The sequence below is a fragment of the Dendrobates tinctorius genome, unplaced genomic scaffold, assembly GCF_039654945.1.
Source record: "Dendrobates tinctorius isolate UK_male_01 unplaced genomic scaffold, ASM3965494v1 ptg000077l, whole genome shotgun sequence".
NCBI classification, from domain to species: Eukaryota; Metazoa; Chordata; class Amphibia; order Anura; family Dendrobatidae; genus Dendrobates; species Dendrobates tinctorius.
In genome coordinates this window covers 2,468-140,517 of record NW_027361745.1, presented here as the reverse complement: position 1 = coordinate 140,517, position 138,050 = coordinate 2,468, and the positions used below count along the sequence as shown (strand labels likewise).

The 138,050-nt window shown below is 49.8% G+C and overlaps 2 protein-coding genes across 4 annotated transcripts; one reads left to right on the top strand and one right to left on the bottom strand.

Moving 5' to 3' along the window:
- Nucleotides 1–17,268: 17,268 nt before the first annotated feature.
- On the top strand, nt 17,269–91,520 carry HSPA12B (heat shock protein family A (Hsp70) member 12B). 3 transcript variants are annotated; one of them, XM_073583382.1, is made up of 13 exons: nt 17,269–17,459; nt 22,712–22,757; nt 33,417–33,514; nt 37,843–37,967; nt 41,938–42,124; nt 42,208–42,312; nt 42,438–42,554; nt 42,742–42,913; nt 44,354–44,440; nt 48,640–48,744; nt 74,341–74,599; nt 86,325–86,428; nt 89,811–91,520. In XM_073583382.1, exons 2-13 carry the CDS (start codon nt 22,715–22,717, stop codon nt 90,449–90,451), a joined length of 2,043 nt encoding a protein of 680 aa, XP_073439483.1. In that variant the 5' UTR covers nt 17,269–17,459; nt 22,712–22,714; the 3' UTR covers nt 90,452–91,520. The 3 variants fall into 3 exon arrangements, with proteins under 3 accessions (XP_073439483.1, XP_073439482.1, XP_073439484.1); XM_073583381.1 differs by having other exon boundaries at nt 33,414–33,514; XM_073583383.1 differs by lacking the exons at nt 17,269–17,459; nt 22,712–22,757; nt 33,417–33,514; ... (5 more) ...; nt 44,354–44,440; nt 48,640–48,744 and adding an exon at nt 66,047–66,749.
- Nucleotides 91,521–117,781: 26,261 nt separating this feature from the next.
- Nucleotides 117,782–137,418, bottom strand: ADISSP (adipose secreted signaling protein). The gene is made up of 5 exons (XM_073583380.1): nt 136,799–137,418; nt 127,266–127,408; nt 125,141–125,279; nt 118,931–119,053; nt 117,782–118,265 (listed from the first exon to the last, which is right to left on the bottom strand). The coding sequence occupies exons 1-5, from the start codon at nt 136,815–136,817 to the stop codon at nt 118,165–118,167; spliced, it is 525 nt and encodes a 174-aa protein (XP_073439481.1). The 5' UTR covers nt 136,818–137,418; the 3' UTR covers nt 117,782–118,164.
- Between the last annotated feature and the right edge of the window lie 632 nt (nt 137,419–138,050).

Here is a 138,050-nt window from a genome sequence, read left to right as displayed (position 1 = left end):
CTACAATACAGGCACTGGCCTTTAGCGCAGCGATCCCTCTGTCGCTGACTGGCAAGGGCAAAGCAGTCGACCTGCATGGGTTCAGGAGAGACCTCGACAGAAGAGGGCAAAGGAACAAGTGACCTTTGAAAAGACAGAGCCAGGCGTCGCGGTCCTCTTTCACGTGCCACCTCGCAGGCATGCTATCAGAAACGAAGGTCTATACGAATGGCGAGGGAGATCAGGTCGTCGAAGGTAGTTTGTAGGTGTAACAATTATATGGGTACTATGGAATCTGATTGTGTGGGATAAAACCAATCTGAGACCAAAGCTGAGGCAAGCAAGTATATTTAACAAAGTAGAAGTGAAACCAAAACTAACAAGATCTTCCTGCAGTTGTAAGAAAGTGCACAGCACAATATAGTAGTGTTTAGCAAACTGAATAGCGGGGCGCGACCACTAATACGAACCAGTCCAGCAAAAATATGACACAGGAGTGCACACAGCACTTAATTGTGCAAGTCCAGTAACAATATGTGGGAACACACACAGTACTTAAACATGGAAGTCCAACAGAAATATTGGTGAGAATGCACACAGCACTTAAACGGGGAAGTCCAGCAATAATTTGATCACAAGTGCGCATGGCACTTATATGTGGAAGTCCAGAAATACACAGGTGGAGCGTTAACAGGAGAAGGTCTCTAAAAGTACCTTTTAGGGCTGAAAAGTCCCGCTCAAGTCCAGCACCGCAGCACAACAGACATAGTCCAAGAAGAGATAGTGAAGTCTGGACTTCTTACTCACCACAGCAGTTCCAGAGACTAGTAGCTCCACACTAGTAGTCCGGACAATAGGTAACCTCGGTCAGGATCAAGGAGCACACAGAGGACAGAAGGCAGCTGAACATTTAGAGGTAAAGTACTGAGTAACGAGAAGTCGCAGCAGGGAGTCCACAAGCAAACAGGCATAAGCTCAGGAGTGAACAGCAACAAAATATTCAGGCAAGGAGGATCTTCTGACCCGGACTTAAATAGCAGAACAGACAGGAAGTTCAGGGCAGGGCAAAGTACCAGACTCCATTGTGGAAAAGGGCGAAACAGGCTCCATGGAACATCTGGAATCCTTACAGTAGGTCTCGACCGGCTAGCTCATTCTTAATGTTGCCAGAAAGCCCCCCCCAGATGTCACCACCAAAGCTTCGTTATTCCATCCGAGTTTGGATGCCAGAGTGCGGAACATACCGGATATTGTCCCACAGATGAATTGGACTAATGTAAATGGAGAAGAGCGGAAGCTGAACAGGTGGTTCGCCAGGGTTCATCGAATGCTTTGCGAAAAGCCTCCAAGAATTCAGTCCAATTGGAGATAATCGGGTCCTCCCTCTCCCATTATGGGTTCAACCACACCAGGGCCTCACCTCCAAGGCGCGACATAAGGAATGCCACCTTTGCTCAGTCTGAGGGGAAGTGGTGAGGAAGACGTTCAAAATTTAGACAGCACTGATTGATTAACCCACGGCAGAGCTTCGGACAGCCGTCAAAGCGTGCTGGAGCTGCGAGTCGGGGGCCTGGACCTCGAACTATGCAAACAGTATGGGAAGTTTCCGGAGAAGACATGGCTGCTTCAACATGCGGGAACTCTGAAGAGATGTTTAAGGCCTCCAACTTGGTAGTCAGGGACTACAACTGAATGGACAGCTCCTTCTGCGCATCTTTCTGTCTGCAGAGCTCTTGGTACATGGTCTGAATAGACAGGATCTGGGGACCAGCGGGGTCCATAACCTGACTAAACTGTCACCGACGTGGTTTGTGGAACCACTGTGCCATGGAGCGGGGAGAGCCTAGAGGGGCGTGACTAAGCTAGTACCGGATTGTTCACTAGAGCCTCTGATGGTGGGGTTAGACTTGGCTCCCGATGAATGCCAGGTGCCACTCCAGAACAGACCAACGGACGCACAGCAGCTGGACCCAGTAGGACGGATTGGATGATGCAACAGGCAGAGTTTGAATCAGAGTGCAGCAGGAAGAGTTTGTAACAGAGTGCAGCAGGCAGGGCTGCATCCAAGTGCAGCAGACAGGATCTACACCAGAGTGCAGCAGGCAGGATCTGCACCAGCATGCAGCAGGCTGGATCTGCACCAGCATGCAGCAGGCTGGATCTGCACCAGCGTGCAGCAGGCAGGATCTGCACCAGTGTGCAGCAGGCAGGATCTGCACCAGCGTGCAGCAGGCAGGATCTGCACCAAGGACTGGTACGCAACCTTACACAACTTAGACTGCAGAACAGCAAGATTGCTCAGGCACCTCCCCAATGGGGAGGAATCAAACTCTTACTGTTACTTCTCTTATTCATTCTTGTCTGTAATTTTCTACTAATCGGTCTCCCTCTTACCAAACTCCCCCCCTCCAATCTGTCTTAAATGCTGCAGCCAGGACCATATTCCTCACCAATCGTTACACCGATGCCTCTACCTTCTGCCAGTCATTACACTGGTTACCCATCCACTCCAGAATCCATTACAAACTTATTACCCTCACAGACAAAGAACTCCATGGGCTCAGCGCCACCCTACATCTCCTCCCTCATCTCAGTCTACCTTACCCATGCCCTCCATTCTGCTGATGACCTGAGGTTAGCATCCTCAATAATCAGAACCTCCCACTCCCGTCTCCAAGACTTTACACGTGCTGCGCCAATTCTTTGGAATGCACTACCCAGGTCAATACGATTAGTCCCCAATCACTACAATTTTAAGCGTGCCCTGAAAACGCATTTATTTAGACTGGACTACCGCCTCAACACATTAACCTAACTATCCCTGGGTGGCCCAGTCAAAAGTTTTACCATAGCCATGTTCCCACATGCTTTATGCATCTATTAGCCCTCTGTGTCTGCACAGTTACCTACTCAACACTATAACACAAAGAAAAAACACAGTATAACAAACATGCAAAAATACTCTGTTGTAAAAAATATATAACAGTAGACAGCAAGTGCTAGTAAAAAAATGATAAAAACAGGGTATTTAGTTGATACGTTTTTTGCAAAAAATGTATACTAAGCCACTCCACCAACGTCACGGTATAATAATAATAATAATAATAATCTTTATTTATATAGCGCCAACATATTCCGCAGCGCTTTACAGTTGAACAGTTTCAAACACAACAGTCATAAGTAACAACGTTAACAATACAATAATTAAAGCGAAATAAGACGACCCTGCTCGTGGAGCTTACAATCTACAATGAGGTGGGGGAGATACAAAGCACAGGTTTGTATTTACAATGATGTATTTACAATGACGGTCCAGCCATCTTCAGGGGGTGGGGGTTAGATGGAGATAGTGAATGGGCTACACACACACAAACATGACTTTGATTACTGAATGTGATAGGCCGCTCTGAACAAATGTGTTTTGAGCGAGCGCCTAAAACTATGCAAATTGTGGATGGTCCTAATATTTTGGGGTAGAGCATTCCAGAGGATTGGCGCAGCACGGGAGAAGTCTTGGAGTCGGGAGTGGGAGGTACGGATTAGGGCAGAGGTTAGTCGAAAGTCATTTGCAGAGCGCAGCGGTCGGTTAGGCCGATAGACAGAAATGAGGGAGGAGATGTAAGGGGGTGCCGCACTGTGGAGAGCTTTGTGGGTGAGAACAAGTACTTTGAATTGTACCCTGTAATGAATTGGCAGCCAGTGTAACGACTGGCGAAGAGCGGACGCGTCTGAGAAACGATTAGCCAGATGGACAACCCTGGCTGCTGCATTAAGGATAGACTGGAGAGGGGAGAGTCGAGTGAGAGGGAGGCCAATTAATAGAGCATTACAGTAGTCCAGGCGGGAGTGGATCAGGGCGACAGTGAGAGTTTTTGTTGTTTCCATGGTGAGAAAAGGGCGGATTCTAGAGATGTTCTTTAGGTGTAAGCGGCATGAGCGGGCAAGAGATTGTATATGGGAGGTGAAGGAGAGATCGGAGTCGAACATAACACCCAGACAGCGCACCTGCTGTCGGGGTGTTATTATGGTGCCACCCACAGAGAGGGAAATGTCAGATTTAGGGAGGTTAGTAGATGGTGGGAGCAGAAGAAGTTCAGTTTTGGAGAGGTTGAGTTTCAGATAGAGAGCAGACATGATGTTGGAGACTGCAGACAGACAGTCAGTGGCGTTCTGTAGTACAGCGGAGGTAAGGTCAGGGGATGATGTGTACAGTTGTGTGTCATCAGCATAAAGATGGTACTGAAAGCCAAATCTGCTGATGGTCTGTCCAATTGGGGCTGTATAGAAAGAGAAGAGAAGGGGGCCAAGGACTGAGCCCTGAGGTACCCCATCAGTGAGAGGAAGAGGAGATGAAGTGGAGCCAGAAAACAGAACACTGAAGGAGTGGTCGGAAAGATAGGAGGAGAACCAGGAAAGAGCAGTGTCCTTAATGCCTAGTGACTGGAGCCTAGAGAGTAGGAGAGGATGGTCAACAGTGTCGAAAGCTGCAGAAAGGTCGAGAAGAATGAGCAGAGAATGGTCACCATTACGTTTTGCTGTCAGAAGGTCATTGGTCACTTTGATGAGTGCAGTTTCTGTCGAATGTAGGGGGCGGAAACCGGACTGTGAAGGGTCTAGGAGGGAGTGAGTGGAGAGGTAACGGGTAAGGCGTGAGTATATCAGGCGCTCCAAGAGTTTAGAGATGAAGGGGAGATTGGAGACTGGTCTGTAGTTGTTTGTGCAGGATGGGTCAAGGGTGGGTTTCTTTAGTAATGGAGTAATGATAGAGTGTTTGAAGGAGGAGGGGAAAATGCCAGAGGAGAGGGAGAGATTAAAGATTGTAGTTAGGTGAGTTGTGACGACTGGGGAGAGAGACTGGAGGAGATGTGAGGGAATGGGGTCGGTTGTGCATGTAGTTGGACGAGAAGAGGAGAGGAGCCTGGAGACTTCTTCTTCTGTGATGGGAGCAAATGTGGAGAGTGAGCCAGGGGAAATGCAGGGAGGGATGGGAGTCACTGAACTTGGTGATTGGGAGCGGATTTCCTGACGGATATTGTCTATTTTCTCTATAAAGTGGGAGGCCAGGTCATCAGCGCAAATGTCTGTGATAGGGGCTTGTGCTTTTGGCCTGAGGAGGGAGTGAAAGGTGTCAAAAAGTTTCTTGGGGTTGTTGGATAGTGAGGAGATCAGGGTGGTGAAGTAGGTCTGTTTGGCGAGGTGAAGGGCAGAGTTATATGTCCTTAACATAAATTTGAAGTGTATGAAGTCTTCTGGTGTGTGTGTGACGGTATACCCATCTCGGAGCAGTCCTATCTAATGTACTTAAAACCTGATCATGTGAACAGTACCTATATGAGCAGGATTCAGAAAGGCGCTTCCTGATGTGGGCACGCTGTGCAAGACAGCTCTTTATGTGCATGTCTCACAAGAGAGGGGTGGGAATCTCCCAAACCTTGTATAAGCAAGAAACTACTAGATTAAAAACACATGTGACATGCAAAAAAGTGAACAGGTCGGTTGGACAGTGTTCACACCACCCAAAGACTGAAACACAAAGAAAAATGTGTGGTGAGCACTTTGATGGTGGTAAAATTTCTTTGATTTGACTTGTGTTTATTTGTGAAAAAAACAGAAATTTGGCGAAAATTTTGATTATTTCGCAATTTTCCAACTTTAAATTTTCATGCCTTAAGTCACACAGATATGTCACATAAAATACTTAATAAGTAATATTTCCCACATGTTTACTTTACATCAGCACAACTTTGGAACTAAAATCTTTTTGTTAGGAAGTTATAAGGGTTAAAAATTAAACAGCGATTTCTCATTTTTACAAAACCATTTTGTTTAGAGACCACATCACATTTGAAGTCACTTTGAGGGGTCTATATGATAGAAAATCCCCAAAAGTGACACCATTCTAAAAACTGCACCACTCAAGGTACTCAAAACCACATTCAAGAAGTCTATTAACCCTTCAGGTGCTTCAAAGGAAATTTTGGGAATTTTTTAAAAAATGATCATTTAACTTTTTTTCACAAAAAAAAATACAGATCCAAATTTTTTTTATTTTCCCAAGGGTAACAGGAGGAATTGGACAGCAAAAGTTATTGTGCAATTTGTCCTGAGTACGCTGATATCCCATATGGGGGGTGTTACAGAACCCCCCAGCACCCCGAATAGGAGATGCATGTATGATAGGTGCAATGTGAGATGTATGCCCTTAATGCAGCAACCGACCGGCTGCAACCCCCTGGGCAGAGGTAAACGAGATATCCCACTTCTGACCTCCCCCCACCTTTGTAATCCCACAGCTATTGTAATGTACGTCTGGCGTCTTAATTGGAGCCTGTTATCTACTGGCCCGACACATATTGATTGTCCTGCCCTCTCTATGTATATATATTCTGAGACCGGTGAGTAAAGTGTTGTCACACCTGAAACACATGGAGGAGCAGTGATCTTTTATATGTTACCATGTTACAAAGCCTTTCGAGCCAGCGTCCTTCATCCAGAAGTGGGGAAAAGCAGAGTGGACCTCCTGAAACACGGGGTGGTACTGTAAGAGGTATTACAGCCCAGAAGACCCCGTTACAATGGTGGCAGCGGTGGGATATGATACCCCGTCTATAGGAGTAAAGGGCTGAATGGAAAACAACTAACAGAAGTTAAACAGGAATACATTAAAAGACCTGGTGGAAGTTCGAGGGTTAATCGCCAGCAACAAAACAAAAGCGGATTTGATAGCAGCCATCATGGAACACGACAGTGCAGCGCCCCCCAATGTGAACGTGGAAGAGACTGAATTCCAGAGGGAGGTAAAGAGCAGACTGGCGTTCTATGGCCCAAACCCTGCAGTAGAGATCATACGAGAGGTGGTGACTGATGTGCGTACTGATCTGAAGGAAAAGATGGCCGAGCGGACCAGGATAGAGCTAGCCAAGATGGAGATGGCAGAGCGGACCAAAGTGGAGCTGGCCAAGATGGAGATGGCAGAGCGGAGAGAGGAGAGTCAGCGAGCAGGGGGAGCTCTGGCCCCCGCCCAGGGACCGTCAGCAGTAAGTCACAAAAAAATCCAGTATAATGCCTTCCGACAGTTGGGGAGGGCAGAGGAAGATATTGATGGCTTTCTGCAGGACTTTGAGCGGCAGTGTGCCCTTCATCAAGTGAAGCCAGAGGATTGGGTTCAGGTTCTGGCCAGCAAGCTGACGCCTATCGCACGGTAACTGATGAGAACTGTATGGACTATGAGCGGATCAAAGAAGTGATCTTGGCCCGGTATGCGCTGACACCAGAGGCATACCGCCAAAAGTTCTGCGGACTTAAAACAGGTAACAGATAGCCACGCTGAATGGGCCTGTAAACTACAGCGGTCACTGCTACAGTGGGTACAAGGGAGCCAAGCAACCACTAAGGAAGACGTCCTCCATCTCTTCTTGTTAGACCGATTCTTTACTGGACTAAACCCCGAGACACAAGAATGGCTTTGGGACAGACGGCCAATGACTCTTGAGGAGGCCTCTCATCTGGCCGATGAACTTCATGATGCCAGGAGGTCTCAGTTGTCAGGATCAAAGACTGTCACTAGGGGCCCTCCCATGAGTCTGGAGGCCCCTAAACCACAGAAGATTGCCGGGGGACCAGCTAAAACCCCGGCTTACCAGAGTCCCCCTGGGGTGCAATGCCACACCTGCCATCAGCTGGGCCACCTGCAAAGACAATGTCCCAACCTGACTGAGCGTACCCAGTGGCCAAAGGCGGGAACGGCTACCGTCAACCGGGCCGCTGTACACTACTACCAGGGCGAAGCTGACCCGGCATTGGGGGCTATGACTAATCCGGGGATGAAAGAGATGGAGGAAGTGCTGCATGAAGTAGACCCCGTGCAGGCAGCCCGGGCAGATAATCGACAACAGCATCGACAGGTGGTGTGGGTTAATGGGAACTGTATGCAGGGACTAAGAGATTCCGGAGCAACTTTGACCCTTGTGAAGCCTCATCTCGTCCAGGACCAAGAGAAGACTGCCCACTGCCAGGATTCACCTGAACTGGGGAGTCGGGGTTGGCCTTGTTGAGGTCGGCCTGATGGAGGATTTGCCTGCAGATGTCTTGCTGGGAAATGACTTGGGGCCCATGTTGTCTGCATTCTCGGTCGCCCCTCTGGCTGAGACCTATCCTGTGACCACCCGGAGACAAGCTCGAGCTGCGGAGGCGGAATCACACTCAGAGGAGGCCCAGGTAAGAAACCCCAGCCCTACACGTATTCCCATAGCCAGACACATTTCTTGGGCCACCCCAGCTGAGTTTAAAAGGGAGGTACTTGAGGATCCCTCATTACAGGGGTATCGTGTGAAGGCACAGGAGGGGAGAGGAGTACTGGAAGGGGAACAGTTTGTATGGCATCAGGGACTCCTCTTCCGGGTTACAGAGCAGCGCCACACAGGGACGAGCCCCACTATAAAACGACAGCTGGTAGTTCCCAAGAAGTATAGGCAGGAGCTACTGCGAATCTCTCATGACATACCCTTAGCCGGGCACCTCGGCATCAGTCGCACCAGGCATCGTCTGACACAAAACTTCTTTTGGCCGGGGGTAACTTATGATGTTTGTCAGTACTGCCAGACCTGTGACAGTTGCCAGCGCATTGGCAAGAGGGGAGATCACTGCAAGGCCAAACTACACCCCCTCACCATTGTGGAGGAGCCATTTAGCCGAGTAGCGGTCGATCTGATAGGGCCGTTAGCCAAACCCAGTCCGTCAGGGAAAAAGTATATTTTGATAGTGGTAGATTATGCCACACGGTATCCAGAGGCGGTTGCGTTACCTAACATACTGGCAGAGACAGTGGCGGCTGCCCTGCTCCAGGTTTTCTAACGGGTTGGATTTCCCCGGGAGATTATCTCAGACCAGGGTACCCAGTTTACAGCAGAGGTGACCAACCAACTGTGGAAGTTGTGCGGCGTAAAGTCCATTAGAAGCGCCCCATACCACCCACAAACCAATGGGTTGTGTGAGCGTTTTAACGGAACATTAAAACAACTCATTGGGACTTTTACCAGGACCTACAGGGACTGGGAGAAATTCTTGCCACACCCCCTGTTTGCCTATCGGGAGGTGCCCCATGGATCCACGGGGTTCTCCCCGTTCAAACTGTTATACGGGAGGCGAGTAAGGGGACCCCTAGACTTCGTGCGAGAACACTGGGAAGGGGAGGGAACCATAGAAGGGATACCTATTGTGCCCTATGTGCTGGAATTCCGGGACCGCCTACAGGAGCTGACTCAGGCTGTACGTGGGAACATGCAGGAGGCCCAACGGCGCCAGCGCGTATGGTATGATCGGGGGGCCAGAGAACGCACCTTTGAGATAGGACAGAAGGTCCTGGTGTTAGAACCAACTAGGCAGAACAAGTTCAAAGCAGCATGGCAGGGGCCCTACCAGGTAGAGGGGAAAATAGCCGACACCACCTACAATGTCGCCGATTGTGACGACCCCAGGGTTATCCGCATGTTCCACGTGAATATGCTGAAGCCCTACCGGGAGCGCCCTGAAGAGATAGTGGCCATCTGTGCACCCGAAGCAGAGGATTTAGCAGGACTCCCCTTGCCTGATGTCTTAGGGGAGAGGACTCAGTCGAAAACATGGGACCAGGTACACTTGGGAGAAAACCTAGGGCCCTGGAAGAGACAGCAGGCTGAGGCGTTGTTGAGGCAGCGACAGAGGATATTTTTAGAGAGACCGGGGTACACCCACCTGGCACAACACAAGGTTGAGACCCAGGATCAGACCCCCCTGCGACAAAACCCCTTCCGCGTCCCTGAGTCTGTATGAGAAGGGATGCGACAAGAGATATTGCGTTTAGGGGTCATTGAAGAGTCAGATAGTCCCTGGGCATCCCCCGTAGTGTTAGTGCCCAAGAAGGATGGGACTACCCGGTTTTGTGTAGACTATCACAAGCTAAATGAGAAAACGGTGACGGATGCGAATCCCATGCCGCGTGTGGATGAGTTGTTAGACCGTCTGGCGGGGGCAAAGTATTTGACCACCATCGATCTATGCAAAGGTTACTGGCAGATTCCCCTTAGTCCTGACGCTATTTCCAAGTCTGCATTTGTCACCCCGTTCAGCTTATTCCAGTTTTGAGTTATGTCATTCGGGATGAAGAATGCCCCTGCGACCTTCCAGAGGCTGGCTGACCAGCTTCTGGATGGTCTCCAGGACTATGCTTGTGCCTACCTCGATGACATCGCCATCTACAGCACGACATGAGATGAGCATCTAAATCACCTAGAAACAGTATTTGACAGGATCCACAAGGCCGAAATCACCTTGAACCCCAACAAGTGTCACGTGGGCAAAGCAGAGGTTCAGTATTTAGGACATTGGGTGGGAAGTGGGAAACAGCACCCAGAACCAGCCAAGATTGAGACCAAAGCCAAATGGCCCACCCCACGCACTAAAACCCAGGTCATGGGGTTTCTAGGGACAGCAGGGTATTATAGGAAATTTGTCCCCAATTACAGCAGCAAAGCCAAGCCCCTCACTGATCTGACCAGTAAGAACCTCCCCCCGCCAGGTAACCTGGACCCCCGAGTGTGAGGAAGCCTTCCGCCAGCTAAAGGACATCCTCACAAATACCCCGGTATTGGCCGCACCCGATCCAACTAAACGTTTCCTTGTTCACACGGACGCTTCTATGTTTGGATTGGGGGCAGTGCTGAGCCAAGTCGGGCCGGACGGTCAAGACCACCCGGTAGCTTACCTGAGTCGGAAACTATTGCCACGCGAAGTAAGCTATGCGGCCATCGAAAAGGAGTGCCTGGGAGTAGTATGGGCACTTAAGAAGTTACAACCATATTTGTGTGGACGACAGTTTTCCCTCCTAACGGACCATAATCCCCTAGTGTGGCTTAATCTGGTCTCTGGAGACAACGCCAGATTGCTGTGGTGGAGTTTAGCCCTACAACCTCTAGACTTCACCATCCACTACAGACCCGGCAAACAAAATAGTAACGCCGACGGACTAAGTCGACAAACGGAACTTGTACCAACCCCATAGACTTCGGTCATCCCCCAGCTGATCCGTTAAGGATCAGACTGTGTATGCCGATCGCGTCGCTGAAAAGGGGGAGCCGTGTTACAGAACCCCCCAGCACCCCGAATAGGAGATGCATGTATGATAGGTGCAATGAAGCCTGTTATCTACTGGCCTGACACATATTGATTGTCCTGCCCTCTGTATGTATATATATTCTGAGACCGGTGAGTAAAATGTTGTCACACTGGAAATACGTGAAACAGTGATCTTTTATATGTTCCCATGTTACAAAGCCTTTCGAGCCAGCGCCCTTCATTCAGTAGTGAGGAAAAGCAGAGTGGACCTCCTGAAACACGGGGGTAATGTGAAGAGGTATTACAGCACAGAAGACCCCGTTACAGGGGGGTAAACCACTGTTTGGGCGCATGGCAGAGCTCGGAAGGGAAGGAGCGCCGTTTGACTTTTTCAGCGCAAAATTGGCTGGAATTGAGATGTTGCGTTTGGAGAGCCCCTGATGTGCCTAAACAGTGGAAACCCCCCACAAGTGACCCCATTTTGGAAACTAGACCCCACCAAGGAACTTATCTAGATGTGTGGTGAGAAGTTTGAATCCCCAAGTGCTTCACAGAAGTTTATAACGCCCGGGCGTGAAAATAAAAAAAGCATATTTTTCCACAAACATGATCTTTTAGCACCCAATTTTTTATTTTCCCAAGGGTAACAGGAGAAACTGGACCCCAAAAGTTGTACAATTTGTCCTGAGTACGCTGATACCCCAAATGTGGGAGAAAACTACTGTTTGTGCACACGTCTGGGCTCGGAAGGGAAGTAGTGACATTTTGGAATGCAGACTTTGATGGGATGATCAGTGGGCGTCATGTTGCGTTTAGAGATCCCCTGATGTGCCTAAACAGTGGAAACCCCCCACAAGTGACCCCATTTTGGAAACTAGACCCCCCCAAGGAACTTACCTAGATGTGTGGTGAGCACTTTGAAACCCCAAGTGCTTCACAGAAGTTTATCACTTAGAGCCATAAAAATTAAATCATTTTTTCCACAAAAATGATCTTTTAGCCCCCAATTTTTTATTTTCCCAAGGGTAAAAGAAGAAATTGGACTCCAAGAGTTATTGTGCAATTTGTCCTGAGTACGCTGGTACCCCATATGAGGGGATAAACCACTGTTTGGGCGCATGGCAGAACTCGGAAGGGAAGGAGCGCCAGATTTTACTGAGGTGCCAGAACAGCAGAACCCCCCCATAAGTGACCCCATTTTATGAACTACACCTTTCAATGAATTCATCTAGGGGTGCAGCGATCATAATGACACCATGGGTGTATCACAGAATTTAATACCATTGGGCAGCCATGTGGAGAGTCTCGGGAGGAACGGAGCGCTATTTGACTATTCAAGTGAAAGGGTCTGTGCACATCAGTGTGTTTCCATGGACCGTGTGTCTGTGGGCAAAACACGCTGACATGTCAGCTTTTTAATGTCAGCACGGGCCACAAAACATCCAGCACACGTGCATACGCATAAAGCACATGGATGTCATCCGTGTGACACGTATCGGCGCCGGGGAAGAAGCGTTACAGTAAGCGCTGTTCCCCGGTGCCGGGTGGTGAACTCGGCTCTCATCATTCTCCCCTGCTCGTGCCGATCACCGAAACAGCACTTACTGTAACGCTTCTTCCCTGGCGCCCGTCCTTGTGGAAATGACGCGGCACACACATGCCACATGTGTGCCGCAAGTATTACACACACGGACACCGGAAATATCAGGACATATGGATGAGGCCTTATAGCGGGTTTTTATGTTTGGCGGCTGTCACACACTAAAAGACACTTTTTATTGCAAAAAATAGTTTTTGCATCACCACATTTTGAGAGCTATAATTTTTCCATATATTGACCCACCGAGTCATGTGAGGTCTTATTTTTTGCGGGACGAGTTGCTGTTTTTATTGGTATAATTTTCAGGCACATGACATTTTTTGATCGCTTTTTATTCTGATTTTTGGGAGGCAGAATGAACAAAAACCAGCATTTCATGAATTTCTTTGGGGGGGGTGTGTTTACACCGTTTCGCATGTGATAAAATTGATAAGGTAGTTTTATTCTTCGGGTCAGTACAGTTACAGCGATACCTCATTTATATTTTTTTTATGTTGTGGTGCTTTTATACAATAAAAACTTTTATATTTTTCCAGCGATGGAGCTGTGTGGTGGCTCTTTTTTTGTGGGACAAGATGACGTTTTCAGCGGTACCTTGTATATTTATATCCGTCTTTTTGATCGTTTGTTTTTCCACTTTTTGTTCAGCAGTATGACAATAAAGCAATGTTTTTTGCCTTGGTTTTTTTTTATTTTTTTTATGATGTTCACTAAATGGGTTAACAAGTGGGACAGTTTTATAGGTCGGGTCCTTACGGACGCGGCAATATCAAATATGTGTACTTTTATTGTTTAGATTTTTTATTCAAATATTTATTTATTGATAGAATAAATATTGATTTTTGTATTATTATTATTTATAATTTTTTTTAAAATATTTTTACAATTTAATTTTTTTTTAATTTCATTCTATCTTTTACACTTTGTCCCACTATGGAACAATCATCTTTTGCAGGCTGATCGCTTCTATAGCATGCAGATGAAGCAGCCTCTGCATGCCCTATAAGCTGTCAGCCCTCTGCCTGCTCCCGAAATGCTGCGATCGTGTTCGATAACAGCATTTCGGGGGTTAAAGTGCCGGGGGGAGAAGTCTGTGACTGCTCCTGGCACTTAGTGCCGGGTGTCAGCTGTGAGAATCAGCTGACACCCAGCCGTGATTGGCCGCACACCACCCGCGTGCGCGGCCGATCGCGATGATGGACTATTCCGTCCATGGGAAGTAAAGCCCAGGTCACATGGACAGAATAGTACGTCAGATGTCAGAGAGGGGTTAAATGCGTTTATTTCTTCTGGCAGAACAGGGGTTAATCCACCATGTTGGAAACCCCTGTGCTCACAGCTGAGCTTGGTTAGCCACTCCTTTCCCCTTTATAATCTGGGCTCTGTTACTAATCCTTGTCAGAGCTAACATTTGCAGCATGGCTAATGGTGGGAGAGGAGTTCATATGAGGAGAGTTGGAGGAGTTAGTAGTGACTGCTGCTTGGTTTGTATGTGTGGTAATTCCTTATCCTTCTCTGTTTTGGTTTATTCCCCTACCTCCTTGCCCCATCTCTGTTATATGTGAGTGAATATTTTGTATGCCTGGAGTTTTCTGTTAACCCTCGTTTGTGTTGCCGTGTTTGTCAGGTTGGTGTACGATGGTGCACAGTAGCACCCCCTATTCCCTGGGTGGGGGAAGAGAACAGATGGAGGGCTAACTCAGGGGATAAGGCAAGGGTGGAGGCCCCGGCATCTTCACCTTCGAAAGTATCCCAGGGAGTAAGGCGAGCTAGGGCGCCTCCTAGTGTTAGGGAAAGGGAAGGAGCCCCTGGTCCTGGGTCACCTGACAGCTGTGTCATGACAAACATTGTGCTGTTGCTTTCTAGTAAGTGCTTCATCTCCTTCAGAGCTGGACTCACATCTACAATACTTAGTACTGCTGTATTATGTCTTCCATGCTGCTGCTTCTGACAGGAAAGCAGATATCTCTATGGTCTGTGTGTACTGTGTATGGGAGACATCATAGCAGCTCGTCTACATGCACTAGCTCAGAGAGAACTGAAAATTAGAAATGGATCCCACTGAGCAGAAAACTGGTGAAAATGAAGGTTATAAGTCATTAAATGGCCAGAGATAATGCTATTCCTCATGTGGTGGTATTTGTCCCTTGTATGTGGTATTATTTGATCACTATGTGGTAGTAATATGTGGTCCAGGTCATGGTGTGATGGTATTTGTCCCTTTTATGTGGCATTATTTGGTCAATATGTGGTTGTAATATGTGGACAGGTCACGGTGTAGTGGTATTGTGCCTTGTATATGGCATAATTTGGTCACTATGTGGTGGTAATATGTGGTCTGGCCATTGTGTGGTGGTATTTGCCCCTTCTATGTGGTATTATTCAGTCACTATATAGTGGTAATATGTGGTCTGGTCATGGTATGGCAATATTTATCCCTTGTATGTGGCATTATTTGGTCACTATGTGGTGGTAATATGAGGTCTGATCACGGTATGGCGTTTTTTCCCTTGTATGTGGTATTATTCAGTCCCTATGGGGTGGTAATATGTGGTCCAGTCACGGTGTGGCGGTATTTGTCCTTTGTATGTGACATCATTCGGTCACTATGTGGTGGTAATATATGGTCTGTTAATAGTGTGTGGTGTGGTGGTATTTGTCCTTTGTATGTGGCATTATTCGGCCACTATGTGCTTGTAATATGTGATCTGGTGATGGTGTGACAGTATTTGTCTTTAGTGTGTGGCATTATTCGGTCGCTATGTGGTCGTAATATGGGGTCTGGTGAAGGTGTGAACTTGTTCAGTAACAATATGAGTATATCTGTTCGTCTTATTTTGCTTTAATTATTGTATTGTTAGCGTTGTTACTTATGACTTGTGTTTTGAAACTGTTAAACTGTAAAGCGCTGCGGAATATGTTGGCGCTATATAAATAAAGATTATTATTATTATTATCTGTTTTATTGGTAATTGGATGACTTATTTATTGTTGTGTTTTCTTTGAGATTTTTTGTATTTTATCTTTAGCCATTTTATGGGGGACGCTTCTGTCCTTATAGGACCAAGAATACTGCAGAGATCTATATACATTGCTCAAAAAAATAAAGGGAACACTTAAACAACAGAATATAGCTCCAAGTGAATCAAACTTCTGTGAAATCAAACTGTCCACTTAGGAAGCAACACTGATTGACAATCAATTTCACATGCTGCTGTGCAAATGGAATAGACAACAGATGGAAATTATTGGCAATTATCAAGACACCCTCAATAAAGGAGTGGTTCTGCAGGTGGGGACCACAGACCACATCTCAGTACCAATGCTTTCTGGCTGATGTTTTGGTCACTTTTGGATGTTGGTTGTGCTTTCACACTCGTTTTAGCATGAGACGGACTCTACAACCCACACAAGTGGCTCAGGTAGTGCAGCTCATCCAGGATGGCACATCAATGCGAGCTGTGGCAAGAAGGTTTGCTGTGTCTGTCAGCGCAGTGTCCAGAGGCTGGAGGCGCGACCTGGAGACAGGCCAGTACACCAGGAGATGTGGAGGGGGCCGTAGGAGGGCAACAACCCTGCAGCAGGACCGCTACCTCAGCCTTTGTGCAAGGAGGAACAGGAACAGTTTGATTTCACAGAAGTTTGATTCACTTGGAGTTATATTCTGTTGTTTGTGTGTTCCCTTTATTTTTTTTTGAGCAGTGTACATCTGACCAACATGCTGGTGGAGTCCATGAAGTCATACAGTCAGTGACTCCACCACACAGGATAGAAAAGAAAAACCCTGAGTCCAGGGCAGGAGAATCGGGGACTGAAACCTCTTCAAACTATTCAGAGCAGAGGAGGAACTGAGGGAGTCAGAGATGAGAGAAGAGGAAGCAGTCAGAGGAAATGGTAACAGACTATGTATAGATACAGGTCTTTGAGGTCATCTGTGGTGTTACATGGGACTGCAGGTGACATCTACTACATTATCTGTACTCAGAGAGTTATCACTGTGTTATCTGTGGTGTTACATAGGACTGCAGGTGACATCTACTACAATATCTGTACTCAGAGTTATCAATGTATTATCGGTGGTGTTACATGGGACTGCGGGTGACATATACTGCATTATCTGTACTCAGATAGTTATCACTGTGTTATCTGTGGTGTTACATAGGACTGCAGGTGACATCTACTACATTACCTGTACTCAGAAAGTTATCATTGTGCTATCTGTGGTGTTACATAGGACTGCAGATGACATATACTACATTATTTGTACTCAGATAGTTATCACTGTGTTATCTGTGGTGTTACATGGGACTGCAGGTAACATTTACTGCATTATCTGTACTCAGAGTTTTCACTGTGCAATCTGTGGTGTTACATAGGACTGCAGGTGACATCTACTACATTATCTGTACTCAGATAGCTATCACTGTGCTATCTGTGGTGTTACATAGGACTGCAGCTGTCCACCACCTAGTAATAATTGGTAACTCCCGGCCAGTGATGTGTCGGCAGCATGAGATGCAGCAGAGCTGAGTGTGCGGCGTTTCCTCCCGGGGGATGTCGGCCTCCGCCCTCCACATCTGGGGCGGCAGCGGTGTGAGGCAGCTCAGAGTAGGAGTCACTGCCCAGAGGAAGCGAGGATCAGACTGCAGCCAGAGGAAAACCGAGAATGAACTTCGCTTCAGAGGAGAACGAAGACTTTCTCCCCCGCAGCCAATAAACCGGATCTACAGGAACCACAAGAACAGCGCAAAACTGTCCGGAGCCAGGCAGCGGACCCCCGAACACTGAGGTATGGTGCACGTCCTACTAATTGGCGACATCTCCTATAGGGGCGGATTTGTGGGGTGCAGTCACATTCACTGCAGCATTGGACACTGCAGCGTTTGTGGGGGCCGACAGCATCTGCGACATTACATGATCCGACCAGATGCAGAGCGTCTCCTCACACCGCACCCTCCACGCTGATAGTCACCACCGGTGCTGTCCCATCGTCATTACCGCATCATCGTGCGACCTGAAGAAATGCGCAGACTGATGTCTACCGACAGCGCCGAGAATACGGCCGCCGAAATCATCGGATGGGACTAATTGTACATAATGTCCGCCGCTGTGTGCGAATTGGGCCGGATGGGAAACTTACCCCCATATTACCACTGGGCAAGAAATGAACCACCAAATCCCCACCGTGCAACAAACTGACCCCCAAATCCTCAGCGTGCAACAAACTGACCCCCAAATCCTCACCGTGCAAGAAACTGACCCCCAAATCCCCTCCATGCAAGAAACCAACCCCCAAATCCTCACCGTGCAAGAAACCAACCCCCAAATCCTCACCGTGCAAGAAACCAACCCCCAAATCCTCACCGTGCAAGAAACTGACCCCCAAATCCTCACCGTGCAAGAAACTAACATCCAAATCCTCACCGCGCAAGAAACTGACCCCCAAATCCTCATCGTGCAAGAAACTGACCCCTAAATCCCCACCATGCAAGAAACCAACTCCCAAATCCTCACCGTGCAAGAAACCAACTCCCAAATCCTCACCGTGCAAGAAACTGACCCCCAAATCCTCACCGTGCAAGAAACCAACATCCAAATCCTCACCGTGCAAGAAACTGACCCCCAAATCCTCATCGTGCAAGAAACTGACCCCCAAATCCCCACCATGCAAGAAACCAACTCCCAAATCCTCACCGTGCAAGAAACCAACCCCCAAATCCTCACCGTGCAAGAAACTGACCCCCAAATCCTCACCGTGCAAGAAACCAACATCCAAATCCTCACCGCGCAAGAAACTGACCCCCAAATCCTCATCGTGCAAGAAACTGACCCCCAAATCCCCACCATGCAAGAAACCAACTCCCAAATCCTCACCGTGAAAGAAACCAACTCCCAAATCCTCACCGTGCAAGAAACTGACCCCCAAATCCTCACCGTGCAAGAAACCAACATCCAAATCCTCACCGTGCAAGAAACTGACCCCCAAATCCTCATCGTGCAAGAAACTGACCCCCAAATCCCCACCATGCAAGAAACCAACTCCCAAATCCTCACCGTGCAAGAAACTGACCCTCAAGTCCCCACTGGGCAAGAAACCGATTCCCAAATCCTCACCGTGCAAGAAACTGACCACCAAATCCCCAATGGTCACGAAAATTATTCCCAAATCTGCACCGTGCAGGAAACCGACCCTCAAGTCCCACTGGGCAAGAAACCGATCCTCAAATCCGTGCCGTGGAGAAATCCAACCCCCAAATGCTCACCAGGCAAGAAACCACCCTCAAGTCCCCACTAGGCAAGAAAATGACCCCCAAATCTCCATTGTGCAAGAAATCGACCCCCAAACCTGCACCATACAGGAAACCGATCCCCACTAGGCAATAAACTAGACCCCCAAATCTTCACTGGGCAAAAAACCGACAAACAAATTGCCAACGGGCAAGAAACCTCAACAAATACCCCACCGTGCATGAAATCGACCCCTAAATACCCACCATGCAGGAAATGGACCCCAAAATATCCACCGTGAAAGAAACTGACCCCCAAATCCCCAATGGGAAAGAAACCAACCCCCAAATAGCCACCATGCATGAAACCAATCCCTAAATACCCTTCATGCAGGAAATTGACCCCAAAATCTCCACTGGGAAGGAAACCAGTCCCCAATACTCACCATGCAGGAAACAACCCCAAAATCTCCACTGCGCAAGAAACTGACCCTCAAATCCCTACTTTGCAAGAAACCGACCCCCAAATAGCCACCATGCAAGAAACAAATCCCTAAATACCCTTCATGCAAGAAACCGACCTCAAAATGCCCACGGGCCAAGAAACTGACCCCCAAATTCCCACCTTGCAATAAACCGACCCCCAAATCTCCACTGTGAAGTAAACTGACCCTCAAATTGTCACTGTGCAAGGAACTGACCCCCAAATCTGCACCGTGCAGGAAACTGACCCTCAGGTCACCACTTGGCAAGAAACCGACCTTTAAATCCTTACCAGGAAAGAAACTGATCCCCAAATCCCCAATGGGCTAGAAACCGATGCCCAAATCTGCACCGTGCAGGAAACCGACCCACAAGTCCCCACTAGGCAAGAAAACGACCTTCAAATCCGCACCGTGCAGAAATCCAATCCCCAAATGTCCACCAGGCAAAAACACCCTCAAGTCCCCACTAGACAAGAAACCGACCCTCATGTCCCCACTGGGCAAGAAGCCGACTCCCAAATACCCACCATGCAATGAACCGACCCTCAAATCCACACTGGGCAAGAAACCGACTCCCAAATACCCATTGGGCAACAAACGGACACCCAAATCACCAAAGGGTAAGAAACTGCACCAAATTCCCCACCGTGCAAGAAATCGACCCCTAAATACCCACCATGCAGGAAATTGACCCCAAAATTTCCACCGTGCAAGAAACTGACCCACAAATTCCCAATGGAAAAAAACAACCCCCAAATAGCCACCATGCAAGAAACCAATCCCCAAATACCCTTCATGCAGGAAACTGACCCCAAATGCCCACTCGGCAAGAAACCAGTCCCCAATTCTCACCATGCAGGAAACCGGCCCCAAAATCTCCACTGGTCAAGAAACTGACCCTCAAATACCCACTGTGCAAGAAACCAACCCTGGAGTGCCCACTGGCCAAGAAACTGACACCCAAATCCCCACTGCGCAAGAAACTGATCCTGGAGTACCCACCATTCAAGAGAACGACTCCAACACCGAAATGCCCACCGGCCAAACAACTGACCCCCAAATCCACACGCTGCAAGAAACTGATGCCCAACTCCCCACTGGGCAATAAACTGATGCCTAACTCCCCATTGGGCAAGAAACCAACCCCCACATACCCAATAGACTAGAAACCAACCACGAAATTGCCACCATGCAAAAATTCGATCCCCAAATACCCATCTTTCAGGAAGCTGACCCCAAATCCACACTGGGCAAGGAACCAACTCCTAAATACCCACCATGCAGGAACCGACCCCCAAATGCCGACCGTGCAACAAACCGACCCCCAAATACCCACGTGCCACAAATCGACCCCAAAATACCCACCATACAGGAAACTGACCCCCAAATCTCCACCGGGCAAGAAACTGACCGCTAAATTTCACCGGGAATGAAACTGACCCCCAAATCCCCTCTAGGCAAGAAACCGAGCCCCCCCAAATCCCCACTGTGCAGAAAACCGACCCTCAAATCCCCAACGGGCAAGAAGCCATCCCCCAAATCCCCACCGTGCAAGAATCCGACTCCCAAATCCCCACCGTGCAAGAATCTGACTCCCAAATCCCCACCCTGCAAGAATCCGACTCCCAAATCCCCACCGTGCAAGAATCTGACTCCCAAATCCCCACCCTGCAAGAATCCGACTCCCAAATCCTCACCCTGCAAGAATCCGACTCCCAAATCCCCAAAGGGCAAGAATTAGACTTCCAAATCCCCAACGAGCAAAAAACCAACCTCCAAATCCCCACTGAAACCGATCTCCAAATTCTCACCGTGCAAGAAGTCAACCCCAAAATCCCCAACGGCCAAGAAACCAACATCGAAATCCCCACTATGCAAGAAACTGCCCCCACATCACCACCGAGCAACACAAATGAGGTTCCAGCTGCCCTTGCTGCCAAAAGAGGGATGAAAGAGCGTCCGTGGATGATGACATCTTTGTGATGTGCGGTGTGGCTGATTCTGGGGGCTAACGTATGATTTGGGGGGCTGATGTACGATTCAGGGTACTGACTTACTATTCTAGAACCTGACATGATCCGAGAGGCAACTTTTGATTTGGGAAGGGACTTATAATTCAGGGGGCCGACTTATCATTTTGGGGGGCTGACTTATCATTCGGGGGGACAACGCATCATTCGGGGGGGATGACTTTTGATTCGAGGAGATGGATTTATGACTTCCGGGACCGTATTAATGATTCAGGGGGCTGACATGATAATTGGTGATGGACTTATGATTCAGGGGGCTGAATGATGATTTTGGGGCCAGACTTATGATTTGGGGGGTCTGGATTTATGATTCAGGGAGCTGACTGAAGATTTGGGGGGACAGACATAATTCGTGGTACTCTTATGATTCGGGGGGCTGACTGATGATTCAGGTGGCTGATGACTCGGGGGGCAGACTTATGATTTGAGGGTCTAGATTTATGATTCAGGGAGCTGACTGAAGATTTGAGGGACTGACTTATGATTTGGGGGGACAGACATAATTCATGGTACTCTTATGATTCAGGGGGGCTGACTGATGATTCCAGGGCAGATTTATAATTCAGGGTGCTAGACTCATGATTCAGGTGGCTGATGAATCGGGGGGCAGACTTATGATTTGGGGAGCTTAGTGACACCACTGAGTGATAGAAAGCAATGATCTTAAGATGTTTATCTGTACAGTTATAAAGCTGAATTTGCATAGGACTGCACACATGCTGGTGGGTCCCTGTATCTCCTGCTTCCTCCGGCTCTGGTACATTGTACACAGCCCCCATTATGTGACCTATCTGAAGCCTGAGATGTGAGGACCACCCGGTGACTCCAACACTGCCCCCCCCCCCCCGGCTTCCACCCTGTAGCGACCCCATCCTACACCCATACTGCTAAAGGAGTGCACCGGACCTCAGGGCAGGAGGAGACCCCCTATGTCATCATTATTCCAGCAGCTTATAGTAATGTCCAGAACACAACTCCCATCATCCGTAATCCTACAGGTAAAATTGTGTCCCTCTTACTGACTATCACCTGTTAAATATGTTACATAGGACTGCAGGTGACATATACTTCATTATCTGTGCTCAGAGAGTTATCACTGTGTTATCTGTGGTGTTACATAGGACTGCAGTCAAATTCTCGAAAAGGATTCATTTTGCTACACTTATGTCTGCAGTATAGACCAGCGGTCACCAGAATATTCTGGGGCTTCTTTATGCAATTTTGGCAGCTCCCGTTCCGGTGGCTCGGATGTGATGTTTCTGCTGTGAAGGTGAAATAATTCTGGTTCTGTATTTCTAGGTGATGACGACGTTGCTGGATAGCAGGATGGGAACTCTGCGGATAGGTAAGAGAGTCACACACCGTTAATAAGAGCTGTATACGGGATGAAGCTGGAATAGTTTAGATCCACCCCTGCTTAAAGGGAATCTGTCACCCCTTTTTTGAGATATCATATAATCATATCACACAATTGTGTGTCACATAAGGATTCTCTTAGCACTTTTGCTTCCCCCTGACCCCGCACCTTTCATGCATAAATACCTTTTTTATATCGGTTCACATGTATGTAACCTGTCGCTGTCCGGTCCGCTGGGCGGGGCTTATTCACCTGCTCCCCCCCCCGTCTTGCTCTATGCATTTCTTCTTGTGTAGAGGAAGACGGGGGGGAGCAGGTGAATAAGCCCCGCCCAGCGGACCGGACAGCGGCAGGTTACATACATCTGAACCGATATAAAAAAAGGTATTTATGCATGAAAGGTGCGGGGTCAGGGGGAAGCAAAAGTACTAAGAGAATCCTTATGTGACACACAATTGTGTGATATCATTATATGATATCTCAAAAAAGGGGTGACAGATTCCCTTTAACTAAGCCATACCCTGGCTACACTAAACCACAGCCTAGTTCAAATAAACAACACCCCTTCTCCCAAAACCACACTTGGGCTAAATTAAACCACACCTCTGCTCAACAAAACCACACCTATTTCCTTCTAAACCACACCCCTGCTCAATTAAACCACACTCTGGCTAAATAAAATCATACCCTGGCTCATCAAAATCACACCCTTGCTCAACTGATCCAGACCCCAGCTTAAATGAAAGGCACATCCCCTGCTTAACTAAACTACACCCCTGCCCTACTACACCACACCTCTGCTCAACTAAACTACACCCCAGCCCTACTACACCAAACCCCAGCCCTACTACACCACACCCCTGCCCTACTACACCACACCCCTGCCCCACTACACCCCTGCTCTACTACACCAGACCTCTGCTCAACTAAACTACACCCCACCCCTACTACACTACACCCCTGCCCTACTATGCCACACCCCTGCTCTACTAAACTACACCCCTGCCCTACTACACCAGACCTATGCTCGACTAAACTACACCCCAGCCCTACTACACCACACCCCTGCCCCACTACGCTACACCCCTCATCAACTACACTACACCCCTGCCCTACTACACCAGACCTCTGCTCAACTAAACTACACCCCTGCCCTAATACACCACACCTCTGCTCAACTAAACTACACCCCTGCCCTACTACACCACACCCCTGCTCAACTAAACTACACCCCTGCCCTACTACACCACACCCCTGCTCAACTAAACTACACCCCTGGCCTACTACACCAGACCTCTGCTCAACTAAAATACACCCCAACCCTACTACACCACACCCCTGCCCTACTACACTACACCTCTGCTCAACTAAACTACATCTCTGCCCTACTACACCACACCTCTGCTCAACAAAATGCCACCCATGCACACCTGATCTAAACGTTTTCTCAACAAAACCACTCCCTGGTTCAGCAAAATTACACCCATGCTCACCTGCTGACACCCCTGCTCAACTAAACCACTAGTCATGAGGATTGTCAATCATTATTTTATGTCTACTCTATTGTATTGGAAGTGTAATGGTCCACAGCAGCACAGATGATTTAAGGACATGACACTATCTATTAGAAATGTTTCCCAGCAGCAGGGAGTTTTGTCCGGATTGTTGGAGGGACACTTTGTTTCCAGGATGATCGATCCATTCTGGTGAGCCCATCTTCTTGCCCGCACCATATTTCCAGAGTGCGTACAGGTCCAGGCCAGCGCCTCGCTCAGGGAGCGTCCGATGGAAGAAGCAACGTACGATGGAGCTCACATCTGTGTCTTGTCCAATAAACGCACAGAGCCCATCATGAACTTCATGCTGCCAGATGGGAGATCTCACCCAGCGCCCGAGCAGCGGCCATAGACAGAGCCAAGCAATGGGAAATGTTTATTCTGGAGGCCACATGAGAAGGCGGCAGCAGTGGAGCAGATCGCAGCCGCTGATAAGAGGAAACCTACAGAAAGGTATTTCCTTCTCCTCCTTTCTCAGAGGATGTTTGGAGAGAAAAGGAACAGAATGACAACGCCTAACTTCCATGTACTGAGGGCTGAAGTCTGGGCGTCCACGGGCCGCAGAGTCACAACAGGCATGATGATGTCACCGAGACAGAGGCCGAGGTTTCACAAACTCACCAGAGAGGAGGCCAAGAGGTCATCAAAACCGCGAGAAAGGGGGCCAAGGGCTCCGCAAAATCATCAGAGAGGAGGCCGAGGACTCCACAAAATAGTCAGAGAGGAGGCCGAGGGTTCCACAAAATCATCAGAGAGGAGGCTGAGGGCTCCACAAAATCATCAGAGAGGAGGCCGAGAGCTCACCAAAACCGTGAGAAAGGAGGCTGAAGGCTCCACAAACTAACCAGAGGGAAGGCCGAGAGCTCCCACCGGGGTCACGACTGCATTAGCAAAAGAGCGAGGACAATGGCTGAATGGGTGACCCAACTTACCACACTGGTGGCACCTAATCTCCACACAAGATGGCCGATATTCCCACACAATGCACATTTCTGCACAGTGCAGTTTGCACTGAAGTGTGTGGGGTCGCCGCACCTGTGACAGAGCTTCTGTTGCCCCTGGTAGAAGACCTGGATACAATCCCTGCCCAGGAAGGCAGATGATGGAATGTGGGCAACTGTACAACCTGAACGCTTAAGTTTTACCATAAACGTCCAGGCCAATGACCAGATACTAAGCTCGTCATGGTTTTTCTTTGGCATCTCCACCACCTCTCCATATCGGCCAAGCCACGTCATGATGTCATAACAAGAAAGCGACTCGTTACAAGTCATCACAGTCACTTTCTTGACTTGATTTTGGCAAGACACCGCCTGGATGGCAAAATGTCGCCAGCCGGGCTCATTTTTTGCCATCTTATAATTCGACCAGAAGAGCTCAAGCCCTTCTGGCCGAACAAAGCTGACATCAAACAGGTGTGGAACAGGGATGTATCAAGGCGTAGATGTCACCTGCCTTGAAGCCCATCCTCAGTAGGAGCTCCACAACCTTAGACCTTGGAGGACATATATCACTGCCCCTCCACCGAAGATGGACCACATTCCTACGCACACTACCAGGCCCGGTTATTGGGGGGGACCACACTGCATCCCCCCCACTCCTGCTGGACCAGTGACAACAGGGGGTGACATTTTGACCTCCGCATCATCAGGCACAAGGGGCTCAATCTCCTCCACAGAACTGGAGGCAACCTCACCCCTGGTCTTATGTGTGCCCTTCGCATCATCAGTTAGTAATTTTCATTGCTTCACTGTTGATACTAGGCGCTGCTGATCTTTTGCCGCTGATCTTTTATATCAGGATCTTGCTAATCAGCGGTGCCAACACAGAATAGGACTTTGGGAGGACCAGAACTACAGGTCCCGGTAACCCCCTCACACTGCCGCCGCTTCTCAACTAAGTGATCAGTGGCAATAGCATTCAGGGGCACCGAGGTTACCGGAGTTGCCCACAACACTGGGTCGCTCCCCCCTCCCACTGAGGAGCGCACCAAAGCATCATGTCCTGTTCTTTTTCCCACCGCCGGGCTGCCCTCACTCTCCAGCCTCTTGGCTGATGCACCTCCTGCTACGTCCCTCCTACTGCAAGCAGAGACTGAGCTCTGTGCCTCACTACCGTGCTCTGTACTCTCCCCGCACCTTTGCAGCTGATCCACAGCAGAACCCAGGCTGGGTTGGGCAATGGGGCTTATACAGTGAGCTGACCCTGCAACTGACTCAGGGGGTACAGGGAGGGGGGCATATACATAACTCACCGCTTCCTGGAGCTTTGGCTTGGTGGTCTTTTCCTTTTTCTTCTGGACCCCAGGTGCCTCCTCTGGTAAATCGTCACCAAAATGGAAATTCTGAAGGCACAATGGGGACTCCAGGAGCTTGATCTCCATCATTAGTGCCCCTCCCTGGCCACTATTATCACTGTACTCCCCAGAGCCAGCAGAACTGCAACCAGATGCCAATGTCGCCTGTCCTGCAGGGAGCTCACTGCACGTGGCATGTGGGTGACTTTGCAGGCTGCCAGGTGGGGCTTTCTGCTGGTCTTCATCATCATCATCCACCTGGCTCTCAGGCTGCAGCCCCATCTGCCTTTAATAATAATAATAATAATAATAAATTTTATTTCTATAGCGCTGACATATTCCGCAGCACTTTACATTTCAGAGGGGATTTGTACAGACAATAGACATTACAGCATAACAATAATCACATACAGTAGATTATAACAGATACCAAGAGGAGTGAGGGCCCTGCTCGCAAGCTTACAGTCTATGAGGAAAGAGGTAGACACGAAAGGTGGGTGGTAACAGTTGCCCTGATTGTATGGACCAGCCATAATGTTAAGTGTGTAACAGTACAGACACAGAGGGCTAATGGATGCATACAGCATGTGGGAACATGATGCGGGAAATCTGGTTATGGTAAAACTTTTGGCTCTGCCACACAGGGATAGATTAGGTTAATGTGTTGAGGCGATAGGCCAGTCTGAATAAATGCGTTTTCAGGGCACGCTTAAAATTGTGGGGATTGGGGACTAATCGTATTGACCTGGGAAGTGCATTCCAAAGAATTGGCGCGGCACGTGTAAAGTCTTGGACACGGGAGTGGGAGGTTCTGATTATTGAGGATACTAACCTCAGGTCATCAGCAGAACGGAGGGCGCGGGTAGGGTGGTAGACTGAAACAAGGGAGGAGATGTAGGGTGGTGCTGAGCCATGGAGGGCTTTGTGGGTGAGGGCAATAAGTTTGTACTGGATTCTGGAGTGGATGGGTAGCCAGTGTAATGACTGGCACAAGGTAGAGGAATCGGTGTAACGATTGGTGAGGAATATGATCCTGGCTGCAGCATGCAAGACAGATTGGAGGGGGGAAAGTTTGGTAAGAGGGAGACCGATTAGAAGAGAATTACAATAGTCCAGACGAGAATGAATAAGAGAAACAGTAAGAGTTTTTGCAGAGTCAAAAGTAAGAAAAGGTCGGATTCTAGAAATGTTTTTGAGGTGCAGATGACAAGAGCGAGCCAGTGATCGAATGTGGGGGGCAAAGGAAAGCTCAGAGTCAAGTATGACCCCAAGACAGCGGGCATGTTGCTGGGGAGTAATAGTGGAACCACACACAGAAATGGCAATGTCGGGTATAGGTACATTAGTAGCGGGAGGAAACACCAGGAGTTCAGTCTTTGACAGGTTCAGTTTCAGATATAGTGAGGACATGATGTTAGACACAGCGTTTAGACAATCGCCGGTGTTTTCTAGAAAGGCAGGCGTGATGTCAGGAGAAGAAGCGTATAATTGGGTGTCATCAGCATAGAGATAGTACTGGAACCCAAATCTACTGATTGTTTGACCAATAGGGGCAGTGTACAAGGAGAAGAGGAGGGGGCCTAGAACTGATCCTTGAGGAACCCCAACAGTAAGGGGAAGGTGAGAGGAGGAGGACCCGGCAAAAGATACAGTAAAGGAGCGGTCAGAGAGATAGGAGGAGAACCAGGAGAGAACGGTGTCCTTGAGGCCAATGGAACGGAGCATAGTGAGGAGGAGCTGATGATCCACAGTGTCGAATGCTGCAGAGAGATCCAAGAGAATTAGCATGGAGTAGTGACCATTAGATTTAGCTGTTAGTAGATCATTAGAGACTTTAGTGAGGGCAGTTTCAGTAGAGTGTAAAGAGCGGAAACCGGATTGGAGAGGGTCGAGAAGAGAGTTTTCTGAGAGATAGCGGATAAGACGGGAGTGGACCAGGCGTTCCAGGAGTTTAGAGATGAAGGGAAGATTAGAGACAGGTCTATAGTTAGCGGCACAGTTTTGGTCGAGGGATGGTTTTTTAAGTAGTGGATGTATGATGACATGCTTAAATGAGGAGGGAAAAATACCAGAAGAGAGAGAGAGGTTAAATATTTTAGTTAGGTGAGGGGTGACAGCAGGGGAAAGGGACTGGAGGAGATGTGACGGAAATGGGTCACTGATGCAAGTAGTTGGGTGAGAAGATGCAAGGAGCCTGCTTACTTCTTCTTCTGTGACTGGTTCAAAATCAGAGAGTGAGTTAGATGCAGTGGGGGAGGGAGGACAGTGCATGGTATGAGGTGATTGGGAGATAATTTCCTGTAGGATCTGGTCAATTTTTTCTTTGAAGTGTTTGGCCAGATCGTCAGCTCGAGCTCCGTGGTTGGGCCTGCACTCTTGGATTGAGTAGAGAATGAAAAGTGTCAAAGAGACGTTTCGGGTTATTGGACAGTGAGGTGATGAGGGTGGTGAAATAGGTTTGTTTGGAGAGGTGAAGGGCAGTGTTGTATGTTCTAAGCATAGAATGTATGTTTCCGCTGCAGGAAACGTGTTTGCGCCGTGTGCCAGGGTTGTCGCCGTCTGTGTTGTGGTGTTCTATGTATAGGGGGTGCAAATTCATCCAGGGCACTTTGAAGTGTTTCATTGTAATGCTTCAATGCAGAATCAGGACATGAGAGGGAGGAGTTAGGGGCCAATGAAGACTGCAAGTTCTGCATAAGTTTCTGGGTGTTAATGGCCTGTATGTTTCTATAAGTCTGGACAGTGCGGGTGACCTGAGCAGCCTTTGCTCTCTGTTATCAGCCATTTCTCTAAATCTGTCCTCATTTATTAGTTTTTCTTTAAATGGTCCCCTTTTTTCTCTTAGGAATGCTTTCCTCACCTCCAGCTCATTAATATCCAGCTTATAATAATAATCTTTATTTTTTATATAGCTTCAGTTGCTTTACCTCCACTTGGAGTTGGGTCTTCCTGGGTCTGGAGGAACCTGCAGCTTTGGCTCTTGTGCAGTGCAGCTCCTCCCGAAGCCTCCTGATGGTCTTACTCGCCTCTTCATACTCACGGAGGTGGCTCATGACCCGGGAGGCATAGGTGGACACAGACTACTTTGGTTTCTGCAGCCCCCAACCCTCCTCCGTGAGGTCGTCCTTACCTCCGTGAGCACTCAGCTTTCCTCCAGAAGGACCGCCATCTTGCATGCTGCTAGCAGGCTTCTCCTCCATGTTGGATGCCTTGCGGCTTCTCTGGTTCTCTGCAGACTTGGGGGGAGTAGGAGCCACATTGCTGCGACTCCTGGTGGAGCGTCTCACCCACGAGTCCTCTGATGTGCAGGCCGGTTGCTGGTTTCTTCTGCTCCCCGCCGGCCTGGTCCGGGAAACAGAAGCCTGGGACTTGGTTCCTTCACTCATCCCAGGAAACCCACTCCCTCCCTGGGTAAGAGAGAGAGCAGGTCCCTGGGCGGAGAGGTGTTGAATCTCAGAGCTCAGGAGCAACAGCAGGATCAGTGTCAACCGCACCCACGATCACCACAATGAGCAGCAGCTGAGCAGAGCTGCACTCACTATTCTGCTGGTGCAGTCACTATGTACATACATTACATTACTGATCCTGAGTTACCTCCTGTATTATACCCCAGAGCTGCACTCACTATTCTGCGGGTGCAGTCACTGTGTACATACATTACATTACTGATCCTGAGTTACATCCTGTATTATACTCCAGAGCTGCACTCACTATTCTGCTGGTGCAGTCACTGTGTACATACATTACTGATCCTGAGTTACATCCTGTATTATACCCCAGAGCTGCACTCACTATTCTGCTGGTGCGGTCACTGTGTACATACATTACATTACTGATCCTGAGTTACATCCTGTATTATACTCCAGAGCTGCACTCACTATTCTGCTGGTGCAGTCACTGTGTACATACATTACATTACTGATCCTGAGTTACATCCTGTATTATACTCCAGTGCTGCACTCACTATTCTGCTGGTGCAGTCACTGTGTACATACATTACATTACTGATCCTGAGTTACATCCTGTATTATACTCCAGAGCTGCACTCACTATTCTGCTGGTGCAGTCACTATGTACATACATTACATTACTGATCCTGAGTTACATCCTGTATTATACTCCAGAGCTGCACTCACTATTCTGCTGGTGCAGTCACTGTGTACATACATTACTGATCCTGAGTTACATCCTGTATTATACTCCAGAGCTGCACTCACTATTCTGCTGGTGCAGTCACTGTGTACATACATTACTGATCCTGAGTTACATCCTGTATTATACTCCAGAGCTGCACTCACTATTCTGCTGGTGCAGTCACTGTGTACATACATTACTGATCCTGAGTTACATCCTGTATTATACTCCAGAGCTGCACTCACTATTCTGCTGGTGCAGTCACTATGTACATACATTACATTACTGATCCTGAGTTACATCCTGTATTATACTCCAGAGCTGCACTCACTATTCTGCTGGTGCAGTCACTGTGTACATACATCACATTACTGATCCTGAGTTACATCCTGTATTATACCCCAGAGCAGCTGCACTCACTATTCTGCTGGTGCAGTCACTGTGTACATACATTACATTACTGATCCTGAGTTACATCCTGTATTATACTCCAGAGCTGCACTCACTATTCTGCTGGTGCAGTCACTGTGTACATACATTACTGATCCTCAGTTACATCCTGTATTATACTCCAGAGCTGCACTCACTATTCTGCTGGTGCAGTCACTGTGTACATACATTACTGATCCTGAGTTACATCCTGTATTATACTCCAGTGCTGCACTCACTATTCTGCTGGTGCAGTCACTGTGTACATACATTACATTACTGATCCTGAGTTACCTCCTGTATTATACTCCAGAGCTGCACTCACTATTCTGCTGGTGCAGTCACTGTGTACATACATTACTGATCCTGAGTTACATCCTGTATTATACTCCAGAGCTGCACTCACTATTCTGCTGGTGCAGTCACTATGTACATACATTACATTACTGATCCTGAGTTACATCCTGTATTATACTCCAGAGCTGCACTCACTATTCTGCTGGTGCAGTCACTGTGTACATACATCACATTACTGATCCTGAGTTACATCCTGTATTATACCCCAGAGCAGCTGCACTCACTATTCTGCTGGTGCAGTCACTGTGTACATACATTACATTACTGATCCTGAGTTACATCCTGTATTATACTCCAGAGCTGCACTCACTATTCTGCTGGTGCAGTCACTGTGTACATACATTACTGATCCTCAGTTACATCCTGTATTATACTCCAGAGCTGCACTCACTATTCTGCTGGTGCAGTCACTGTGTACATACATTACTGATCCTGAGTTACATCCTGTATTATACTCCAGTGCTGCACTCACTATTCTGCTGGTGCAGTCACTGTGTACATACATTACATTACTGATCCTGAGTTACATCCTGTATTATACTCCAGAGCTGCACTCACTATTCTGCTGGTGCAGTCACTGTGTACATAGTAGTATCATACTTGGATCCTCTACACCCGGCTGCATATGTACAGTACAGACCAAAAGTTTGGACACACCTTCTCATTCAAGGAGTTTTCTTTATTTTCATGACTATGAAAATTGTAGATTCACTCTGAAGGCATCAAAACTGGTATAACATGAGCATCTCCTCTTGAAGCTCATCAAGAGAATGCCAAGAGTGTGCAATGCAGTAATCAAAGCAAAAGGTGGCTACTGTGAAGAACCTAGAATATAAGACACATTTTCAGTTGTTTCACACTTTTTTGGTAATTCTATAATTCCACATGTGGTAATTCATAGTTTTGATGCCTTCAGAGTGAATCTACAATTTTCATAGTCAACTCTTTGAATGAGAAGGTGTGTCCAAACTTGATCTGTACTGCATATGTGCTGTTTAAAACAATTTTTTATTAAATAGAATAAATTAAAACACAAATTTAATTAAGTTATTCTCAAAGGCTGCAATGCCAACTCTAAAGGAGAAAACTACAAAAAATCCACCGTGTTGTCACCATGCAAAATCTAAATGTGTCTGATTGTTAGAAGTAGAACCGTATCCTAAAAAGTGCAGGTAAAGTAAAATGCTGCTTGAAGGCGTGCATGAAAAACATGAGTAACAAATCTCAATAGACACTTACATTGGTGGCTATGTAGCTCCTCCACCGCCCCAACGCGCGTTTCATGCTGTCACTTGTTGTAAGCAGCACACTCTATTGTCTCTGTGGTTGTTCAGTGTTTGTTTTTATCTTTGAATCATTTCTGACAATTCTTTTTCTTTTCTACGTGGTTTCTTTGTTCCATTGTTACCATCACTCTCATCATCCACACTAATCTTCCCCAGGATGTCGGCCTGCGCTGCTTCATCTCACATTTTTGTCCCTGTTACTTGAGCCCCTCGCTCTGGAGCCCCCCAGCCCCTCCGTCTCCCCCTACCCTTTCATCACACAATCCAGGGCACATCTGTTATTAATCAACATGAAATTTCTGAAATCTCACCCCAGACCTGTGCCAGGGGAGGGTGGGGCGAATCACGGGAGCGGGTCTATTTTATCCAAATCTCAACTTCCTTTGTGTAGCAGAAGTAAGTGCACCCGAGGCTTGTGATGTGGAGGGAGCTGGTCTTGGGGCTCACATGAGGGTCTCCCCTCCCCCATGTCTTCATTACATTGTTTATTGCTTTTTATGAATGTTTTAATGTAAAAGTATCAAGCCATAAGTGATAGCGCCCCTGTGTGGCAGTGATGTAACAGTAACTGTTCCTTCTCTTCTAGCAGAAAACATGGAGCGTTCCTGCACACCGTCCCCAACACTCTCCCCGAACTCCCTGAATGAGAGTTGTAGTATCGCCCCGCTGACCCCATCACAGTCTCCGGTACGTGGGGGGGGGATCAAAAGCAAAAATATGTACCTATGTTATACAGCTGTACATATATATACAGAAGATGCCCAGGTTATACCAGCTGTACATATATAATTATATACAGGAGATGCCCAGGTTATACCAGCTGTACATATATAATTATATACAGGAGATGCCCAGGTTATACCAGCTGTACATGTATAATTATATACAGGAGATGCCCAGGTTATACCGGCTGTACATATATAATTATATACAGGAGATGCCCAGGTTATACCGGCTGTACATATATAATTATATACAGGAGATGCTCAGGTTATACCGGCTGTACATATATAATTATATACAGGAGATACCCAGGTTATACCGGCTGTACATATATAATTATATACAGGAGATGCCCAGGTTATACCGGATGTACATATATAATTATATACAGGAGATGCCCAGGTTATACCAGCTGTACATATATAATTATATACAGGAGATGCCCAGGTTATACCGGCTGTACTTATATAATTATATACAGGAGATGCCCAGGTTATACAGGCTGTACATATATAATTATATACAGGAGATGCCCAGGTTATACCGGCTGTACATATATAATTATATACAGGAGATGCCCAGGTTATACCGGCTGTACATATATAATTATATACAGGAGATGCCCAGGTTATACCGGCTGTACATATATAATTATATACAGGAGATGTCCAGGTTATATCAGCTGTTCATATATAATTATATACAGGAGATGTCCAGGTTATACCAGCTGTACATATATAATTATATACAGGAGATGCCCAGGTTATACCAGCTGTACATATATAATTATATACAGAAGATGCCCAGGTTATACCGGCTGTACATATATAATTATATACAGGAGATGCCCAGGTTATACCAGCTGTACATATATAATTATATACAGGAGATGCCAAGGTTATACCAGCTGTACATACATAATATACAGGAGATGCCCAGGTTATACCAGCTGTGCATATATAATTATATACAGGAGATGCCCAGGTTATACCAGCTGTACATACATAATAATATACAGGGGATGTTCAGGTTATATCAGCTGTACATACATAATAATATACAGGAGATGCCCAGGTTATACCAGCTGTACATGTATAATTATATACAGGAGATGCCCAGGTTATACCAGCTGTACATATATAATTATATACAGGAGATGTCCAGGTTATACCAGCTGTACATACATAATATACAGGAGTTGCCCAGGTTATACCAGCTGTGCATATATAATAATATACAGGAGATGCTCAGGTTATACCAGCTGTACATACATAATAATATACAGGGGATGTTCAGGTTATACCAGCTGTGCATATATAATTATATACAGGAGATGCCCAGGTTATACCAGCTGTACATATATAATTATATACAGTAGATGTCCAGGTTATACCAGCTGTACATATATAATTATATACAGGAGATGCCCAGGTTATACCAGCTGTGCATATATAATTATATACAGGAGATGCCCAGGTTATACCAGCTGTACATACATAATAATATACAGGGGATGTTCAGTTTATATCAGCTGTACATATATAATTATATACAGGAGATGCCCAGGTTATACCAGCTGTACATACATAATAATATACAGGGGATGTTCAGGTTATATCAGCTGTACATATATAATTATATACAGAAGATGTCCAGGTTATACCAGCTGTACATATATAATTATATACAGGAGATGCCCAGGTTATACCAGCTGTGCATATATAATTATATACAGGAGATGCCCAGGTTATACCAGCTGTACATACATAATAATATACAGGGGATGTTCAGGTTATATCAGCTGTACATACATAATAATATACAGGAGATGCCCAGGTTATACCAGCTGTACATGTATAATTATATACAGGAGATGCCCAGGTTATACCAGCTGTACATATATAATTATATACAGGAGATGTCCAGGTTATACCAGCTGTACATACATAATATACAGGAGTTGCCCAGGTTATACCAGCTGTGCATATATAATAATATACAGGAGATGCTCAGGTTATACCAGCTGTACATACATAATAATATACAGGGGATGTTCAGGTTATACCAGCTGTGCATATATAATTATATACAGGAGATGCCCAGGTTATACCAGCTGTACATATATAATTATATACAGAAGATGTCCAGGTTATACCAGCTGTACATATATAATTATATACAGGAGATGCCCAGGTTATACCAGCTGTGCATATATAATTATATACAGGAGATGCCCAGGTTATACCAGCTGTACATACATAATAATATACAGGGGATGTTCAGTTTATATCAGCTGTACATATATAATTATATACAGGAGATGCCCAGGTTATACCAGCTGTACATACATAATAATATACAGGGGATGTTCAGGTTATATCAGCTGTACATATATAATTATATACAGAAGATGTCCAGGTTATACCAGCTGTACATATATAATTATATACAGGAGATGCCCAGGTTATACCAGCTGTGCATATATAATTATATACAGGAGATGCCCAGGTTATACCAGCTGTACATACATAATAATATACAGGGGATGTTCAGGTTATATCAGCTGTACATATAACCTGGTCATCTCCTGTATGTACAGTGGGGAAAAAAAGTAATTGACATTATAGGTAGACCACAACTATGAGAGTCAAAATGAGAAAACATCCAGAAAATCCCCTTGTCTGATTTGGTAAAATTTGTTTTGCAAATTATGGTAGAAAATAAGTATTTGGTCATTAACAAAAGTTCATCTCAATATTTTGTTATATCTCCTTTGCTGGTAATCACAGAGGTCAAACATTTTCTGTAAGTCTTCACAAGGTTGGCACACACTGTTGGTGGTATGTTGGCCAATTCCTCCATGCAGATCTCCTCTAGAGCAGAGATGTTTTGGGCAACACGGGCTTTCAAATCCCTACAAAGGTTTTCTATGGAGATGAGATCTGGAGACTGGCTAGGCCACTCCAGGACCTTCATATGCTTCTTATGAAGCCACTCCTTTGCTGCCCTGGCGGTGCTCTTGGGATCATTATCATGCTGAAAGTCCCATTCAAGTTTCATCTTTAATGCCCTTGCTGATGGAAGGAGGTTTGCACTCAAAATTTCACTATACATGGCCCCATTCATTCTTTCATGTACACGGATCAGTCGTTCTAGTCCCTTTGCAGAGAAACAGCCCCATAGCATGATGTTGCCACCCCCATGCTTCACAGTAGGTATGGTGTTCTTTGGATGCAACTCAGCATTCTGTCTCCTCCAAACACAATGAGTTTTTTTTCTACCAAACAGTTCTACTTTGGTTTCATCAGACCATATGACATTCTCCCAATACTCTTCTGGGTAATCCAAATGCTCTCTGGCAAACTTCAGATGGGCCCGGACATGTACAGGCTTAAGCAGGGGGACACGTCTGGCACTGCAGGATCTGAGTCCCTGGCAGCGTAGTGTTACTGATGGTAGCCTTTGTTACGGTGGTCCCAGCTCTCTGCAGGTCATTCACTAGGTCCCCCCGTGTGGTTCTGGGATTTTTGCTCACCGTTCTTGTGATCACTTTGACCCCACGGGGTGAGATCTTGCCTGGAGCCCCAGATCAAGGGAGATTATCAGTGGTCTTGTATGTCTTCCATTTTCGAATTATTGCTCCCACAGTTGATTTCATCACACCAAGCTGGTTGCCTATTGCAGATTCAGTCTTCCCAGCCTGGTGCAGGGCTACAATTTTGTTTCTGGTGTCCTCCGACAGCTCTTTGGTCTTCACCATAGTGGAGTTTGGAGTGTGACTGTCTGAGGTTGTGCACAGGTGTCTTTTATAAACAGGCGCCATTACTACAGGTAATGAGTGGAGGACAGAGGAGCCTCTTACAGAAGAAGTTGCAGGTCTGTGAGAGACAGAGATCTTGCATGTTTTAGGTGACCAAATACTTATTTTCCACCATAATTTGCAAAATAAATCTTACCAAATCAGACAAGGAGATTTTCTGGATTTGTTTCCTCATTGTGACTCTCATAGTTGTGGTCGACCTATGATGTCAATTACAGGCCTCTCTCATCTTTATAAGGGGGAGAACTTGCACAATTGATGGCGACTAAAGACTTTTTTTCCCACTGTATGTACAGTATATATATATACACACACACATACAAGAGATACCCAGGTTATACCAGCTACATGTATGTACGGTATATATACAGAACATGCCCGGGTTATACCGGCAGGGTCAGACAGTGCAGATATGTTTGCATGTCCCCGTGCTTCCGGTTTTCTATGCCCGGTGACCCTCTTTGTGTTGCAGAGGAGCGAGCACCGGTCCCTGGCGCCGACGCGCTTCAATGTTGTGGTGGCCATTGACTTCGGCACCACGTCCAGCGGTTACGCCTTCAGCTTTGTGAAGGACCCTGAGGCGATCCACATGATGAGGTACGTGGCGGTGGGGGAGGGGATGTGACAACCTGCTGTAGCAATGCTCCGGTAATGTGAGGTCACAACACGGGGGGATTTGTCAGTGATAATGGAATCCATCCTGAAGAGGAGACTCCTCCAAGTATTCAGCGAGCGCAGGGTGGAATCCGCTATCTCGTCACCGCCCGTGCTAATCTCAGCACAAATGAGTGAAACTCAGGTTATAGCGGTCTCCTAGCGACCGAAGAATGCAGGAATGTGCTTTGGCTACACCTCCGCCCGTATCATACCGCAGGAGGTGCGTCTGTGTGTCAGGCATCAGGGAGCCACACTAATCAAGTGCAGAACCAGCGGAGATCCGGGAGGCGTCCATTACATGCTGTCCGCCACAAGTGTGGAGGTCTCATGTGTGTCACTAGAGACGTCTGTCTATAGACGGCCACACTGCTGTCACTGGTAGCTGACACTTAAAGGGAATGCCCAGACTGGACTTTAAGAACTTGTCACGGCTACCCTACAAGCTCGCATTACTAGAATTGTGAATTTCAGACATGATGGTGCTGGAAAAGTGCTATATGCAGTCCTTGCACTCTACAGCAGGTGTGGGAGGAGCCTATGGACAGCACTCTACAGCGGGTGTGGGAGGAGCCTATGGACAGCACTCTACAGCGGGTGTGGGAGGAGCCTAGGCAGCATTCTACAGCGGGTGTGGGAGGAACCTATCCACGACATTCTACAGCAGGTGTGGGAGGAGCCTATGGACAGCACTCTACAGCGGGTGTGGGAGGAGCCTATGGACAGCACTCTACAGCCGGTGTGGGAGGAGCCTATGGACAGCACTCTACAGCGGGTGTGGGAGGAGCCTAGGCAGCATTCTACACTTACTTGCCATATAAGCCTTATTGAGGTCACATGACACTATTATGGGTGTGGTTTCATTGTATCAGTACAGTACATTGTACTGCTGATGGGTGAGGCTGGACACTAATGTGGCTATAAAGACCACCACATCCAACCCCTGCCATGGCCGCCCATTCTCCAGACCTGAACCCCACTGAAAACCTCTGGAATGTAATCAGGAGGAAGATGGAGAGTCACAAGCCATCAGACAGAGAAGAACTGCTGACATGTGTGTACCAGGAGCAGCATAAGGTCACCCAGAAGCCGTGTGAGAGACTGGTGGAAAGCAGCCAAGACGCAGGAAAGCTGTGGTTAACACTCATGGGGATTCCACAGAATACTGATCTCTGAACTCTTCCTGAGGTAAAACATTAGTATTGTTTCTAAATGACTATGAACTTGTTTTCTTAGCATTATTTGAGGTCTGAAAGCACTGGATTTTTTTTTTAATTTTGACCATTTTTCGTCAGAAAAAAAAAATTTATTGCTGGGAATTTCGGAGACGTGTTGTCAGGAGTTTATAGAATAAAAGAACAATTTACATTTTACTCAAAAATATAAAGAGAAAAATCCGACAAACCGAACATTTGAAACTGGTCTCTAATTTTTGCCGGAGCTGTATATACAGTGTGTCCGTAAAGTCATGGTGAATATTTCTAGTTTACGTTTTGGCCCAAACATATCAGACCTGTTCATGAGGAGAGATAACAAGAACCAAACAACACAAACTCATGTAAGCTGCTGCTGAGCTCCTGTCAGATTAACCCCTGATAAACCGAACTCTGATTAATACACTGCCAGGTGTGTGACATCATGCAACCACAAGCTTATGCCAGCAGTGTGTATACCGGGCACCCACTGTAGTCAGCCATTACTGACCTATATCTGGAAAATCCCTTTAAGGGCTGAAGACGCCATCACAGCAGATGTGAATTCCTGGAGAGGCAAATCTCCTGCACTGTATACAATCGGCAGCAAGGCACAGCACACTCTTGGCCTCGCTCCTCACACCACGCATCTCACCACTCTCAAGACGGGTTCCATTATGGAAATATGAAAAATTACTTGTTCTCAGAGTGGAATGTGCAAACGAGCGAGCGCCATGCAGTAAATCATGGAGGCATCCGCTCACCATCTCATCATCACGGAGTTACAGTGGAATATTGTGCTCCCAGTACATACAATCTGCTGGTCTATACCATGACTGGTCCAGTCTTCTGCTGCTTGTCCTCTGGGATGACACACTGGACCAAACTACTTGGATTTGTCAACATATTATATACAGTTATCCTCAAAATAAAGGCCTTTATTGGCCTTTTTTCAGAGAATATGAATATAACACCAAATCTTTTTCTCCACTCATGGTTAGTGGTTGGGTGAAGCCATTTATTATCAAACTACTGTGTTTTCTCTGTTTAAATCATAATGACAACCCAAAACATCCAAATGACCCTGATATAAAGTTTACATACCCCATTTCTTAATACCCTGTATTGCCCCCTCTAACATCAATGACAGCTTGAAGTCTTTTGTGGTAGTTGTGGATGAGGTTCTTTATTTTCTCAGATGGTAAAGCTGCCCACTCTTCTTGGCAAAAAGCCTCCAGATACTGCAAATTCCTGGACTGTCTAGCATGAACTGCGTGCTTGAGATCTCCCCAGAGTGGCTCAATGATATTGAGGTCAGGAGACTGAGATGGCCACTCCAGAACCTTCACTTTGTTCTGCTGTAGCCAATGACAGGTCGACTTGGCCTTGTGTTTTGGATCGTTGTCATGTTGGAACGTCCAAGTACGTCCCATGCGCAGCTTCCAGACTGATGATTGACATTTGCCTCCAGTATTTGCTGATAACGTGCTGCATTCATCTTTCCTTCTACTTTGACCAAATTTCCTTTGACTCTGTAGCTCACACATCCCCAAAACATTAGTGATCCATCTCCGTGCTTTACAGTAGGAATGGTGTTCCTTTCATCATAGACCTTGTTGACCTCTCTCTAAATGTAACATTTATGGTTGTGGCCAAAAAGTTCAATTTTTGTCTCATCACTCGAAATTACCTTGATCGAGAAAATTTGAGGCTCGTCCCTGCTGTTTTGCGTATTGTAGGCAAGATACTTTGTGGCATTTGCGCAGTAATGGCTTTCTTCCAGCGACCACTAACCATGAGTGGAGAAATAGTTTTGGCGTTATCATTCATATTCTCTGAAAGAAGGTCAAGAAAGCAAAAATTCTGCCGGGGAATGTAAACTTTTGAGCACATCAGTAATCTTCTGTTATTAGACCCTAAATGCTACAACTTTGTGACCAACTAGACCAAAAGGAGCGTTCCAAACCACTAGTAGGTGGTACCATAGACACCTTCCACCAATCGAATCTACTGAGTGTCCCGGGAACACAACATAAGATCTCACTGAAGTAACCTCTGTGTCCTCGCCACACCGGCAGATGATCGATCATATATGGTCTTACTACTGACTCCCGACATAGTGGAAGACAGTCAGCCAAACTCGCGTATCATGGCATCAGGGGTTGACTGTCTCATACATATGGCGGTGGTGTCGCAACTGTTTTCAGTCAGTGGATTTTAGAAAAAAGTATCGGACATAGTTGTGAGTCTCACAAGGACGTACAGCATCTTCTCCCCGTCATGCTAATTACACCACAAGATGGTCATATATGGTCTTGGTTAGAAGAAAGTTGGCCAACCTTGCCAATCGTACATGGATCAGGAACTAGGAATTTCAACTATGCTTTAACTCATCGATGAGACCTTCTGTCAGTTCATCTGGAGCCATATGGCTAGACAACACCCTAAAAACAACTGAAGTTGAGACATCAGGCAAATTTGTGAGAGATGATGACCATTTCTGACTGTAAAGACCTCTACCCAGTACAATCATCATGCTGAGCCAAAATGCTATCTAACTAGCTGTAGACCACATAGATGGTGGCACAAATTATTTCTTTACCTCCAGAAGTCATAGTCAAGAAGTATACTCTGTTCTTAGGAGTACTGGTTATAGTTAAGACAACTATCTCCACGATGGCTCCATCAATAATCCATAATCTTCTGCTGCTAACTTTTAGGAAATGGGAAGGAGGGGACCCTGGAGTTGCCCACCAGAAAACTCCCACCAGTTTACTACTGACTCCTGACAAGGCGTTCCATAGTTTTGGATACACGGCCAGAGACTTCTACCATGATCTGGACCCTGAGGAGGCTCGAGACTGGCTTTACTTTGAGAAATTCAAGATGAAGATTCACAGCACCAGTGTAAGAGGGATGGACACAGTTGTAAGGGCGAAATATGACTTTCACTTCTGTCACCTCTCTAGTTATGATATTTTGTCCCTTAGGATCTCACCATGAAGACAGAGTTGGATGCCTTGAATGGGAAGAAGGTCCAAGCACTGGAGGTGTTTGCACACGCATTAAGGTTCTTCAAGGAACATGCAGTTCACGTGAGTCAATTATCTATATTAGTACAAGACAAGGAATGTAGAATAAAAAGGCTTCAATAAATTCAGGTCACAACAGCTGATGTTGGCAGATGGTGAAACTAAATTGTTGTTATTCTTCTTAAAAGGAACTGAAGGAACAATGTCCATCTCTAGATGAGAATGAAGGCATCCGATGGGTGATAACTGTGCCCGCCATTTGGAAGCAACCAGCAAAGCAATTCATGAGAGAAGCAGCATACCTGGCAAGAGATTTTACCTCCTGCAAAAACTAAAGATAGAGCGTCTCAGGATACAAAAAACTAACATCACTGTAATACTGCCCCTATGTACAAGAACATTCACTAGATGGGGGAATCTTTATGGACTTTTTCTGTGATTAGAATTACGATTGATGTTGATTCTCATTTCCTTAATCGTGTGACTTTCTAGGCAGGCTTGGTGTCCCCAGAATATCCTGAGCAGCTCCTAATAGCTTTGGAGCCAGAAGCTGCCTCCATTTACTGCAGAAAGCTCCGACTCCACCAGCTGATTGACCTCAGCTGTAAGGCTTTTTTCAATGGCTTTTCTCCTGATCGATCAGTTGACTCCAGCTTCAGGCAAGGTGAGAATAAATAAATACAGCATGAAATTAAGACTTAACCTTTAATCTTATTTATGAGAAAGGAGTGCGGTATCAACCTCGTTGACGGATAGGTAAAATCATTCAATCTCACCAGAATCCTCTATGTATTAAGGAAACCATCATGGAAGTACACAGGACCTGGATAAATGAATGCGGCCAAAAAGTACCTTGTATGTCCAGTCCTCACTAAACCCTAGTCACACCGATATACCTCACACCCTGACAGTGACAGTATCCATCTATTATCTATTGTTACCCTATAAAGTCCCTACCAGCCTCCCCAAGTCAAATATTTCTCATCAGCTCTAAGGAAATGATGTGAAGGTCTCCAGATGGATAAGGTTGTGCTGCTCTCCAATTGTCCATTAAGTTGTGATGGTCTCCAGATAGACATGAGGATTTGATGGTCTCTAGGTGTGATCTCCAAGTCTGAATGAAGAGGTAATGGTCTCCAAATATGGATGAAAGTGTGGTGGTCTCCAGCTATAGATATAGTGGACTGGATGAGGATGTGATGGTATCCAGATATAGTTGAAAATGTGGTGATCTCCTGGTGTAGATGACAATGTGGTGGTCTCCAGGTGTAGATGATGATGTGATGGTCTCCAAGTGTAGATGAAGATGTGATTGTCCATACCTGGAGACTAAGATGTGTTGGTCTCCAAGTGTGGATGAGGATATGGAGACTCTCCATGTCTGGATGAGGATATGAGTGTCTTCATGTCTGGATGAGGATGTGATGGTCTCCAGATATAGATGAAAATGCTAAGGTATCCAGGTGTAAATGAAGATATGGTGACCTCCAGGTATAGATGAGGATGTGATAGTCTCCAGGTCTAGATAAAAATGTGTGGTTGAGAATGTGATGGTATCACAGCTTCTCACTACACTTGCCCAATACATTAACTTTTCTCCGGAGACCATCTACTGTTTGGGTTTTCAGGGTTCTTGATGATGTACTCAGCAGTCTTACACTCAGAGACTGAAATCTTAGTCATGAAACCACAGAAACAAATCACAAACTTGTTGCTTAACCATATAGCTTAAGTTTAATTTACAGGGGGCTTAGTGATTAATTTACACCCTACGGACTTATACTTGAATTTACTGATTAAAGTAGTTTGTTGTTCCCTGTTGTCAGCCATTTAGGGTTGAGGGAATGCTGACTGAAGTGCACTGTAGCTTTATAGGGGATGTTTGGTTAGCATAATCCTTGTCCTATGGGGGTCCACAGTGGGTGGAGACCCTCCTGAGGCTCATGTAGTTTGGGTTGAGGTCTTCATGTCTTCTGTTTAGCAGGGTCGAACATGTCCAATCCTGATCTCAATCATTTGTATGTTTATCAATGACTTTATTATAAATGTCAGATGTTATCAACCATGGACCCCATATAACCAGAGTCTCCCCTATCATTCCCAGCACGGGAGCAGCTCAGAAGATCCCGGCACAGCCGCACGTTTCTGGTGGAGACCGGGATGGGAGAGCTGTGGTCAGAGATGCAGGCAGGTGAGTGACGGTGATCAGAGATGGATTATGGTCCTGAGAAACCATGGACCACAGTCAAAGACCAAACTGGGTCCCGAAACATTACAGAGCATTTATAGTGCTGCTGTCCTGTTACACAGTCCAGGAACCTGTAAGGTAGCAGGGACTGGGTAGAGCTGTAGCCTATGCTACTCCCCACCAGCAAGGAACCCATGCCCTGATGCAACCTCTCAAGATCCAGATGACCTCATAGACCACGGCCAGGGAGAATCCCTCTTTATTTCTCCTGATTGCTGATTTTTGTCTAGGAAGGTGAAGAAGATCTTCTACTGTCATCTACTGACCGACCGACAGAATGCAGGATGCACAACCCCAGAGTCATATAATGTTTGCGTCTGCGTCTTCCGGCTATGGTGCCTGTTAGACTCAGCTGCTGGCTGAGTCTAAGGGTATGCGCAGATGATCAGGAACGGGCAGCGCATTGGACGCAGCGCATGTTCACTGCGTCCAAAGCGCTGCTGGCTATTGAACGTAAGTGGATCTTCTGTGATCACTGAACCGCACGGATTCACCGAGTCCAGTATACATTCTATGGATGAAATTTCTCCTGTGGAGGCTCGTGTCTCTGCAAGAGAAGTAGACATGCTACGGTCTGAAGAGACGCGACACATGCCCGTCTCCGCAGGTGAGCCACGTGCGTCTCTGGACGCATAGTGGGCATGGGATTTCTTGAATCCCCATCCACTATGCTGTAACATCTGGCCATGCGGGTTGTATGCTGCATAAGTACGGAACGTCCAACCTGCATCATTTACTGATCGTGTGCACATTCCCTAAAAGGTGATCTGCCAGTGTAAAACCGACAGGTCTCATGCAATACATGTTTATTGTAATGCATGAGACCAGTGGTCAGAAAAATAAAAATTGAAGTTCCATACAGAGACTACGTAAAAAAGTAAAAAAATGTTTTAAAACTTAAAAATGAAAAAATATTAAACCAATAAATACGTATATTGACATAAAAACAAAAAAAGACCCAACCTATAAAACTGTCCCACTAATTAACTTTTTTTTTTGCAGATCATAAAAAAAACAGCAAAAAACTTTGCTTTTTCATCATACTGGGAAAAGTTCAATGTTCATTTTTTCCTTCCACCTAATTAATTAATTCCTGTGAAGATATTTGCTCAATTCCTTGAGCGAATATCTTCGGTTCGGAGCTTCTTCGGCAAGCTATAGCGCTTGCCGAAAAAGCTACAGCGGGAACCCAGCTTCCTGGATCGTGCCGGGTGAATAGCTGATCGCCGCCGCAACTGCATGTGTTGCGGTTGTATGACGGGCCCAGCACATGTATGGATACAGCCTGTTTGTTGGGCTCTCCATGCATGTGCTGCGATTGTGACACAGCCGCACCACATGCAGCTGCGGCGGCCATCAGCTGTTCCCCTGACGCGATCCAGGGAGTCGGGTTCCCGCTGTAGCTTTTTCAAAAGGAAAACGCTATAACTTGCCGATTAAGCGGGGAACCGAAGATATTCACCCAACTCTATTAATAACTCTTACATCGATGTCTGCACCCTGTGCCAGTCATTACACTGGTTACCCATCTGCTACAGAACATTATGCAAACTGATCACTCTCACCCACAAATCGCTCCACGGTTCAGCACCACCCTACATCTCCTCCATCATCTCGGTCTACCATCTTTCCCGTGCAGTCAGTTCTGCTAACATCCTTAATAATCAGAACCTAGCACTCCTGTCTCCAAGACTTCTTGCGTGCTGCGCCAATTCTTTGGAATGCACTACCCAGGATATTTCGATTACTCCCCAATACCCACAGTTTTAAGCATGGCCTAAAAATGGATTTCTTTAGACTGGTCTATTGCCTCACCTCACTTACCCAACTCTGCCTGTTCGGCCCATACAAAATTTACTTCAAAACCAGGACCCTCTGTTCTCACCCTTCTTGCCCTTAATAGCCCTCTGTGTCTGTACTGTACACATAGTGGATGGTGACCGGTTCACGCAGCATTATATGCAGACCCTATTTAATATACTGATGGCCGGACCGTACAATACAAGCACTTGTTACCATTCACCTTTGGACACGAGACGACAAACTACAGTTGTGGCCAAAAGTATTGACACCCCTGCAATTCTGTCAGATAATACTCAGTTTCTTCCTGAAAATGATTGCAAACACAAATTCTTTGGTATTATTATCTTCATTTAATTTGTATTAAAGGAAAAAACACAAAAGAGAATGAAGCAAAAAGCAAAAAACATTGATCATTTCATACAAAACTTCAAAAATGGGCCAGACAAAAGTATTTGCACCCTCAGCCTAATACTTGGTTGCACAACCTTTAGCCAAAATAACTGCGACCAACCGCTTACGGTAACCATCAATGAGTTTCCTACAATGCTCTGCTGGAATTTTAGACCATTCTTCTTTGGCAAACTGCTCCAGGTCCCTGATATTTGAAGGGTGCCTTCTCCAAACTGCCATTTTTAGATCTCTCCACAGGTGTTCTATGGGATTCAGGTCTGGACTCATTGCTGGCCACCTTAGAAGTCTCCAGTGCTTTCTCTCAAACCATTTTCTAGTGCTTTTTGAATTGTGTTTTGGGTCATTGTCCTGCTGGAAGACCCATGACCTCTGAGGGAGACCCAGCTTTCTCACACTGGGCCCTACATTATGCTGCAAAATTTGTTGGTAGTCTTCAGACTTCATAATGCCATGCACACCGTCAAGCAGTCCAGTGCCAGAGGCAGCAAAGCAACCCCAAAACATCAGGGAACCTCCACCATGTTTGACTGTAGGGACCGTGTTCTTTTCTTTGAATGCCTCTTTTTTTCTCCTGTAAACTCTATGTTGATGCCTTTGCCCAAAAAGCTCTACTTTTGTCTCATCTGACCAGAGAACATTCTTCCAAAACGTTTTAGGCTTTTTCAGGTAAGTTTTGGCAAACTCCAGCCTGGCTTTTTTATGTCTTGGGGTAAGAAGTGGGGTCTTCCTGGGTCTCCTACCATACAGTCCCTTTTCATTCAGACGCCGATGGATAGTACGGGTTGACACTTGTACCCTCGGACTGCAGGGCAGCTTGAGCTTGTTTGGATGTTAGTCGAGGTTCTTTATCCAACATCCGCACAATCTTGCGTTGAAGTCTCTTGTCAGTTTTTCTTTTCCGTCCACATCTCGGGAGGTTAGCCACAGTGCCATGGGCTTTACACTTCTTGATGACACTGCGCACGGTAGACACAGGAACATTCAGGTCTTTGGAGATGGACTTGTAGCCTTGAGATTGCTCATGCTTCCTCACAATTTGGTTTCTCAAGTCCTCAGACAGTTCTTTGGTCTTTATTTTCTCCATGCTCAATGTGGTACACACAAGGACACAGGACAGAGGTTGAGTCAACTTTAATCCATGTCAACTGGCTGCAAGTGTGATTGAGTTATTGCCAACACCTGTTAGGTGCCACAGGTAAGTTACAGGTGCTGTCAATTACACAAATTAGAGAAGCATCACATGATTTTTCCAACAGTGCCAATACTTTTGTCCACCCTCTTTTTTATGTTTGGTGTGGAATTATATCCAATTTGGCTTTAGGACAATTCTTTTTGTGTTTTTTCATTTAAGACAAATTAAATGAAGATAATACCAAAGAATTTGTGTTTGCAATCATTTTCAGGAAGAAACTGAGTATTATCTGACAGAATTGCAGGGGTGTCAATACTTTTGGCCACAACTGTATTACTCCCTGTTATCAGAGATGGTCGGAAGTGAAAACGCTGATTCTCGCATATGATCAGTGATGGACGGACCCTCCAGATATCTTCGTCCATGTCTGTGATGGGTTCTTGGCCCTTTAGGCCACCGGCAGGTGACATTACACACGTGGTTACAGAATGGCCGCACCCTGCTCCCATCTCGTAGCTATTCCTCAGGATGGAGGAAACGGAGACATTTGTATTTTTGGCCCTGAGTGATTATGAACCATGAAGAATGGTGGGCTCAAAAATAATGTGACGCCCGACAGGAGAGCGAGGATGACACCCAGCAAGAAACCCGAGTACAGAAACTTTACAATAAAGGATGAGCACAGATCGCCATCTACTAGCTGTGATTAATGCCGAACTGTCAGGATACGAGAAAATATTAATGTAATAATAACAATGACTGATATCTGACAGCAGAATCTTATATCCACTCCTAGGAGATCGCTATATTGTGGCCGACTGCGGAGGAGGAACTGTGGATCTCACAGTCCATCAGATCGAGCAACCGCAGGGAACCCTGAAGGAACTGTACAAAGCATCAGGTACCAATCACCTGCAAGAATATAACTACTATAATACTGCCCCTATGTACAAGAATATAACTACTATAATACTTCCCCCTATGTACAAGAATATAACTACTATAATACTGTCCCTATGTACAAGAATATAACTACTATAATACTTCCCCCTATGTACAAGAATATAACTACTATAATACTTCCCCCTATGTACAAGAATATAACTACTATAATACTGCCCCTATGTACAAGAATATAACTACAATAATACTGCTCCTATGTACAAGAATATAACTACTATAATACTGCTCCTATGTACAAGAATATAACTACTATAATACTGCTCCAATGTACAAGAATATAACTACTATAATACTGCTCCTATGTACAAGAATATAACTACTATAATACTGCTCCTATGTACAAGAATATAACTACTATAATACTGCCCCTATGTACAAGAATATAACTACTATAATACTGCTCCTATGTACAAGAATATAACTACAATAATACTGCTCCTATGTACAAGAATATAACTACTATAATACTGCCCCTATGTACAAGAATATAACTACTATAATACTGCCCCTATGTACAAGAATATAACTACAATAATACTGCTCCTATGTACAAGAATATAACTACTATAATACTGCTCCAATGTACAAGAATATAACTACTATAATACTGCCCCTATGTACAAGAATATAACTACTATAATACTGCTCCAATGTACAAGAATATAACTACTATAATACTGCTCCTATGTACAAGAATATAACTACTATAATACTGCTCCTATGTACAAGAATATAACTACTATAATACTGCTCCTATGTACAAGAATATAACTACAATAATACTGCTCCTATGTACAAGAATATAACTACTATAATACTGCCCCTATGTACAAGAATATAACTACTATAATACTGCTCCAATGTACAAGAATATAACTACTATAATACTGCTCCTATGTACAGGAATATAACTACTATAATACTGCCCCTATGTACAAGAATATAACTACTATAATACTGCCCCTATGTACAAGAATATAACTACTATAATACTGCTCCAATGTACAAGAATATAACTACTATAATACTGCCCCATGTACAGGAATATAACTACTATAATACTGCCCCTATGTACAAGAATATAACTACTATAATACTGCCCCTATGTACAAGAATATAACTACTATAATACTGCCCCTATGTACAAGAATATAACTACTATAATACTGCCCCTATCTACAAGAATATAACTACTATAATACTGCCCCTATCTACAAGAATATAACTACTATAATACTGCCCCTATCTACAAGAATATAACTACTATAATACTGCCCCTATATACAAGAATATAACTACTATAATACTGCCCCTATGTACAAGAATATAACTACTATAATACTGCTCCTATGTACAAGAATATAACTACTATAATAATGCCCCTATGTACAAGAATATAACTACTATAATACTGCCCCTATGTACAAGAATATAACTACTATAATACTGCCCCTATGTACAAGAATATAACTACTATAATACTGCCCCTATCTACAAGAATATAACTACTATAATACTGGCCCTATCTACAAGAATATAACTACTATAATACTGCCCCTATATACAAGAATATAACTACTATAATACTGCACCTATATACAAGAATATAACTACTATAATACTGCTCCTATGTACAAGAATATAACTACTATAATACTGCCCCCTATGTACAAGAATATAACTACAATAATACTGCCCCTATGTACAAGAATATAACTACTATAATACTGCCCCCTATGTACAAGAATATAACTACTATAATACTGCCCCCTATGTACAAGAATATAACTACTATAATACTGCCCCTATGTACGAGAATATAACTACTGTAATACTGCTCCTATGTACGAGAATATAACTACTATAATACTGCCCCCTATGTACAAGACTATAACTACTATAATACTGCCCCCTATGTACAAGAATATAAATACTATAATACTACTCCTATGTACAGGAATATAACTACTATAATACTGCCCGCTATGTACAAGAATATAAATACTATAATACTACTCCTATGTACAGGAATATAACTACTATAATACTGCCCCTATGTACAAGAATATAACTACTATAATACTGCCCCTATGTACAAGAATATAACTACTATAATACTGCTCCTATATACAAGAATATAACTACTATAATACTGCTCCTATGTACAAGAATATTGCTACTATAATACTGCTCCTATATACAAGAATATAACTACTATAATACTGCCCCTATGTACAAGAATATAACTACTATAATACTGCCCCTATCTACAAGAATATAACTACTATAATACTGCCCCTATGTACAAGAATATAACTACTATAATACTGCCCCTATCTACAAGAATATAATTACTATAATACTGCTCCTATGTACAAGAATATAACTACTATAATACTGCTCCCTATGTACAAGAATATAACTACTATAATACTGCCCCTATCTACAAGAATATAACTACTATAATACTGCCCCCTAAATACAAGAATATAACTACTACAATACTGCACCTATGTACAAGAATATAACTACTATAATACTGCTCCTATGTACAAGAATATAACTACTATAATACTGCCTCCTATGTACAAGAATATAACTAATATAGTACCGCTGCTATGTACAAGAATATAACTACTATAATACTGCTCCTATGTACAAGAATATAACTACTAGAATACTGCTCCTATGTACAAGAATATAACTACTATAATACTGCTCCCTATATACAAGAATATAACTACTATAATACTGCTCCTATGTACAAGAATATAACTACTATAATACTGCCCCTATGTACAAGAATATAACTACTATAATACTGCCCCCTATGTACAAGAATATAACTACTATAATACTGCTCCTATGTACAAGAATATAACTACTATAATACTGCTCCCTATGTGCAAGAAAATAACTACTATAATACTGCTCCCTATATACAAGAATATAACTACTATAATACTGCCCCTATGTACAAGAATATAACTACTATAATACTGCTCCCTATGTACAAGAAAATAACTACTATAATACTGCTCCCTATATACAAGAATATAACTACTATAATACTGCTCCTATGTACAAGAATATAACTACTATAATACTGCTCCCTATGTGCAAGAAAATAACTACTATAATACTGCTCCCTATATACAAGAATATAACTACTATAATACTGCTCCCTATGTACAAGAATATAACTACTATAATACTGCTCCCTATATACAAGAATATAACTACTATAATACTGCACCTATGTACAAGAATATAACTACTATAATACTGCCCCTATGTACAAGAATATAACTACTATAATACAGCTCCTATGTACAAGAATATAACTACTATAATACTGCCCCTATGTACAAGAATATAACTACTATAATACTGCTCCCTATATACAAGAATATAACTACTATAATACTGCACCTATGTACAAGAATATAACTACTATAATACTGCCCCTATGAACAAGAATATAACTACTACAATACTGCCCCTATGTAGAAGAATATAACTACTATAATACTGCTTCTATGTACAAGAATATAACTACTATAATACTGCTCCTATGTACAAGAATATAACTACTATAATACTGCCCCTATCTACAAGAATATAACTACTATAATACTGCCCCCCTATGTACAAGAATATAACTACTATAATACTGCCCCTATCTACAAGAATATAACTACTATAAGGCTATGTGCACACGTACCGGAACTCTCGCGGAAATTACCACGAGAATTCCGGAATTCCAGTCCGCGGGAAAATCGCATTTTAAATTCTCGCGATTTTCCCGCGGAAAAACTAGCATTTTCCAAGCGTAATTAGCTTGCAAAATGCTAGCGTTTTCCAAGCGATCTGTAGCATCGCTTGGAGAACTGATTGACAGGTTGGTCACACTCATCAAACACAGTGTTTGACGAGTGTGACCAACTTTTTACTACTGAGGCCGCCTATGCAGCATCAGTAGTAAAAGATAGAATGTAAAAAAAAAAATAAAAAACGGTGTTATTCTCACCCTCCGACGTCCCGCGCATCCGTTGCCAGTAATCCTTTGCGAAAATGCTCGCGATGACGTCGCGCGAATGACTGCGAGACTTCGCGATACCGCGAGAACGGACGTCATCGCGGGCATTTTCGCAAAGGACTACTGGGAACGAGAGCGTGGAGAGAGGAAGGAATGCTGCGCGGGACATCGGAGAGTGAGAATAACAATATTTTTTATTTTAAATTCTATTTTTTACAGGGATATGGTGCCCAGAGCCCGGAGGACAGTCTCCTCTCCTCCGGACCGTGGGTACCATCCGCAATTGTTCTGCGTACTTTTCGCATGGTGTGCACAGCCACATGCGGGAAATAAGCGGAACAATGCATTCCTATGGGTGCGGGATCGCCGCGATTCCGCAAATTAATGAGCATGCTGCGGTTTTTACCGCGAAGCGATTCCGCTGCGGTAAAAACCGCAGCATTAGCACAGCATTGCGGAATCCCATAGGAATGCATGGGATGCTTATTTTTCGCGTTTTCGCGGCAAAATCGCGCGATTAAAACCGCCGCGGAAACGCGAAAAAAACGCCACGTGTGAACTCAGCCTAATACTGCCCCCTATATACAAGAATATAACTACTATAATACTGCACCTATGTACAAGAATATAACTACTATAATACTGCTCCTATGTACAAGAATATAACTACAATAATACTGCCCCTATGTACAAGAATATAACTACTATAATACTGCCACTATGTACAAGAATATAACTACTATAATACTGCCCCTATCTACAAGAATATAATTACTATAATACTGCTCCTATGTACAAGAATATAACTACTATAATACTGCTCCCTATGTACAAGAATATAACTACTATAATACTGCCCCTATCTACAAGAATATAACTACTATAATACTGCCCCCTATGTACAAGAATATAACTACTGTAATACTGCCTCCTATGTACAAGAATATAACTACTATAATACTGCCCCTATGTACAAGAATATAACTACTATAATACTGCCCCCTAAGTACAAGAATATAACTACTATAATACTGCCCCCTATGTACAAGAATATAACTACTGTAATACTGCCCCCTATGTACAAGAATATAACTACTATAATACTGCCCCTATGAACAAGAATATAACTACTATAATACTGCCCCCTAAGTACAAGAATATAACTACTACAATACTGCACCTATGTACAAGAATATAACTACTGTAATACTGCCCCCTATGTACAAGAATATAACTACTATAATACTGCACCTATGTACAAGAATATAACTACTATAATACTGCTCCTATGTACAAGAATATAACTACTATAATACTGCCTCCTATGTACAAGAATATAACTAATATAGTACCGCTGCTATGTACAAGAATATAACTACTATAATACTGCTCCTATGTACAAGAATATAACTACTAGAATACTGCTCCTATGTACAAGAATATAACTACTATAATACTGCTCCCTATATACAAGAATATAACTACTATAATACTGCTCCTATGTACAAGAATTGTTCAACATCTTTATCAACGATTTAGATGAAGGAATTGAGGGTAAACTGATTAAATTTGCTGATGACACAAAGCTAGGAGGGATAGCTAATACTAGAGAAGAGAGAGAGAGGATTCAAAAAGATTTAAATAAACTGGAGAAGTGGGCAGCAACTAACAGAATGGTTTTTAACAGGGAGAAATGCAAAGTACTACATCTGGGCAATAAAAATGAAAAAAGCAGATATAGTATGGGAGGAATAGGGCTAAGTGACAGCACATGTGAAAAAGACTTGGGTATACTAATAGATCACAGACTGAATATGAGTCAACAGTGTGATGCAGCAGCAAAAAAGGCAAATGCAATTCTAGGATGTATTAACAGAAGCATACAGTCTAGATCACGTGAAGTCATTATTTCCCTCTACTCCTCTTTGGTCAGACCTCATCTGGAATATGGTGTCCAGTTTTGGGCACCACATTTTAAAAAAGACATCAACAAACTGGAGCAAGTTCAGAAAAGAGTGACCAGAATGGTGACCGGTCTGCAAACCCTGTCTTATGAGGAAAGGTTGCAGGATTTGGGAATGTTTAGTTTGCAAAAGAGAAGACTGAGAGGAGACTTAATAGCTGTCTACAAATATCTAAAGGGCTGTCACATTGTAGAAGGATCAACTTTATTCTCATTTGCACAAGGAAAGACTAGAAGCAATGGGATGAAACTGAATGGGAGGAGACACAGATTAGATATTAGAAAAAACTTTTTGACAGTTAGAGTGATCAATGAGTGGAACAGGCTGCCACGAGAAGTGGTGAGTTCTCCTTCAATGGAAGTCTTCAAACAGAGGCTGGACAGACATCTGACTGGGATGATTTAGCGAATCCTGCTTTGAGCAGGGGGTTGGACCAGATGGCCCAGGAGGTCCCTTCCAACTCTACGATTCTATGATTCTATGATTCTATGATTCTATGATTCTATGAATATAACTACTATAATACTGCCCCTATGTACAAGAATATAACTACTATAATACTGCCCCTATGTACAAGAATATAACTACTATAATACTGCTCCTATGTACAAGAATATAACTACTATAATACTGCCCCTATGTACAAGAATATAACTACTATAATACTGCCCCTATATACAAGAATATAACTACTATAATACTGCACCTATGTACAAGAATATAACTACTATAATACTGCCCCTATGTACAAGAATATAACTACTATAATACTACCTCCTATTTACAAGAATATAACTACTATAATACCGCCTCCTATGTACAAGAATATAACTACTATAATACTGTTCCCTATGTACAAGAATATAACTACTATAATACTGCCTCCTATGTACAAGAATATAACTACTATAATACTGCCTCCTATGTACAAGAATATAACTACTATAATACTGTTCCTTATGTACAAGAATATAACTACTATAATACTGCCCCTATGTACAAGAATATAACTACTATAATACTGCCTCCTATGTACAAGAATATAACTACTATAATACTGCCCCTATGTACAAGAATATAACTACTATAATACAGCTCCTATGTACAAGAATATAACTACTATAATACTGCCCCTATGTACAAGAATATAACTACTATAATACTGCTCCTATGTACAAGAATATAACTACTATAATACTGCTCCTATGTACAAGAATATAATTACTATAATACTGCCCCTATGAACAAGAATATAACTACTACAATACTGCCCCTATGTAGAAGAATATAACTACTATAATACTGCTTCTATGTACAAGAATATGACTACTATAATACTGCCCCTATGTACAAGAATATAACTACTATAATACTGCTCCCCATATACAAGAATATAACTACTATAATACTGCTCCTATGTACAAGAATATAACTACTATAATACTGCTCCTATGTACAAGAATATAACTACTATAATACTGCCTCCTATGTACAAGAATATAACTACTATAGTACCGCTGCTATGTACAAGAATATAACTACTATAATACTGCTCCTATGTACAAGAATATAACTACTATAATACTGCTCTTATGTTCAAGAATATAACTACTATAAGACTGCTCCCTATATACAAGAATATAACTATTATAATACTGCTATGTACAAGTATATAACTACTATAATACTGCTCCTATGTACAAGAATATAACTACTATAATACTGCCCCTATGTACAAGAATATAACTACTATAATACTACCTCCTATTTACAAGAATATAACTACTATAATACTGCCTCCTATGTAAAAGAATATAACTACTATGATACTGCTCCTATGTACAAGAATATAACTACTATAATACTGCTCCTATGTACAAGAATATAACTACTATAATACTGTTCCCTATGTTCAAGAATATAACTACTACAATACTGCCCCTATGTACAAGAATATAACTACTATAATACTGCCTCCTATGTACATGTACAAGAATATAACTACTATAATACTGCCCCTATGTACAAGAATATAACTACTATAATACTGCTCCTATGTACAAGAATATAACTTCTATAATACTGCCCCTATGTACAAGAATATAACTACTATAATACTGCTCCTATGTACAAGAATATAACTACTATAATACTGCTCCTATATACAAGAATATAACTACTATAATACTGCCCCTATGAACAAGAATATAACTACTACAATACTGCCCCTATGTAGAAGAATATAACTACTATAATACTGCTCCTATGTACAAGAATATGACTACTATAATACTGCCCCCTATGTACAAGAATATAGCTACTATAATACTGCTCCCCATATACAAGAATATAACTACTATAATACTGCTCCTATGTACAAGAATATAACTACTATAATACTGCTCCCTATATACAAGAATATAACTACTATAATACTGCTATGTACAAGAATATAACTACTATAATACTGCTCCTATGTACAAGAATATAACTACTATAATACTGCCCCTATGTACAAGAATATAACTACTATAATACTACCTCCTATTTACAAGAATATAACTACTATAATACTGCCTCCTATGTACAAGAATATAACTACTATGATACTGCTCCTATGTACAAGAATATAACTACTATAATACTGCTCCTATGTACAAGAATATAACTACTATAATACTGTTCCCTATGTACAAGAATATAACTACTACAATACTGCCCCTATGTACAAGAATATAACTACTATAATACTGCCTCCTATGTACATGTACAAGAATATAACTACTATAATACTGCCCCTATGTACAAGAATATAACTACTATAATACTGCTCCTATGTACAAGAATATAACTACTATAATACTGCCCCTATGTACAAGAATATAACTACTATAATACTGCTCCTATGTACAAGAATATAACTACTATAATACTGCCCCTATGTACAAGAATATAACTACTATAATACTGCTTCCTATATACAAGAATATAACTACTATAATACTGCCCCTATGTACAAGAATATAACTACTATAATACTGCCCCCTATGTACAGGAATATAACTACTATAATACTGCTCCTATGTACAAGAATGACTACTATAATACTGCTCCTATGTACAAGAATTTAACTACTATAATACTGCCCCCTATGTACAAGAATATAACTCCTATAATACTGCTCCTATGTAAAAGAATATAACTCCTATAATACTGCCCCCTATGTACAGGAATATAACTACTATAATACTGTTCCTATGTACAAGAATATGACTACTATAATACTGCTCCTATGTACAAGAATATAACTACTATAATACTGCCCCTATGTACAAGAATATAACTACTATAATGCTGCCCCTATGTACAAGAATATAACTACTATAATACTGCTCCCTTTGTACAAGAATATAACTACTATAATACTGCCCCCTATGTACAAGAATATAACTACTATAATACTGCTCCTATGTACAAGAATATATCTTCTATAATACTGCCCCCTATGTACAGGAATATAACTACTATAATGCTGCTCCTATGTACAAGAATATGACTACTATAATACTGCCCCTATGTACAAGAATATAACTACTATAATACTGCTCCTATGTACAAGAATATAACTACTATAATACTGCTCCTATGTACAAGAATATAACTACTATTATACTGCCCCTATGTACAAGAATATAACTACTATAATACTGCCCCTATGTACAAGAATATAACTACTATAATACTGCCCCCTATGTACAAGAATATAACTACTAAAATACTGCCCCCTATGTACAAGAATATAACAACTATAATACTGCCCCTATGTACAAGAATATAACTACTATAATACTGCCCCCATGTACAAGAATATAACTACTATAGTACTGCCCCCTATGTACAAGAATATAACTACTATAATACTGTTCCCTTTGTACAAGCATATAACTACTATAATACTGCCCTGTTATGATTGAGTCACCGTAGGAGGCAAAAACAGAAATGCTAGCTAAGTCCAGAAAACCAGAGAAGTTGGCAGCTATCGGATTGCAGACCCCTGAACCTATCAAAACAACTAGCAGTAGCCGTGGGGGGTTCCTACGATGCCCTAGACCCCTCGATCACAGCCGGAGAATTAAATAGGCCTAAAGAAAGAAAGGGGAAATCTAAACTGCCCCAGAGCAGACCCCAAAGCAATAGGCAGCCCCCAACATATAATGACGGTGAAGCAAGATGAAAATACTAATACAGACAGAAAGATAGACTGAGCAAAGAGGGGCCCAAGCTAACTAAATAGAAAAGGACAGGAAGGCTGCTGTCTGCAATCCGTGAAAAACCCTATGAAAATAAGAGCCAACAGACTGACAGTGAAAAAGGCCCTGAAGACGCTAGGCTTCAAAAAAGCTATGTCAGTCCTCAGGAATATACTGAAGACAGAGCTACAGGCAAAAGGAGATTCAGCTCACCCCAGCAGGGAATGGCAGAATACTGAAAAGCAAGGAAAACAAAAAACAAAACAAAAAGCTAACATGCAAAACAGAAACTTAGCTTTAGAGGAACAGGAATCAGACTGGTGTCCTAGAAGTCCACAGAGAAATCACCCGCAGGGCAGAAGGGCGTCGGCAGCCTTATATCCAGTCCGTGACTCCACTCAGCCAGTCATCCTCATTAGACTCAGGTGCCTGATAATCAGGCTCATTGCCTTCCTTTACCAGAATAGGGAGTTCACCAGACCCCAGTGACGAAGGGGAAAATGAACTCACAACAGTACCTCCCCCTTGAGGAGGGGTCTTCGAACCCTCAACCACGCCACCAGGGCGATCAGGGTGAGCCCGATGAAATGCACGCACCAATCTTTTGGCATGAATATCAGAGGCAGAGACCCAGGAATTATCCTCCTGACCATAACCCTTCCACTTAACCAAATACTGGAGTCTCCGTCTAGCCAGACGGGAATCCTGTACTTTCTCTACCTCATAATCCATGTTACCTTCAACCAATACAGGGTCTGGAGGTGCCACCCCAGGAACAACTGGTTCAACAAACCTCTTCAACAAGGACTTATGGAACACATTATGGATTTTAAATTTAACAGGAAGAGCCAAACGAAAAGAGACCGGATTAATAATCTCCAAAATCTTGTAAGGTCCAATAAATCTAGGCTTAAACTTAGGAGAAGCCACCTTCATAGCAATATTTTTTGATGATAACCACACCATATCACCAATCTTAAACTGGGGACCAATGGTCCTATGTCAACTGGAAAACCGCTGGGCCTTTTCCTGGGAGAGAGATAACTTATCCACCAATTGGTCCCAGATCTGGTGCATTCTCTCCACCACAGTGTCAACACCTGGGCAGGCAGAAGGCTCCACCTGCCCTGAAGAAAATCGAGGATGAAACCCAAAGTTACAAAAAAAAGGTGACATCAAAGTGGCAGAACTAGCTCTATTATTTAAAGCAAATTAGGCCAAGGGCAAAAATGAAACCCAATCATCCTGATCAGCGGAAATAAAACATCTCAAATACGACTCCAAGGTCTGGTTTGTTCTCTCTGTCTGCCCATTGGTCTGAGGGTGAAAAGCAGAGGAGAAGGACAACTGAATTCCCAGCTTGGAACAGAAAGTCCTCCAAAATCTAGACACAAACTGAACTCCTCTGTCAGACACAATGCTCTCAGGAATCCCGTGTAAGCGAACCACCTGTTGCAAAAACAGGGGCACCAACTCAGAGGAAGGTGACAACTTAGGGAGTGGTACAAGATGAACCATCTTAGAGAACCTATCACAAATCACCCAAATAACAGTCATTCTTTGAGAGACCGGCATATCAGAGATGAAATCTATTGAAATATGGGTCCATGGCCTCCTGGGGACCGGCAAAGGAATCAACAACCCACTAGAGCGAGAACAAGATTTAGACCGGGAGCAAGTCTCACAGGACTGCACAAAATTCCTGACATCATGAGACAAGGTGGGCCACCAAAAAGAGCGACTCACCAGATCTCTAGTACCAAAAATACCTGGATGACCAGCCAATGCAGAGCAATGAACTTCAGACATCACTCTCTTCTTCCACTGGTCAGGAACATACAACTTTCCACTGGGACAACGCTCAGGTTTGTCCTCCTGGAACTCTTGCAGAGCAAGTCTCAAATCGGGCGAGATGGCAGAAAGAACTACCCCTTCGCCTAAGATGGTAGCAGGCTTGGTCACCACAGGAGAATCAGCAAAGAAACTCCTAGAGAGGGCGTCTGCCTTGACATTCTTAGTTCCAGGAAGAAAAGAGACCACAAAATCAAAACGTGTAAAAAACAAGGCCCACCTAGCCTGTCTAGGGTTCAAGCGTTTAGCTGACTCTAGGTAAATCAAATTCTTGTGGTCAGTGAGGACCACGACTTGATGCTTAGCTCCCTCCAACCAATGTCTCCACTCCTCAAATGCCCATTTCATGGCCAACAGTTCCCGATTCCCCACATCATAGTTACGTTCAGATGGAGAGAACTTTCGGGAAAAGAAGCACAGGGATTTATTTTAGATGTTACAGGATCCTTTTGGGACAAAACAGCTCCTGCACCAATCTCAGAAGCATCCACCTCTACCTGGAACGGGAGTGAGACATCAGGTTGCCGCAAAACCGGGGCGGAGGTAAATCTTCGCTTCAGCTCCTGAAAGGAAGAAACAGCCTCAGGAGACCAATTCAACACATCAGCACCCTTCTTAGTCAGATCAGTCAATGGCTTGGCAATACTAGAAAATTTTGCTATAAATTTCCGATAAAAATTAGCAAAACCCAAAAACTTCTGGAGGGCCTTCAAAGAAGTGGGCTGAACCCAATCATAAATGGCCTGTACCTTGGCCGGGTCCATTTCAATAGTTGACGGAGACAAAATCAATCCCAAAAATGAAATCCTCTGTACTCCAAAAAGGCATTTCGATCCTTTGACATACAGGGAATTCTCCCTCAAGATCCGGAACACAGTCCGAATATGTTCCACATGAGAATCCCAATCCTTGGAGAAGATCAAAATATCATCCAGATAGATAATCAAAAATTTATCGACAAAGTCTCGGAAAATATCGTTCATGAAGCACTGGAAGACAGAAGGGGCATTAGTGAGCCCAAAAGGCATCACCAGGTACTCAAAATGTCCCTCTGGAGTATTAAACGCCGTCTTCCATTCATCCCCCTGCTTAATGCGGATAAGATTATACGCCCCCCTGAGGTCAAGCTTGGTAAACCAGCAAGCACCTCTAACTCTAGAGAATAGATCCGAAATCAGGGGTAACGGATACTGATATTTAATAGTAATTTTATTGAGGGCACGATAATCAATACAAGGCCTTAAAGAACCATCCTTTTTGGCCACAAAAAAAAAAACGGCACCTAAGGGTGAAGAGGATGGTCTAATATGACCCTTCTCCAACGCCTCCTTAATATAGGACCGCATAGCCTCGTGCTCGGGTACAGATAAATTGAAGAGCCGACCCTTGGGAAATTTACACCCCGAGCTTAGTTCAATTGCACAGTCATAACTCCTATGAGGAGGCAGAGACGCAGACTCATTCTCACTAAATACATCATAAAAGTCCGCCAAATAGTCAGGAACATCATGCGACTGAGGAGAGGTGGAAAAAACCGGAGCCTCACTAAAGGCACACCGACAACCCCAACTCACCACAGACACAGATTCCCAATCCAAAACTGGATTATGAATTTGCAACCAGGGAAACCCCAGAACAACGGCATCATGCAGACCATGCAATACCAAAAATCTGCAATTTTCTTGATGGTCTGGGGCGACCCGCATGACCACCTGGGTCCAAAACTGAGGTTTATTTTTAGCCAAAGGAGTAGCATCAATCCCCCTCAAAGGGATAGGCGTCTGCAGAGGTGTCATCGGAAATCCACAACGTTTAGCAAAATCCAAGTCCATTAGGTTTAGCGCTGCTCCCGAATCCACAAAAGCCTTGGCGGAAAATGTGGACAGGGAGCAGATCAGAGTAATTGCCAGAAGAAACTTAGGTTGAACACCACCAACAGAAAACGTGTGTGCAAAGCGTTTCTCCCGTTTAGGGCAAACAGAAATAATATGCGAGGCATCTCCACAGAAAAAACACAGCTTATTACGCCTTCTGAACTCCTGACGTTGCGCCTTAGACAAAACTCTATCACATTGCATAGGTTCAGACGTCTGTTCAACCGGTGGCAACACCTCTCGTGCAATCCTGCGTTCACGTAAACGCCGATCAACCTGAATGGCTAATGACATAGAATCGTCAAGACCAGAGGGAACAGGAAATCCCACCATAGTATCTTTTACGGCTTCTGACAAACCCTTCCGAAAGAGAGCAGCCAAGGCATTATCATTCCAGGTAGTAAGGACCGCCCACTTTCGGAACTTTTGACAGTACAACTCTGCAGAATCTCGACCCTGGTTCAATGCCAACAGGGTCTTTTCAGCCTGATCAATGGCAATAGGTTCGTCATACAACAACCCCAAGGCTTAAAAAAATGCGTTCATTAGTCAGAATAGGATCATCTGGTTTCAAAGAAATCGCCCAATCCTGGGGATTGCCACGCAGCAAAGAAATGACAATTTTAACCTGCTGCGCGGAGCTCCCTGACGAGTTAGGCTTCAAGGCAAAAAATAATTTACAATTATTTTTGAAACTCAAAAATTTAGATCGATCCCCAAAAAATACATCATGTGTAGGGATCTTTGGTCCAACAGCATGCGAACGAGCAAGGTAGGCGGAAATTCCCCGCACTTCCGCAGCGAGCTGCTCCACACGATCAGACAATTGCTTTATCTCCATTGAGAGAGAAAAAACAATTCCCCCTACGGCCTCAGAGATATAGAGGAAAGAATATACACACACCTTTTTTTTTTTTTTTAAAACACAATTCTTTCCTGCTATTGAGTACCCTAGGATCTGCGGTATGGCGGGTGATTCTGTTGATTAAGTCACCGTAGGAGGCAAAAACAGAAATGCTAGCTAAGTCCAGAAAACCAGAGAAGTTGGCAGCTATCGGATTGCAGACCCCTGAACCTATCAACACAACTAGCAGTAGCCGTGGGGGATTCCTACGATGCCCTAGACCCCTCGATCACAGCCGGAGAGCTAAATAGCCTAAAGACAGAAAGGGAAATCTAAACTGCCCCAGAGCAGACCCCAAAGCAATAGGCAGCCCCCAACATATAATGACGGTGAAGCAAGAGGAAAATACTAACACAGACAGAAAGATAGACTGAGCAAAGACGGGGCCCAAAACTACCTAGATAGGAAAGGACAGGAAGGCTGCTGTCTGCAATCCGTGAAAAACCCTATGAAAATAAGAGACAACAGACTGACAGTGAAAAAGGCCCTGAAGACTCTAGGCTTCAAAAAAGCTATGTCAGTACTCAGGAATATTCTGAAGACAGAGCAACAGGCCAAAGGAGATTCAGCTCACCCCAGCAGGGAATGGCAGAATACAGAAAAGCAAGGAAAACAAAAAACAAAATAAAAAGCTAACAGGCAAAACAGAAACTTAGCTTTAGAGGAGCAGGAATCAGACTGGTGTCCTAGAAGTCCACAGAGAAATCACCCGCAGGGCAGAAGGGCGTCGGCAGCCTTATATCCAGTCCGTGACTCCACTCAGCCAGTCATCCTCATTAGACTCAGGTGCCTGATAATCAGGCTCATTACCTTCCTTTACCAGAATAGGGAGTTCACCAGACCCCAGTGACGAAGGGGAAAATGAACTCACAACACTGCCCCCTATGTACAAGAATATAACTACTATAATACTGCCCTCTATGTACAAGAATATAACTACTATAATACTGCTCCCTATGTACAAGTATATCATTACTATAATACTGCCCCTATGTACAAGAATATAACTACTATAATACTGCCCCTATGTACAAGAATATAACTACTATAATACTGCCCCTATGTACAAGAATATAACTACTATAATACTGTCCCTATGTACAAGAATATAACTACTATAATACTGCCCCTATGTGCAAGAATGCAACTACTATAATACTGCCCCTATGTACAAGAATATAACTACTATAATACTGCCCCTATGTACAAGAATATAACTACTATAATACTGTCCCTATGTACAAGAATATAACTACTATAATACTGCCCTCTATGTACAAGAATATAACTACTATAATACTGCCCCTATGTACAAGAATATAACTACTATAATACTGCCCCTATGAACAAGAATATAACTACTATAATACTGCCCCTATGTACAAGAATATAACTACTATAATACTGCCCCCTATGTACAAGAATATAACTACTATAATACTGCCCCCTATGTACAAGAATATAACTACTATAATACTGCCCCCTATGTACAAGAATATAACTACTATAATACTGCCCCTATGTACAAGAATATAACTACTATAATACTGCTCCTATGTACAAGAATATAACTACTATAATACTGCCCGCTATGTACAAGAATATAACTACTATAATACTGCCCCCTATGTACAAGAATATAACTACTATAATACTGCCCCTATGTACAAGAATATAACTACTATAATACTGCTCCTATGTACAAGAATATAACTACTATAATACTGCCCCCTATGTGCAAGAATATAACTACTATAATACTGCCCCTATGTACAGGAATATAACTATTATAATACTGCCCCCTATGTACAAGAATATAACTACTATAATACTGCCCCTATGTACAAGAATATAACTACTATAATACTGCTCCTATGTACAAGAATATAACTACTATAATACTGCCCCCTATGTACAAGAATATAACTACTATAATACTGCCCCCTATGTACAAGAATATAACTACTATAATACTGCCCCTATGTACAAGAATATAACTACTATAATACTGCTCCTATGTACAAGAATATAACTACTATAATACTGCCCCCTATGTACAAGAATATAACTACTATAATACTGCCCCCTATGTACAAGAATATAACTACTATAATACTGCCCCCTATGTACAAGAATATAACTACTATAATACTGCCCCTATGTACAAGAATATAACTACTATAATACTGCCCCTATGTACAGGAATATAACTACTATAATACTGCCCCTATGTACAAGAATATAACTACTATAATACTGCTCCTATGTACAAGAATATAACTACTATAATACTGCCCCCTATGTGCAAGAATATAACTACTATAATACTGCTCCTATGTACAGGAATATAACTACTATAATACTGCCTCCTAGCTGTGAGGTTGTGTGTCAGTGGTTCTCCTGATGTCTGGAGCAAGCCCAGGGAGGGGCCACCCTGGGCGGGGAAGCTCCCCTGGCAAGGCCCAGGCTTCCCGGCCTACACTGGGACTAGCCTCCCAGGTTTATACTAATGGGAATGTTAATCCCAAAGCCACTGTGAGTCCAGTGAATGCAGCGAGTCAAAGCTGCAGCAGTTCTGTGAAGGAGGAAAAGGCTTTGACTAAATCTTTGGGAGGAAAACCTTCTCCAGTTCCAGCAAAGAAACAAGAAGGAAAAGTGTCAGTGAGTGATGGAATCCAGCAGAATGTGAAGTCTTGTAGCTCCCCAGTCAGTAAGCAGCTCCTGCCAGGTGCACAGGTGAGATCGGCCCCAGCTGTGCAGATCACCTCTCCTGCTTCCAGGCAGAGACGGACGTCTTTGGAAAGGCAGACAATGCAGGAGAACTTACAGCAGCATGGCAGTATGGCGTGCTCGGGACGCACACGGTCGCAGTCAGGTGGCAGCGATAAACCTGCTGCGGAGCCTGCATCCAGCCAAGGGGCCACAAAACCATCCGTGGTGGACCCGCACAAGACTGTCTTCAAAACCCCTGTACCCGTGGTCAAGACTAAACCTGTGGAGCCGGCGCGTGCACCCGAGCTGCAGCTAGCGGATGAGATACCGGGACTTGTCCGAAAACTGGGTGAGTTACAGCAGCAAAAAAAAGCGCTGCAAATGGAGGTAGACTTCATCTATAGCCTAAAGACCACTAATCCTGCCAGTAATGAGGCCTATGACCTGAGACTGAACACACTGGGTGTACAGCTGGCGAGTGTTGTGCAGGACACTGAGTCTGTGCTGGAGAGCATGGGGCCCCTGGCAGAGACCTACAGGAACCGCGAGCGGTTCACCTCCTATAAGCAGGACTGTGCTGTAGAGGCCAGGACCCCTGATGTGCAGGACGGGACCCCCCAGCAGCGGACACGGCCAGTGTTACAGGCTGCCCGCTTCTGCTTCCAGGAGGGAAAACAACTGCAGCAGCCGGCAGCTCAGTGTGAACAGGAGCATACACTTCAGACTCCAGCAGAGGCACCACAGGTCCCAGAATGCCCCACACAGGAGCAGGACAGTATATGTGAGACTGTTTGTGCTGATGAGGCTGAGGCAGCTCAGTGTGAACAAGAGCACACACTTCAGACTCCAGCAGAGGCACCACAGGTCCCAGAATGCCCCACACAGGAGCAGGACAGTGTATGTGAGACTGTTTGTGCTGATGAGGCTGAGGCAGCCGAGTGTGAACAGGAGCACACACTTCAGACTCCAGCAGAGGCACCACAGGTCCCAGAATGCCCCACACAGGAGCAGGACAGTGTATCTGAGACTGTTTGTGTTGATGAGGCTGAGGCAGCCGAGTGTGAACAGGAGCACACACTTCATACTCCAGCAGAGGCACCACAGGTCCCAGAATGCCCCACACAGGAGCAGGACAGTGTATCTGAGACTGTTTGTGTTGATGAGGCTGAGGCAGCCGAGTGTGAACAAGAGCACACACTTCAGACTCCAGCAGAGGCACCACAGGTCCCAGAATGCCCCACACAGGAGCAGGACAGTATATGTGAGACTGTTTGTGCTGATGAGGCTGAGGCAGCCGAGTGTGAACAAGAGCACACACTTCAGACTCCAGCAGAGGCACCACAGGTCCCAGAATGCCCCACACAGGAGCAGGACAGTGTATCTGAGACTGTTTGTGTTGATGAGGCTGAGGCAGCCGAGTGTGAACAGGAGCACACACTTCATACTCCAGCAGAGGCACCACAGGTCCCAGAATGCCCCACACAGGAGCAGGACAGTGTATGTGAGACTGTGCTGATGAGGCCGAGGCTGAGGCAGCCGAGTGTGAACAAGAGCATACACTGCAGACTCCAGCAGAGGCACCACAGGTCCCAGAATGCCCCACACAGGAGCAGGACAGTATTTGTGAGACTGTTTGTGCTGATGAGGCTGAGGCAGCCGAGTGTGAACAGGAGCACACACTTCAGACTCCAGCAGAGGCACCACAGGTCCCAGAATGCCCCACACAGGAGCAGGACAGTATTTGTGAGACTGCTGATGAGGCCGAGGCTGAAGCACATACTGTGGCTGGGGATGCTGTGCCCATGGGGTCGGGGGTTGGAGGGGTTTCACATTCTGTAATGGACGTCTGATGATAATGATGCTGCTCATGATAATGTGCATGATATGTGTGATTATCCCCCTTTGCCATCCAGTCCACAGGGTGTGACAGCCCCCCCTGCTGCAGGCCCTCTCCCTGTCAGTCAGCCCAGTGTGACCCGGCAGGTGCCCCCCAGGAATGCCTGGAGCCGCGGCGCCCCATCCTTCACTTCCAGCGCCAGGTATACCGGCCAGACATTCAAACGCATTAATGTGGTGCGGTTTAAATACATAGGTGCCAAGGAGGATCTGCCACAACGCAGGTATGTGGTGAGAGAGCTGCTCTGCGGCCTGATGGGATTTGTGGCAAATGAGATACTGGCAGTGTCTAATCTTCAGGACAGGCAGGGCTACGAGGTCAGCTTCAAGCTCATGTCTGACCTGGACAGATTCTGGGCCAATTACCCCAAGTTCAGAGATGCTGAGGGCTGGAATAAGTTTGTGTTGGTTCCTATCTCCAGGCCGGACACTGTCACAGTGAATATCACTTTCTGGAATGAGGCCGTTCCTCCACAGGACATCGAGGTGTGGCTCCGGAGACACTGTGACCTCATCTCTGGACTCGCCAAGGTCAAAGATGAGGATGGTATCTGGACAATGGGGTGGCGGGTCTTGGTAAAATTGCGGCAATGTGATAACATCACTGCCCACTTACCCAACTCCTTCTTCATTGGGAGGGAGAAGGGAAGGTGTTATTATCCCGGGCAACCCAGAAAGTGCTTCAAATGTGGTGGGAAAGGTCATCTGGCTAACGCCTGTACTGTGGTGAAGTGCAGTCTGGGGCAATCGGCCATGTCGCTGCAGACTGCCGGGACGTCAGGTGCAACCTCTGGTAGGATGGGCCACCCTCACAGGGACTGTTCAGACGCCTGGCACAACATCTGCAGAGTCTTCCCTGATGAGTTAGTGATGGCAGGGGCAGAGGCTCAGGAGGATGAGGATGTGGTGGCAGGGACACATGGGGAGGAGGATTTAACGTCAGGAGAGATGCTGACCAGCTCAGATGCCCACCAGGAGTCCACTCAGGCAGCACCAGAGAAGCAGGGTGCAGAGGGGAACATGGAGGTCATCCATCAGGTCCAGCAGCCTCAGATAGCCCCCCCTTCAGCATCGCTGTCTGTATCTGATGACTGGAGCATTAATTATAATAAAAGGAAGAAAAAGAACACATCCTCCCGTAAACCCGAGGCAGAATATGACTCTGGACAGACTGCTAGTAAGAAGGTTCAGAATTCTGCAGGAGTGATGGTCGTGTCCAACAAGTATGGAGTTTTATCTGACTCCAATGGTGACGATTATGAGGAAGAGTTGAGGAAAGTTGAGGCTGAGTGTGACAGGGACATAGAGTACCATCCCCCGCCAAAGCGGAAGCCCTTATCTGTGGACCCTCAGGTAGAGTCTGACATGGACACCAGTGGTGGACAGAACATCTCTGACTCATGATGATGGCTGTTACTCTGCGCCTTCTATATTGTGTTGTGATGGTGGGGTTCTCATTGACAGTGACCTCGAGCAATGTGAATAGCATTAAGCTGAGGAGAACTAGACACGTGGTGTACGAACATCTCAAATATCTGGACACAGATGTCATCTTCCTGCAGGAGACACGACTGACATCTCTGGGGCTTATGAGAGAGTCTGAGAGGAATTGGCGGTCCGGTCCTTCTTTCTGGTCACTGGCTGTGGAGCCTTACGCCGGGGTCGCTGTCCTGTTTAACACCAATGATGTGACTGTGCATAGGATGACGGAGGTGGTCATGGGAAGATGTCTGGTCCTGGAAGTCACTATCCATGGGAGGCGACTCCGACTTATTAACATCTATGGGCCACAGACAGTGACTGACAGGATCCAGCTGTTTAATGACGTCAAGCCTTACCTCTTCACTTCTCTTCCAGTGGTGATGGCGGGGGACTTTAATGCCATAATGACATCAGGTGACAGCTCCTCAGGCAGGGCAGTGACCAGGGACGGTAATGACCTGCATAACGTCATAATGCAGGCAGGACTGACTGACGTTTTCACGCAGGGTGGGCGACAGCCAAAATTCACATATTCATGTTCCAACAGGAGCAGTAGGATAGATTTTGCTTTTGTCAGTCCTACTGAGGCTGTCGGCGCCCTGAGTGAGAAGGTCGTCCCTTACTCTGATCACCTCGCCTTGTGCTTCTCTTTGGGTTCCTCTAACCGTCCGGACATTGGTAGAGGGTTGTGGAAGCTCAATTCCAGTCTCCTGGACGATGCCTATGTTCAGAGCCGTGTTCACTCCCTTATCCAGCTTCATCTAGACAGGGTTGACTTCTATGACAACATGACCGACTGGTGGGAGGACGTCAAGGAGGATATCAGATCCCTCTTAAAGAGACTGTCAGTTAATAAAGGGAGGAATAAGTACAGCCAGTACCTAAAGCTGCACAAAGAATTGGAGTCACTGTATTCGGCGGGCGGGGATGACAAAGTGAAGATCGACCGGCTGAAATCTGAGATAAAGCAGTATCAGTATAGCAGGTATACCTCCCTGGTTCTTGAACGGGATTATGGGTCCTTAGGAGCCCCTGATCCCTTTGAGAATTGCAGGGAGAGGGTGGCCAAAAAATTGGTCACGGGTCTCACCGACTCCCAGGGTGTATTGCAGGATTCACGGGAGGGTATCCTGGAGGTGGTGAGATCTTACTATGCTGACTTGTTTCAGAGGAAAGTTTTGGATAAAGATAAGATGGCTCAATTCTTGGAGGCAACTCCAGTGCCTGATACTAATGATCTGGACTTTTCTCCTTTGACAGCAGAATTAACGGTGGAGGAAGTTAAGGAGGCCATTGATAAGTTATATCTGAAGAAGGCACCAGGTCCAGATGGTATAACGGCAGAATTTTATAAGAAATTCAGAGACCTCCTGGCTCCAATTCTCGTGGATGTGTATAGAAATTGTCTAGAAAATCACCTGATGCCTCCATCCATGAGGGTGTCCTCGTTAATTTTGCTGTCTAAAGGTAAAGAGCCGAGCGACATCAAGAACTGGAGGCCGATTGCCCTCTTGAATGTGGACAGGAAGATTCTGGAAAAGATCCTATTTTCTAGATTAGTCTGTTTGTCCCCGGCACTGTTGGCAGGCTCTCAGTTTGGCACGGTAAAAGGGCGGAACATCTCTGGAGCAGTCATCTCGATATGAGAGATGTTTGAGAGATGTAAAGCTCTGCGGTGTGGGAGATATGTTGATAGTCTGGACCAGGCTAAAGCCTTTGACAGGGTTGATCACGACTATCTGTGGGCCACTTTGTCAAAGTACGGTATTCCGGGACAATTTGTGGATTGCCTGAAGACGTTGTACAGAGAGGCGGTGAGCTTTCCTTTGATTAATGGTTGGCAGGGTGACTCTTTTGGAGTTGGGGCGGGGGTGAGGCAGGGCTGCCCACTGAGTCCGCTCCTGTATGTTTTTGCCCTAGACCCGTTTCTGAGGTCACTGCAGGAGTGCGATTTTCAGGGGGTGCCGGTCCCCCACTGCCTGCCTCTGAATGTTGTTGCCTATGCGGACGATGTGACACTGGTGATCTCCAATCCTCGTGAGGTGCAGATGTTATCTGCGTCCATCAGAAGCTACTCAGAGGCCTCCGGGTCTCTGGTTAACCTTGAAAAGAGCCAAGCTCTGTGGACATTAGATACTGAGGCCAGCTTTGATCTGCCGCAGTTTTCCAAAGCCTCCACCCATATTAAGATCCTAGGGGTTAAATTTGGGAGGGATGATAATGCCATGCTAAATTGGGAGGAGAAATTGGAAACCGGAAATGCAAAGGTTCAGCGATGGAAGAACTGGAGGCTGACCTACAGAGTAAGGGTCACAATGTTGAAGACTTACCTGGTTCTCGTCTTCTTGTATGTCTCTGTCGCTTTCCCTTTGCCAGAATCTTTCTCAGCGAGGCTCTTCAGCCTGTTCTTCCAGCTCTTGTGGGGGAATAGGTTGAACCTAATAAAGAGGGGAATAACGTACCTACGGCGGAGAGAGGGTGGGCTGGATATGTTGAATCCAAGGGTTTTCTTTGACTCCTTGTTTCTAAAGGTGAATTTTGGGAACATGGACTCAAACAGTAGCTCCCTGTGGGTAAATAGTATCAGGTACTGGATATTGCCTTTTGCAGAATCTTGGGTGCGAGGTGGCAGTCTCAAGAGGAGGAGATGGACAGGTGACCACCTCCCCAAGTATCTGGACTATGGTCTGAACTGTGTTAGGAGGTGGGGACTGGAGAGGTCTTACATTGAGAGCAGTACGAGAAGAGACCTGTATGCTCGTGTATGTAGTACTTTCTTCTACTCTCCACTGGCCCTGAGAGATTGTGTCACCGCCACCCTGCAGGAAAGCCTTAGGTTCCTAAACGGGAAACGACTTCCTCCTAAACTGTTTGATGTCACTTGGCTTTCACTGCATAGTTGGCTCTTTGTCAGAGGGAACCTGAAACATCTGTGTGTCTCTGATCGGACGTGTCCCCTTGGTTGTCAGCAGGAGGAGACTATGGAGCACTTTATATGTGATTGCTGGGGAGGGAGGAAGATCTGGGAGGAAGTGTCAGATAATCTAAAAATCCCCAGACTGCGGACCCTAAAGTATCCTGACATAATCTATGGTGTCCCCTCCACTGTTAGTAACATCAACAGAGAGACGATGTACATTATAATCAGTGTCATCAAATACTATCACTGGCACATGAGAACCTGGGTGTCACTGCACAATGAGCTGTTCGATCACACCGCTGCCGCCAATCAGGTTATGTCAGAACTCCGGTGGATAAAATCACTGGAAGTTGGAAGGAGTCCGAGAAACATAACGTTATGGAGAAACGTAAAATTCAGTTAGAAAAATATGATTTTTTTTTTTCTAACTTTCTTTTTCTATACCCAGGTGTGGACACTTTAATTTATTTATGAATATGATCTGATTATGTAGTGCTGCGTATATATTACCTAAGTGGTTTGTGTTTTGTAATACTGGATGATTTTTGTTTTATTATAATTGTTTTATGTTGGGTTTATAATAAAAATTGCCCCTATGTACAAGAATATAACTACTATAATACTGCCCACTATGTACAAGAATATAACTACTATAATACTGCCCCCTATTTACAAAAATATAACTACTATAATACTGACCCCTATGTACAAGAATATAACTACTATAATACTGCCCCCTATGTACAAGAATATAACTACTATAATACTGCTCCTATGTACAAGAATATAACTACTATAATACTGCTATGTACAAGAATATAACTACTATAATACTGCTCATATGTACAAGAATATAACTACTATAATACTGCCCCCTATGTACAAGAATATACCTACTATAATACTGCCCCTATGTACAAGAATATAACTACTATAATACTGCTCCTATGTACAAGAATATAACTACTATAATACTGCCCCCTATGTACAAGAATATAACTACTATAATACTGCTCCTATGTACAAGAATATAACTACTATAATACTGCTCCTATGTACAAGAATATACCTACTATAATACTGCCCCTATGTACAAGAATATAACTACTATAATACTGCTCCTATGTACAAGAATATAACTACTATAATACTGCCCCCTATGTACAAGAATATACCTACTATAATACTGCCCCTATGTACAAGAATATAACTACTATAATACTGCTCCTATGTACAAGAATATAACTACTATAATACTGCTCCTATGTACAAGAATATAACTACTATAATACTGTCCCCTATGCACAAGAATATAACTACTATACTACTGCTCCTATGTACAAGAATATAACTACTATAATACTGCCCCATGTACAAGAATATAACTACTATAATACTGCCCCATGTACAAGAATATAACTACTATAATACTGCCCCTATGTACAAGAATATAACTACTATAATACTGTCCCCTATGCACAAGAATATAACTACTATACTACTGCTCCTATGTACAAGAATATAACTACTATAATACTGCCCCTATGTACAAGAATATAACTACTATAATACTGCTCCTATGTACAAGAATATAACTACTATCCTACTGTTCCCATACTGATGATGTGTTCTGGTCATGTAGGTGGTCCCTATGGAGCGGTTGGGGTGGACCTTGCCTTTGAGAAGATGTTGTGCAAGATATTCGGTGAGGACTTCATTCAGACCTTCAAGGTGAAGCGGCCGGCAGCCTGGGTGGACCTGATGATCGCATTTGAGGCTCGGAAAAGAACTGCAGCTCCGCAGAGGTCCAACCACTTGAACATCTCCCTGCCGTTCTCCTTCATAGACTTCTACAGGAGACACACTAGGCAGAATGTGGAGACCGCCCTACGGAAGAGCAGGTGAAATGAACGCTACAGAGTACCAGACCCTTCACCTCCAGGATACATGTTAGTAGGTCGGGGACCCTTCACCTCCAGGATACATGTTAGTAGGTCGGGGACCCTTCACCTCCAGGATACGTTAGTAGGTTGGGGACCCTTCACCTCCAGGATACATGTTAGTAGGTCGGGGACCCTTCACCTCCGGGATACATGTTAGTAGGTCGGGGACCCTTCACCTCCGGGATACATGTTAGTAGGTCGGGGACCCTTCACCTCCAGGATACATGTTAGTAGGTCGGGGACCCTTCACCTCCGGGATACATGTTAGTAGGTCGGGGACCCTTCACCTCCGGGATACATGTTAGTAGGTCGGGGACCCTTCACCTCCTGGATACATGTTAGTAGTTTGGGGACCCTTCACCTCCTGGATACATGTTAGTAGTTTGGGGACCCTTCACCTCCGGGATACATGTTAGTAGGTCGGGGACCCTTCACCTCCTGGATACATGTTAGTAGGTCGGGGACCCTTCACCTCCAGGATACATGTTAGTAGGTCGGGGACCCTTCACCTCCAGGATACATGTTAGTAGGTGGGGGACCCTTCACCTCCTGGATATATGTTAGCAGGTCGGGGACCCTTCACCTCCTGGATACATGTTAGTAGGTCGGGGACCCTTCACCTCCGGGATACATGTTAGTAGGTCGGGATTCCTCACCTCACTGAAAATCTCGGTTATTATGGGGGCACTGTGGATGTCACTATTAAGGGGCACCGTGGATATATCACGGAAGGTGTTATTATGAGGTGTGAAGGATGCCACATGTGAAGTAGCCGCATCTCGCCGGACGTCAGTATTACGTCAGGAGAATCGCGTCGTACGCTCTCCTCGCTTGCACCGTGATGTTTCGCACACCGCGGGACTCACAGGCTCAGGCACAGTTCTCCCCAGATACTCCCAGTCCTCACGGGCCCAGTGCGGGAGTGAGAGGACGTGGCCCTGGTCCGCCGGGTGGGACGGCTACCAGTCACTCCATAGATAGAAGTCCGGTCCGTTCACGGGATTATACTGCAACACACAAAACAAATGGACGCAGCAACGAGTGTAAAGAAATAATGTATATCCAAACATCTACCCTCAAACATGACAGTCTGTCCGGGGACTGAGAGGCAAACCATTCGAAAATGTAAATAAAGGGAAAAAACACTGGACATGGATGGAACAAGGAAAGTAACAAAAGAATCATAAAGAGATGAAGAAAATTAAATTAAAACGAGGGACGCTGGTCTAAATCACCTACAATGGCTTTATTGTAAAATAGGCAAAAAGTGCGAGAGATAGAGAAATAAGAGAGACCCCCGTGTCACACACCATCAGTATAAACGGAGCGGGGAGCAATAATCACACGATAATCCCAAAACAACAAGAGATGAAAAGAATGGAAAAAAGAAAGAAATATCAAGGGCAGATACAGGATTAGAGATCTGTGAAGCAGTAAGTCCAACAATCTGCACATTACCCAGCCATAACCATTAATCACGCCGCAATAATAGCCGGGTCCCAGAAAGAACAGCTCCAATACTACAGGATCAATGGACCACGGGAATACTGCAGATCAGAGGCAAAAAGTGAGTGACGGCTGCAGGGACTATAAACCTGTACTGTGCACAGAAGTCAGATTCAGAGAAGCTTTATTGGCCGGACAAAGCAAGTGTACAGAAGGGAATGGGGATAGGGGCTGTAGGGAAGGTTGATGGGGGCAGATCCAGGATGGGGCTATAGAAGTCCATGGCATAGGGAAGGTGAATGGGGGGATGGGGCAGATCCAGGATGGGGCTATAGAAGTCCATGGCATAGGGAAGGTGAATGGGGGGATGGGGCAGATCCAGGATGGGGCTATAGAAGTCCATGGCATAGGGAAGGTGGATGGGGCAGATCCAGGATGGGGCTATAGAAGTTCATGACATAGGGAATCTATATAGACACATAGACACATATACACATATACACATAGACACATATACAGATACATATAGACACATATACACATAGGCTATCTATGTGTTTTCAACTCTGCAAGCTTATATCTGGTAACCAGCTTTTCCAATCTCTGCTCTGAATCCACTCCTGTGTCTCCATTCAATGTCAGCAAGCAGTTAATCCTGAATGCTATCTATGTGTTTTCAACTCTGCAAGCTTATATCTGGTATATAGTTATTTCAACTTACTCTGCTTGTCCCCTTATGTTGTGAGGTCAAGAAACTTTTCAAAGTGCTTTATGATCCATGTAGTGCTGGACATGTGTTTATTTGACCACAACATTTTATTGGGTCCTGGTGTCTCAATTTAGTGTGATTGATTAACGAGAAGAGAGAGCCCAAAAAAAAAAAAAAAAAAAAAAACTTAGCCTTAACCTCCTATATATTCAGACCTAGCTAGGGGGAGCATTTATGCAGGGGGCATTTATGCACATGTAATCGAAGTACATGTATCAAAGTACTATTGGCAGTTATAACATGGCAGTTAGACAGGGCAGGAGACAGGTAAGACATTTATATACATCTACTCCCTGTACATTTGGAGTACAACAAATATATACCATATGCATTTGTGTAGTTTATATCCTGGCCGCTGCATTCACACACATCCACCGCCCTGGCATTAACTCTCCAAACTCCATCCATATTGGCCCCTCGCTCCTTTCCTCTCCTATGTATAGCACTCATGCTCTTTTCACATTGTTAAATTGCACAGATCCAGTCAGTCCCACCATTCAACACCAGAGACGCTCTCACAAATCACTTAACCATCTGCTCACTCTTTCTATCCTCCTTCTCCTAGTTGCAGGAGACATTGCTCCCAACCCTGGTCCCCCATGTTATAGAAAGTCAAACCCCCCCACTGCTACACTCAGAAACCCCTCTAATCTTATTAATATTCCCTGCATGCCATCTGTCTCTCTTAATTGTGCACTTTGGAATTCTCGCTCAGTGTGTAACAAACTCTCCTTCATTCATGACTTCTTCCTTTCTAATTCTCTTAACCTTCTGGCTCTTACTGAAACCTGGATCCAGCAGTCAGATACTACCGCTGCTGCTACTCTTTCATACGGGGGGCTACACTTCTCTCATACCCCAAGATCAGACAATAGAGCTGGTGGAGGCGTTGGTCTGCTCCTATCACCAAAATGTACCTTTCAGGTTATCCCTCAAGTACCCTCACTTGTCTTCCCTTCTTTTGAGGTCCATGCCGTCAGACTCTACACCCCCTTCTCCATGCGAGTGGCGGTGGTATATCGTCCTCCCGGCCCCTCCCATCAGTTCCTGGATCATTTTGCCACTTGGCTTCCACATTTTCTCTCCTGTGACATCCCTACCCTCCTCATGGGAGATTTCAACATCCCCATTGCTCTTCCCCTCTCCCCATCTGCTACTCACCTTTTATCTCTAACCTCCTCATTTGGCCTTTCGCAGCTTACTAATTCTCCAACGCATGAAGACGGAAACTCCCTCGACTTGGTCTTCTCTCGGCTTTGTGCAGTGGATGATTTTGCAAACTCCCCTCTCCCGCTCTCTGACCACAATCTTCTTTCATTCTCTATCAAGAACTGCCAGGCTGCTCAGGTCACCCCCACTGTCCAGACTTATAGAAACACACAGGCCATTAACACCCAGAAACTTCTGAAGAACTTGCAGTCTTCATTGGCCCCTATCTCCTCCCTCTCATGTCCTGATTCTGCATTGAAGCATTACAATGAAACACTTCAAAGTGCCCTGGATGAATTTGCACCCCCTATAAATAGAACACCACAACGCAGACGGCGACAACCCTGGCACACGGTGCAAACACGTTTCCTGCAGCGGTGCTCCAGGTGCGCCGAACGTCTGTGGAGAAAATCCAATCTACACGAAGATTTCATCCATTTTAAGTTTATGCTTAGAACATACAACACTGCCCTTCACCTCTCCAAACAAACCTATTTCAACACCCTCATCATCTCACTGTCCAATAACCCGAAACGTCTCTTTGACACTTTTCATTCTCTACTCAATCCAAGAGTACAGGCCCCAACCACTGAGCTCCGAGCTGACGATCTGGCCAATTACTTCAAAGAAAAAATTGACCAGATCCGACAGGAAATTATCTCCAAATCCCCTCATACCATGCACTGTCCTCCCTCCCCCACTGCATCTAACTCACTCTCTGATTTTGAACCAGTCACAGAAGAAGAAGTAAGCAGGCTCCTTGCATCTTCTCGCCCAACTACCTGCACCAGTGACCCATTTCCGTCACATCTCCTCCAGTCCCTTTCCCCTGCTGTCACCCCTCACCTAACTAAAATATTTAACCTCTCTCTCTCTTCTGGTATTTTTCCCTCCTCATTTAAGCATGCCATCATACATCCACTACTTAAAAAACCATCCCTCGACCAAAACTGTGCCGCTAACTATAGACCTGTCTCTAATCTTCCCTTCATCTCTAAACTCCTGGAACGCCTGGTCCACTCCCGTCTTATCCGCTATCTCTCAGAAAACTCTGTTCTCGACCCTCTCCAATCCGGTTTCCGCTCTTTACACTGATCTGCTAACAGCTAAATCAAATGGTCATTACTCCATGCTAATTCTCTTGGATCTCTCTGCAGCATTCGACACTGTGGATCATCAGCTCCTCCTCACTATGCTCCATTCCATTGGCCTCAAGGACACCGTTCTCTCCTGGTTCTCCTCCTATCTCTCCGACCGCTCCTTTACTGTTTCTTTTGCCGGTTCCTCCTCCTCTCACCTTCCCCTTACTGTTGGGGTTCCTCAAGGATCGGTTCTAGGCCCCCTCCTCTTCTCCTTGTACACTGCCCCTATTGGTCAAACAATCAGTAGATTTGGTTTCCAGTACCATCTCTATGCTGATGACACCCAATTATACGCTTCTTCTCCTGACATCACGCCAGCCTTTCTAGAAAACACTGGCGATTGTCTAAACGCTGTGTCTAATATCATGTCCTCACTATATCTGAAACTGAACCTGTCAAAGACTGAACTCCTTGTGTTTCCTCCCGCTACTAATGTACCTACACCCGACATTGCCATTTCCGTCTGTGGTTCCACTATTACTCCCCAGCAACATGCCCGCTGTCTTGGGGTCATACTTGATTCCGAGCTTTCCTTTGCCCCCCACATTCGATCACTGGCTCGCTCTTGTCATCTGCACCTCAAAAACATTTCTAGAATTCGACCTTTTCTTACTTTTGACTCTGCAAAAACTCTTACTGTTTCTCTTATTCATTCTCGTCTCGACTATTGTAACTCTCTTCTAATCGGTCTCCCTCTTACAAAACTCTCCCCTCTCCAATCTGTCTTGAATGCTGCAGCCAGGATCATATTCCTCACCAATCGTTACACCGATGCCTCTACCTTGTGCCAGTCATTACACTGGCTACCCATCCACTCCAGAATTCAGTATAAACTTATTACCCTCACCCACAAAGCCCTCCATGGCTCAGCACCACCCTACATCTCCTCCCTTGTTTCAGTATACCACCCTACCCGCGCCCTCCGTTCTGCTGATGACCTGAGGTTAGTATCCTCAATAGTCAGAACCTCCCACTCCCGTCTCCAAGACTTTACACGTGCCGCGCCAATTCTTTGGAATGCACTTCCCAGGTCAATACGATTAGTCCCCAATCCCCACAATTTTAAGCGTGTCCTGAAAACGCATTTATTCAGACTGGCCTATCGCCTCAACACATTAACCTAACCTATCCCTGTGTGGCAGAGCCAAAAATTTTACCATAACCAGGTTCCCAGCATCATGTTCCCACATGCTTTATGCATCCATTAGCCCTCTGTGTCTGTACTGTTACACACTTAACATTATGGCTGGTCCATACAATCAGGGCAACTGTTACCACCCACCTTTCGTGTCTACCTCTTTCCTCATAGACTGTAAGCTTGCGAGCAGGGCCCTCATTCCTCTTGGTATTTGTTATAATCTACTGTATGTGATTATTGTTATGCTGTAATGTCTATTGTCTGTACAAATCCCCTCTGAAATGTAAAGTGCTGCGGAATATGTCGGCGCTATAAAAATAAAATTTATTATTATTTATTATTATTAGGGAAGGTGGATGGGGGCAGATCCAGGATGGGGCTATAGAAGTCCAAGACATAGGGAAGGTGGATGGGGGCAGATCCAGGATGGGGCTATAGAAGTCCATGACATAGGGAAGGTGGATGGGGGGATGGGGGCAGATCCAGGATGGGGCTATAGAAGTCCATGACAGAGGGAAGGTGGATGGGGCAGATCCAGGATGGGGCTATAGAAGTCCATGACATAGGGAAGGTGGATGGGGGCAGATCCAGGATGGGGCTATAGAAGTCCATGACATAGGGAAGGTGGATGGGGCAGATCCAGGATGGGGCTATAGAAGTCCATGACATAGGGAAGGTGGATCGGGGCAGATCCAGGATGGGGGCTATAGAAGTCCATGACATAGGGAAGGTGGATCGGGGCAGATCCAGGATGGGGGCTATAGAAGTCCATGGCATAGGGAAGGTGGATCTAGGATGGGGCTATAGAAGTCCATGGCAGAGGGAAGGTGGATGGGGGGATGGGGGCAGATCCAGGGTGGGGGCTATAGAAGTCCATGACATAGGGAAGGTGGATGGGAGGATGGGGGCAGATCCAGGATGGGGCTATAGAAGTCCATGGCATAGGGAAGGTGGATGGGGGGATGGGGGCAGATCCAGGATGGAGCCATAGAAGTCCATGACATAGGGAAGGTGGATGGGGCAGATCCAGGGTGGGGATATAGAAGTCCATGGCATAGGGAAGGTGGATGGGGGCAGATCCTGGATGGGGCTATAGAAGTCCATAGCATAGGGAAGGTGGATGGGGGCAGATCCAGGATGGGGCTATAGAAGTCCATAGCATAGGGAAGGTGGATGGGGGATGGGGGCAGATCCAGGATGGGGCTATAGAAGTCCATGGCAGAGGGAAGGTGAATGGGGGGATGGGGCAGATCCAGGAGATAGAGACAATATATGTAATAAAGGTAGATATTACCTAGGGGTGGTCCCCAGGTTACGGTGCGGCCAGTCAGAGGATGTAGACTGCGCAACTGATGTGGCAACACACTCGCCCACAACCCTGACAGGCCGAGAGGCCCCTTTCACTAGCACCAGTGAAACGGCACCAGGTCAGCCCGGTAGGACAGCCACCAGTTCCTTGCTAGATATAAGCCCGGTCCATTAACCCCTTCATGACCCGGCCTATTTTGACCTTATTGACCGGGCCATTTTTAGTAATTCTGACCAGTGTCCCTTCATGAGGTGACTAGCTGCTGGCCCGATTCTAAAGCATCGGGTACTCTAGAATATGGCCAGCGGGAGATTAAAATAAAAAAGTGATATACTCACCATCCGACGGCCCCCGGACTGTGTCCCTCCTCTCCACGCTGCCGACATCTTCCGTTCCCAGTAAGGCTTTGCGCCAAAGACCGCTGCTGACGTTACTCTCGCGAGAGTGCGACGTCATCAGTGGTCTTTGGCGCAAAGCCTTACTGGGAACGGAAGATGTCGGCAGCGTGGAGAGGAGGGACACAGTCCGGGGGCCGTCGGATGGTGAGTATATCGCTCTTTTTTATTTTAATTCTATTTTTTACACGTTTATGGTACCCAGACCCTGGAGTACAGTCTCCTCTCCTCTGGACCCTGGGTACCGTTGGCAGTCATCTCCCAGCTGCGTCGCTGCTCACGCCCGTGTACCCAGAGATGACCCATAGCAACCGTCAGGAGATCAGTGGCCAGCGCCGATCTCCCGACGGTAGCGGTGGCGTGCGTCCTTCTAATTCAGGACTGCGCCTGTCGCTGATTGGTCGCGGCCTCCAGGCCTCGACCAATCAGCAACGCAGGATTTCGGTTACAGACAGACACCATAGGACAATTTTATATATATAGATAACTCACGAACACTTCAACGCATCCTAGCAATTCTGAGACTGTTTTTTTGTGACCTATTGGGCTTCAGGTTAGTGGTAAATTTAGGTCGATAATTTTTGCGTTTGTGAAAAAAAAAAATCGGAAATTTGGCAAAAATTTCACAATTTTCAAATTCTGAATTTTTATTCTGTTAAACCAGAGAGCGTTATGTGACACAAAATAGTGACTAAATAACATTTCCCACATGTCTACTTTACATCAGCACAATTTTGGAAACAATTTTTTTTTTGTTAGGAAGTTATAAGGGGTAAAAGTTGACCAGCGATTTCTCATTTTTACAACAAAATTTACAAAAAATTTTTTTTAGGGACCACCTCACATTTGAAGTCACTCTGAGGGGTCTATATGGCGGAAAATACCCAAAAGTGACACCATTCTAAAAACTGCACCCCTCAAGGAGTGCAAAACCACATCCAAGAATATTATTAACCCTTCAGGTGCTTCACAGGAACTGAAGCAACGTCGAAGGAAAAAAATGGACATTTTAATTTTTCCAACAAAAATTTTTTTTTAGCATCAATTTTTTCCTTTCCATATGGGAAACAGGAAAAAATGGATCCTAAAATTTGTTGGGCAAATTCTCCTGAGTACACCGATACCTCATATGTGGTCATAAACCACTGTTTGGGCGCACGGCAGGGCTCAGAAGGGAAGGAGCGCCACTTGACTTTTTGAATGGAAAATTAGCTCCAATCGTTAGCATGGTGAGCACTTTGAACCCCAAAGTGCTTCACAGAAGATTATAATGCAGAGCAGTGAAAATAAAAAATCATTTTTTTTCCTCAAAAATGATTTTTTAGCCCGCCATTTTTTATTTTCAGAAGGCTAACAGGAGAAGTTGCACCACAAAAGCTGTTGTGCAATTTATCCAGAGTACATCGATACCCCATATGTGGGGGGGAACCACTGTTTGGGCACATGGGAGAGCTCGGAAGGGAAGTAGTGACGTTTTGGAATGCAGACTTTGATGGAATGGTCTGCGGGTGTCATGTTGCGTTTGCAGAACCCCCCACAAGTGACCCCATTTTGGAAACTAGACCCCCTAGATGTGTAATGAGCGCTTTAAACCCCCAAGTGCTTCACAGAAGTTTATAAATCAGAGCCGTGAAAATAAAAATCTTTTTTTCCCCTCAAAAATGACTTTTTAGCCCGCTATTTTTTATTTTCTCAATGGTAACCTGAGAAAATGGACACCAAAAGTCTAATTTGTCCTGAGTACTCTGAAACCCCATATGTGGGGGGGAACCACTGTTTGGGCACACGGCAGGGCTCAGAAGGGAAGGAGCGCCGTTTGACTTTTTCAATGCAGAATAGGCTGGAATTGAGATTGGATGCAATGTCACGTTTGGAGAACCCGTGTGCCTAAACTTTGGAGCTCCCCCACAAATGACCCCATTTTGGAAACTAGACCCCCTAAGGAACTTATCTAGATGCATAGTGGACATTTTGAACCCCCAGATGCTTCACAGAAGTTTATAACGTTTTTCCTCAAAAAATGATTTTTTAGCCCGCAATTTTTTATTTTCACAAGGGTAACAGGGGAAATTGGACCCCAAAAGTTGTTGTCTAGTTTGTCCTGAGTACGCTGGTACCCCATATGTGGGGGGTAACCACGTCGGGGCTCGGAAGGGAAGTAGTGACGTTTTGAAATGCCGGCTTGACGGAATGGTCTGCGGGTGTCATGTCGCATTTGGAGAGCCCCTGATGTGCCTAAACAGTGGAAACCCCCCACAAGTGACCCCCATTTTGGAAACTAGACCCCCCCAAGGAACTTATCTAGATGTGTGGTGAGCACTTTGAATCCCCAAGTGCTTCACAGAAGTTTATAACATAGAGTCCCCCAGTATCCACAAAAATAATTTTTTAGCCCCAATTTTTTTATTTTCCCAAGGGGAAGACACCGGGACTAGGGGAGGTACTGGGGGGGAATCGGAAGGTGGGGGGGGGGAATCGGAAGGCGGGAGGAGCAAATACTCACGGCGGCGGCAGTCGTCAATCGGTGCCGGGGGGGGGGGAGGGTCTCATCGCTGTCTCCAGCCATGGCCGATGTTATTGCAGCATCGGCCAGGGCTGGATTGTAATATTTCACCAAGTTTTATTGGTGAAATATTACAATCGCTCTGATTGGGTGTTGAAAGTGAAACAGCCAATCAGAGCGATCGTAGCCACGGGGGGGCAAAGCCACCCCCCCTGCGGTGAAGTATAGGTCCCACTGTACCTGCGGGTCGGGTGACCTTTGACCCCGGTCTCCCGACCCGCAGGAGGGCGATCCATTCATGACACAGCATATGCGTCACAGGTCAGATTGGCACCAACTTTCATGACGCATACTCTGTGTCACTGGTCGGGAAGGGCTTAATGGGATTACATTGGGCCAGAAACCAGCCACGGTAGCATGGAAAGTTAAGCTGAGATCACAGACTTGTGGATTTCTGGATGAAGATAAAAGAGCAGCCCAAGGTTAAATTATATATTTAATCACCTTAAGGGCACACTAAACAATACACTGTATACACACAATGGTTATACATATACAATGGTCAGATATGCAATAGTGGTAAGACAAAATATGCAGAAAATAAGAGGCAGTTACCAGTCAGATGAAAGACCTGGCTTGTGGGAGAGGGTCTGCCACCTGGGAGACTGGTGCTCCTTTCTGCTCCTTGACTTCTCTCCACATGAAGTGTTGTAACGACCTCCCCAGAGAAAAAGTAATAGGCCATGTTTTACACAAGCATTTAACCCCTTTGGGTCACTCCCCTTCTGCCCCCAGGCTGAAACTAAATCCACTGCCCTTGCCTCTAGCAGCTAAAACTCCAGTAGTTAAGAAGTCATAACTCCTTAGGGAGGCAGTTTTAGTGCCATTGAATCTGGCCAGGCCTCTGCTACGTACGAGCTTTGCTACCTGGCTCTTAATACCCAATCTACATATATCATCTCCCTTGGGTGCTAGAGCGGCTAGAGCGGATTGAGACTTTGGCAGGCATTTGGCCCATTCCAGAGATCTCGAAAATGTAAATCGGTGTGTGGCTAAGATGTACGATAAGTCTATATTCTCCTAATGAAATCCTAGCTGTCTGGATAAAGAATTTCACTGCAAACAAGCCTTTTGTCCTGCTTAGTTGGCTCAAGGTGTGAGATCTGTCACTCATAGCCTTTTTGAGGTTTGACCACCTGCCGAGCTAGGTGTCCCGTTAAGGCTGCACAAAAGGAAGGGGGTTTTATAATCCCATAACAAATAGGATACAAATGATTGACATTAAATTGTATCTCCAATATTCTTCACAGGGGACACTATGGGTATCACTGTTATTATGGGGGCACGGTGGATGTCGCTGTTATGGGGGCACTGTGGATGTCGTTGTTATTATGGGGGCACTGTGGATGTCGCTGTTATTATGGGGGCACGGTGGATGTCGCTGTTATGGGGGCACTGTGGATGTCGCTGATATTATGGGGGCACTGTGGATGTCGCTGATATTATGGGGCACTGTGGATGTCGTTGTTATTATGGGGGCACTGTGGATGTCGCTGTTATTATGGGTTTTGCTCCAGTCAAACTAGATTGGACTGATGTTATGTGATATTGTAGTGACAGATGTAGAACTACTGCTCCCAGCATGGCCCGTGCTTTTGAAGAGTGACTTGATGATATAAGCGCAGCACTTTTGCCCCTTTATCAGTGCAGAACCTTCTCTCCTCAATTAACCCCTCCGGTGCCGCTGTGTAATCTCTGATTTCTGCCCTCAGTGTGAACTTTGTGAAGTGGTCCTCGCAGGGGATGCTCCGGATGTCGTCTGAGGCCATGAATGAGCTCTTCCAGCCAACCATCCAGCAGATCGTCCAGCACATTGGTATGGACATAGCAATCCCCCGCGGGTTATTAACAGCTTCACTTATACAGACAAGCTGACATTAATAATGTCCCTGGGGGACAGTGTGCAGCGAGGCCGTGGCGACTGCGGGACAGTGCGCAGCGAGGCCGTGGCGACTGCGGGACAGTGCGCAGCGAGGCCGTGGCGACTGCGGGACAGTGCGCAGCGAGGCCGTGGCGACTGCGGGACAGTGCGCAGCGAGGCCGTGGCGACTGCGGGACAGTGAGCAGCGAGGCCGTGGCGACTGCGGGACAGTGCGCAGCGAGGCCGTGGCGACTGTGGGACAGTGCGCAGCGAGGCCGTGGCGACTGCGGGACAGTGCGCAGCGAGGCCGTGGTGACTGCGGGACAGTGCGCAGCGAGGCCGTGGCGACTGCGGGACAGTGTGCATTATACACAGGAGCTCTGTATATAGTGTCTGTGTACAGGCAATACAGTGATCACCAGTGACATTATACACAGGAGCTCTGTATATAGTGTCAGTGTACAGGTAATACAGGTATCACCAGTGACATTATACACAGGAGCTCTGTATATAGTGTATAGTGTACAGGTAATACAGGGATCACCAGTGACATTATACACAGGAGCTCTGTATATAGTGTATAGTGTACAGGTAATACAGTGATCACCAGTGACATTATGCACAGGAGCTCTGTATATAGTGTCAGTGTACATGTAATACAGTGATCACCAGTGACATTATACACAGGAGCTCTATATATATTGTCAGTGTACAGGTAATACAGGGATCACCAGTGATATTATACACAGGAGCTCTATATATAGTGTCAGTGTACATGTAATACAGTGATCACCAGTGACATTATACACAGGAGCTCTATATATAGTGTCAGTGTACAGGTAATACAGTGATCACCAGTGACATTATACACAGGAGCTCTGTATATAGTGTATAGTGTACAGGTAATACAGTGATCACCAGTGACATTATGCACAGGAGCTCTGTATATAGTGTCAGTGTACATGTAATACAGTGACCACCAGTGACATTATACACAGGAGCTCTATATATAGTGTCAGTGTACATGTAATACAGGGATCACCAGTGACATTATACACAGGAGCTCTATATATAGTGTCAGTCTACAGGTAATACAGGGATCACCAGTGACATTATACACAGGAGCTCTATATATAGTGTCAGTGTGCAGGTAATACAGGGATCACCAGTGACATTATACACAGGAGCTCTGTATATAGTGTCAGTGTACAGGTAATACAGGGATCACCAGTGACATTATACACAGGGTCTCTGTATATAGTGTCAGTGTGCAGGTAATACAGGGATCACCAGTGACATTATACGCAGGAGCTCTGTATATAGTGTCAGTGTACAGGTAATACAGTGATCACCAGTGACATTATACACAGGAGCTCTGTATATAGTGTATAATGTACAGGTAATACAGGGATCACCAGTGACATTATACACAGAAGCTCTGTATATAGTGTCAGTATACAGGTAATACAGGGATCACCAGTGACATTATACACAGAAGCTCTGTATATATTGTCAGTGTACAGGTAATACAGGGATCACCAGTGACATTATACACAGGAGCTCTGTATATAGTGTCAGTGTACATGTAATACAGGGATCACCAGTGACATTATACACAGGAGCTCTGTATATAGTGTCAGTGTACATGTAATACAGGGATCACCAGTGACATTATACACAGGAGCTCTGAATATAGTGTCAGTGTACAGATAATACAGGGATCACGGGTGACATTATACACAGGAGCTCTTTATATATTGTCAGTGTACAGGTAACACAGGGATCACCAGTGATGTTATACACTGGAGCTCTTCTTCTTCAGGTACTTCTTGATATACGGCATGGATGCTCTGGCAACATGCGCTCCGACATCAGCTGTCGGCCGTTAACTGTTGCCATGCTGGAAGTCACTGGCTTCTCTGCTTGGCAATATATTTCAACTGCACATGCGTCCGAGGATGCACATTCAGTTGAATACTCAACTGGCCCAGCCCCAGTGAGCAAAAGCAAGAAAGGGGGGCCCAGACTGGGTGAGACACGCTGCCAGTGTCTCACCCAGTCCGGGCTCCCCCCTCTTTGCTTCTGTGCACCGGGCCCTATACACCAGTAAGGGTACTAATTCCCTGATGGCAGCCCTGTGCCGGACATCAGAGCGAGTCCATCGCTGCTCGTTAGCTCCATTTACCTGCAGCGACCCGGCAAAATACAGTGGTGACTCATCGACTTTACGAAGGACCTCAGCAATGCAATGTCCAGAAATAGAAGGCGAGCACCATCACAATAGTCCACACATCCGAACCATCATACGGGTATAAAAGAGACGCAGCCGGCAATACAACTGTTTTACCCTTAGGTGCACATTCATGGAAAATAAGCTAATCCACATAGCAAAAAATAGTAGATAAGAACGGCACTCACCGGGCGGTGTAGTCAAGGTTTTATTATAAGAGCATATCAGCGGGAGAATGGGTGCAAAAAGGAGATAGCAACGATGATCGTTTCGCGCTGCAAAGGCGCTTCCACAGGTTATGTAACCTGTGCAAGCGCCTTTGCAGTGCGAAACGATCGTCGTTGCTATCTCGTTTTTGCACCCGTTCTCCCTCTGATATGCTTTTATATTAAAGCCTTGACTACACTGCCCGGTGAGTGCCGTTCTTTTCTACTATTTTTTGCTATTATGAAGGACCTGCCCCAAACAGTATCATTGCCATATCGTTCAGCAGCTCTTGAGTGATGCTCGTTAAAGGGATAGTCCCAACATAAAGGTATCCCCTATCCTGACTGCTGGGGATGACCAGTGGAACCATTAGCAGTGCCGAGAATGAAGTTCAGGACTCTGGGAGCTGCAGAGCCCCGTAGTGAACAGAGTAGAGCTGTGCAAGGTCAACCTCTGCTCCATTCATGGTCTATGGAACTGCCGGAAATCATGGAGCACTGCGCTAGACCTTCATCAGTATGAACCTGCACCCTCATCTCTGCTCCATTCAAGATGGTGCTCTGCAGTCCCCGGCAGGTCCCAGCGATCATTAAGCTATTGTGCGAACATCTTGTTGTGTAGACAGCCCTGTAAGCAGTTTACCTGCCAGTGTTAAAGGACTTCATTGTCCAATGGTCAGTAATGGATGCTCCTATGAAGATTCGTGCTGACCCAACATCGGCCCATTTTAAAGTGTTTTAGTCTTTGCCTCACAAAGGCAATTTCACATGCGCCCGGGTGACGTTCTCCATGTCATTGTCTGCATCAGCACAAATGAAACTGCCAGTGACACATCGTCCAAAGTCCGACTGGTGCACGCTCTATGGCTATGCTAATGCTGCTTTACCCTACTGTTTTCAGGAGATCTCGTCAACAAACCCGAAGTATCAGGCATCAAGTACCTCTTCCTGGTGGGCGGCTTTGCAGAGTCTCCCATGCTGCAGAATGCTGTACAGTCGGCCTTCAGTGAGGTTTGTCGGGTCATCATCCCGCAAGATGTTGGTCTAACGATACTTAAAGGAGCCGTCCTTTTTGGCCTAGACCCGACCGTCGTGAGAGTGAGGCGTTCACCTCTCACTTATGGAGTCGGCGTCCTCAACAAGTTTGTGGAAGGAAAACACCCGAAAGAGAAGCTGCTTCTGAAGGAAGGCAAGAACTGGTGCACAGACATCTTTGACAAGTTTGTGTCTGTGGACCAGTCGGTGGCCCTTGGAGACATTGTGCAGAGGAGCTATTGCCCTGCCCGACTCGGCCAACGCAAAATCATCATCAACATTTACTGCTCGTCCAGCGATGACGTGGTGTACATTACCGATGCCGGCGTAAGGAAGTGCGGCACCATCAATCTGGACCTGCCAGACATCAACGAGGAAAACGGCAAGATTCTTCGTCGGGAAATTAAGGCCAGCATGCAATTTGGAGACACAGAAATCAAAGTCACCGCGATGGACGTCAAGACTGCCAAGACTGTCCGAGCCGCCATCGACTTCCTCTCCAACTAGTGGAGACCTCACTTGATCATGAACTCAAAGAACTTGACCATCATGTACGCCGCTTCATCCAAAAATGAAGGCATCAGGAGCAGTTGGTTCAGCTTCATGTCCCCCTTGACTTTACATAGGGGTGCATATTTTTTGCCATTTTTATAAAACACAGATAATATCTTCTAACTCTTGGCCAACTCTCGCCGGGTCAGAGCAGGAAGACGGGAGCCAACACAAGACTTTCCACAGCTCTGACCCAACAGGTCACCAATCTCTGGCCAGACTCCACAGTGCAGAATGGCTGCTCCACCAGATGAGGAGAGCACGGCAGATTGTGGAGCTTCGGTTTTGGGAAGCCAATGGACCTCTGTAATATTCAAGTGTTGTAAGGGCAAGGAACATTGCAGTCAATGAAAACCAAGTACCTGCTCCATCCAGACGTAGCTGAAGGTCCACCATCGATACACCTTGATAAAGCTCAACTCCACTAGCTAAATCCATGAGACCATTATAGAGGAATCGGACCATGGTGGGGTTGTAAGTTAGGTGGCGCCCGTGCACACTGACATCTCGGGAGCAAGATGGAGCATGAACTTCACCAATTCCAGATCAGAGGAGACAACAATTTAAGGTTGTACCCACCATTTCCATAAATATGAACGGACACCTTTTTGCATCTCCATCTGAATGGTGGATCTCCACTCTTGAGCAATCTTGTGCCGATCCAAACAGCCCCTTTCTTGCAGGTTGCTGCCTTGGGTTCAGAACTCACTCTTCTTGGATCTTCGTGCCTCCGGGTCAGCGCCATCCAATACTAGAAGCGACGCAGGTCTGGGAATGAGATGGAAGCTGTGTTAGGTGTAACGCCCTGGTGACCACCGTCCGATCATCTCCAGAACCTCAGCGGCCTCATCTGGTAACATCCCCAATGTGTATACCGGATCCATCCTCCACCTCCGTCCTCTTATTATCAGAAGAACGCGTAGTCAGAATATATTTTTTTACATGTAAGTCTTCGCTGTAGTATCCGTGTACCATGTATGATACGTATTCCAAGTATTAAATAAACCACTACCGTACACACACACCGTACGTCTACACCGCTCCAGTCACAGCCAAAGCTGCACACCTGTCGCAGGCCCTCAGTGCGTGATCTGATGGAGGATGGAGGTCAGGTGGGTAGAAAGCTTGAAGACCTTTTACTCCTCTTCCCCATATCAGATCCATCCAGGGAGGAGATACAGATTGTATCACGCACAATGGGATTAGATACCATGCATCAGATACACAGGCCCAGCAGACAGCGCCACCAGATGGGATACATAATGGCTCAGCAGTGTCACAGGATAAGCTTAGATACTGCAGCTCAGAAGACAATGGGGGATTGAGGGCCTAAAAACTTCACGGATAATCTCCTCTGCTACCACTAGGGGACGCTGCCTCCATACAGGTTTATTGCAGCGCTCAGTGCGCTGCAGCAGGCGCTCCCCCTGGTGGTGGCAGCAGGCATCGCACCTTGTACATGACAGCTGTCATTACATATAATGTGGCCCCTACAGAAAATGGCGAATGGCCGGGGTAACGCTGCTGCCTCCACTGTGACAATGTGAGGGTACACCAGATATGGGGGTCCGCACCCTGTAATGATCTGCTGATAATGTGAGGATAGATCTGAGGGTCCGCACTCTGTAATGATCTGCTGACAATGAGAGGATAGATCTGGGGGTCCGCGCCCTGTAATGATCTGCTGATAATGTGAGGATAGATCTGAGGGTCCGCGCTCTGTAATGATCTGCTGATAATGTGAGGATAGATCTGAGGGTCCGCACTCTGTAATGATCTGCTGACAATGTGAGGATAGATCTGGGGGTCCGCGCCCTGTAATGATCTGCTGACAATGTGAGGATAGATCTGGGGGTCCGCGCCCTGTAATGATCTGCTGACAATGTGAGGATAGATCTGAGGGTCCGCACTCTGTAATGATCTGCTGATAATGTGAGGATAGATCTGAGGGTCCGCACTCTGTAATGATCTGCTGATAATGTGAGGATAGATCTGGGGGTCCGCGCGCTATAATCTGCTGATAATGTGAGGATAGATCTGAGGGTTCGCACTCTGTAATGATCTGCTGACAATGTGAGGATAGATCTGGGGGTCCGCGCTCTGTAATGATCTGCTGACAATGTGAGGATAGATCTGGGGGTCCGCGCCCTGTAATGATCTGCTGACAATGTGAGGATAGATCTGGGGGTCCGCGCCCTGTAATGATCTGCTGACAATGTGAGGATAGATCTGGGGGTCCGCGCTCTGTAATGATCTGCTGATAATGTGAGGATAGATCTGGGGGTCCGCGCTCTGTAATGATCTGCTGATAATGTGAGGATAGATCTGGGGGTCCGCGCTCTGTAATGATCTGCTGATAATGTGAGGATAGATCTGGGGGTCCGCGCCCTGTAATGATCTGCTGACAATGTGAGGATAGATCTGGGGGTCCGCGCCCTGTAATGATCTGCTGACAATGTGAGGATAGATCTGGGGGTCCGCGCTCTGTAATGATCTGCTGATAATGTGAGGATAGATCTGGGGGTCCGCCCTCTGTAATGATCTGCTGATAATGTGAGGATAGATCTGGGGGTCCGCGCCCTGTAATGATCTGCTGACAATGTGAGGATAGATCTGGGGGTCCGCGCCCTGTAATGATCTGCTGACAATGTGAGGATAGATCTGGGGGTCCGCGCCCTGTAATGATCTGCTGACAATGTGAGGATAGATCTGGGGGTCCGCTCCCTGTAATGATCTGCTGACAATGTGAGGATAGATCTGGGGGTCCGCGCTCTGTAATGATCTGCTGATAATGTGAGGATAGATCTGGGGGTCCGCGCTCTGTAATGATCTGCTGACAATGTGAGGATAGATCTGGGGGTCCGCTCCCTGTAATGATCTGCTGACAATGTGAGGATAGATCTGGGGGTCCGCGCTCTATAATGATCTGCTGATAATGTGAGGATAGATCTGGGGGTCCGCGCCCTGTAATGATCTGCTGACAATGTGAGGATAGATCTGGGGGTCCGCGCCCTGTAATGATCTGCTGACAATGTGAGGATAGATCTGGGGGTCCGCGCTCTGTAATGATCTGCTGACAATGTGAGGATAGATCTGGGGGTCCACGCCCTGTAATGATCTGCTGACAATGTGAGGATAGATCTGGGGGTCGGCGCTCTGTAATGATCTGCTGATAATGTGAGGATAGATCTGAGGGTCCGTGCTCTGTAATGATCTGCTGACAATGTGAGGATAGATCTGGGGGTCCACGCTCTGTAATGATCTGATAATGTGAGGATAGATCTGAGGGTCCGTGCTCTGTAATGATCTGCTGACAATGTGAGGCTAGATCTGGGGGTCCGCGCCCTGTAATGATCTGCTGACAATGTGAGGATAGATCTGGGGGTCCGCGCTCTGTAATGATCTGCTGACAATGTGAGGATAGATCTGGGGGTCCGCGCCCTGTAATGATCTGCTGATAATGTGAGGATAGATCTGGGGGTCCGCGCTCTGTAATGATCTGCTGACAATGTGAGGATAGATCTGGGGGTCCGCGCCCTGTAATGATCTGATAATGTGTGGATAGGTCTGGGGGTCCGCGCTCTGTAATGATCTGATAATGTGAGGATAGATCTGGGGGTCCGCACTCTGTAATGATCTGATAATGTGAGGATAGGTCTGGGGGTCCGCGCTCTGTAATGATCTGATAATGTGTGGATAGGTCTGGGGGTCCGCGCTCTGTAATGATCTGATAATGTGAGGATAGGTCTGGGGGTCCGCACCCTGTAATGATCTGATAATTTGAGGATAGATCTGGGGGTCTGCACCCTGTAATGATCTGACAATGTGAGGATAGATCTGGGGGTCCGCGCTCTGTATTGATCTGCTGATAATGTGAGGATAGATCTGGGGGTCCGCACTCTGTAATGATCTGCTGATAATGTGAGGATAGATCTGAGGGTCCGCGCTCTGTAATGATCTGCTGATAATGTGAGGATAGATCTGGGGGTCCGCACTCTGTATTGATCTGCTGATAATGTGAGGATAGATCTGGGGGTCCGCACTCTGTATTGATCTGCTGATAATGTGAGGATAGATCTGGGGGTCCGCGCTCTGTATTGATCTGCTGATAATGTGAGGATAGATCTGGGGGTCCGCGCTCTGTATTGATCTGCTGATAATGTGAGGATAGATCCGGGGGTCCGCACTCTGTAATCTGCTGATAATGTGAGGATAGATCTGGGGGTCCGCACTCTGTAATCTGCTGATAATATGAGGATAGATCTGGGGGTCCGCGCCCTGTAATGATCTGCTGATAATGTGAGGATAGATTTGGGGGTCCGCACTCTGTAATCTGCTGATAATGTGATGATAGATCTGGGGGTCCGCACTCTGTAATCTGCTGATAATGTGAGGATAGATCTGGGGGTCCGCACTCTGTAATCTGCTGATAATGTGAGGATAGATCTGGGGGTCCGCACTCTGTAATGATCTGCTGATAATGTGAGGATAGATCTGGGGGTCCGCGCCCTGTAATGATCTGCTAATAATGTGAGGATAGATCTGAGGGTCCGCGCTCTGTAATGATCTGCTGATAATGTGAGGATAGATCTGGGGGTCCGCACTCTGTAATCTGCTGATAATGTGAGGATAGATCTGGGGGTCCGCACTCTGTAATCTGCTGATAATGTGAGGATAGATCTGGGGGTCCGCGCTCTGTAATGATCTGCTGATAATGTGAGGATAGATCTGGGGGTCCGCACTCTGTAATCTGCTGATAATGTGAGGATAGATCTGGGGGTCCGCACTCTGTAATCTGCTGATAATGTGAGGATAGATCTGGGGGTCCGCGCTCTGTAATCATCTGCTGATAATGTGAGGATAGATCTGGGGGTCCACGCTCTGTAATGATCTGCTAATAATGTGAGGATAGATCTGAGGGTCCGCACTCTGTAATCATCTGCTGATAATGAGGATAGATCTGGGTGTCCGTGCTCTGTAATGATCTGCTGATAATGTGAGGATAGATCTGGGGGTCCGCGCCCTGTAATGATCTTCTGATAATGTGAGGATAGATCTGGGGGTCCGCGCCCTGTAATGATCTGCTGATAATGTGAGGCTAGATCTGGGGGTCCGCGCTCTGTAATCATCTGCTGATAATAAGGATACATCTGGGGGTCCGCGCCCTGTAATGATCTGATGTGAGGATAGATTTGGGGGTCCGCGCGCTATAATCTGCGGATAATGTGAGGATAGATCTGGGGGTCCGCACTCTGTAATGATCTGCTGATAATGTGAGGATAGATCTGGGGGTCCGCACTCTGTAATGATCTGCTGATGTGAGGATAGATCTGGGGGTCTGCGCCCTGTAATGATCTGCTGATAATGTGAGGATAGATCTGGGGGTCCGCGCCCTGTAATGATCTGCTGATAATGTGAGGCTAGATCTGGGGGTCCGCGCTCTGTAATCATCTGCTGATAATAAGGATACATCTGGGGGTCCGTGCCCTGTAATGATCTGATGTGAGGATAGATTTGGGGGTCCGCGCGCTATAATCTGCTGATAATGTGAGGATAGATCTGGGGGTCCGCGCCCTGTAATGATCTGCTGATAATGTGAGGATAGATCTGGGGGTCCGCGCTCTGTAATGATCTGCTGATAATGTGAGGATAGATCTGGGGGTCCGCGCTCTGTAATGATCTGCTGATAATGTGAGGATAGATCTGGGGGTCCGCGCCCTGTAATGATCTGATGTGAGGATAGATTTGGGGGTCCGCGCGCTATAATCTGCGGATAATGTGAGGATAGATCTGGGGGTCCGCACTCTGTAATGATCTGCTGATAATGTGAGGATAGATCTGGGGGTCCGCACTCTGTAATGATCTGCTGATGTGAGGATAGATCTGTGGGTCTGCGCCCTGTAATGATCTGCTGATAATGTGAGGATAGATCTGGGGGTCCGCGCCCTGTAATGATCTGCTGATAATGTGAGGCTAGATCTGGGGGTCCGCGCTCTGTAATCATCTGCTGATAATGTGAGGATAGATCTGGAGGTCCACGCTCTAATGATCTGCTGATAATGTGAGGATATATTTGGGGGTCCGCACTCTGCAATGATCTGATGTGAGGATAGATCTGGGGGTCCACGCTCTGTAATGATCTGCTGATAATGTGAGGATAGATCTGGGGGTCCGCACTCTGTAATGATCTGCTGATAATGTGAGGATAGATCTGGGGGTCCGCGCCCTATAATGATCTGCTGATAATGTGAGGATAGATCTGGGGGTCCGCGCCCTGTAATGATCTGCTGATAATGTGAGGCTAGATCTGGGGGTCCGCGCTCTGTAATCATCTGCTGATAATATGGATACATCTGGGGGTCCGCACCCTGTAATGATCTGATGTGAGGACAGATTTGGGGGTCCGCGCGCTATAATCTGCTGATAATGTGAGGATAGATCTGGGGGTCCGCGCCCTGTAATGATCTGCTGATAATGTGAGGATAGATCTGGGGGTCCGCGCTCTGTAATGATCTGCTGATAATGTGAGGATAGATCTGGGGGTCCGCGCTCTGTAATGATCTGCTGATAATGTGAGGATAGATCTGGGGGTCCGCGCTCTGTAATGATCTGCTGATAATGTGAGGATAGATCTGGGGGTCTGCGCTCTGTAATGATCTGCTGATAATGTGAGGATAGATCTGGGGGTCCGCACTCTGTAATGATCTGATAATGTGAGGATAGATTTGGGGGTCCACGCTCTGTAATGATCTGCTGATAATGTGAGGATAGATCTGGGGGTCCGCACTCTGTAATGATCTGATAATGTGAGGATAGATTTGGGGGTCCGCACTCTGTAATGATCTGCTGATGTGAGGATAGATCTGGGGGTCCGCGCCCTGTAATGATCTGCTGATAATGTGAGGCTAGATCTGGGGGTCCGCGCTCTGTAATCATCTGCTGATAATAAGGATACATCTGGGGGTCCGTGCCCTGTAATGATCTGATGTGAGGATAGATTTGGGGGTCCGCGCGCTATAATCTGCGGATAATGTGAGGATAGATCTGGGGGTCCGCACTCTGTAATGATCTGCTGATAATGTGAGGATAGATCTGGGGGTCCGCACTCTGTAATGATCTGCTGATGTGAGGATAGATCTGGGGGTCTGCGCCCTGTAATGATCTGCTGATAATGTGAGGCTAGATCTGGGGGTCCGCGCTCTGTAATCATCTGCTGATAATAAGGATACATCTGGGGGTCCGTGCCCTGTAATGATCTGATGTGAGGATAGATTTGGGGGTCCGCGCGCTATAATCTGCTGATAATGTGAGGATAGATCTGGGGGTCCGTGCCCTGTAATGATCTGCTGATAATGTGAGGATAGATCTGGGGGTCCGCGCTCTGTAATGATCTGCTGATAATGTGAGGATAGATCTGGGGGTCCGCGCTCTGTAATGATCTGCTGATAATGTGAGGATAGATCTGGGGGTCCGCGCCCTGTAATGATCTGATGTGAGGATAGATTTGGGGGTCTGCGCGCTATAATCTGCGGATAATGTGAGGATAGATCTGGGGGTCCGCACTCTGTAATGATCTGCTGATAATGTGAGGATAGATCTGGGGGTCCGCACTCTGTAATGATCTGCTGATAATGTGAGGATAGATCTGGGGGTCCGCGCCCTGTAATGATCTGCTGATAATGTGAGGCTAGATCTGGGGGTCCGCGCTCTGTAATCATCTGCTGATAATATGGATACATCTGGGGGTCCGCACCCTGTAATGATTTGATGTGAGGACAGATTTGGGGGTCCGCGCGCTATAATCTGCTGATAATGTGAGGATAGATCTGGGGGTCCGCGCCCTGTAATGATCTGCTGATAATGTGAGGATAGATCTGGGGGTCCGCGCTCTGTAATGATCTGCTGATAATGTGAGGATAGATCTGGGGGTCCGCGCTCTGTAATGATCTGCTGATAATGTGAGGATAGATCTGGGGGTCCGCGCTCTGTAATGATCTGCTGATAATGTGAGGATAGATCTGGGGGTCTGCGCTCTGTAATGATCTGCTGATAATGTGAGGATAGATCTGGAGGTCCACGCTCTGTAATGATACTGCCCCCCTGGCTTAAAACATCAGCTCTCTGCTGCCCCAGAAAAGGTCATCTCTAAGATGTGCCAATTCTGGCACTTAGCCTCACTCATCCCACTTGCCCTGTAGCGGTGGCAAATGGGGTGATGGTTGGGGGGTTGATGTCACCTTTGTATTGTGTGGTGACATCAAGCCCCGTGGTTAGTACTGGAGAAGCATCTATGAGACACCCATCCATTACTAATCCTATAATTATATGGTAAATAAAGACACAGCTAGAATAAAGTCCTTTGTTTGAAAGAAACACACACTTATTATTCTTAATTAAACCATACTTACAAACTCACCTAATTCCTGCGAAGCCCTCGATCTCCTGTAATAAAAGTAAAATAAAAAAAGCAACAATATACCATACCTGTCCATTGTTCTGTCCCACGCCATAATCCATGTCTGGGGGATAAACAGTTTTCAACCTGGACGGTGCCAAGATGCACCGTGCCCCGGCTGAAAACCTCTAGTGAATGAGATGTGACGGCGCAGCTTCAGTGACTAGCGGTGACGTCACTGAGTCTGCGCTTCCACACAGACTGAACTCAGATGACCTCTTCATTGGCATTTTCCCACGGTCCAGAGGTCACCGCAGTTTAGGCTGTGAAGGGAGCGCAGAACTCAGTGACGTCACCGCTAGTCACTGAAACTGTGCCCGCAACATCTCATTGACCAGTGGTTTTCAGCCTGGACAGTCGCATGTTAGCACCGCATCTACGGCGTAGTACAGAATGCACAGGTATAGTATATTATTGGTTTCTTTTATTTTTATTACAGGAGATCGAGGGCTTCGCTGGAATTAGGCCTAATAATAAAAATAGAAAACGGTGTTTAATCTAATTTCAAATAAAGGACTTTATTCTGGCTGTGTCTTTACCATAAAAACTATAGGATTAGTAATGGATAGATGTCTTATAGACGCCTCTCCATTACTAAGCCGTGGGTTTGATGTCACCTGACAATACAAAGGAGACAACAACCCCACACATATGAACCCCACTTGCCACCGCTTCAGGGCAAGTGGGAAGAGCCGGGCAAAGTGTCAGAATTGGCGCATCTAATAGATGCGCCTTTTCTGGGCAGCTACGGGCTGCTATTTTTAGGCTGGGGGGGGACAATATTCATGGACCCTTACGAGCCTGAGAATACCAGCCCCCAGCTGCCTGCTTTAGTAAGGCTGGTTATCAAAAATGGGGGGACCCCACGCCAGTTATTTTAATTATTTAAATAATTTAAAAACAGCGTGGAGACCCCTCTATTCTTGACAACATACCTTGCTGAAGCTGACAGCAGAGGGTTGCAGCCCGCAGCTGTGAGTTGTGCCTGGCTGGTTATCAAAAGTAGGGGGAACTCACACCGGGGTTTTTTTTTTATTATTATTTACAGTGCAGGATCGGCTGATGAATACTCCCATCTGCCGCTCCTGCTCTCACTGTAATTAGCAGTAGCAGGTGTCAGATGATGGGAGCAGTAGTCCCATCAGCTGACACCAGTGACCGGATGTAAGCTTTATACCTCCGATCACAGCTGAGCGCTCATGCTGTCTTCTGATTTCCCCGCTGATCAGAAGCGGTGTTTGCCATGCTTTCATGCATATGACAGCGTGTCAAACACTGTATTGTTGCGCCCCCCGTTCAAGTGAATGGGGTTCGGGTCCACTCTGCGGGAAGACAGGCTGTATGGACACATCATGCAGCCTGCCATCTATATGTAGCAGAGCTGACTGTGAGGTCACATCCTGCTGTCCTTGACTTTTCTGCAGCAAATACGCTGCAAAAAGAAGCGTATTTGCAGCATTTTTCACCACCCATTCAAGTCAATGGCTGCAAAACACTGAAAGTGACATGCTGCATGTAAAATAAAAAACACTGCAAAGCACAAAATCCTGATGACAAAAAAAGTGTGTGAATGAGATTTCTAAAATTTCATAGGCTTTGCTGGTACTGTAAAAAGCAGCTGAAAATTAGCATTAAAAAAACGCCCATTGTGAATATACCCCAATAGTCCCGTGATGTGCAAAATGGCAGCGAGGAAAGCAAGTGAGGAGCTGAATCCACATAACCACAGCCGCCCCCCCCGTATACGGTACGACCGCAGCCGTCCCCATATACAGTATAACCGAGTAACGGCCGCGTCTGCATCGTCCCTTACAGTCGTCCTCTCTGGTAACGGCCGCGTCTGCATCGTCCCTTACAGTCATCCGCTCGGTAATGGCCGCATCTGCATCGTCCCTCACAGTCGTCCGCTCGGTAATGGCCGCGTCTGCATCGTTCCTTACAGTCATCCGCTCGGTAATGGCTGCGTCTGCATCGTCCCTTACAGTCATCCGCTCGGTAATGGCTGCGTCTGCATCGTCACTTACAGTCGTCCGCTCAGTAATGGCTGCGTCTGCATCGTCACTTACAGTCGTCCGCTCGGGTAATGGCCGCGTCTGCATCGTCACTTACAGTCATCCGCTCGGTAATGGCTGCGTCTGCATCGTCCCTTACAGTCGTCCGCACGGTAATGGCTGCGTCTGCATCGTCACTTACAGTCGTCCGCTCAGTAATGGCTGCGTCTGCATCGTCACTTACAGTCGTCCGCTCGGGTAATGGCCGCGTCTGCATCGTCACTTACAGTCGTCCGCACGGTAATGGCTGCGTCTGCATCGTCACTTACAGTCGTCCGCTCAGTAATGGCTGCGTCTGCATCGTCACTTACAGTCGTCCGCTCGGGTAATGGCCGCGTCTGCATCGTCCCTTACAGTCGTCCGCTCGGGTAATGGCCGCGTCTGCATTGTCCCTTACAGTCGTCCGCTCGGATAATGGCCGCGTCTGCATCGTCACTTACAGTCGTCCGCACGGTAATGGCTGCGTCTGCATCGTCACTTACAGTCGTCCGCACGGTAATGGCTGCGTCTGCATCGTCACTTACAGTCGTCCGCTCGGTAATGGCTGCGTCTGCATCGTCACTTACAGTCGTCCGCTCGGGTAATGGCCGCGTCTGCATCGTCCCTTACAATCATCCGCTCGGTAATGGCCGCGTCTGCATCGTCCGTTACAGTCATCCGCCCGGATAATGGCCGCGTCTGCATCATCCCTTACAGTCGTCCGCTCGGGTAATGGCCGCGTCTGCATCGTCCCTTACAGTCATCCGCTCGGATAATGGCCGCGTCTGCATCGTCACTTACAGTCGTCCGCTCGGGTAATGGCCGCGTCTGCATCGTCCCTTACAGTCATCCGCTCGGTAATGGCTGAGTCTGCATCGTCCGTTACAGTCATCCGCCCGGATAATGGCCGCGTCTGCATCATCCCTTACAATCGTCCGCTCGGGTAATGGCCGCGTCTGCATCGTCCGTTACAGTCATCCGCCCGGATAATGGCCGCGTCTGCATCGTCACTTACAGTTGTCCGCTCGGGAAATGGCCGCGTCTGCATCGTCCCTTACAGTCGTCCGCTCGGTAATGGCCGTGTCTGCATCGTCCCTTACAGTCATCCGCTCGGTAATGGCTGCATCTGCGTCGTCACTTGCAGTCATCCGCTCTGGTAACGGCCGCGTCTGCATCGTCACTTACAGTCGTCCGCTCGGTAATGGCTGCGTCTGCATCGTCCCTCACAGTCATCTGCTCTGGTAACGGCCGCGTCTGCATCGTCCCTCACAGTCATCCGCTCAGTAATGGCCGCGTCTGCATCGTCACTTACAGTCGTCCGCTCTGGTAATGGCTGCGTCTGCATCTTCCCTTAGTCATCCGCTCGGGTAATGGAGGCGTCTGCATCGTCCCTCACAGTCATCCGCTCGGTAACGGCCGCGTCTGCATCGTCCCTCACAGTCATCCGCTCGGTAATGGCCGCGTCTGCATCGTCACTTACAGTCGTCCGCTCTGGTAATGGCTGCGTCTGCATCTTCCCTTAGTCATCCGCTCGGGTAATGGAGGCGTCTGCATCGTCACTTACAGTCATCCGCCCGGATAATGGCCGCGTCTGCATCGTCCCTTACAGTCGTCCGCTCGGTAATGGCTGCGTCTGCATCGTCCCTTACAGTCGTCCGCTCAGTAATGGCTGCGTCTGCATCGTCCCTTACAGTCGTCCGCTCTGGTAATGGCCGCGTCTGCATCGTCACTTACAGTTGTCCGCTCGGTATTGGCTGCGTCTGCATCGTCCCTTACAGTCATCCGCCCGGATAATGGCTGCGTCTGCATTGTCCCCTACAGTCATCCGCCCGGATAATGGCCGCATCTGCATCGTCCCTTACAGTCGTCCGCTCGGTAATGGCCGCGTCTGCATCGTCCCTTACAGTCATCCGCCCGGATAATGGCCGCGTCTGCATCGTCCCTTATAGTCGTCCGCCCGGATAATGGCCGCGTCTGCATCGTCCCTTACAGTCGTCCGCCCGGATAATGGCCGCGTCTGCATCGTCCCTTACAGTCGTCCGCCCGGATAATGGCCTCGTCTGCATCGTCCCTTACAGTCTTCCGCCCGGATAATGGCCGCGTCTGCATCGTCCCTTACAGTCATCCTCCCGGATAATGGCCGCGTCTACATCGTCCCTTACAGTCATCCGCCCGGATAATGGCCGCGTCTGCATCGTCCCTTACAGTCATCCTCCCGGATAATGGCCGCGTCTGCATCGTCCCTTACAGTCATCCGCCCGGATAATGGCCGCGTCTGCATCGTCCCTTACAGTCATCCGCCCGGATAATGGCCGCGTCTGCATCGTCCCTTACAGTCATCCGCCCGGATAATGGCCGCGTCTGCATCGTCCCTTACAGTCTTCCGCCCGGATAATGGCCGCGTCTGCATCGTCCCTTACAGTCATCCTCCCGGATAATGGCCGCGTCTGCATCGTCCCTTACAGTCATCCGCCCGGATAATGGCCGCGTCTGCATCGTCCCTTACAGTCATCCGCCCGGATAATGGCCGCGTCTGCATCGTCCCTTACAGTCATCCGCCCGGATAATGGCCGCGTCTGCATCGTCCCTTACAGTCATCCGCCCGGATAATGGCCGCGTCTGCATCGTCCCTTAAAGTCATCCGCCCGGATAATGGCAGCGTCTGCATCGTCACTTACAGTCGTCCGCTCGGTAACGGCTGCGTCTGCATCGTCCCTTACAGTCGTCCGCTCGGTAATGGCTGCGTCTGCATCGTCCGTTACAGTCGTCCGCTCGGTAATGGCTGCGTCTGCATCGTCCCTTACAGTTGTCCGCTCGGTAATGGCTGCGTCTGCATGGTCACTTACAGATCGGGGTCTTTACAGGATAAACAGATTTCTTTCCAGACTCGGCTTTTCTGTTCATCACTGGTCTAATATTTGTTGTCTGACCTTTATTTCTGGAGTCATGGAGTCCCCTGACACCGGCCCCTGCGGACAGACATCCAGCCCACGCTGACTACATTACACATTTTTGATGTCGCTCCACAAATTCTCCATCGGACTGAGGTCTGGGGATCGGGCGGCTTCTTCATAACATCAGTCTTGGTGATCTGGATCCAGGATGCCACCCCCATGCTGTTGTGTTTGGGGTCGTTTTCCCCATTTCAAGGGCATTTCTTCAGCATAAGACAACATGACGTCTCCCAGCAGGGCCGGCTCCAGGTTTCTGTGGGTCCCGGGCGAAAGTGTCTCAGTGGGCCCCTTTAACATGTACCACAATTCATGATGCACAGATACAGCAAAGAAACATAGGTATAGTACAATGCCAAAGATATCACTTCCTACATTACATGAGTGATCTCTATTGTAAATTCTACAATAGCTCAGAAACCAGCAAATCCTCGCAGAGCACAGTGCGTGCCCTAGTGGGGATTCAAAAGTTTTCATTTAAGATCGGACAGTATAGAACTCCATACAGTATTCTGGGCATCACATAGTCTTCCAGTTTATTGGGCCCCATATATTGCTTCATACAGAATGAGCCTCATATAATGCTCCATACAATATAATGAGCCCCATATAATGCCCCATAGAGAATAATAGGCTCATCTCCCCCGTTGGGCTCATTCTCTTCTCCGTTGGGCTCATCACTAGTGGCTTCCATAAGTTACATGCCATCCCCTCTCCTCGGAGTCCCCCCTGGAGGTTTGTCATTATCAGCGCGCTCCTCCTAATGAATTGTAATGCTTATGAAGCAATGAGACCCCGGCCCGGTCCCCCCTAATCATTTTTTCATTGTTGTAACTATCATCACCCCCTCCCCAGCCAGAAATCACCTTTTTTGGGGGGTTGAGAAGTGTTACTACACTGTGTTCCAAATTATTATGTAAATGATGTTTTTCTCTGATTTTCCTAAATAGTTGGTACAAATGAGAGTCAGTCTAATAAAGGTCATCACCGGTTAGAGTATGCATCGAATTTTATTGAAGAAACCTCCCAATGATAACAGTATAATCTCCAAAATGAATAAAAACTCAAATTGCACTGTTCCAAATTATTAGGCACAGTAGAATTTCTAAACATTTGATCTGTTTTAAGGAACTGAAAATGCTCATTTGTGGAATTTGCAGCATTAGGAGGTCACATTCACCGAACAAAAAAAGCTATTTAACTCCAAAACATCCTAACAGGCCAAGTTACATGGTAACATAGGAACCCTTCTGTGACATCACCTTCACAATTCTGGCCTCCATTGAACTTGGGAGTTTTTGGAGAGTTTCTGCTTGGATTTCTTTGCATGAAGTCAGAATAGTCTCCCAGAGCTGCTGTCTTGATGTGACCGGCCTCCCACCCTCATAGATCTTTTGCTTGATGATACTCCAAAGGTTCTCTACAGGGTTGAGGTCGGGGAAGATGGTGGCCACACCATGAGTTTATCTCCTTTTATGCCCATAGCAGTCAATGACTCAGAGGTCTTCTTTGCAGCATGAGATGGGGCATTGTCATGCATGAAGATGATTTTGCTCCTGAAGGCACGTTTCTGCTTTTTATACCATGGAAGACAGCTGTCAGTCAAACTCTATATACTTTGCAGAGGTCATTTTCTCACCTTCAGGAACCTTAAAGAGCCCTACCAGCTGTTTCCCCATGATTCCGGCCCAAAACATGACTCCTCCACCTCCTTGCTGATGTCGCAGCCTTGTTGGGACATAGTGGCCATCCACCAACCATCCACTACTCCATCCATCTGGACCATCCAGGGTTGCTCGACACTCATCAGTAAACAAGACTGTATGAAAATTAGTCTTCATGTATGTCTGGGCCCACTGCAACCATTTCTGCTTGTGAGCACTGTTTAGGGGTGGCCGAATAGTAGGTTTATGCACCACAGCAAGCCTTTGAAGGATCCTACACCTTGAGGCTCGAGGGACTCCAGAGGCACCAGCAGCTTTAAATATCTGTTTGCTGGTTTGTAATGGCTTTTTAGCAGCTGCTCTCTTAATCCGATGAACTTGCCTGGCAGAAACCTTCCTCATTCTGCCTTTATCAGCACAAACATGTCTGTGCTCAGAATCAACCACAAATCTCTTAACAGTGCGATGATCACGTTTAAGTTTTTGGGAAATATCTAATGTTTTCATCTCTTGACCAAGGCATTGCACTATTTGATGCTTTTCAGCAGCAGAGAGATCCGTTTTCTTTCCTAATTTCCTTGAAACCTGTGCCCTGCTTAATAATGTGGAACATCATTCTTAAGTAGTTTTCCTTTAATTGGGCTCACCTGGTAAACTAATTATCACAGGCATTTGTGATTGATTTCAGTGATCCAAAGAGCCCTGATACACAATACCATCTATGAGTTTATTTGAAAAACAAAAAATTACATCTTTATGACACTTAAATCCAATTTGCATAATAATTTGGAACACAGTGTACAGTCTACTGAGTACCTGCAGTGCCAGCTGCAGCAGCAGCCAGCAGGAGCCGCCACTTGGAGCGAGGAGCCTCAGCGAGCGCCGGGATCATGTGTCGCCGTCGGTGTCCAGTGCCAGCTGCAGGAGCCGCCACTTGGGGAGCGAGGAGCCTCAGCCCTCAGCAAGCGCTGCCGCCGCCCGCAGGGGTCATGTGTCGGTGTTCGCTGGTGCCAGGTGCCGCAGCAGGAGCCGCCACTTGGAGCGAGGACTGGAGCCTCAGCGAGCGCCTGGATGTGTGTCTCCGGACGGTCCCTCCGTTCCATTTTCAAACTAAGCTTCTGCCCTCCGCCCGCCTCGTCACTTCCTCCCTGCGTGGCACATGTGAGAAGAGACAGGGGGAGGGGGGACAGGGGAGCTCTCCACCAATCACAAGACACTCCTGACTGCCTGGACTCTGACTGGCTGACGGCACGCTATCATTGGCCTGAATGAGAATGTATGCGTCCAATAGAAGCGCGTCTGCTGCCGGCGCTGCCGCCACCGATTCAAGCCAAGGTCGCATTCCCAGACAGTGTGAGTGGGCCCCCCCGTCTCGCCAGGGCCCGGCACTTGCCCGGGTACTAACGCCGGGCCTGTCTCCCAGTATGGTGACATACTCACACTGGTCCATGGCGCCTGGTCTGTGATAAATGAGCCCAACTCCATAGTATGAGGACATCCCCAAACCATGTTGTACAGGCTTCACAGAGGACTGTGGTCTGAATCCATTGTTTATGGGTCAGGTCACCTTGCCGGTCCATAGAACAGTCCACTATTTCTCTTTAGGCCGATCAGTGTGTTCTTTGGCCATACTTTTTTTCAGCAGTGATTCTTTACGAGGGTTTCTTGCAGATCGTTTGTCTTCACGTAGGCGTCTTCTGATGGCTGCAGACCTCACAGGTAACTGAAGATCTTCTCTGACCTCCCTGGAGCCGATCACTGGACGCTTCTTTGCCACTTTGTGACTCTTATCTATGCGGATGGCAAAATGTATTTTCCTACCATGCGCTTCAGGGTTTGGTTTTGCCATTTTAAAGCATTGGAATTCTTTTTAGCTCAGTAGCCATTTTATGCACTTCTTTGTTCTCACTTCATCAAACTTCTTTCTCCTTCGGTACAATGTCTGTTATGACCCATTTTACTCACTGAGCACGGGCTAAAACCAGTAGGTACAACATTACATTTGACGCCTCTTTCTTTACACGAGGGCCATAATTAACACCCGATTCTTCCCAGAGTAAATGACCCAACTAAAGAACTTCGCATTGCTATTATTTAATGTGATGAACCTGCACCTCACCACTCCGCCTGACAACACGTAGTGCGGTCGCCAAACTCGCATCAATGTGACGTTCCACACCCCCTGGGGACACACAAGGTCAGCTTGGTACAGATTTACACAGACATTCCCTGTCCTCATGGGACCAGGAAAGCACAGGGTGTGAGAGGATGTGGCACCACACTCACACACATCCTCAACAGGCTGAGATGCCCCTTTCACTGGCACCGGTTAGATATAAGCCCAGTCCACTAACAGGATTATATCAGGCCAGAAATCAGCCCTGGTAGCATGGAAAGTTAAGCCGAGATTACGGTTGTGTGGATTCGTGGATCAAGATAATAGAGCAGCACAAGGTTAAATTATATATTTAATTGCCTTAATGGCACAGTAGACAATACACTGTATACACAATAGTTAAGCAGGGTGGGCCATGTATATGGATACACCTAAATAAAATGTGAATGGTTAGTGATATCAACTTTGTTTGTGGCACATTAGTTTTCCACCTCCCATATACTAATGTGCCAAACAGGAAGTTGGTATCACCAACAATTCCCATTTTATTTAGGTGTATTCATATACATGGCCCACCCAGGTGTATCCATATAAATGGTCACCTATGCAAATATGGGTGAAGTACAACAGATATAAGCAGATGGATCATGTCAATTACCATTTTGATGTTCAACCATGTGTGCGCTCGGCCGCAGGGGGCATGTGCTGCCAGCTGATTTCTAGTGCCTTCACAGCAAATTACTTAATGTGGCCCCCAGTCTCAAAGTGAACAGCAAGCATAACAGAGACCACATGGACATACACAAGCATTTATACTCTAGGTTCGTCACGCCCTTTTTCAGCCCCTACCCTGGAGTTTTGTAGCTAAATCTACCAAAAATGAAAGCTTATAAGGTCATAGTAAGGCTGTTCTGGTGCCATCTGGTTGGTGTGGGGGGGTCCCAATTACCCTTCGAGACCAAGCACAGCGTTGATACCTGGATCCCACTAGCCTTTCTACGCATCTCCCCACTCTGGGGTGCTGGAACGGATCAAAATACTGGAAGGCGTACAGTCCATTCCAGAGAGCTGAAAAATGTAATCGCTGTGTGGCTATGACGTACGATAAATCCATGTTTTCCTTATGAAATCATAGCCAACTCAACAAAGCACTTAGACCACATGGTATCAGCAGGTTGTCTTCCTATAGAAGCTTGAAAACTGCTAGCTGATGGGGGGGTGCGAATTTCTTCTCTGATGCTGAGGCTAGGCCCCCGTTAGGTCAGGTGTACTGGTACACGTACACATGTTTCAGGAGGATAGTGAGCTGCCACTAAACCCCCCCAATCCTTCACAGCTCCCACCTTTACAGGGCGCTAGTGGATAGCACTTTCCGGTGTTCTCCCACGTGGTCGTCCGCAACCCCCCCTTGTCGGGATAACCCGTCGGCATTACCATACGACCCTTCTTGTGGCAAATGGCAAAGTGGTACTGCTGGAGTGCAAGGCTCCAGCATAGCAACCTCCCATTTGTTCCAGAAACTGTGTTGTGGCCCGTTTCCACGGTGAACTAAAGTCCGTACAAGTATGGCTGCAGAGCCCACATAATTGCCATACATTCCTTCTACATCATGGAGTAGGCTTCCTCCATAGGCAGAAGTTCCGGCTCAACCACAGTCACTGTGTGTTGCGATAACAGCACTCCACAGAGCCCGACCACAGTCACCGTGCATCCTGATACCACTCCACAGTGCCCGACCACAGTCACCGTGCATCCTGATACCACTCCACAGTGCCCGACCACAGTCACTGAGGATCCTGATACCACTCCACAGTGCCCGACCACAGTCACTGTGCATCCTGATACCACTCCACAGTGCCCGACCACAGTCACCGTGCATCCTGATACCACTCCACAGTGCCCGACCACAGTCACTGTGCATCCTGATAACACCACTCCACAGAGCCCGACCACAGTCACTGTGCATCCTGATAACACCACTCCACAGAGCCCGACCACAGTCACTGTGCATCCTGATAACACCACTCCACAGAGCCCGACCACAGTCACTGTGCATCCTGATAACACCACTCCACAGTGCCCGACCACAGTCACTGTGCATCCTGATAACACCACTCCACAGAGCCCGACCACAGTCACTGTGCATCCTGATAACACCACTCCACAGTGCCCGACCACAGTCACCGTGCATCCTGATACCACTCCACAGTGCCCGACCACAGTCACCGTGCATCCTGATACCACTCCACAGTGCCCGACCACAGTCACTGTGCATCCTGATACCACTCCACAGTGCCCGACCACAGTCACTGTGCATCCTGATAACACCACTCCACAGAGCCCGACCACAGTCACTGTGCATCCTGATACCACTCCACAGTGCCCGACCACAGTCACTGTGCATCCTGATAACACCACTACACAGAGCCCGACCACAGTCACTGTGCATCCTGATAACACCACTCCACAGAGCCCGACCACAGTCACTGTGCATCCTGATAACACCACTCCACAGAGCCCGACCACAGTCACTGTGCATCCTGATAACACCACTCCACAGAGCCCGACCACAGTCACTGTGCATCCTGATAACACCACTCCACAGAGCCCGACCACAGTCACTGTGCATCCTGATACCACTCCACAGTGCCCGACCAGTCACCGTGCATCCTGATACCACTCCACAGTGCCCGACCACAGTCACCGTGCATCCTGATACCACTCCACAGAGCCCGACCACAGTCACCGTGCATCCTGATACCACTCCACAGTGCCCGACCAGTCACCGTGCATCCTGATACCACTCCACAGTGCCCGACCACAGTCACCGTGCATCCTGATACCACTCCACAGAGCCCGACCACAGTCACCGTGCATCCTGATACCACTCCACAGAGCCCGACCACAGTCACTGTGCATCCTGATAACACCACTCCACAGAGCCCGACCACAGTCACTGTGCATCCTGATACCACTCCACAGTGCCCGACCACAGTCACTGTGCATCCTGATAACACCACTCCACAGAGCCCGACCACAGTCACCGTGCATCCTGATACCATTCCACAGTGCCCGACCACAGTCACCGTGCATCCTGATACCACTCCACAGTGCCCGACCACAGTCACTGTGCATCCTGATAACACCACTACACAGAGCCCGACCACAGTCACTGTGCATCCTGATACCACTCCACAGTGCCCGACCACAGTCACCGTGCATCCTGATACCACTCCACAGTGCCCGACCACAGTCACCGTGCATCCTGATACCACTCCACAGTGCCCGACCACAGTCACCGTGCATCCTGATACCACTCCACAGTGCCCGACCACAGTCACTGTGCATCCTGATACCACTCCACAGTGCCCGACCACAGTCACTGTGCATCCTGATAACACCACTCCACAGAGCCCGACCACAGTCACTGTGCATCCTGATAACACCACTCCACAGAGCCCGACCACAGTCACTGTGCATCCTGATAACACCACTCCACAGTGCCCGACCAGTCACCGTGCATCCTGATAACACCACTCCAGAGCCCGACCACAGTCACTGTGCATCCTGATAACACCACTCCACAGAGCCCGACCAGTCACCGTGCATCCTGATAACACCACTCCAGAGCCCGACCAGTCACCGTGCATCCTGATAACACCACTACACAGAGCCCGACCACAGTCACTGTGCATCCTGATAACACCACTCCACAGAGCCCGACCACAGTCACTGTGCATCCTGATAACACCACTCCACAGTGCCCGACCAGTCACCGTGCATCCTGATAACACCACTCCAGAGCCCGACCACAGTCACTGTGCATCCTGATAACACCACTCCACAGAGCCCGACCAGTCACCGTGCATCCTGATAACACCACTCCACAGTGCCCGACCACAGTCACCGTGCATCCTGATAACACCACTCCACAGTGCCCGACCAGTCACCGTGCATCCTGATAACACCACTCCACAGTGCCCGGCCAGTCACCGTGCATCCTAACAGCACTCCACAGAGCCCGGCCACAGTCACCGTGCATCCTGATAACAGCACTCCACAGAGCCCGGCCACAGTCACCGTGCATCCTGATAACACCACTCCACAGAGCCCGGCCACAGTCACCGTGCATCCTGATAACACCACTCCACAGAGCCCGACCACAGTCACCGTGCATCCTGATAACACCACTCCACCGAGCCCGACCACAGTCACCGTGCATCCTGATAACACCACTCCACAGAGCCCGACCACAGTCACTGTGCATCCTGATAACACCACTCCACCGAGCCCGACCACAGTCACCGTGCATCCTGATAACACCACTCCACAGAGCCCGACCACAGTCACTGTGCATCCTGATAACACCACTCCACAGAGCCCGACCACAGTCACTGTGCATCCTGATACCACTCCACAGAGCCCGACCAGTCACTGTGCATCCTGATAACACCACTCCACAGTGCATCCTGATAACAGCACTCCACAGAGCCTGACCAGTCACTGTGCATCCTGATAACACCACTCCACAGAGCCCGACCAGTCACTGTGCATCCTGATAACACCACTCCACAGAGCCCGACCACAGTCACTGTGCATCCTGATAACACCACTCCACAGAGCCCGACCAGTCACTGTGCATCCTGATAACACCACTCCACAGTGCATCCTGATAACAGCACTCCACAGAGCCTGACCAGTCACTGTGCATCCTGATAACACCACTCCACAGAGCCCGACCAGTCACTGTGCATCCTGATACCACTCCACAGAGCCCGACCACAGTCACTGTGCATCCTGATAACACCACTCCACAGAGCCCGACCACAGTCACTGTGCATCCTGATAACACCACTCCACAGAGCCCGACCAGTCACTGTGCATCCTGATAACACCACTCCACAGTGCATCCTGATAACAGCACTCCACAGAGCCCGACCAGTCACTGTGCATCCTGATAACACCACTCCACAGAGCCCGACCAGTCACTGTGCATCCTGATATCAGGATGCACTGTGGAGTGCTGTTATCAGGATGCACTGTGGAGTGGTGTTAACAGCACTCCACAGAGCCTGACCAGTCACTGTGCATCCTGATAACACCACTCCACAGAGCCCGACCACAGTCACTGTGCATCCTGATAACACCACTCAACAGAGCCCGACCAGTCACTGTGCATCCTGATAACACCACTCCACAGTGCATCCTGATAACAGCACTCCACAGAGCCTGACCAGTCACTGTGCATCCTGATAACACCACTCCACAGAGCCCGACCAGTCACTGTGCATCCTGATAACACCACTCCACAGAGCCCGACCACAGTCACTGTGCATCCTGATAACACCACTCCACAGAGCCCGACCAGTCACTGTGCATCCTGATAACACCACTCCACAGTGCATCCTGATAACAGCACTCCACAGAGCCTGACCAGTCACTGTGCATCCTGATAACACCACTCCACAGAGCCCGACCAGTCACTGTGCATCCTGATACCACTCCACAGAGCCCGACCACAGTCACTGTGCATCCTGATAACACCACTCCACAGAGCCCGACCACAGTCACTGTGCATCCTGATAACACCACTCCACAGAGCCCGACCAGTCACTGTGCATCCTGATAACACCACTCCACAGTGCATCCTGATAACAGCACTCCACAGAGCCCGACCAGTCACTGTGCATCCTGATAACACCACTCCACAGAGCCTGACCAGTCACTGTGCATCCTGATAACACCACTCCACCGAGCCCGACCAGTCACTGTGCATCCTGATAACACCACTCCACAGTGCATCCTGATAACAGCACTCCACAGAGCCTGACCAGTCACTGTGTATCCTGATAACACCACTCCACAGAGCCCGACCAGTCACTGTGCATCCTGATACCACTCCACAGAGCCCGACCACAGTCACTGTGCATCCTGATAACACCACTCCACAGAGCCCGACCACAGTCACTGTGCATCCTGATACCACTCCACAGAGCCTGACCAGTCACTGTGCATCCTGATACCACTCCACAGAGCCTGACCAGTCACTGTGCATCCTGATAACACCACTCCACAGAGCCCGACCAGTCACTGTGCATCCTGATACCACTCCACAGAGCCCGACCACAGTCACTGTGCATCCTGATAACACCACTCCACAGAGCCCGACCACAGTCACTGTGCATCCTGATAACACCACTCCAGAGCCCGACCAGTCACTGTGCATCCTGATAACACCACTTCACAGTGCATCCTGATAACACCACTCCACAGAGCCCGACCAGTCACTGTGCATCCTGATAACACCACTCCACAGAGCCTGACCAGTCACTGTGCATCCTGATAACACCACTCCACCGAGCCCGACCAGTCACTGTGCATCCTGATAACACCACTCCACAGTGCATCCTGATAACAGCACTCCACAGAGCCTGACCAGTCACTGTGTATCCTGATAACACCACTCCACAGAGCCCGACCAGTCACTGTGCATCCTGATACCACTCCACAGAGCCCGACCACAGTCACTGTGCATCCTGATAACACCACTCCACAGAGCCCGACCACAGTCACTGTGCATCCTGATAACACCACTCCACAGAGCCTGACCAGTCACTGTGCATCCTGATAACACCACTCCACAGAGCCCGACCAGTCACTGTGCATCCTGATAACACCACTCCACAGAGCCCGACCACAGTCACTGTGCATCCTGATAACAGCACTCCACAGAGCCCGACCAGTCACTGTGCATCCTGATAACACCACTCCATAGAGCCCGACCAGTCACTGTGCATCCTGATAACACCACTCCACAGAGCCCGACCACAGTCACTGTGCATCCTGATAACACCACTCCACAGAGCCCGACCACAGTCACTGTGCATCCTGATAACACCACTCCACAGAGCCCGACCACAGTCACTGTGCATCCTGATAACACCACTCCACAGAGCCCGACCACAGTCACTGTGCATCCTGATACCACTCCACAGAGCCCGACCACAGTCACTGTGCATCCTGATAACACCACTCCACAGTGCATCCTGATAACAGCACTCCACAGAGCCTGACCAGTCACTGTGCATCCTGATAACACCACTCCACAGTGCATCCTGATAACACCACTCCACAGTGCATCCTGATAACAGCACTCCACAGAGCCTGACCAGTCACTGTGCATCCTGATAACACCACTCCACAGAGCCCGACCAGTCACTGTGCATCCTGATAACACCACTCCACAGTGCATCCTGATAACAGCACTCCACAGAGCCTGACCAGTCACTGTGTATCCTCCATAACACCACTCCACAGAGCCCGACCAGTCACTGTGCATCCTGATACCACTCCACAGAGCCCGACCACAGTCACTGTGCATCCTGATAACACCACTCCACAGAGCCCGACCACAGTCACTGTGCATCCTGATAACACCACTCCACAGAGCCTGACCACAGTCACTGTGCATCCTGATAACACCACTCCACAGAGCCCGACCAGTCACTGTGCATCCTGATAACACCACTCCACAGAGCCCGACCACAGTCACTGTGCATCCTGATAACAGCACTCCACAGAGCCCGACCAGTCACTGTGCATCCTGATAACACCACTCCATAGAGCCCGACCAGTCACTGTGCATCCTGATAACACCACTCCACAGAGCCCGACCACAGTCACTGTGCATCCTGATAACACCACTCCACAGAGCCCGACCACAGTCACTGTGCATCCTGATAACACCACTCCACAGTGCATCCTGATAACAGCACTCCACAAAGCCCGACCAGTCACTGTGCATCCTGATAACAGCACTCCACAGAGCCCGACCAGTCACTGTGCATCCTGATAACAGCACTCCACAGAGCCCGACCAGTCACTGTGCATCCTGATAACAGCACTCCACAGTGCATCCTGATAACAGCACTCCACAGTGCATCCTGATAACAGCACTCCACAGTGCATCCTGATAACAGCACTCCACAGTGCATCCTGATAACAGCACTCCACAGTGCATCCTGATAACAGCACTCCACAGAGCCCGACCAGTCACTGTGCATCCTGATAACAGCACTCCACAGAGCCAACCACAGTCACTGTGCATCCTGATAACACCACTCCACAGAGCCCGACCAGTCACTGTGCATCCTGATAACACCACTCCACAGAGCCCGACAACAGTCACTGTGCATCCTGATAACAGCACTCCACAGAGCCCGACCACAGTCACTGTGCATCCTGATAACACCACTCCACAGAGCCCGACCAGTCACTGTGCATCCTGATAACACCACTCCACAGAGCCCGACCACAGTCACTGTGCATCCTGATAACACCACTCCACAGAGCCCGACCACAGTCACCGTGCATCCTGAACACAGCACTCCACAGAGCCCGACCACAGTCACCGTGCATCCTGATACCACTCCACAGAGCCCGACCACAGTCACTGTGCATCCTGATAACAGCACTCCACAGAGTCCGACCACAGTCACTGTGCATCCTGATAACACCACTCCACAGAGCCCGACCACAGTCACTGCGCATCCTGATAACACCACTCCACAGAGCCCGACCACAGTCACTGTGCATCCTGATACCACTCCACAGAGCCCAACCAGTCACTGTGCATCCTGAACACAGCACTCCACAGAGCCCGACCAGTCACTGTGCATCCTGATAACAGCACTCCACAGAGCCCGACCAGTCACTGTGCATCCTGATACCACAGTCACTGCGCATCCTGATAACACCACTCCACAGAGCCCGACCACAGTCACTGCGCATCCTGATAACAGTGCCACAGTCATTTAACCATGCCCTGATCAGGAGGATATGCCTCCACACGCTGCAATACCTTACCCCTTGTCTCTCGCTGTTTTTTGTGTTGGTGTCTTTTGGGCTTTCATTGGCCATAATCATCAACATTACCAGAATTAAACCAGTGACATAGATCACTCTGTGTGTAATGACTCTATAGAATAGAGGAGAGTCACTTTTTGATGACATTCTCATTGTGAGAAGCACCTGTACATTTCACCAATATTTATCAGTCATCAGACCAGGAAATAAATGTGAAGACTGGCAGGAATCTGGGGCCACCATCGACTGCCTGAAGCAGATCTGATTTCTGCACAGCTTCTCCTGACCTTGTATAACTCCTTATACCTCGGTTACTTCCAGAGCTGTGATCACCATTCTGCTCCGGTTTGGTTCACACTGAATGCAGAAAAAGTCCCAAACCTCCCAGTACAGTCTGGTGGTCCGGCTGCATCAGACTGGTCACGATCCTCCTGCGCCAGAAACAATGAAGAGGTGATAAGGGACAGACCGCCACAGTGGAGGACATCAGGCTGGCGCTCGGCTACTCCACGTATTATTAGCTACACAGTGATGTGGGACACAGAAGACCTATTTTCTGAGGCCCAGGAGCTGCGCAGTCCCCCACGCACAGGAGCCAGAGCGGAGGCTCAGGGGGTCTGCAGAATTCAGACTAGTTCGATATCTGAGAATCCAGGACTCCTGGTGCAGAGAGACGGGCCATAGCCATGCTGCCCTAGTTGTGCCGGGCCTGCAGACACGGGAGCCTCTCTACATACAGGATGTGTCTCGTTGTACTGGTGTAATGGACGTTACCGGAATACTTACGACCCTGTAGGATTAACCCTTCGTCCACACCGGTGGATTCCTTCCTGTCTTTTACATCAGTAGATGTAAAAGACAGGAAGCCTCTGCAGCCTCCTTTCCCCAATATCTACCCTGACACAAACCATATAGTGGGGGAGCTTCCTTCTATAGCCACAATGACACGAATACCGTGGGCGCCGGGAACAGGAAGATGAAAACTACACACCCTGCGCTGTACGGGAATCTCTGCTAAGCTCCGGCGGGGTCTGGCCCGTCTGCGGACCCCATTACCACCCCTATAACGGAACCATACAGACACCTACATATGGCACAAGGGTTGAATAGAGATGGTCTCTGGTGTGCCAGGCTGCGGGAACCCTTGCGACACATCCCCCCCCGGCCAAGCGGCGTCCTGCCTCCCTGCTAACGACAGGTGAAATTCACAAAAATAAATAATTTTATTCTGGATTCTCATTTCTTGAACATTCTGGATCAGCAGACAATGGCTCTCGCGTCACCGTACCTGCAGGAGCACCAGAAGCAACACACGGACAGAGGGCAAGCGATGGGTGCACGGTATAAGGGAAGGGACAGGCTCACACAAAGCAGAGACGTGGGGGCACAGGGCCGCAGGGTCCATCCTGGTCGCACCCCCCAGACGCTGACAATCTCAGCCGGAGCGCACAGACCCTCCTCCGCACCGAGGCTTAGAGCCACCATCCAGATTAATCGGATCCATCTAATCCCTATGATCTTCATGGCTAAAGGTGTGAGAAGTAGCACGGCACAGAGAGGGCGAATAGCTGTACTCCACCGGCGGCATCAGTCAAAGCCATGCCAGTCACTCTGCTCAGAGTCGTACTCCGGCTCAGCCCCGATACATCGCACTCCCTCCAGGAGCATCGGAGTTCCGTGATGGCGGTCTGCAATGAGAAGAGGAAGAGACAGGTGACCAAGGAAGGCAGGAATGGACGGGGCGAGCAGACCAAGGAAGGAAGGAAGGCAGGAATGGACGGGGCGAGCAGACCAAGGAAGGAAGGAAGGCAGGAATGGACGGGGCGAGCAGACCAAGGAAGGAAGGAAGGCAGGAATGGACGGGGCGAGCAGACCAAGGAAGGAAGGAAGGCAGGAATGGACGGGGCGAGCAGACCAAGGAAGGAAGGAAGGCAGGAATGGACGGGGCGAGCAGACCAAGGAAGGAAGGAAGGCAGGAATGGACGGGGCGAGCAGACCAAGGAAGGAAGGAAGGCAGGAATGGACGGGGCGAGCAGACCAAGGAAGGAAGGAAGGCAGGAATGGACGGGGCGAGCAGACCAAGGAAGGAAGGAAGGCAGGAATGGACGGGGCGAGCAGACCAAGGAAGGAAGGAAGGCAGGAATGGACGGGGCGAGCAGACCAAGGAAGGAAGGAAGGCAGGAATGGACGGGGCGAGCAGACCAAGGAAGGAAGGAAGGCAGGAATGGACGGGGTGAGCAGACCAAGGAAGGAAGGAAGGGACGGGGCGAGCAGAGCAAGGAAGGAAGGGACGGGGCGAGCAGAGCAAGGAAGGAAGGGACGGGTATTACACTAATGACCGGGAAGCACTCACCCAGCACCCGTGCCTGGACCACCACCTTGACCAGAGTCTTGGCGCTCGATTCGCTGGCCAGAACCATCTCCTCTTTCAGGACGCCTTCTTTATGAGCCGTGTACTCACATGTGATGCCGTGTCCTGTGGAGAAAGGACAAGATCGGGTGAGAACCTGCAGAGGCCTCCTGGGAATTCTGGAGGGTGAAGGGGCACGACGGGTGAAGGGGCACGACGGGTGAAGGGGCACGACGGGTGAAGGGGCACGACGGGTGAAGGGGCACGACGGGTGAAGGGGCACGACGGGTGAAGGGGCACGACGGGTGAAGGGGCACGACGGGTGAAGGGGCACGACGGGTGAAGGGGCACGACGGGTGAAGGGGCACGACGGGTGAAGGGTGAGCGCTATTAAGACCCCGTGGTAAAGAGATATGAGTGTACATATATATCAACGGTATCCCACACCCCCCCAGCATCACACACCCGATGCCATCTCTCCCTCCAGCACCATACACCCATGCCTGATGCCATCCTCCAGCATCATACACACGCGCCCGATGCCATCCTCATTGCTGTCACCGTGTCATACATCAGTAATTTCAGTAACACCCCGACGATCACAGCGGTCAGTCTCCAGTTTTTAGAGCGCTGTTCCTTTAATGAGCAGAGATATTTGGTATTTTTATGCTCCTGTCCGCCCCGTCTGCTGTCACTGCAAGAATCAGCCTCATTCATCTGATCACAATCTGCAGCCGGAAACGAGGACGAGCGCAAGGCTGGGAGCAGACGGAGCACAGGAACATAGCCAAAATAACAGAGCGGCGGGGAGAAGCAGGTAGACAAGGAGAGAGGTGGGGGGAAGCCAGGGAGGAGGCGGTTTATAAGGAGAGAGGTGGGGGGAAGACAGGGAGGAGGCGGTTTATAAGGAGAGAGGTGGGGGGCAGCGAGGGAGGAGGCGGTTTATAAGGAGAGAGGTGGGGGGCAGCCGGGGAGGAGGCGGTTTATAAAGAGATGGGGGAAGCCGGGGAGGAGGCGGTATAGAAGGAGAGGAGGCGGTATATAAGAAGAGAGGTGGAGGGCAGCCGGGGAGGAGGCGGTTTATAAAGAGAGATGGGGAAGCCGGGGATGAGGCGGTATAGAAGGAGAGGAGGCGGTATATAAGAAGAGAGGTGGAGGGCAGCCGGGGAGGAGGCGGTTTATAAAGAGAGATGGGGGAAGCCGGGGATGAGGCGGTATAGAAGGAGAGGAGGCGGTATATAAGGAGAGAGGTGGGGGGCAGCCGGGGAGGAGGCGGTTTATAAAGAGATGGGGGAAGCCGGGGATGAGGCGGTATAGAAGGAGAGGAGGCGGTATATAAGAGAGGTGGAGGGCAGCCGGGGAGGAGGCGGTTTATAAAGAGAGATGGGGAAGCCGGGGAGGCATATAAGGAGAGAGGTGGGGGGGCTGCCAGGGTGGAGGAGGCAGTATATAAGGAGAGAGGTGGGGAGTAGACAGGGAGGAGGTGGTATATAAGGAGAGGGGTAGGGGGCAGCCAGAGAGGAGGAGGCGGTATATAAAGAGATAGGTGCGGTGAAGCCGGGGAGGAGGAGGGGGGTATATAAGGAGAGAGGTGGGGGGGGCCACCGGGGAGGAGGCGGTACATAAGGAGAGAGGAGGGGGGGCCACCGGGGAGGAGGCGGTACATAAGGAGAGAGGAGGGGGGGCCACCGGGGAGGAGGCGGTACATAAGGAGAGAGGAGGGGGGGCCACCGGGGAAGAGGAGGCGGTATATAAAGAGATAGGTGCGGTGAAGCCGGGGAGAAGGAGGGGGGTATATAAGGAGAGAGGTGGGGGGCCCACCGGGGAGGAGGCGGTACATAAGGAGAGAAGTGGGGGCAGCCAGAGGGGAGGAGGTGGTATAAAAGGAGTGGGGTCATCCAGTGATTTATATAACAAGCCCACCCACTTCCAGAAAGTGATGTACGGGATCATTAATCTCCTAATTGGAAAGTGGAAAAAATCACACAGATTTCATACGGCTGCAAAAAAGTCTCCTATTAGGGCATATTTTCTGGCGCAGTGCCCCCATCCTGTGTGACTCCCCCGAGACACGCCATCTGCCAGTGCTGAGACGCTACGGGGCGGTTGGGAAGTTGTGTTTCTGAGATTTCCCTTTGGATGTCAAGGTCACGCCGATACTGTAGGACAGCAGTGGAGTGATGGCACAGGGCGAGGGTGGAGGACCTGAGCAGGGCGAGGGTGGAGGACCCCCACAGTCCTTGGGGTGGAGGCACAAGGACTTGAAAGTTGTGTCAGGGTTTGATACAAAATAAATAAACCAAATGCAGAGACTTGGGCGGCGGCAGCGGCTCCAGACAGACACTAATTCATTTACTTTCCCATTTGCCGCTGAGCGCAGATTCTTTAATGAGTCTGTAAATGTCCGAGTGCAGCTCCCGAGCCGCCATCATTACTGGACATGCTAAGCCGGAGGACGGGGGCGAGGTGTCCATCACTGACCACGGACTACACCCCATCATCACCCTGCAGGGCCACTCCTGGGTAAATACAAGACTATGGGGCTTAACGTGGAGGCTTGGACCAAAAGCAGAGCTGTGCCCTCAGAAGAAGACAGCGTCGCCCCGGTCACTGTCCACGATCAGAGCCGTCAGCAGCGGCCGGTCACAGACTGGAATCATCCCCAGAGAACGAGAACTGTCTAATCACAACCCTCATCCTACGGCCAGCACAAGCCAAAACACAGACCCATCCCGAGGGTGAGACGCATCAATCACCTGTAGCCTGCCCAGCTCTGGGGCCGTCCATCAGTCTATCCATCAGAGTGCATCCCGGCGGCCGGTGAAGACTCCGGAGGTTGGCGGGTGGCTCTGCGCATCTTCACCAGATGCCGGAATGAACGACTGCTCACAGCACAGACTCTGGACTCAGAAACATCGCCGGCTGCGGGACTGATGACGTCCGGGCGACGGGTGAAGATTTATTGTAATGTGGTCGCAGCTTCACCAGGATATTCACACATTATTTAGCTCCATGTTGCTTTGTCAGGAGGAAAGGCCAACGGCACACGGTGCTGGTGTCTGCCGTCATCACAGTAGTGAATCTGCTTGTTTCTGGTGGAGCTGCGGGGTCGAGGCTCAGTGGGCATCACCTCAATGCAGATCTCCCCCTTCTCAGTGCTCCCATCTATATTCAGTCCTTCTGACATCTCTGCTGGTGGAGCTGCGGGGTCAGGGCTCAGTGGGCATCACCTCAATGCAGATCTCCCTCCTTCTCAGTGCTCCCATCTATATTCAGTCCTTCTGACATCTCTGCTGGTGGAGCTGCGGGTCGGGGCTCAGTGGGCATCACCTCAATGCAGATCTTCCCCCTTCTCAGTGCTCCCATCTATATTCAGTCCTTCTGACATCTCTGCTGGTGGAGCTGCGGGGTCGGGGCTCAGTGGGCATCACCTCAATGCAGATCTCCCCCTTCTCAGTGCTCCCATCTATATTCAGTCCTTCTGACATCTCTGCTGGTGGAGCTGCGGGGTCGGGGCTCAGTGGGCATCACCTCAATGCAGATCTCCCTCCTTCTCAGTGCTCCCATCTATATTCAGTCCTTCTGACATCTCTGCTGGTGGAGCTGCGGGTCGGGGCTCAGTGGGCATCACCTCAATGCAGATCTCCCTCCTTCTCAGTGCTCCCATCTATATTCAGTCCTTCTGACATCTCTGCTGGTGGAGCTGCGGGTCGGGGCTCAGTGGGCATCACCTCAATGCAGATCTCCCTCCTTCTCAGTGCTCCCATCTATATTCAGTCCTTCTGACATCTCTGCTGGTGGAGCTGCGGGGTCGGGGCTCAGTGGGCATCACCTCAATGCAGATCTCCCCCCTTCTCAGTGCTCCCATCTATATTCAGTCCTTCTGACATCTCTGCTGGTGGAGCTGCGGGTCGGGGCTCAGTGGGCATCACCTCAATGCAGATCTCCCCCCTTCTCAGTGCTCCCATCTATATTCAGTCCTTCTGACATCTCTGCTGGTGGAGCTGCGGGGTCGGGGCTCAGTGGGCATCACCTCAATGCAGATCTCCCCCCTTCTCAGTGCTCCCATCTATAGTTAGTCCTTCTGACATCTCTGCTGGCGGGTCGGGGCTCAGTGGGCATCACCTCAATGCAGATCTCCCCCCTTCTCAGTGCTCCCATCTATAGTTAGTCCTTCTGACATCTCTGCTGGCGGGTCGGGGCTCAGTGGGCATCACCTCAATGCAGATCTCCCCCCTTCTCAGTGCTCCCATCTATATTCAGTCCTTCTGACATCTCTGCTGGTGGAGCTGCGGGGTCGGGGCTCAGTGGGCATCACCTCAATGCAGATCTCCCTCCTCAGTGCTCCCATCTATATTCAGTCCTTCTGACATCTCTGCTGATGGAGCTGCGGGGTCGGGGCTCAGTGGGCATCACCTCAATGCAGATCTCCCCCCTTCTCAGTGCTCCCATCTACATTCAGTCCTTCTGACATCTCTGATGGTGGAGCTGCGGGGTCGGGGCTCAGTGGGCATCACCTCAATGCAGATCTCCCCCCTTCTCAGTGCTCCCATCTATATTCAGTCCTTCTGACATCTCTGATGGTGGAGCTGCGGGTCGGGGCTCAGTGGGCATCACCTCAATGCAGATCTCCCCCTTCTCAGTGCTCCCATCTATATTCAGACCTTCTTACATCTCTGCTGGTGGAGCTGCGGGGTCGGGGCTCAGTGGGCATCACCTCAATGCAGATCTCCCCCCCTTCTCAGTGCTCCCATCTACATTCAGTCCTTCTGACATCTCTGCTGATGGAGCTGCGGGTCGGGGCTCAGTGGGCATCACCTCAATGCAGATCTCCCCCCTTCTCAGTGCTCCCATCTATATTCAGTCCTTCTGACATCTCTGCTGGTGGAGCTGCGGGTCGGGGCTCAGTGGACATCACCTCAATGCAGATCTCCCCCCTTCTCAGTGCTCCCATCTACATTCAGTCCTTCTGACATCTCTGATGGTGGAGCTGCGGGGTCAGGGCTCAGTGGGCATCACCTCAAAGCAGATTTCCCTCCTTCTCAGTGCTCCCATCTACATTCAGTCCTTCTGACATCTCTGATGGTGGAGCTGCGGGTCGGGGCTCAGTGGGCATCACCTCAATGCAGATTTCCCTCCTTCTCAGTGCTCCCATCTACATTCAGTCCTTCTGACATCTCTGATGGTGGAGCTGTGGGGTCAGGGCTCAGTGGGCATCACCTCAATGCAGATCTCCCCTTCTCAGTGCTCCCATCTATATTCAGTCCTTCTGACATCTCTGATGGTGGAGCTGCGGGGTCAGGGCTCAGTGGGCATCACCTCAATGCAGATTTTCCCCCCCTCTCAGTACCAAGGCTTATATTCATTCCTTCTCTCTGACGTCAGTGGGCACCATGTGACAACCCCTCTCCGCTTTGCTCACTGCCCCACCTTGTATTTGAGCCTTCACAGAGCATCCCACAGGGAATGATTGCAGTCAGTGACTACGGGGACACATAGCTCTGCCGCGGACACCAAACAGGAGGAGATTAATCATGGAGATTGGGAGCTACAAGAGGCCTGAGGACAGACACCAATTAGTAACCATAATCTGTCAGCACAAGCTGCCCCCTCCACACAAAGTCTGATCATCCGCAGCCTGCAGGTCTGAACGGTGCCCCCTGGGGGATGGAGGACTGCGTGCACGGCCCCCGGGGGCCGCAGCCACGCACATTAACCAGGATGTTCAGCAATTACTTGTTACTCATTAGACGCGAGGGACTTTTCGTTTCTGCTCAATTCCCACGATCTACAGCACAACTCCTACTGCTGGAGCGGTTATTATAAAGTGGGCCACATATCGGGGGTTAACAAATCATCATCTGACAGCCATCGGGGACAGATCACAGGAGTTGTTGGTTACTTAAAGGGCAAACCTTGCTTAAAGGTAACACGGCCCTTTAAATGATTAATCCTGGGTTCCATACAGGGACTGCAAAGCTTAACCTGTAACATGCCAGAACGGCCTCGTCACACAGCAACAACCATCAGCATAGAGGGGCTTCACTGACTGCAAGCAATGCAGCGGTAAGAGCCTGAGAGTACACTAAGGGTTAATGATATGCCCACAGTTCTGCTCCCACCTGGCCGCAGACCCCCAGAAGTCTCACAGTTGTATCTGGAGGGTAATTGGTCTACAGCAGCCCGCTCGGGTGGTTACGGAGGAGGTCTCACCTTCAGGCAGGGCGGTGATGGCCGTCACCCTGAGGTTCAGGTTAGGAAGAGGAACAGCACAGATATTCCGGCCGAGCCGCTGCAGTGCCGGCAACGTAAAGGAGATCTCATACTTGTGGAGGATCTTCAGAAAGCCGACCTGCGGAGGAATAGAAAGAAGGTCAGGGCAGAGAAGGTCAGGGCAGAGAAGGTCAGGGCAGAGAAGGTCAGGGCAGAGAAGGTCAGGGCAGAGAAGGTCAGGGCAGAGAAGGTCAGGGCAGAGAAGGTCAGGGCAGAGAAGGTCAGGGCAGAGAAGGTCAGGGCAGAGAAGGTCAGGGCAGAGAAGGTCAGGGCAGAGAAGGTCAGGGCAGAGAAGGTCAGGGCAGAGAAGGTCAGGGCAGAGAAGGTCAGGGCAGAGAAGGTCAGGGCAGAGAAGGTCAGGGCAGAGAAGGTCAGGGCAGAGAAGGTCAGGGCAGAGAAGGTCAGGGCAGAGAAGGTCAGGGCAGAGAAGGTCAGGGCAGAGAAGGTCAGGGCAGAGAAGGTCAGGGCAGAGAAGGTCAGGGCAGAGAAGGTCAGGGCAGAGAAGGTCAGGGCAGAGAAGGTCAGGGCAGAGAAGGTCAGGGCAGAGAAGGTCAGGGCAGAGAAGGTCAGGGCAGAGAAGGTCAGGGCAGAGAAGGTCAGGGCAGAGAAGGTCAGGGCAGAGAAGGTCAGGGCAGAGAAGGTCAGGGCAGAGAAGGTCAGGGCAGAGAAGGTCAGGGCAGAGAAGGTCAGGGCAGAGAAGGTCAGGGCAGAGAAGGTCAGGGCAGAGAAGGTCAGGGCAGAGAAGGTCAGGGCAGAGAAGGTCAGGGCAGAGAAGGTCAGGGCAGAGAAGGTCAGGGCAGAGAAGGTCAGGGCAGAGAAGGTCAAAAAGAAACAAACAATGAGGAAGGAAAGAAACTAAGTCATTGAAATAAGATGTTCCAAGCCATCTACAAAATGAACGTTGGGCAGAGGGGTGCACTGCACCCATGCCGGCCCCGCACCGCACCCACATCGCCGATCAGGGGAGCATTTGGACACGTACCACAATTCTGAGCGTTTCCAGCTCCTCCACAGCCGGGGCCACAGCGTCCACACATTCCCAGATGGCGTCTTAGCAGGAAGTTGTGTGGGACGTCGGCGAGGAGCGATCATCTCCTGCCATCTTCCCACAGATGTACTGGGCAGTGATGGAATAGTGAACATGTACACTGACCGAGCAGCGAAGGGTTAATGTGTCTGCCCGGAACTTCAGTCTCATGGCACAATGCCCACGCCAACACAGGCTGCAATTAATGCGCATTTATACGATGCCGCGCACTCGGCTCTGCTGTACTCTCCCCTAATAGGATAATCAGCTCCGAACAACAGACAGAGGCGTCAGCAGGAGATCAGCGGAGGCTCCGACACCGCACCGAGGCGACACCTGTACCCGCGGCGCAAGGACTGTACACAGGACGCGGCTCGGGAACACCCTGTGTCCCCGGGGAAACAGGGACCTCCCCCCCCACCCACACGCCCCCGGGGAGACGGGGACCTCCCCCCCCACCCACACGCCCCCGGGGAGACGGGGACCTCCCCCCCCACCCACACGCCCCCGGGGAGACGGGGACCTCCCCCCCCACCCACACGCCCCCGGGGAGACGGGGACCTCCCCCCCCCACCCACACGCCCCCGGGGAGACTGGGACCTCCCCCCCACCTACACGCCCCCGGGGAGACAGGAACCTCCCCCCCCACCTACACGCCCCCTGGGAGACAGGGACCTCCCCCCCCACCTACACGCCCCCGGGGAGACAGGGACCCCCTCGCACACGCCCCCGGGGAGACAAGGACCTCCCCGCCCCGGGGAGACAGGGACCTCCCCCCACCTACACGCCCCGGGGAGACAGGGACCTCCCCCCACCTACACGCCCCCCGGGGAGACAGGGACCTCCCCCCACCTACACGCCCCCGGGGAGACAGGGACCCCCCCCCCACCTACACGCCCCCCGGGGAGACAGGGACCCCCCACACACACACACACCCCCAGGGAGACAGGGACCTCCCCGCACACTCCATCTCCAGGAGGACATGCGTGGTCCTCAGCAGTCCTCCCGACCCATCTCTGCTCTGTCCGTCACTTGTACCTTGACTAAGTAATGGCCGTCGTCTTCCTGAGAGACCATCACCACCGAGTCATGGAGCTTCTCCTCAAAGTGCACGTGACTGTGAGACCCCTCCCCTGAGAGGCTGGCGGCGAAGCGCACGCCCGATACTTTGGGTTTCGCTCCTGGAGAGGAAATAACCTGATAAGTTGTTTATGAGGGGCGACAACATACAGCGACACAGACCTCAGCATCCACAGTCAGAGTGCAAGACACCTGTGGCGCCCCCTGCAGATGGAGCTGTGACCACAGGGGGAAGCTCCATCTTAGCCAGTGATCAGACATGGACCCGGGGTCTCTGTGCTCACATCACAGCAGCTGCTCAGTGACCCCCCATTAGGATGGTGGATAAGTACCCTTGGAGGACGTGGAGTACAGATGTGCATAACTCTAGCGGGGGGCGACGGAGCGGAGCAGACACCGCGGGGGGCGACGGAGCGGAGCAGACACCGCGGGGGGCGACGGAGCGGAGCAGACACCGCGGGGGGCGACGGAGCGGAGCAGACACCGCGGGGGGCGACGGAGCGGAGCAGACACCGCGGGGGGCGACGGAGCGGAGCAGACACCGCGGGGGGCGACGGAGCGGAGCAGACACCGCGGGGGGCGACGGAGCGGAGCAGACACCGCGGGGGGCGACGGAGCGGAGCAGACACCGCGGGGGGCGACGGAGCGGAGCAGACACCGCGGGGGGCGACGGAGCGGAGCAGACACCGCGGGGGGCGACGGAGCGGAGCAGACACCGCGGGGGGCGACGGAGCGGAGCAGACACCGCGGGGGGCGACGGAGCGGAGCAGACACCGCGGGGGGCGACGGAGCGGAGCAGACACCGCGGGGGGCGACGGAGCGGAGCAGACACCGCGGGGGGCGACGGAGCGGAGCAGACACCGCGGGGGGCGGGGAGGGGGGGCGACGGAGCGGAGCAGACACCGCGGGGGGAGGGGAGGGGGGCGACGGAGCGGAGCAGACACCGCGGGGGGAGGGGAGGGGGGGGCGACGGAGCGGAGCAGACACCGCGGGGGGGCGACGGAGCGGAGCAGACACGCGGGGGGGGCCGACGGAGCGGAGCAGACACCGCGGGGGGCGACGGAGCGGAGCAGACACCGCGGGGGGGCGACGGAGCGGAGCAGACACCGCGGGGGGAGGGGAGGGGGGCGACGGAGCGGAGCAGACACCGCGGGGGGAGGGGAGGGGGGCGACGGAGCGGAGCAGACACCGCGGGGGGAGGGGAGGGGGGGCGACGGAGCGGAGCAGACACCGCGGGGGGAGGGGAGGGGGGCGACGGAGCGGAGCAGACACCGCGGGGGGAGGGGAGGGGGGCGACGGAGCGGAGCAGACACCGCGGGGGGGAGGGGAGGGGGGCGACGGAGCGGAGCAGACACCGCGGGGGGAGGGGAGGGGGGCGACGGAGCGGAGCAGACACCGCGGGGGGAGGGGAGGGGGGCGACGGAGCGGAGCAGACACCGCGGGGGGAGGGGAGGGGGGCGACGGAGCGGAGCAGACACCGCGGGGGGAGGGGAGGGGGGCGACGGAGCGGAGCAGACACCGCGGGGAAGGGGAGGGGGCGACGGAGCGGAGCAGACACCGCGGGGGGCGACGGAGCGGAGCAGACACCGCGGGGGGAGGGGAGGGGGGCGACGGAGCGGAGCAGACACCGCGGGGGGAGGGGAGGGGGGCGACGGAGCGGAGCAGACACCGCGGGGTGAGGGGAGGGGGGGCGACGGAGCGGAGCAGACACCGCGGGGGGCGACGGAGCGGAGCAGACACCGCGGGGGGCGACGGAGCGGAGCAGACACCGCGGGGGGCGACGGAGCGGAGCAGACAGCCGCGGGGGGCGACGGAGCGGAGCAGACACCGCGGGGGGCGACGGAGCGGAGCAGACACGCGGGGGGCGACGGAGCGGAGCAGACACCGCGGGGGGCGACGGAGCGGAGCAGACACCGCGGGGGGGGCGACGGAGCGGAGCAGACACCGCGGGGGGCGACGGAGCGGAGCAGACACCGCGGGGGGAGGGGAGGGGGGCGACGGAGCGGAGCAGACACCGCGGGGGGAGGGGAGGGGGGCGACGGAGCGGAGCAGACACCGCGGGGGGAGGGGAGGGGGGCGACGGAGCGGAGCAGACACCGCGGGGGGAGGGGAGGGGGGCGACGGAGCGGAGCAGACACCGCGGGGGGAGGGGAGGGGGGCGACGGAGCGGAGCAGGACACCGCGGGGGGAGGGGAGGGGGGCGACGGAGCGGAGCAGACACCGCGGGGGGAGGGGAGGGGGGCGACGGAGCGGAGCAGACACCGCGGGGGAGGGGAGGGGGGCGACGGAGCGGAGCAGACACCGCGGGGGAAGGGGAGGGGGCGACGGAGCGGAGCAGACACCGCGGGGGGCGACGGAGCGGAGCAGACACCGCGGGGGGAGGGGAGGGGGGCGACGGAGCGGAGCAGACACCGCGGGGGGAGGGGAGGGGGGCGACGGAGCGGAGCAGACACCGCGGGGGGAGGGGAGGGGGGGCGACGGAGCGGAGCAGACACCGCGGGGGGGCGACGGAGCGGAGCAGACACCGCGGGGGGCGACGGAGCGGAGCAGACACCGCGGGGGGCGACGGAGCGGAGCAGACACCGCGGGGGGCGACGGAGCGGAGCAGACACCGCGGGGGGGCGACGGAGCGGAGCAGACACCGCGGGGGGCGACGGAGCGGAGCAGACACCGCGGGGGGCGACGGAGCGGAGCAGACACCGCGGGGGGCGACGGAGCGGAGCAGACACCGCGGGGGGCGACGGAGCGGAGCAGACACCGCGGGGGGCGACGGAGCGGAGCAGACACCGCGGGGGGCGACGGAGCGGAGCAGACACCGCGGGGGGCGACGGAGCGGAGCAGACACCGCGGGGGGCGACGGAGCGGAGCAGACACCGCGGGGGGGCGGGGAGGGGGGCGACGGAGCGGAGCAGACACCGCGGGGGGAGGGGAGGGGGGCGACGGAGCGGAGCAGACACGCGGGGGGAGGGGAGGGGGGCGACGGAGCGGAGCAGACACCGCGGGGGGAGGGGAGGGGGGCGACGGAGCGGAGCAGACACCGCGGGGGGAGGGGAGGGGGGCGACGGAGCGGAGCACACACCGCGGGGGGAGGGGAGGGGGGCGACGGAGCGGAGCACACACCGCGGGGGGAGGGGAGGGGGGCGACGGAGCGGAGCACACACCGCGGGGGAAGGGGAGGGGGGGCGACGGAGCGGAGCAGACACCGCGGGGGGAGGGGGAGGGGGGGGCGACGGAGCGGAGCAGACACCGCGGGGGGGAGGGGAGGGGGGGCGACGGAGCGGAGCAGACACCGCGGGGGGGAGGGGAGGGGGGCGACGGAGCGGAGCAGACACCGCGGGGGGGGAGGGGGAGGGGGGGCGACGGAGCGGAGCAGACACCGCGGGGGGGAGGGGAGGGGGGGCGACGGAGCGGAGCAGACACCGCGGGGGGGAGGGGAGGGTGGGGCGACGGAGCGGAGCAGACACCGCGGGGGGAGGGGAGGGGGGGCGACGGAGCGGAGCAGACACCGCGGGGGAGGGGGAGGGGGGGCGACGGAGCGGAGCAGACACCGCGGGGGGAGGGAGGGGGGGCGACGGAGGCGAGCAGACACCGCGGGGGAGGGGTGGGGGGGGCGACGGAGCGGAGCAGACACCGCGGGGGGAGGGGAGGGGGGGGCGACGGAGCGGAGCAGACACCGCGGGGGGAGGGGAGGGGGGGCCGACGGAGCGGAGCAGACACCGCGGGGGGAGGGGAGGGGGGGCGACGGAGCGGAGCAGACACCGCGGGGGGAGGGGGAGGGGGGGCGACGGAGCGGAGCAGACACCGCGGGGGGAGGGGAGGGGGGGCGACGGAGCGGAGCAGACACCGCGGGGGGAGGGGAGGGGGGGCGACGGAGCGGAGCAGACACCGCGGGGGGAGGGGAGGGGGGGGCGACGGAGCGGAGCAGACACCGCGGGGGGAGGGGGAGGGGGGGCGACGGAGCGGAGCAGACACCGCGGGGGAGGGGAGGGGGGGGCGACGGAGCGGAGCAGACACCGCGGGGGAGGGGAGGGGGGGGCGACGGAGCGGAGCAGACACCGCGGGGGGAGGGGAGGGGGGGCGACGGAGCGGAGCAGACACCGCGGGGGGAGGGGAGGGGGGGCGACGGAGCGGAGCAGACACCGCGGGGGGAGGGGAGGGGGGGCGACGGAGCGGAGCAGACACCGCGGGGGGAGGGGAGGGGGGGCGACGGAGCGGAGCAGACACCGCGGGGGGAGGGGAGGGGGGGCGACGGAGCGGAGCAGACACCGCGGGGGGAGGGGAGGGGGGGGCGACGGAGCGGAGCAGACACCGCGGGGGGGAGGGGAGGGGGGGCGACGGAGCGGAGCAGACACCGCGGGGGGAGGGGAGGGGGGGCGACGGAGCGGAGCAGACACCGCGGGGGGAGGGGAGGGGGGGCGACGGAGCGGAGCAGACACCGCGGGGGGAGGGGAGGGGGGGCGACGGAGCGGAGCAGACACCGCGGGGGGAGGGGAGGGGGGGCGACGGAGCGGAGCAGACACCGCGGGGGGAGGGGAGGGGGGGCGACGGAGCGGAGCAGACACCGCGGGGGGAGGGGAGGGGGGGCGACGGAGCGGAGCAGACACCGCGGGGGGAGGGGAGGGGGGGGCGACGGAGCGGAGCAGGACACCGCGGGGGGAGGGGAGGGGGGCGACGGAGCGGAGCAGACACCGCGGGGGGAGGGGATGGGGGGGCGACGGAGCGGAGCAGACCACCGCGGGGGGAGGGGAGGGGGGGCGACGGGAGCGGAGCAGACACCGCGGGGGGAGGGGAGGGGGGGCGACGGAGCGGAGCAGACACCGCGGGGGGAGGGGAGGGGGGGGCGACGGAGCGGAGCAGACACCGCGGGGGGAGGGGAGGGGGGGCGACGGAGCGGAGCAGACACCGCGGGGGGAGGGGAGGGGGGCGACGGAGCGGAGCAGACACCGCGGGGGGAGGGGAGGGGGGGCGACGGAGCGGAGCAGACACCGCGGGGGGGGGGGAGGGGGGGCGACGGAGCGGAGCAGACACCGCGGGGGGGGGGGGAGGGGGGGCGACGGAGCGGAGCAGACACCGCGGGGGGAGGGGGGGCGACGGAGCGGAGCAGACACCGCGGGGGGAGGGGGGGGCGACGGAGCGGAGCAGACACCGCGGGGGGGAGGGGGGCGACGGAGCGGAGCAGACACCGCGGGGGGAGGGGGGGCGACGGAGCGGAGCAGACACCGCGGGGGGAGGGGGGGCGACGGAGCGGAGCAGACACCGCGGGGGGAGGGGGGGCCGACGGAGCGGAGCAGACACCGCGGGGGAGGGGGGGCGACGGAGCGGAGCAGACACCGCGGGGGGGAGGGGGGGCGACGGAGCGGAGCAGACACCGCGGGGGGAGGGGGGGCGACGGAGCGGAGCAGACACCGCGGGGGGAGGGGGGGCGACGGAGCGGAGCAGACACCGCGGGGGGAGGGGGGGCGACGGAGCGGAGCAGACACGCGGGGGGAGGGGGGGCGACGGAGCGGAGCAGACACCGCGGGGGGGAGGGGGGGCGACGGAGCGGAGCAGACACCGCGGGGGGGGAGGGGGGGCGACGGAGCGGAGCAGACACCGCGGGGGGAGGGGGGCGACGGAGCGGAGCAGACACCGCGGGGGAGGGGGGCGACGGAGCGGAGCAGACACCGCGGGGGGGAGGGGGGCGACGGAGCGGAGCAGACACCGCGGGGGGAGGGGGGCGACGGAGCGGAGCAGACACCGCGGGGGGAGGGGGGCGACGGAGCGGAGCAGACACCGCGGGGGGAGGGGGGCGACGGAGCGGAGCAGACACCGCGGGGGGAGGGGGGCGACGGAGCGGAGGCAGACACCGCGGGGGGAGGGGGGCGACGGAGCGGAGCAGACACCGCGGGGGAGGGGGGGCGGACGGAGCGGAGCAGACACCGGGGGGAGGGGGGGCGACGGAGCGGAGCAGACACCGCGGGGGGGAGGGGGGAGACGGAGCGGAGCAGACACCGCGGGGGGAGGGGGGAGACGGAGCGGAGCAGACACCGCGGGGGGAGGGGGGAGACGGAGCGGAGCAGACACCGCGGGGGGGAGGGGAGGGGGAGACGGAGCGGAGCAGACACCGCGGGGGGAGGGGAGGGGGAGACGGAGCGGAGCAGACACCGCGGGGGGAGGGGGAGACGGAGCGGAGCAGACACCGCGGGGGGAGGGGGAGACGGAGCGGAGCAGACACCGCGGGGGGAGGGGAGGGGGAGACGGAGCGGAGCAGACACCGCGGGGGGAGGGGGCGACGGAGCGGAGCAGACACGCGGGGGGAGGGGAGGGGGCGACGGAGCGGAGCAGACACCGCGGGGGGGGGGGAGGGGGGCGGACGGAGCGGAGCAGACACCGCGGGGGGGGGGAGGGGGCGACGGAGCGGAGCAGACACCGCGGGGGGGGGGAGGGGGCGACGGAGCGGAGCAGACACCGCGGGGGGGGGGAGGGGGCGACGGAGCGGAGCAGACACCGCGGGGGGGGGGAGGGGGCGACGGAGCGGAGCAGACACCGCGGGGGGGGGGAGGGGGCGACGGAGCGGAGCAGACACCGCGGGGGGGGGAGGGGGCGACGGAGCGGAGCAGACACCGCGGGGGGGGGAGGGGGCGACGGAGCGGAGCAGACACCGCGGGGGGGGGAGGGGGCGACGGAGCGGAGCAGACACCGCGGGGGGGGGAGGGGGCGACGGAGCGGAGCAGACACCGCGGGGGGGGGGAGGGGGCGACGGAGCGGAGCAGACACCGCGGGGGGGGAGGGGGCGACGGAGCGGAGCAGACACCGCGGGGGGGGGAGGGGGCGACGGAGCGGAGCAGACACCGCGGGGGGGGGGAGGGGGCGACGGAGCGGAGCAGACACCGCGGGGGGGGGAGGGGGCGACGGAGCGGAGCAGACACGCGGGGGGGGGAGGGGGCGACGGAGCGAGCAGACACCGCGGGGGGGGGAGGGGGCGACGGAGCGGAGCAGACACCGCGGGGGGGGGAGGGGGCGACGGCGCGGAGCAGACACCGCGGGGGGGGGAGGGGGCGACGGCGCGGAGCAGACACCGCGGGGGGAGGGGGCGACGGCGCGGAGCAGACACCGCGGGGGGAGGGGGCGACGGCGCGGAGCAGACACCGCGCGGGGAGGGGGGCGACGGCGCGGAGCAGACACCGCGGGGGGAGGGGTGGCGACGGCGCGGAGCAGACACCGCGGGGGGAGGGGGCGACGGCGCGGAGCAGACACCGCGGGGGGGAGGGGGCGACGGCGCGGAGCAGACACCGCGGGGGGAGGGGGGCGACGGCGCGGAGCAGACACCGCGGGGGGAGGGGGCGACGGCGCGGAGGCAGACACCGCGGGGGAGGGGGCGACGGCGCGGAGCAGACACCGCGGGGGGAGGGGGCGACGGCGCGGAGCAGACACCGCGGGGGGAGGGGGGCGACGGCGCGGGAGCAGACACCGCGGGGGGAGGGGGCGACGGCGCGGAGCAGACACCGCGGGGGGAGGGGGCGACGGCGCGGAGCAGACACCGCGGGGGGAGGGGGGCGACGGCGCGGAGCAGACACCGCGGGGGGAGGGGGGCGACGGCGACGAAGCGGAGCAGACACCGCGGGGGGGGAAGGGGGGAGGGGGCGACGAAGCGGAGCAGACACCGCGGGCAGGGGGGGGGGTTTGGGAGATGGGCGACGGAGCGGAGCAGACACCGCGGGGGGGGGGGGGAGGGGGCGACGGAGCGGAGCAGACACCGCGGGGGGGAGGGGGCGACGAAGCGGAGCAGACACCGCGGGGGGGGGAAGGGGGAGGGGGGCGACGAAGCGGAGCAGACACCGCGGGCAGGGGGGGGGGGTTTGGGAGATGGGCGACGGAGCGGAGCAGACACCGCGGGGGGGGGGGAGGGGGCGACGGAGCGGAGCAGACACCGCGGGGGGGGGGGGAGGCGACGGAGCGGAGCAGACACCGCGGGGGGGGGAGGGGGCGACGGAGCGGAGCAGACACCGCGGGGGGGGGAGGGGGCGACGGAGCGGAGCAGACACCGCGGGGGGGGGGAGGGGGCGACGGAGCAGAGCAGACACCGCGGGGGGGGGAGGGGGAGGGGGCGACGGAGCGGGCGACGGAGAGGAGCAGACACGCGGGGGGGGGGGGGGGAGGGGGGCGACGGAGAGGAGCAGACACCGCGGGGGGGGGGGGGGGGGAGGGGGCGACGGAGAGGAGCAGACACCGCGGGGGGGGGGCGACGGAGAGGAGCAGACACCGCGGGGGGGGGGGGCGACGGAGAGGAGCAGACACCGCGGGGGGGGGGGCGACGGAGAGGAGCAGACACCGCGGGGGGGGGGAGGGGGCGACGGAGAGGAGCAGACACCGCGGGGGGGGGGGAGGGGGCGACGGAGCGGAGCAGACACCGCGGGGGGGGGGGAGGGGGCGACGGAGCGGAGCAGACACCGCGGGGGGGGGGAGGGGGCGACGGAGCGGAGCAGACACCGCGGGGGGGGGAGGGGGCGACGGAGCGGAGCAGACACCGCGGGGGGGGGATGGGGCGACGGAGCGGAGCAGACACCGCGGGGGGGTGGGAGGGGGCGACGGAGCGGAGCAGACACCGCGGGGGGGGGAGGGGGCGACGGAGCGGAGCAGACACCGCGGGGGGGGGAGGGGGCGACGGAGCGGAGCAGACACCGCGGGGGGGGGGAGGGGGCGACGGAGCAGAGCAGACACCGCGGGGGGGGAGGGGGAGGGGGCGACGGAGCGGAGCGGCGACGGAGAGGAGCAGACACCGCGGGGGGGGGGGGGGGGGAGGGGGCGACGGAGAGGAGCAGACACCGCGGGGGGGGGGGGGGGGAGGGGGCGACGGAGAGGAGCAGACACCGCGGGGGGGGGGGGGGGGAGGGGGGCGACGGAGAGGAGCAGACACCGGGGGGGGGGGGGCGACGGAGAGGAGCAGACACCGCGGGGGGGGGGGGCGACGGAGAGGAGCAGACACCGCGGGGGGGGGGGGGCGACGGAGAGGAGCAGACACGCGGGGGGGGGGGGACGGGGGGCGACGGAGAGGAGCAGACACCGCGGGGGGGGGGGGGGAGGGGGCGACGGAGCGGAGCAGACACGCGGGGGGGGGGAGGGGGGCGACGGAGCGGAGCAGACACCGCGGGGGGGGGGAGGGGGCGACGGAGCGGAGCAGACACCGCGGGGGGGGGAGGGGGCGACAGAGCGGAGCAGACACCGCGGGGGGGGGAGGGGGCGACAGAGCGGAGCAGACACCGCGGGGGGGGGAGGGGGCGACGGAGCGGAGCAGACACCGCGGGGGGGGGGAGGGGGCGACGGAGCGGAGCAGACACCGCGGGGGGGGGGAGGGGGCGACGGAGCGGAGCAGACACCGCGGGGGGGGGGAGGGGCGACGGAGCGGAGCAGACACCGCGGGTGGGGGGGGGGGGGGGCGACGGAGCGGAGCAGACACCGTGGGGGGGCTCAGGACTGCGCCTGTAAATGACACATGGGGGAGACCACCTCACCTTTCTTAGCTGCAGCCATCGATCGCAGCGGTGAAACCTTCCAGTTCGTCAGAAGCCGGTGCCCATTGTGGCCACGAGCCTATACCTGAGAAAACAGGAGAGGTGAGGGGGGGGGCACCGGGACCCCTCTACAGCCGGTGTCAGCTGCACCCTGGTGTCTCCTCATACAGGACACGGATCTGCACTGACTGGGTGGTCCGGACCCCGCCATATGGTGCCAGGTATATAATGTGGTAATCACCGGGCAGAGGGATATGGATCTACCGTAAGCCCAGGCCGTGCTGATGACGGGCGTCACCCTCGAACTGTGACCACCGCTCCCGACCCTGCACCACTTACATCTGACCCTAAGTCCTGATACAAAAGGACGGCAAGCGCCGACGTGGCAAAATTAATTCCTCATCCAATCACCAGCCTAGTGCCCGGAGGGGGACGCCAGGACACGGGATGTAGCCAGCCTCCAGGAGCCATGCCACGGTACTAATCCCCCCCAAGCTGCGCACAAAGCCCCCATTATCTCAGCCCCGCTCTCAGATGTCTGGGAACGCACCGCGGCTTTATTACCATTGTTTTGCGTTAAAATCAGCAAATTAGATGACATTCACGCTGCTCTGGACGGAGAGGACGCCTCCTGGAGGCACGGACGGTGACGGTGTGAGACCAGAGCGGACATTCACACTGCTCTGGACGGAGAGGACGCCTTCTGGAGGCACGGACGGTGACGGGTGAGACCAGAGCGGACATTCACACTGCTCTGGACGGAGAGGACGCCTCCTGGAGGCACGGACGGTGACGGGTGAGACCAGAGCGGACATTCACACTGCTCTGGACGGAGAGGACGCCTCCTGGAGGCACGGATGGTGACGGGTGAGACCAGAGCGGACATTCACGCTGCTCTGGACGGAGAGGACGCCTCCTGGAGGCACGGATGGTGACGAGTGGGACCAGAGCGTACATTCACACTGCTCTGGACGGAGAGGACGCCTTCTGGAGGCACGGACGGTGACAGGTGAGACCAGAGCGGACATTCACACTGCTCTCGACGGAGAGGACGCCTTCTGGAGGCACGGACGGTGACGGATGAGACCAGAGCGGACATTCACACTGCTCTGGACGGAGAGGACGCCTCCTGGAGGCACGGGACGGTGACGGGTGAGACCAGAGCGGACATTCACACTGCTCTGGACGGAGAGGACGCCTTCTGGAGGCACGGACGGTGACGGGTGAGACCAGAGCGGACATTCACACTGCT

Bases quoted from the DNA above. Each gene is read 5' to 3' on its own strand.
- HSPA12B (XM_073583381.1), top strand. From the start codon at position 22,715: ATGACGACGTTGCTGGATAGCAGGATGGGAACTCTGCGGATAG. The intron at 42,313-42,437 runs GTGAGTCAATTA...TCTTCTTAAAAG, and splicing joins TCAAGGAACATGCAGTTCAC to GAACTGAAGGAACAATGTCC. The intron at 42,555-42,741 runs GCAAGAGATTTT...GTGACTTTCTAG, and splicing joins TGAGAGAAGCAGCATACCTG to GCAGGCTTGGTGTCCCCAGA.
- ADISSP (XM_073583380.1), bottom strand. The intron at 125,280-127,265 runs GTACAAGTGACG...ATTCCTCCGCAG, and splicing joins ACGGCCATTACTTAGTCAAG to GTCGGCTTTCTGAAGATCCT. The intron at 119,054-125,140 runs GTGAGACCTCCT...CTTTCTCCACAG, and splicing joins CATCACCGCCCTGCCTGAAG to GACACGGCATCACATGTGAG.